General features: G+C 34.8%; 11 protein-coding genes across 21 annotated transcripts in view; 4 read left to right on the top strand and 7 right to left on the bottom strand.

Annotated features, from left to right (window-relative positions):
• The first annotated feature begins 1,324 nt into the window (after window positions 1-1,324).
• On the top strand, window positions 1,325-12,566 carry LOC126809872 (ankyrin-3). 3 transcript variants are annotated; one of them, XM_056098658.1, is made up of 11 exons: window positions 1,325-1,368; window positions 2,532-2,647; window positions 2,877-3,149; window positions 3,674-3,820; window positions 5,133-5,246; window positions 5,912-6,049; window positions 6,699-6,824; window positions 6,987-7,063; window positions 7,480-7,606; window positions 8,595-8,812; window positions 9,751-12,566. In XM_056098658.1, exons 3-11 carry the CDS (start codon window positions 2,978-2,980, stop codon window positions 10,288-10,290), a joined length of 1,659 nt encoding a protein of 552 aa, XP_055954633.1. In that variant the 5' UTR covers window positions 1,325-1,368; window positions 2,532-2,647; window positions 2,877-2,977; the 3' UTR covers window positions 10,291-12,566. The 3 variants fall into 3 exon arrangements, with proteins under 3 accessions (XP_055954633.1, XP_050390669.2, XP_050390670.2); XM_050534713.2 differs by lacking the exon at window positions 1,325-1,368 and adding an exon at window positions 1,386-1,539; XM_050534712.2 differs by having other exon boundaries at window positions 2,532-3,149.
• Window positions 12,546-22,987, bottom strand: LOC126809874 (methionine aminopeptidase 1). The gene is made up of 13 exons (XM_050534714.2): window positions 22,850-22,987; window positions 21,473-21,524; window positions 21,057-21,142; window positions 20,422-20,482; window positions 20,127-20,218; window positions 18,709-18,792; window positions 17,353-17,420; window positions 16,886-16,956; window positions 16,145-16,276; window positions 15,484-15,589; window positions 15,077-15,114; window positions 14,557-14,622; window positions 12,546-13,901 (listed from the first exon to the last, which is right to left on the bottom strand). The coding sequence occupies exons 1-13, from the start codon at window positions 22,964-22,966 to the stop codon at window positions 13,735-13,737; spliced, it is 1,140 nt and encodes a 379-aa protein (XP_050390671.1). The 5' UTR covers window positions 22,967-22,987; the 3' UTR covers window positions 12,546-13,734.
• Window positions 22,988-28,606: 5,619 nt separating this feature from the next.
• On the bottom strand, window positions 28,607-41,635 carry LOC126810365 (FAD-dependent oxidoreductase domain-containing protein 2). Of its 2 annotated transcripts, none has more exons than XM_050535384.2 (10): window positions 41,518-41,635; window positions 35,605-35,836; window positions 34,936-35,266; window positions 34,222-34,352; window positions 33,437-33,557; window positions 32,470-32,709; window positions 31,960-32,129; window positions 31,543-31,708; window positions 30,841-31,079; window positions 28,607-30,637 (listed from the first exon to the last, which is right to left on the bottom strand). In XM_050535384.2, the coding sequence occupies exons 2-10, from the start codon at window positions 35,801-35,803 to the stop codon at window positions 30,336-30,338; spliced, it is 1,899 nt and encodes a 632-aa protein (XP_050391341.2). In that variant the 5' UTR covers window positions 35,804-35,836; window positions 41,518-41,635; the 3' UTR covers window positions 28,607-30,335. The 2 variants fall into 2 exon arrangements, with proteins under 2 accessions (XP_050391341.2, XP_050391340.2); XM_050535383.2 differs by lacking the exon at window positions 41,518-41,635 and adding an exon at window positions 37,311-37,482.
• Window positions 41,636-43,620: 1,985 nt separating this feature from the next.
• LOC126810398 (solute carrier family 25 member 16) lies at window positions 43,621-54,050 on the bottom strand. Of its 3 annotated transcripts, none has more exons than XM_050535431.2 (9): window positions 53,978-54,050; window positions 52,891-53,127; window positions 52,082-52,174; window positions 51,409-51,542; window positions 50,404-50,467; window positions 50,010-50,198; window positions 49,026-49,188; window positions 48,551-48,622; window positions 43,621-48,316 (listed from the first exon to the last, which is right to left on the bottom strand). In XM_050535431.2, the coding sequence occupies exons 2-9, from the start codon at window positions 53,024-53,026 to the stop codon at window positions 48,145-48,147; spliced, it is 1,023 nt and encodes a 340-aa protein (XP_050391388.1). In that variant the 5' UTR covers window positions 53,027-53,127; window positions 53,978-54,050; the 3' UTR covers window positions 43,621-48,144. The 3 variants fall into 3 exon arrangements, with proteins under 3 accessions (XP_050391388.1, XP_050391385.1, XP_050391386.1); XM_050535428.2 differs by having other exon boundaries at window positions 53,928-54,036; XM_050535429.2 differs by having other exon boundaries at window positions 53,991-54,029.
• Window positions 54,051-54,374: 324 nt separating this feature from the next.
• On the top strand, window positions 54,375-59,741 carry LOC126809546 (uncharacterized). The gene is made up of 4 exons (XM_050534175.2): window positions 54,375-54,497; window positions 57,244-57,653; window positions 57,872-57,937; window positions 59,029-59,741. The coding sequence occupies exons 1-4, from the start codon at window positions 54,410-54,412 to the stop codon at window positions 59,212-59,214; spliced, it is 750 nt and encodes a 249-aa protein (XP_050390132.2). The 5' UTR covers window positions 54,375-54,409; the 3' UTR covers window positions 59,215-59,741.
• A 212-nt stretch (window positions 59,742-59,953) lies between these two features.
• LOC126809544 (carboxypeptidase E) lies at window positions 59,954-70,917 on the bottom strand. The gene is made up of 9 exons (XM_050534172.2): window positions 70,518-70,917; window positions 68,257-68,459; window positions 67,681-67,854; window positions 67,147-67,310; window positions 65,805-65,941; window positions 64,855-64,994; window positions 64,229-64,346; window positions 63,671-63,897; window positions 59,954-63,494 (listed from the first exon to the last, which is right to left on the bottom strand). Exons 1-9 carry the CDS (start codon window positions 70,750-70,752, stop codon window positions 63,390-63,392), a joined length of 1,503 nt encoding a protein of 500 aa, XP_050390129.2. The 5' UTR covers window positions 70,753-70,917; the 3' UTR covers window positions 59,954-63,389.
• Window positions 70,918-76,621: 5,704 nt separating this feature from the next.
• On the bottom strand, window positions 76,622-85,893 carry LOC126809545 (outer dense fiber protein 3). 2 transcript variants are annotated; one of them, XR_007674912.2, is made up of 6 exons: window positions 85,755-85,893; window positions 84,593-85,005; window positions 83,337-83,461; window positions 80,711-80,851; window positions 78,137-78,842; window positions 76,622-77,852 (listed from the first exon to the last, which is right to left on the bottom strand). XR_007674912.2 is itself a non-coding variant. In XM_050534173.2 (5 exons), exons 2-5 carry the CDS (start codon window positions 84,996-84,998, stop codon window positions 78,750-78,752), a joined length of 765 nt encoding a protein of 254 aa, XP_050390130.2. In that variant the 5' UTR covers window positions 84,999-85,005; window positions 85,755-85,893; the 3' UTR covers window positions 78,056-78,749. The 2 variants fall into 2 exon arrangements, 1 of the variants encoding a protein (XP_050390130.2); XM_050534173.2 differs by lacking the exon at window positions 76,622-77,852 and having other exon boundaries at window positions 78,056-78,842.
• A 7,560-nt stretch (window positions 85,894-93,453) lies between these two features.
• LOC126809503 (18S rRNA aminocarboxypropyltransferase) lies at window positions 93,454-107,979 on the bottom strand. Of its 4 annotated transcripts, none has more exons than XM_050534124.2 (7): window positions 107,858-107,979; window positions 101,406-101,544; window positions 100,115-100,328; window positions 97,366-97,559; window positions 96,692-96,868; window positions 95,625-95,691; window positions 93,454-94,858 (listed from the first exon to the last, which is right to left on the bottom strand). In XM_050534124.2, exons 2-7 carry the CDS (start codon window positions 101,536-101,538, stop codon window positions 94,492-94,494), a joined length of 1,152 nt encoding a protein of 383 aa, XP_050390081.1. In that variant the 5' UTR covers window positions 101,539-101,544; window positions 107,858-107,979; the 3' UTR covers window positions 93,454-94,491. The 4 variants fall into 4 exon arrangements, with proteins under 4 accessions (XP_050390081.1, XP_050390080.1, XP_050390082.1 ...); XM_050534123.2 differs by having other exon boundaries at window positions 107,740-107,956; XM_050534125.2 differs by lacking the exon at window positions 107,858-107,979 and adding an exon at window positions 105,372-105,432.
• Window positions 107,979-119,164, top strand: LOC126809502 (leukocyte receptor cluster member 8 homolog). Its single transcript, XM_050534121.2, has 16 exons — window positions 107,979-108,093; window positions 109,496-109,771; window positions 109,961-110,009; window positions 110,848-110,953; window positions 111,498-111,699; window positions 112,042-112,092; window positions 112,555-112,698; window positions 112,888-113,154; window positions 113,366-113,515; window positions 113,883-114,009; window positions 114,228-114,317; window positions 114,499-114,633; window positions 114,856-114,924; window positions 115,094-115,223; window positions 115,421-115,628; window positions 115,887-119,164. The coding sequence occupies exons 1-16, from the start codon at window positions 108,062-108,064 to the stop codon at window positions 116,044-116,046; spliced, it is 2,196 nt and encodes a 731-aa protein (XP_050390078.1). The 5' UTR covers window positions 107,979-108,061; the 3' UTR covers window positions 116,047-119,164.
• Window positions 119,165-126,711: 7,547 nt separating this feature from the next.
• On the bottom strand, window positions 126,712-130,072 carry LOC126810849 (uncharacterized). The gene is made up of 2 exons (XM_050536161.2): window positions 129,311-130,072; window positions 126,712-128,307 (listed from the first exon to the last, which is right to left on the bottom strand). The coding sequence occupies exons 1-2, from the start codon at window positions 129,626-129,628 to the stop codon at window positions 127,846-127,848; spliced, it is 780 nt and encodes a 259-aa protein (XP_050392118.1). The 5' UTR covers window positions 129,629-130,072; the 3' UTR covers window positions 126,712-127,845.
• Window positions 130,073-131,826: 1,754 nt separating this feature from the next.
• Window positions 131,827-133,401, top strand: part of LOC126810843 (probable pyruvate dehydrogenase E1 component subunit alpha, mitochondrial) — a 6,770-nt gene continuing 5,195 nt past the window's right edge. The window contains exons 1-3 of one of the 2 annotated variants that reach the window (XM_050536153.2): window positions 131,827-131,997; window positions 132,920-132,985; window positions 133,288-133,401. The exon at window positions 133,288-133,401 is cut by the window's right edge and continues 60 nt beyond it. In XM_050536153.2, the coding sequence (XP_050392110.1) occupies window positions 131,953-131,997; window positions 132,920-132,985; window positions 133,288-133,401 (225 nt within the window). In that variant the 5' untranslated portion in view covers window positions 131,827-131,952. The remainder of the gene's footprint in view (window positions 131,998-132,919; window positions 132,986-133,287) is intronic. The other variant, XM_056098743.1, reaches the window with a different exon arrangement.

Genomic DNA, 133,401 nt, shown 5'->3' with positions numbered 1-133,401 from the left:
TCAATGGCTACATTTATTTGGAAAATGGTTATCATGTAGCTCTTTCCTATACTTGTTTCATTGATTTTTCAAAGCCAATATGGGTTTCAAAATGTCTAAACCAGATTTTATTTTCATGCCGTTGTAGAAAGATTAATCATGTTGGGTTAGCATAAATTGAAACAGAAGTGCAGTCTCTATGCCAAACCTCATTTGTGTCATCCAGATCTACCTAATAACTAATTAGTGGTAACATGAACAGGGCACTCTACTGGCCTGAACCTCAGACATGTGACTGGGGGAGCACAAACACTTTTTTGATGGTCTTGAAAAATGTGGATTTATTCCTTCAAAATTGATCACTATGTTTTATAAATTGGACAAAATATTTGCTGGATTTAAATTATAATAACTCATTAGACATATTGAGGATCTTACTAATATTATAAACATTAATATTTTGTTTTTTTACCCCATTTTAATGGATGTAAAGAGCATGTGTTTTAAGATCATGGTTTGTCATCGATTCAAGTGACGTGAGTTTGCTGTCCCATATTTGTTTGTGATAAGCAGACTCATAGCCAGCTTGCCAGCTGCGGAGGGGTAGTGATCAGGGTTTAGGGGGTTCCCCCCCCCCCCCCCGGACAAATTTTTTGAAATTTCAACCGCAAATGGTGGTCTGTAGAGTATATCCTGGTGGGTGGGAAGTCATATACTTAGTTCTAAACAGAAAAAAAACTATTACAAAGAGGGGGCCAGTGGGAAGAGGGGCTCCCTGCCATTGGAACAATTGGGTTAATAGAAACATTTCTGATATCAACTTTTTGCTGTCAACCCACCCAACATGGAATCGTTGATATCAATTTTCTTTCTTACCGATGCCCCTTGGCGTCCCCCTACCTAATAATTTCAACACTCATTGATTTTGGGGAAATGGGTCTTCATTATTTTTTTTCTACAAAATATAAAAAAATATTCTTTTTTGTCACCAAATCGCTGGGCCTCCCCCGGGTACGTGGGGGGTGACAAGGAGTAGGATCGCCTAATTAACCTTGTGGGTTTTCTTCAGGGCCTCCGGTTTTCCCCTACTGTTAAACAACTCTATGTGCAGCAAATAATTGGTATGATGTTAATCTTGAAATGACCAAGTTTGTGTTGAGTGGAGATAAACTACATTTCTCTCTTAATGTCTCCACCAAAAGTTATTAAATGAATTTTTACATTTTATGGGAACCAAATAAAATATAAATTGAGCATTTTTAAAATTCATTTCAAATATTGTTAGTCTGTCTTCATATTTTATAACACGGAGAGTTTTGGTATGTGATAAAAAATAAAATGATAGCTCCCTTGCTTGATTCAAGATGTCTGCCTCCAGTGCAAGAAAGGGTAAAATAATGCGTAATAATAGAACATACCTCGTATATTTAGTTATTTTAAGATCGAATCCTCATGTGCTAAAGGAAGAAGGGCAAAATATACCTTTATTTTGATTGATACTGGCTGACCCAGAACTTTATGGGCGCCTCCTGTATAGCTATGGACCCTGATTAGCCCGCGGTAATTCATGATTGAAACAATAACACACACACAACTAAATAGTGACAAAACGTTATATTACTGAAAGTGCAAATGTTCCTTTTAATTTTCTAGGGAGTTATCGTTTGGAAAAAGATATCGCTTTGGCACTGTACCCTGCCCCATTAACAACTCAATTTCCTGAACACCGAACTACCTACGTTATAGCCTAAGCAGTGGCGGATCCAGGTGCTTGGGTCGGTGGCTAGGCCCGGCTAGGGACCCTCTATTCTGTTTCTAATTGAACTTGAAGTTGAAGCATGTAAATTTGTGCTTTTTGGTTATTTAGGGTGAAGTAGCTGATCATGATGAAATTAAATATTAAATTTGGTTTAAGATATATTGACAGCTAAAAAAAAAAATAAAAAAAAAATAACTAAATAAGTCTAAAAAAGTGATTTGAAAAAATGGGCTTATAATTTGTAGGCCATTTTTGGTGTGAGAGAGATTTTTAAAGAAAGATAATTTTCGTTTTGGTACAAGAGAACAACGTTGTTTGAATATTTTTTCAACAGCTTTTTGTATTCATTTTAGATATTTAGATTAACTTTTGGATCTTTGTCAATCGCTTTTTTAATACATGTAGGTTGTTGTCAGGGTAATGGTGCCTGTAATATGGAAAGTCTCTTTCAAAAATAACATTAAACTGAGGCTAAGTATTATTTGTCTGTGTTCGTAACAATATTATCAAATTCAGATTCCATCTAAGAATCATAACCATAAGGCAAGGGACTAACATTTGGACAAAATAGTAAATACTTGGTGGAATGGGGTTTGAAATAATTAAATTGAAGTTTAGAGGGTCAATCTGCTTGAGGCCATGAAGGAACATATCATCCTATAAACTCAAATTTGGTTTCAGTACTTGTTCAATATCAAATATTCCCAAAATTTAGTTGATTTATTAGCAGTAGTGATTCTGTTTGTAAATATTATATTTTTTAGTACTTATAAATATATATATCTCTTCTAAGGGAATGGTAATAATAATAGTGAGAGGAATTTCGAAAAAAGGGAAAAAAGAAGAAGAATACGCAAGCTTCAAGAAGCCATTGATGTAAACAATATCCAACTGGTACAGGAAATACTGGTAGAGAAATTTGATGTTGATTTTCAGTATAGAGCACACACGTCATTACAACTAGCAGTCCGATTAGGATTTTTTGACATCTGTCAGTTGTTAATTAATGCTGGAGCAGACGTGAATGCAGCTGATGTAGAAGCAAATAGTTTGTTGATAATTTCAAGTCAATTAGGTTATGATAACATAGCAACACTTTTGATACAACATAATGCTAATACAAATTTTCAAAATTCAGATGGCGATACTGCACTTAATATTTGTGCATGTGAAGGAAATACAGCCATCACCAGTCTTCTATTGTCAGTTGAATGTGACATAAATATTTGCAACTATAGAATGGAATCTCCTCTATATTCTGCCTGTAGAAATGGTCATATTGATATTGTGAAAGTCCTGGTGGCTGAAACAGAATGTGATATCAACTGGGGTTCAAACAGTCATTACACACCTTTAATGATCTCCTGTGAACTCTGTTGTCTAGAAGCTGTTAAAGTTCTTCTAAGTTCAAGTAAGTTATCGTAATTGCTGGTAGTAATTTGGATTTGGGTAAAAGATCAAATTATCAGTTTCATTGAACTGATGATTTGTTTTGTGAAGTGGGTATCTGTCTACGGGGATCACGGTGGCTAAGTGGGTAAGATGCTGACTCGCTAGCCTGGAGGTCGGGTGTTCGATCCCTGCATTGGCCGAAAAATTTCATCCAGATTTTCCGACGTGGTTCCCCCTTGTCAGTGATGCAGGATGGATGAAAACATAAAAGATCCCGTGAGAGTGGGAATTCGATATAAGAGTAGGCCATAGTGCCACTGTCTGGGCAAACTTTCCCTCATAGCACACTGTATGGTGTAAGCCCGTCTTCATTAGCCCAGTTCTGAGCACAATAGTAGGACGTTAAACCCCATTTCATTTCATTTCATTTTAAACCCCATTTCATTTCATATCATTGCTTCATCACTAATCAATATTACCCCCAAGATCAACCCAATCAAACATTTTTTTTTATACCTCAATTTTTATACCTTTTTTTTTCAGATTGTTTGATAAATAAGCAGGATCGTTCAGGGCAAACAGCATTATATATAGCATCAGTTAATGGTTATATAGATATTATTAAAGAACTGATCAAAGCTAAAGCAGATACAAATATATCAACAGTAAAAGGCAATACTCCATTATTAGGTATGATGTAACATTCACGTTCTAATGGCTTGGATTAAAAGCAGCAATTTAAACATATTAATTGTACTTTCAACACAAGATAAATCCATTTTCATCTGATCTAAAAGGGGCACATAATTATCCTGATTTTTAGTTTATTTCAGTAAAATCAAATTACGTTCTATTTGTAATGAATTTTAAATTTTGTTTGAGTTAAATCAGTTCCGTAATTACCAAGAAAAATGTTGTTTTATACACTGGTCCCTCACTGTTTTTGTGGATATATGAAACTGTGACATATTTGACCTAAAACAACATCTAGGGTAATCTATGAAGTTCTCTATAAATTAATAAAAAAGTGACCTTTGGGCGAACCTATGGACAGAGTTGGTGTAGGTGTTTATTAGGTGAATGCCTTGATGGAGTTTGAAGATCAGCATACTCTGCTTAGGCTAAGCGAAAAACAATTGGATTGGTCGATGTTTTGGAACACAAAAACTTCGAATCTAATTAATTGAAATGGATAAAACTTTGGGTATAGTTTCATTAGATCAATATGTAGCCTAAGTTTGATATTTGGCATTTTCTGCTCAGTGTAAGCAGAGCAATAAGCAATTTGATGGGGCATGGAAGCTCGATAACTTTGATTCTATTTGAGAGAGAGTGGTAAAACTTGGAGTATGTTTCCATCACACCAATACCTTCAATAGAACATTTTCTACTTAGACTAATAGAGACTTCTATCTGATTGGTCGAGACTTGGTGTATGTGTTTATTAGGTTAATGCCTTGACAGAGTTCAATGATGAGCATTTTCCACTATGGTTAAGCAGAGATAAGCAATTTGATTGCTTGCTACTTTGGAGCAAGAAAACTTTGATTCTAATTGGGTGAGAGCAATGAAACTCAGAGTATAGTTTCATCACATCAGTACATGGACTTTGGAACACAACAATTCTGCTTTTATTTGAGACTTGAGATAGAATGTTTTAACTTGGTGTAAATGTTCATTAGCTGAATGTCTTGACTGAATTCAATGATTTCACATTTTCCGCTAAGACTAAACAGAGCTAAGCAATGTCGTTGATCGATACTTTGGGACACGATAACTTTGATTCTAATTGAGAGAGAGTGATGAAACTTGACTGAATTTGATCATAAATATTTTCTGCTTTTACAAGTAAAGATAAGCAGTTTGATTGCTTGATGCTTTATAAAAAGGCAAATGTTCAATTAATTAATATGTGTCTTCTATTTATTTTAGGATTTCATAAGGGGACATTAACCTCATTGTTGGCTTGTTATGATTTAATTGTGTAATTAATCTATTTTAGGTGCAATTCGTAATAATCATGTTGAAGTAGTAAAATTACTGATAGAGGCAGGATGTGATATAGATAAAGCTGATCGTTTAAAACAGACTCCATTACATGCTGCATTAAAACAAGGTATTTCTCTATACAATACTCTGCAGTTCTTATACTTAAATCATAAAGTTAATGCTTAACAAGTACACAGTTTGGATGGAAAAGGTAGCCAAACATGTTAAAAACTGGATACAAAGATTTCCATACAAATGTCACAATTGTTTGATTTTTAGAAGACTACAGTTAATACTAAAATGTCATTAACAAGCCAAATAAAGGAGACACATGTGGCAGTTCTTTCTTTAGGCCTAAAATGTTTTCTAAATTATAAATAAAATTAAACATTAATTAACATATCCAGGCCATAATCAACTATCGATGGCATCAGATTTCTCTGATATTAAACAGATTAGAATGGTTCAGCCATATTTTGATTTAAGCTAAAAATGGAGGATCGAGACTTCGCTCCGAACAACCAGTACGGTGGTTGAAATTATTGAACACCTTGTCAAACCTTCAAAGGCTAATATCTTCGCTTTTAATAGAGTAATTTTAATGAAATTTTCAAATTATTCATTTTACCTTTTATTATACTAACTATTATTTGTTCGTGAAAATGATAAGAGACTACTTGTCGAAATGTAGTGCTATATGTGTATAAAACAGTGATATTTTACCATGTAATTTGTGTTGTGTTTTTTTCTTTTGAGACCTACTCATATTGTACCCACTTTATTTTGTTGTAGTATCACAGTATTTTGATGCCAAGGAAAGTAAACCTGTTGAACTCGTCAACTTGTTGGTTCAAGCTAATGTCAAATTAGATGTATTTGACAACCAGGGCTGGTCACCTCTGTATCAGGCTGGTTTTAGTGGAGAAAAAGGTATTTATATCATAAGAGTATGTATTCGGTTGGAATTAGATGATTGTCAAACTTAAAATTGTGGAGAAATCTTTCTCAGAACTGCAAAGCAATCAGATAGTCCTAACAGTTTAGATATTTTGGTTAATAATGCCTTGATCATACTATAAGAATTCGAGTAGTGACCCTAATGAAACTAAGTGCACAAAGGCCAGAGTTTTTCCATTAATTTTGCTCAAGCTTTTATTAGAATTTGATTACTTGTGAAAGTTGCTCACAAAGCTCCTGATGGTTATATTGTAAGTTGCCTGTTTTATGATTCTAGGGGGTTGGGTGGCCGAATGGTTAGCGCGTGCGCACTGTCATTGAGTCAACTGCTATGGTTTCGATTCCCCAGTTGTACGTGGCAAGGAGTAGGGTCGTCTGTCCAACCTTGTGGGTTTTCTCCCGGTCCTCCGGTTTCATCTCACTACTACAGACCCTTATGCGCATAAAATTGAACCATATGTTAGTCCCGAAATGACCTGGTATGTATCCAGTGGATGTTAAACTCTCTCTCTCTCTCTCTCTCTCTGATTCTAAAACATTGAAAATTGGAAATACTAATTGTGTTACTGTTTTAGTAGACCAGAACCATTGATTTCTATTTTGTAATTGATATCTACTTCAGAATTATGCCGTCTGCTATATGAAAAACAGGCACCAATAGATGGCGTTACATTAAAAGGAGAGACACTATTACATGGTGCTGTGTTTGGTAATAATGAAGAAATTGTTCAAATGTTTGTTGAGGCAGGTATGTATTATGTTTGAAAGTTCGTAAATTGTTTTCATATTCACATATAGACACATCAATCATATCCATGTACATGTATCAACTTTACTTTCACTTCACCAAGCTTTGTGATTTTTTGTAAAATTGTTACAGATTTTGTAATTTAGATTTCTAATTAATCAGGTTGTCCAGTTGATGTTGTTAATAAAGATGGTCAACACCCACTCCATACAGCTATTTCAACCAGGAGTAAATATGAGGTAATTAATTATATTTGTTAGGTGTCCTTGGAATTCAAGGAAGAGTAGTTGGATTCTCCCTATGCCAATGTGAAACGGATGTCATGTATTAACTTATCTTTATACACACACCATCTATCTATAAGCCACGCTTAGAATATCTTAAGATCTAACATAATTTATCCATTATGATTGGTGGGTGTATTTCAATGGTGCATTCTTTACATTAGCTCACCACAATAGAGATTTTATGCTGTTACTAGTGTTAGCAGAAGCAGTAAAGTATTGTATTACAAGGTAGTCTAATAATGGTGATTCTCCCAATAGAATTGAAATAACTGCAGTAATATGTTAAACCCAAGTCCTTTCTTTTTCTTTCCGACACAAAATGTTTACACATATTATAATTACATGTATATATATTGTAATGTTTGTAGATTATAAAGGCATTAATAGAGGCAGGATCTAATCTTAATTTACCAGAACCTACTCAGAAACAGACACCATTACATGAAGCTATTTGTCAGCATTATACAGAAGCTGCTATTTTACTTATTGATTCAGGTATATATATAAATACAAGAAAATTTAATGGTGATGAGGACTTGTATATGTATTAAAGACTATACACTTGGCGTTTTTGTGAGTCGATTAGATTAGGTTTTGATTTGCTAGTACGATTTGGTATGATTTCGATTTGATTAGCTATGGTCCACAAATGTGAAATTTGATAATTACGATTTGGTAAGATGGCTGCCATCACGGACACCGATCAGAAAAAAAAATTGTCTCTGCTAATTATTGATGACTTGTTAAAGACAAATGAAGGTTATCTACGCAAAAAAGGAAAATGGTTGCCGTTATAAGAAACAATCTCCTATGTCCAACAAGTTCAAGTATTTTTTTGAAAACTGAAGTGACAAAACATGTAAAAAGTGTCCTGAGAAAACCTAGGATCGAGGAATATATTGAAAAAACTGTAGATGAATAAAATTGCTTAGAGGTGATCTAACATTCTTGTGGACTATAAAGTTAACATTAAACACGTCAAATGCGTTTTAAAAAAACATTTTTTATGAAGAAAAACAACAATAAGCATTAAAAATTACTTACGACATCGAACATTCCGCCATTTTGAAAAAGTCAAATCTAATCGCCTAAACACCTCCTGGGACGATTAGGTCGATTTGCCTAATCAGTTGAGTTAAATCGTCTCACAAATGTAACGATTAGCATAATCAACTTGGTTCACAAATGCGTATAATAGCTAATCGGTCTAATCTAATCGGTTCACAAAAACGCCTACTGAGACTTGCATTGCTAATGTTGGGATCCACTGACCAACCATTAGTGGTCTCTATGATAAAGAAGTAGCTAATTTCTGTATATATTACATGTAGTTTTACAATACTGATACATGAACAGCAGGATTTTAATCATCATCCCAGACCAAACTACTTTATTAGCAGTGATTCTCTACCATTGTCATAAATACTACAAATCTGACTGTAGATTTAAATTATTGACTGCATCATTATATCATTTATATTAGGTTGTGATTTGAATGTGGAGAATGATAAAAGACAGACACCATTGTTTAAAGCCTGCGAGAAGGGTAGTAATAAAGTCGTACAGCATATATTAAAACAACCAGCATTAAATAAAAAACCAGCTAATGCTACCCTAGTTTCACCATTACATATAGCCTGTAAACAAGGTTTTATACATATTGTAGAGATGTTAGTTGAAGCTGGTTATGATATCGATATGGTAAGCTATATTTTTATACGTCCATGTATATTGTCGTCGCCCCGTCTGTCCACCCGCAATATGTTTGTGGACACTCTACAGGTCACAATTCTTATCCGATTTTGACGAAACTTGAAATATAGGTTTATCGCAAAAAAGATCTCGGTTCCTTTTGATATTTAGCTTGTGGAGAGTCTAGAGGTCACGATTTTTATCCGATTTAGATGAAACTTCAAATGTACGTTTATAACCTAAAGATATCGGTTCCATTCGATATACACGAATATTGGACCGAAACTTCCTGGATTATGGCCCCTATATATTAAAACAAGACATTGTCGTGGTACGACCACACTTCGAAGTATGTGTGCCTTTTTATTAGCTTCAATATATATATTACACAGAAGAGTCGACAGGGGCAGATAACTCCCGTCTCGCGTGACTTATATTACAATAATGATCATCCAGTAAAGGATCAATACGACACTATAGTCCAAACTTGGTCAATTCAGAATAAAAATTTAAACAAAAATTACCTACATTACATGTATATCACTGACTAATTACAGGTTAACAATGAAGATTGATTTCAAACAACCCTTTCATACCCGTACATTGTAATGATTGAAAGGGAAAGGGTATTCCTTAACCTTAATGTGGACAGCACAAAACCACACATTTTTAATGGCAGCTTTTAATTTACAAGCAGTACTGATTATTTAGTGGTTTTAATTTACCCTATGCTCGTGAAAAATACCTTACTCTTAGTGGGTCACTTATAATTAGTGGAGTCTAAGGTTATTTTAAATATTATATTATTGTTCAAAATTACTTAGTGGGTCACTTATAATTAGTGGAGTTTAAGGTTATTTTAAATATTATATTATTGTTCAAAATTACTTCAATTTTATTTTCTAAAATTAGGTACATGTAATTTTATTAATTAATTTTTGTTTCAGCTTAATTTTGAAGGATTATCACCATTTCAAACTGCTCTTCAAGAAGATAAGCCAGCTATATGTAAAATTTTGCTCAATTTTGGTTGTGATATTGATGCTCATAATACTAAAATGAAACACTTGATGAAATGTTGTCTAGTTTATGATGACCCACATCCACACTTTTGTCTTGAGCCATTTTTCTTAGCCATGACACACAAAAATATTGAAATGATAAAAATCATGATTCAAAGCTATGAACATTTGCCACATAAAGTTCTTAAACTTTTAGACACAATTCTGAAGACAACATCAGAAATCAATGTACACTATAGTGCTAGCATGAGGCAAGAGTTAGGCAGATTATTTCAAAATGCAATGAAAATGCCTAGATCTCTGTTAACTATTTGTCGTAATAAGATCAGAAGTCATCTTGGGGCGCCATTAAAGGATAAAGTTAGCAAGCTACAAGTTGCTAATAAGGTGAAGGATTATCTATTAATGTCAAGTTTGTTAGATAAAGCACCTGTTGAAGAGTTGTTATCTGATGGGTGGTCTTAATATTTGTGTTATTTCTGATATAATAATATGTTTTCATGTTTATTTATATATTTGCATTGGGTGAGGTTATGTTTCTCATCACTTTGTTATGTTTGGGTTGAATAAAGTTCAGTTAGTGACAGGTAACTGCTGAATGATTCAACCTATAAATGCTGTATATTTACAAACAGATCTTCTAACACTTCTAAAATTGTGTTTCTCAGCATTTGACATTTTGCATTCACTCATGTACAAACACACAGAACTAGGAATCCCTGGGGATTAGTGTGACTGTCATTATTCACTATTAATTAAAAGAAGGATTAGCTTCAACAAAAACATAAGATTGAGTTTCAATAATGTGGCAACAGTCACACATTAGTTTTATATCAACATCAACTCGAAACCGACTCAAACTCGACTACATTTAGATGAAATCAACTCTCTACTGGAGATAAGTGTGTTGGGATTGGGAACACCAACGTAACACCTGCATTACTTAACACTATCACCAGAACTTGACATTATTGGGATATATACAGTAATAAAATCAACTAGCAAATACACTTGTCAACAACATCAAAAGATTCAGTATTTGTGTTTGACTTTGAGCATGAAACTGGACCTCACCCATTGAATTGCATGAACAAATTATATGTGTAATATATTGGTATCTATAGAGTATAAAGGAAAGGTACAGTTGATGACATCTCAAATTTGATACATTATTGATCGCATGAAATCCAGGTGCAGATTTTGGTGTGTATTATAACCATGAAATTCAGGTTTGAATTTTGGTTTGCATAATATTGCATGAAATCCAAGTGCAGATTTTTGTGTGTATTATAACTATTAAATCTAGGTGCGGATTTTGGTGTGTATTATATCGCATGAAACTTGGTGTGTGGATTTCGGTGTGTATATTATCACATAAAAATTGAGGTGCAGATTTTGGTGTATATTATAATCATAAAATCCAGGTGCGGATTTTGATGTGTATTACAACCACGAAATCCAGGTGCAGACTTTGATGTGTATTATATTGCATGAAAATGGAGGTGCGGATTTCGGTGTGTGTATTATATATCCCATAAAAATTGAGGTGCAGATTTTGGTGTATATTATAACCATGAAATTCAGGTGTGAATTTTGGAGTGCATGAAATCCAGCTGCAGATTTTGGTGTGTATTATAACCATAAATCCAGGTGCAGATTTTGATGTGTATTATATGGCATGAAAATTGAGATTGAGGATTTTGGTGTGTACTGTAACACTGTTATAGTAGTGATAACAGAGATCAGTTTCGTACCTATAGGGTTTATTTACATCGGGAACAGAATATAAAACAGCTACATAAATAAAACAGGAACTAAATTACACCAGGAATATAAACAATAACATTAACACAGTACATTAATAGTTTAAGATAACCATTCTGCGGCTGAACTTGGGCGAGTCCATACACCCGTCTCAGCTCCTCTCTTCCTCCTGTCTCTCTCTTCATCTTCTCTCCTAACAACAGAAAGCACAGGGTCTTATATACCCTCGTATAGCTGACTGTGAAAATTCTATTTAATCAAGAGCATTGTCACTACATGTGGAAATGTAGTGGACAGTATATGTTATATCATAGGTCAATAACATGTGGGGTTCAAATTGGTTCTATGCATTAAATAAATACTTTACATATAATATAATCTTAATATGATACAATTTATGGAGCACTTTGTCACAGTATTATATTGCATGAAAATTGAGGTGCGAATTTGAGAGGAGCTCCCACATTAGCTTGCATATAAAGGTTATAAGTGTATCAACAATACTGTTTTTCTCTAGTCAGTGAATATCAATAGAATATCCTAGTCTTATATTTATTATGAAATAATTATACCTGTCGGGATGTCATTATCTACACAATTGTCAAAAGTATCACAACATAATCTAATTTGCAATAGAACTGTTTATCTAAATCATATTAATGCTTGTGCATTTAAGTATCACTAATATCAAGGGTATTTTTACTTGAATTGCTTTAAAATTTTAGACAAACTGATATAGCAGTGTACACTGTAGAGTGAGCATGTGGTAACACTTTTGTGATTGACATTTGTGAAAATACCATGTTATATTTGAGAGGAATAACAGATATACCATATTCAGAATTGATTGTTTTCAAAGTGCAATAAGTTTTGAGTTAGTATATTTTGTAACTTAAATATAAACAGTCTTCCGTCCATATGAAATTATTTATTTGAGTTTTGTATCTTATTGTTTGAATAAAAATAATACAAAAGATTTGAATATTTTTTTTGTATTTTAGAGTTGTGATTGTGAACTATGTAAACCAAGACATTTTTTCTCGGTGGCTGGATTTAAAACTAAACGACTATTAACGACAGTACACTTGTGTTCTGGAATGATCAGAAGGAAGGTTGTCAAACTTATTAAAAATGTTTGCATTACTGGTACAACATAAACTTAAGCTTAGTAACATGTACCAAGTGAAAAAATTCACAACCGTCACCAAAATCATCTGATGATGTTTCACACTTCATGGCTACCTGGGAAGTCTGAATTGTTGTAATGACACAATTCCTCCCAATCACCATCAACTACATAAACCCAGAATAATTTTATTACAATACATTTCATACAATGTACAATAATTATGAAATTAACAAAAAACATCATTTCCATAAAATCTGATATTGGAGAAGTTATAATGTAAATATTATGAAATAAGGTTTTATTTTTATATTGGGCTGATCTGGTATGAGATGAGAGTTACATAATAATATGCTTTATATTTTATCTCTAGAATATTTAAGCTTAACAAAACAATCAACCAAATTAATATAGAAATAGCTTACACTGTTAATGGCATATTCAGACAGCCATAAAAAAAAAAAATAGCATCAGATTTAGTCTTCGTCTATGGGAAAATGATTTAATAATGGAACAGTTCTGCATCCTGTAGTGTTATTGTGAACCCACAAAGTTATTCATAAAAATGTAATTTCTTTTATAAGATATAATTTACATCATATTCATTCATCATGATATAAACAAGTGTAGCTAAACTACAAACTCAGAATCTCACTACAGAAACATTTGCTCTTCTCCACATCCACATAAGTATCAGAAACGATCTCATTTTATTTCAAAATATTAGCTATCAAAAACTACTTTATCCTTAAAACCATTCCAAAACACATATTACAGCTCCTGTAGAGCCATATAATGTTCACTGCCTTCCAAATAATTTAAGCTTACCTTTTTTTACAGAAAATACAAGCTTTTTTATTACTGATATTGGCTGTCAAGTTTTACCATTTCAGGTAATTCTACAGATTTGGAATTATAATTCACATATTTCAACATATCACTGATCAGTAAGTTGGAAGGGCAGGGTTAAATTGTTCAAAAGTCAATAATATCCCAACTAAAACCATTCTGATTTTTTTTTATTTTGCATCCATAAAATGTGGTTGTCCATCCTTTTCCAATCTTTTGGTTATAATATCACAGCCTTCTTCTGTTACTAATAATGTATGTTCAAACTGGGCTGATCGTTTTCCATCTTGAGTTACAGCAGTCCAATTATCTGGCCAAATCTCATCTCTAAATGTACCTGTTTAATTAGAACATTGTTTAAATATTTCATGACACTGGACTGTGAGGAGACGAGAGGATCTATGCAAACACTTGTTAGATGATTAAAAACTCTAAAATCTTTTCATGAAAGAGAGAGAGAGAAATGGTACACAAACTGGGTCATTTCGGGACTAACACACGGTTCAATTTTATTTCAATAGTTCGCTTGCGCGTAGGGGTCTTTAGTAGTGGGAGGAAACCATTTCGGGACTAACACACGGTTCAATTTTATTTCAATAGTTCGCTTGCGCGTAGGGGTCTTTAGTAGTGGGAGGAAACCGGAGGACCCAGAGAAAACCCACAAGGTTGGACAGACGACCCTTCTCCTTGTCATGTACAACCAGGGAATCGAAACCCCACCAGTTGACTCAATGACAGACCGTATGATACAGCGCACATGTACTAACCATTCGGCCATCCAATCCCCCTTCTTTTCATGAACTTTGATGAAAGTCGGCATAGTTACCAATGTGTCCTTTCTGTTTTGACACTGAACTTAATTGTACTGCAATTTATGCACTAGATTAGATTATAAACTCGGCTATTCATAGACAGAAACTTTTACTGTGATCTAAACAAATGTATTAATGGAAACAAAATTTAATTCACACATATAAAATACTACAGGTTACCTTGTGATATCATAGGTTCTATCGTAAATGTATGACCTGGTTTTATAATACCAATAGCCTTGTTTTCTACAAAAAAATAATAATTAATATTAAATATTATAAATCTCTAACATCTTTTAAAGTTTTGATAATCTGGATAGAAGAATATTAGTTTATTAGTTATAAATCATATCGCTATATTGAAATTTGCTTGCACACAGGGGTCTTTAGAAGTAGGGTTTAACATCCACTCGACACAAACTAGGTCATATTGGGATTGACATATGGTTCAATTTTATTTCGATAATTCGCGTAGGGTTCTTTAACAGTGGGAGGAAACCAGAGGACCCGGAGAAAACCCACGAGGTTGTATAGGCAACCCTACCCCTTGTCACGTACAACCTGGGGATCGATACCACGCCAGCTGACTCAATGACAGACTTTATGATACCGCGCGCACGCGCTAACCATTCGGCCATCAAATACCAAGATTCAGATCATTTCATAATAGTAACAATAAACACCAAGATAGAAAACTTACTTGCGTAATGTGGAATACTTGGCGCAGTATGAAAAAGTCTGAAAAACAAAAGAATGAGTGTTAAATTTGGCTGATCTGATCTGTTATTTCAATTAGTAATGACACAAGTCACATACCATTAAACTGACATTTCAAATGAAAGTGAGTTTTTCATGACAGTGTAGAGTACAGGCTCCGGTATAACAAAGCATTCTCAGACTTAAGTTAAGAATTTACTCAAAATTGTTCACCTTATTTTAACTAAAATATAGCCCTTTATAAAACTTTTGTTGTTTTAATGTATCAAATACATCGATAAGAAACAATGTGCAAAGTTTGGTGTTTCTAGATCAAAGATATTTCTCATAAACAGTGTTTGAAAGTTGAGTAATGCTTTGTGAACTCGAGGCCTGATTTATAATACTTACGAGTTAATACCATGACCACAGTAACTTCTAACAACAGAAAAACCATTAGCATGGGCATGTTTCTGAATAACATTTCCTATTTCTCTATATCTTACACCAGGTTTCACTGTTAAAAATAAACACATATCTTAACCAAAATCAGTCTTTAACCATATATTTATCAATCAGGAATTGTTTTGAGTTTTTCTGGTATAGGTAGGTTGATAAACACTAATATCAATAACTCAAGTATTCGAACAATTCCGTTCTAATATCCAGAATTACTATCTGTAAACTAAATTAGTCTACACTATTTAAACATAATTACTCAAGTCTCTTCTTTAGGTACAATGCATTTTAATTTTTAAAATAAGTTTTACCTAACGAAAGAAATTTTCCTACACATTTGTGAACTTTCTATTAAAGTGAAAAACGTGTTCATGATTTGTAGATTATATACACACATGTAGGCTACTAGTGGAAGTAAAATGTGTGTGAAATAAATAAAATGGAGCTTCACGTCCTATTGTTCTGCTCGGACTGTGCTAATGAAGATGGGCATACGCTATACACAGTGTGCTATGAGGGAAATTTTGCCCGGGCAGCGGCACTATGGGTGTATGAATGGCTTTATTTAACAATGAAATCCACAATTAATTTAATTATATAAACCAGAACTCACCTTCATTAATAGCTAACATTAAACATTCATAAGTTGTTTGAACTAATTTCTTTGATTCTTCATCAACATTACCAACAAAAAATGTTTCATTTAAATCACCATGGAAACCTTTATGATATACAGATATATCAACTGTAAAAAAAAAAACCATTGTTTATTAAATACATTGTATATAAAAGACAGCAAATTGGCCACAAAAAAAAATCAAGATTCTGATAATGCCAGAATTTATGTATAAATCTATATATAAAACCTTGCATGAATTATATTATGCATTGTACACTGTCATTTAATAATGTTCTTAATATCCTACACAAAGATGTCAACTCTGATTTATTATATATATTTTCTGGCCAAGGGTTTTGTGTAGCAAGACAATTCTATTGAATAGGGTAGTCAATAAATATTTAATGTGCTGGTGTTATTTATTATACTACTACCAGGATACCCGGCTTCGCTCGGGGTCGTAACCCCGAAACCGGAAGTGGTAGACTAACGCCACCTGGCCTATTTTACTCCCCTGTCCGAGCTACCCCTTTACCCCAAATTTCAGACTCGGGGTAGACCTAGTGTAGCCGCCAACCCCGAACAGACAGACAAAACAGACAGACAAACGACAGTCACAAATATTAGTATAGATTGTCTAATTAATGCATTTACAAAACCAATGAAACTCAGACACAATGTATTTGTGTAAGATGATGGGTTTTTGAGAATGATATAAAAAACATACTAACATACCATTTACAATATCTCCATCTACTAAAGGACGTTTATCTGGTATACCATGACATATAACTTCATTCACAGACCTAAACACACAAAATGTTAAACAATAAAGCTTTGTGCTATTAATTTTGTCATACTGATGACTTTATTTATACCCCATATCTTTATACATTATCCTTAATTTATTTATATCATGTTGACACCAGTTGAAGACATTTTGCTGGGACTATACTTGTGGTTTGATGTTAGTTTTATTCCTTTCGGATTGTATTTATATTTTTATCTATTTATATCATGTTGACACCAGTTGAAGACATTTTGCTGTGACTGAACTTGTGGTTTGATATAAGGTTTATTCCTTTTGGATTGTATTTATATTTTAAGATATGAAATCATCAATATTATCGGTCAATGGACAATACTCAATATATAAAGTGTTTTTGTTATAAATACATGTAAGGAAAATATGGATAACTTACGTGCAGCAAGATTTTGGAAACTGGTAGTAATTAAGAGGAGAAGGATAACAGTCTCTATCTACACAGGCCTTAAATATATAAACAAAAAATGAAATATTATCCAAAATGTACACACACAAACAAAAGAGTACAGTATGTCTAACAGAACAACATTATCCCCAGCTAAACACAAAACTCCACAAAATTATTGAAATCTTCAAAAAAAGACAGAGAAATGAGGTTTCAGGTCCACTTGACATATTGACACTAACAAGTTAATTTCGCGGCCGAAAGATTGCATAAATTCATTTCAACCATTACCTTATCCGTATGGGACAGGGTCTCTAGAAGTGGGCAGGAAAGTGGAGTACAAGGAGTAATACCATGAGCTTAGACAGGTGACCTTAATGCACGCATTAGAGAGAGAGAGAGAGAGACATGGGGTTTAACGTCTACTGACACAAACTAGGTCATTTCGGGACTAACATATGGTTTAATTATTTTTATTTCAATAATTCGCTTGCGCTTAGGGATCTTTAGCAGTGGGAGGAAACCGGAGGACACAGAGAAAACCCATGAGGTTGGAACATGCATTAGAACACTTGCTGAAATGTTCAAAAATTGGTGTATACAGTGCATAATATACTCTTCAAAAAAAGTAGGGAATATTCAGAAACAATACAAAACTGTGGAAATGCACTATTGTTTTTATTAGAGGTCACCAGTGTATGTTAATAACAGGCCAATTGCCTACACATGAATGCAAAGAGATACACTGTCAAAAGTGAAAATGGACGTTTTTGATTTTTGTCTTAATAATGAGTAATTGCTCCAACAATCCTCAGACATTCAGCAATTCGTTGTTGCATGCTCCTAATCAACCGTCCAATCACAATTTGGGGCAATCTGACCCACTCCTCTTGCAGTGCCACGGCTAATTCTTGCAGTGTTGTTGGTTGATGTTGAAGTCAACGAACACATCTCCTGATCAAATTAAACGTAACACACTAAAGCAAAGATACGCTAAACAGTAAATCTTATGTAAGAACCGATAGGAAAGCAAACATGGATAGATTAACCAGCACGCATCAGTTTTCATCAACCCTTCCTTGAAGTGTCAAATTTGACAATGAACCCCTCCCATGTGCATGGCGCTATTGCGTGTCGCATGTGCAGCTCAGTGGTTCTGTTGGGGCGATAAGTTCTTCATCTGTGAACATACTCTCAAAGCATGTCAAGTGTAAATGACTATTTATCATATCACAACCTGCATAGGTATTTGCATTTCAATATCCCCTACTTTTTTGAAGAGTATATATTCCTTTTTTATTATGATCATTCATGGATTTTAACTTGCAACATTAACTGTGATCTTACTTCATGAACTTGTCTGTCTATTTCTTCTGTAGTAACACCAATACCAATAGCTCTAGCTGCTACATCTAATACTTCTCTACCCAACTATAAATATACATATAACCACAATATTAAGGTGGAGTACAAATAGAGGGGTAAGAAATAGGTGGTCAGTTTCCCAGTCCAAATTCAGATATTTACTGAATAGAAATACTGTTTAGAACCAGCGGCTGCCAGGCAGGATACGCCCACATTTTCGAGAGATGGATAGAGAACAAGCTAACAAGAAAGTGATTTTTCCTACAATCAAGGGCCATAATTCAGGAAATTACAATTCGATGTGCGCATATATCGAAAGGAACTGAGATCTTTGTGTAAAAAACTTACATTTCAAGTTTCAACAAAATTGGATAAAAATTGTGACCTCTACCATATTTTTACGCTATTTGAGAACGAACGGCGGCCATTTTGTCTGTCAATTTTGGGGCGATTTTCACAAAATTCAAACTCAACTGTCCTTAGGGTGGAACGGTAATATAATAATACGTTTTTTTAAATCGGATAAAAATTGTGACCTCTATAGGGTCCACAAGCTAAAAACGTGATTTTTCGTACAAACAGGGGCCATAATCCATGAAGTTTCGATCCGATACATGCCAATATTGAAAGCAGCCGAGATCTTTTGGGGATAAACCTATATTTCAAGTTTCGTCGAAATCAGATAAGAATTGTGACCTGTAGAGAGTCCACAAACAATTGTGGACGGACGTCCGGACGGACAGGGGCGACGGCATAATACGTCCACATGAAATTGTGGGCGTATAAAAACAAAACAAAAAATGTCAAACAAAGATGATCAACATATTTCATTGACCATCACTAATACTATAGAATAGAATTCCTTTCGTGAATCCTGACCCAAATGATTCACGCAAAATTTAAGATAAAACTATGGCATTCAGAAGAATTTTGGCAAAGAGGGGTAATTCCATCATAATACAAAGATAGAGAGAGAGAGAAATGGGGTTTAACGTCCACTCGACACAAACTAGGTCATTTCTGGACTATTCACTAACATATCGTTTAATTTTATTTCAATAATTCGCTTGCGCATAGGGGTCTTTAGCAGTGGGAGGAAACCGGAGGACCCAGTGAAAACCCACGAGGTTGGACAGGCGACCCTAATCACATACAACCGGGGATTCGAAACCACATTATAACACAAGGTTATCATGTTAGGAAACATCACAAATTGCTTTCTCTGCTTAACCTCAACAGTGAACAAATATGACGTGTAAGTTAAATATCAATTAAATAGAAACTTGAAATTTGTGAAATCAGACAAATCTAATAGGCTAACAATACTAAAACAGAACACAGTTAAACACATACATATATAAAATCTTTCTAAAATAAAATCTAAATAAAACAAGATATACCCTGCAAGCTATTCTCATGCCTTCAATTTCTTCATCATTAAGAACTTTGATTGATGTTGTTCCCCTCATCTGTCGTTCAGATATAGGAACACCTATAAAATAACATATAACTATTTATCTTGATAGGTTCATTTAAAACAGTAATGTATTATTTCATTCGTTGTATTTGACCCCAGTGTTGTAAGTCAAATTCAAATTCATACTATATAGATGGAATTTAATCAATTTTCACCTTACTTTAATGTAACTGTAGTAATTAATGAACAGAATATTTTAAATTCATTAAGATGCAAACCTTCAGGATGGTCAGCATGATCAGGTCTAAGAATAGTATCTGGTAATCTTCTTTTTGGTGTCTAAAAACAATCAAAATAAAAGACAGCCCATTCATAACATGTATACAAATAAACTGGTTTTCAAATTCATACTGTGTGTTAACTGGGTTGATATGATATTTCTCTAGATAAGCAACCTATCATTTGACATTTAATTTGTATTGCACTGGAACTGATATGTAATCATTTTAGAAATATCATTGTTCAGTTTAAACATTCACAGTTCTGCTTGTTTTGCCTGGTAAATATTTTGTAATCACACTTTTTCCTGCTCTAGTAAAATCACCATTATGTTTGTCCTAAAATGACCTAATTTGTGCAAACCCCATTTCTCTCTCCCTCTATCTTAGTGAGTGTCAATTGATACTAAAATTGCTATTTGTTTTGTTGTGCCAATATTTAGATACTATGCTATATATTATGACTTGTATAAAATTATCCTGAAACTATTCTCCAAGCTGTTCTAACTGAATAACAAAAGAACAAAGTTATTATCATTATTCACAGAAATAAGTTCAACTTTTATTTGAGGTCATATCTAACCCTTGGGTCTCCCTACTCATAAACCTTTAAATAATCTCTTATCAATTTTTACCACTGGATATGGTCTCAGTTTCCCAGTAAAACGAAATCCTGGCCATGGATTGTAGTTTTGAGTTAACCCATTAACCTCTGAAGAGTCTGAAAATGAAAAAGAAATTATATGTTAGGGTGTCCATGTTAAAATTGAAAACTGATTTAGGCAACATAATGTAGTAATAATTCTAAAATAGTTAATCAACCATACCTCTAGATACAAATCTATGTTTAATTACATATTACACGCCAATCAATGACGAGAGATATGACCATTTATAATTTCTCAAATATTAGCTGAAAATTCTGAACATTCGAGACTAAACTATACGCTTCGTCAATCATTCTACTCTTACTATGTAACTGAAAAATTATACAAAACATGTGTCTTGTCACCAATTACTAAAATGCCAAATGAACAACAATTATACTTACTTGCTTTTTTATGCACTTTTTTATGTTCTCCCCAGATTCCTTTAAAGCACTCCTGAAATTATAATCATAAATTTAAGAGACTTGCGGTAATGCATATTTATACCCATAGTCATCGATATAGTATAAAGCAGGAATGTGACACAATGATGAGCCATCCCCCAGTAGAATCTCCTGTCAACGTTTGAAAGGAGGTGAGCCTAGTTACTTTAATTAACAGAATCTTATCAGACTCTGCAATATCTGACACAAATTTATAATAATCCAACACTGTTTTCATGTAAAATTTAGCTATTCAAAAAAATTTGTTTGAACTGATCCGCCATTATGAAATTCATTCCTTCCTGCGCAGACCGGAGGTCACAAGTTCATAGCTGCGCTCAACCAATATTCTAAATCTAGGAATGGCGAATATTACTCTAAACGAAAAATTCTCACTGTACTTCAAGTAATAGACAAAACTGTCAATATTGATACCACTAAAGTTTATGTATTCAACATAAATAAACAATTATGAAGGACAGCAAGAATTTTCATTCTGATAACATTCCATCTCTTAATTTCGAATATTGGCAGAGCTTCATAAAGCCAGATCATTTCAAACGAATTTTATTTGTGTTTCTGGATCGCTAAATTCTACATGAAAATAGTGTTGAATTATTATAAATTTGAGTCGGAGAGAGAGAGAGAGAAATGGGGTTTAACGTCCACTCGACACAAACTATATATAGGTCATTTCGGGACTAACATATGGTTTCGGGACTAACATATTATTTCAATAGGGGTCTTTAGCAGTGGGAGGAAACCGGAGGACCCGGAGAAAACCCACGAGGTTGCACAGGCGACCCTACTCCTTGTCACGTACAACTGGGGATTCGAAACCATGCCAGTCGACTCAATGACAGCCTTTTTGGTACAGCGCGCGCACGCTAACCATTCAGCCATCCAACCCCCCTAATATGAGTTGGATGTGGCAACAAATGATTCCTTTTGGTAAACAAAGAATCACGGTGAAAAATAAACGGTAAGGATTCCAAAAGACTTATAACCGAGATGGGGGAAGAGCCTTATAATCATATCATATGATGAGGAGTCTTTAGCATCAGCAAGTAACCGATAGCAGACTCTGTCCATAAGAATCTGTTAATAAAGTCTAAAGTAGCTATATATAATTAAGGTGTGTCTAGAAATTTAAGATTTCAACAGTTGATTCTAGTAGATGCCATAACGGTTCAATTAAAAGTTTTGGATATTCCAATTATGGCACCGACATCAGACGAAGTTTTGACAAAATAAATGGGAGTGGAAGTAAAATCGGGTATAATTAAGTCTTCAGATTGAAGGCATGTACGAATTATTTGTGATGAAGGGATGGTTAACCTGTGAACAAAAGTAAGAACCAGTTATTCCCAGTTTTATACAGGTAGGACATTGCAGTTTAGCTTTTCCGTCACAACCCGGAGTTTCACATGTTCGAAGTTCCACAGAAGCAGCCATGTTGTTATGTAGTCTACACCATCAGGTCATATCCGGATTTTTGAATCTTGATAATCTAGGCTACTTAAATTCTGCATTCGGAACACACTTTGTTTGTTTTATTAAAAATTCAGATGCCTCTTTCAATGACAAAGATTTGTTTTATCTCCTTCTAGTCCGGTGGCTGAAGGGGGGGGGGGGATCGCCTCCCGAGCTGAGAATTTATGAGACCAAGTGTTTCTAGACCATTTTTTTGCGTAGATTCCGAATCTGGGTGGGGATCAGGCGTTTGAGGGGGCGTTTTCGAGATATAGGGGGTCCAATGTCTACAATTTAATTGGGGGAAAATGTGATTATGTTCACATAAATGATGGTCATGTTATATATTAATAAAACATACATTACTAGGACTGTCCATCTCTAACTAAGTATTTATGATGCTCCTGTTCAACTGTTTTGATTTGTGGCGAGGCGGGGTAGGTGGTTGCAGGTGTGCGTGTGTGTAGAGGGGGGGGGGGGGATAAAATTGGTGGGAAATGAGTTCACGTCGAGTTAAATGATGATTTTCTTAGAGCTTGATAAAATCATTACTTTTTTAAATTCAGCTGCACATCTCTAAGTATGAGTATAAATTCCTATTTAATGGGGGTGGGGGGGGGCAAAAGTGATCAGGCGTTTGAGGGGGGCGTTTTCGAGATAAGGGGGTCCAATGTCTACAATTGAGGGGAAATGTCATTATGTTGACATAAATGATGATCATGTTATATATTAATAATACATAAATTTCTAGGACTGTCCACCTCTAAATAAGTGTATATGATGCCCCTGGACAACTGTTTTGATTTGTGGGTTTGGGGGTTGCCGGTGTTCGTGTGTGGAAGGGTGGGGGATAAAATTGGCGGGAAATGAGTTCACGTTGATTTAAATGATGATTTTCTTAGAGCTTGATTAAAACATTACTTTTTAATTTCATTGCACATCTCTAAATATATGTATCAGAGTCCCATTGTATGGGGGGTGGGGGGTAAAATGTATTTTTGGGGACAGAAACCACTTGGTTCAAAATTAACCTGAAAAGTGTCTTTTCGTTAGCTTTTTTTTCGTTCAGTACCAATTTCGTCATTCAAAATATTATATATTGCAATCTGATTAAAACACAGATCCTATATATTTTGTTCCGTTTTTTATAGTTCAAAATTTCGTCTTCATAACTACTAGGATCTGGAAGAGTTGTTATATAAGCCGCGTTCTGGTTAATGTGAGGGATTAGCCAATGAAACGGTCTATTATGGCGAGTTCTTATCAACGCTGGTTGATTAATCAATGTCTGACGTCATAGGGTCAAAAACCGATCGTATGATCTTCATGTAATGTATGCCATCTACTAGGCGTAGAACTCGATGACAGTTAGGGGGGCAGAACCCGAAATGCCCGAAAAAATTTCGGGTTTACAGACAGCAGCGACCTTGTATACCCCCCCCCCCAAGACAATTTTGGAATATTTGACGGCTGCAAACACGTTTTCCTGCTATTGCAGCCGTTGAACAAAGCAACTTCAAAGTGGTCTAATATAGCCTAATTAAGGTGGCTGACTCGGAATTCCAATCAATCGTTTACAGTCCTCGAAGACGGGACCGTTAGGAGTAAATTTTGAAAATTTAACTGCCGCAAACGCGTTTTCCCGATATTTCAGCCAGTGAACAAAGCAACTTCAAGCGGTCTAATATAGCCTAATTAAGGTGGCTGACTCGAATTCCAATCAATCGTTTACAGTCCTCGAAGACGGGACCGTTAGGAGAAAATTTTGAAAATTTAACTGTCGCAAACGCGTTTTCCTGCTATTTCAGCCGGTGAATAAAGCAACTTCAAAGTGGACGAATATATATTATAGCCTTATTAAGGTGGCTGACTCGAATTCCAATCAATCGTTTACAGACAACGAAGACGGGACCGTTGGGAGAAAATTTTGAAAATGTAACTGCCGCAAACGCGTTTTCCTGTTATTCAAGTCTGTGAATACAGCAACTTCAATTTGGTCCAATATATAGCCTACCTGGCTGACCCGAATTCCAAACAACCAATAAATCGTCGCGCGGTATATGGAGGCCTCACCCTCCCGGAGAAAAATTTGAAAATTTAATCACCGTAAATGCGTTTTCTGCTATTCTAGCCCGTGTAAGCAACTCCAAAAGTATCCAATGGTTTTGTAACTGAAATCCCACTCTGAATTCTAACCATCCAATCAGACTGTTGCATCTGCATTCACAAATAATAATCGATGCCTGAAAAATGTCGCACAAAGTAGAGTGGCTCCAGACAAAATGTTTTAATCCATAGTCAACTCAGTACAAATTCGTGATATTCAATTACAAGAAAAGTAAAATTAGTGTTTTATTAGGGCTCGATGACAGTTAGGGAAGCAAAACTAGAAATGCCCGAAAAATTTCGGATTTATATAGACATAGCGGCGCCGGTTTTCTTTAAGAGGCGAATGACCCGCCAAGAAAATTTTGGAATATTTGACGGTCGCAAACGCGTTTTACTGCTAGTTTCCTCTGCCGCTTTCCGGCCCGATGCCCGTTTTTCGGGCAATACCTATTTTCGGGCAATACCGTTTTTTCGGGCATACCTATCATAAGAGAGCTTCGGGCATATTTTCGGGCATATGCAGTGGACAAGAAAAAGACGAGAAAATACTTTTCGGGCAGTGTGGATCTCATAGAAATAAGTTAGTTATATTTTTTCTCTAAACGTTAATAGAAAAAAAAAAGGTCGTCGAATTTTTCATTGCCCGAAAATAAATTTTTTGGGGGGCATCGAAAGTATAAAAAAACGAAACGAAATAAAGATCTGTATTTTAATCAGATTGATTATAACAGTACTTTTCAAGAGATCTGGGACCCCCCCCCCCCCCCAGTAAACAAGAGACATGTTTAGATGTTAGTTTATTCTTATATTCTTCATCCGAGGATTCAAAATCAAAGTTCATAATGTGAGCGGGATAAATATCTTCTTTATGTGTGATCAACAGCTCGCATATATCCTGTGGATATGCTTCAGATACCCATTCGCATAGCAAATCTTCATTCCAGCTTTGTATTGTATCGCAAGGTGATCTTGTTCGATCATTTAATGTGCAGCAAAAGACTACCCAGGCAAGATGGTAATAAAAGAAACCATTAAAATTCCTCAAGAAAAACTTTCTTCTAATGTCATCTACTGATGTAAGTCGCCTTTCGCCGTACATGGCACAAACAATTATTTCTATTCCAGTAATTAAGACATCAGAAACACCATTTGCCTGTCACAGCTCTTTAAAAATTGTTAGAAAGTTGGAATTATCTTGTAAAAGAAAAACAGATAGTCAATACCACTGAATTATCTTGTAAAAGAAAAACAAATAGTCATTACCACTGAAAGCATGCAGGCCTAGCAAGGCCTAAAATAAGGTTAAATTCTTGTAGCACGGATTCTGTGTCCGGTGGATTAAGCTCCGGTTTCCCATCCTTATTTTAATACTTAAGATCACAGATAATACCGAAAATTAGTGAAAATTATGTCAAAAATAAAGTGAAAGTGAAATGACGGTCAAAGACGCAGCGGATCAGATACCAAACCTACTGAACACCTGACTAAAGGCGGATGCGGCTGGCGCTTACTCGACTCATCCGATCTGACCTTCGCAACTGACCACCACAAGAGGAAACACTCAGTAGGAGTCAGGAGGCATTGCTACCTTACACTTTTTCAGAGCCTTACGCCATTTCTTTCAGAGCACGGTTTTCTTATTTTCGAAGCACAGATTTTTCATTTCGAAGCACGTTCGTGCTCCAAGGCACGTTATTTTAGGCCCTGAGGCCTAGATATTCTTAGACACTTAATTATATCAAGATTAGTATTGAAAGTGTCGAGAATATCCTAGAACTGACAACAAACCACGAGGACACCAAACTAACTCACGTACTCCTCTTCGCATTGAAAATTAATGGAGGCGCTGAAACAAATTGTATTTTGTGTTCTTACTCGGGCGAAATAGACATCCCAATCGTTCTCCTCGCAAACGATTTTCCCAAAATACACATTTTGGTCGATAATGAGACGGGCAAAGGTAGAACATATCGCGGAAGGCGACTTACATCAGTAGATGACGCTAGAAGAAAGATTTTCTGGGTGAAAAAGTAACATGGCTGGAATGAAGATTTACAATGTGAACTGGTATCTGAAGCATATCCAAAGGACATATGCGAGCTTTTGGTAAGCAACCAAGAAGATATTTATCTCGCTCATATTATGAACTTTTGATTTTGAATCTTCTGATGAAGACTAAGAATAAACTAATATCTAAACATGTCTCTGATTTACAGTGTTTTTGATTTACATTTCCAGATATCTTGAAAAGTACCATCATAATTTAATATTTTGAATGACCAAATATAGGTACTGAACGAAAAGCTAACGAAAAACCACTGTTAAGATTAATATTGAACCAAATGATTTCTGTCCACAAAGATACATGTTGCCCCCCCCCCCCCATGAGCACCCATCCCGACCCCCCCCCCCCCACACACACACATTGGGAATCTTATATACATATTTGTAGAGATGTTTCAGAATGTTCTAAGAAAATCATCATTTAAATCAACGTGAATTCATTTCCCGCCAATTTACCCAGCCCCACTTCCACACAAGCACACCTGCAACCACCCACGCCACCTCGCCACAAATCAAAACAGTTGTCCAAGGGCATCGATACACTTATTTAGAGATGGACAGTCCTAGAAATCTATGTTTTATTTATATATAACATCATCACCATTTATGTCAACATAATCACATTTTCCCCCAATCGTAGACATTGGAACCCCCCCCCCACCATATCTCGAAAACGCCCCCTCAAACGCCTGATCACCACCCAGATTCGGAATCTACGCAAAAAACTGGTCTAGGAAAACTTGGTCTCATAAATTCACAGATTGGCTCCCTATGCCTATGTTGTCAAGGACAGTGCATGCAGTTAGATTATTCACAGTAGAAACCGAGACAATTGTTGTTATCAAAATTAAAGTAACCAAAAACAGTATTCTACTCAAAATTAAGATTAAATTCTAAATTGTATTGAAATCGAACTGACCACAGCGGCTACTATCTGCTAACGATGTCTAAATAGAGAGGGAGAGAGAGATGGGGTTTAACGTTCACTCACACAAACTAAGTCATATGGTTCAATTTTATTTCAATAATTTGCTTGCACGTTATAGGGGTCTATAGTAGTGGGCACAGTTGATTTAAAGTAGGGATGTGTGGGTGGGTGTGTGTGTGTGAACAGAACATATATAGAACTGCAGTCCATGCAAATAAAATTTCCCTCTTAACACAATGCATGACCTATGCCTATCTTCATTATCCAGGATATTTGAATTAATGTTATTGAATAATTCACATAGGAACTTTTCTATTTTAAAATATTCTTTATTTTTGCACAGGCTACCATTTCAATTTTTGTGTGTACTGTGTGTCCTAAATATTATTATTAACCTATTTCTTGCCACCACATATAGACCCTAGAAGTAATTCTTATCAAGAGCTAGTAATATGAGTCACTTTATTCAATCATCTCAGACTATCTATGTTATAATATATATGACTATACAAACAAGAAACTTTGATAGATTTATTGCTTTAATCTTTTAAAGCTTTTATTTCAACATAAATGATAATGTACATTTCATGGGCTTACATAAGTTTATATAATAATTAATAAAATCTCTAGTCCCATCCCGAATATACTATATTACATCATATATATCAGGGGTGTATCCCCATGGAGTTCATTGGTTGATGTGATCCTTTTTACACCCTCTTGGACAAAAGTACCATTAACTTCACACACATTTAATGCCTTGAAACCTGTCAAGTCAGAGCTAGATTGCAGGAAAGGAAGGAAAATTCTCCAAGTAAAATTGTTACTTAATGTGAACCTCCCCTTATAAATCCATATATCTGTCCCAGTATATATAAACATTTAGCTATAATATTCCACTTGGTTTTTTAATTTATTGAACACATTGGAAGATAACAATTAATGATAAATTCAAGCCCTTGCGAGCATGTGATTTCAGTAACAAACAAACAATAATATAATATAATATAAAAACAAACTAAAGATGCTATTCTTTATAAAGAAATACATATTTGTACAATAAAGTTTACACAAACAAAACACTGCCACAGCCTTTTAAACAATCTTCAAACCTATGCAGGCCTATACATCTTATCCTAAACAATAAAGCTATAGCCTACTAAGGACAACTTGCACATCCCCTCTCCCCACCCACAAACACACTTATAGTGTTATTGTATTATGAACGTGACAAAAATCAATACTTTTAGCTTCAGACCATAAGTTCTACAGCAGATTGTAATGAAATAGTTGGCCCCACGTTTATTCTGGACCACCTTGATAGTCCAATAAAATAACAATAATGATAGCAGTTCAAGAATCATTTGTGGTGAACTGGGGTAAGAATGAACAATAATCTTAAACTAGAGCTATGTTGTTTTGGGGTTTGCTATTTTTTTAAATAAAAGAGCCATTGTTAGTAATATATTTTGTGATTAGTTTTTTTTTTTTCATTTGTTTGCCCTTTGTACATTATGACTTTTGTCATCCGACAGACTCGTCCCTGATTTAAAATCATATATTTATCACAGCACCTTTTTGTTATAATATGGGGAGTTATATGAGCTATATATCTATAACAGTTTCTTTTAACTATCTCTGACCCTCTAACCAAAATATAAATTATAATAACTAAAGAAAGGATTACTAATTAACATCGTTAAAGCTAAAGTCATCTAAAAGTAAACAAATAAAAAAATAACACATTATAAATTAAATTTTGATATACTAAAATACATATATTACTGAGAAATGAATGGATAAAAATTAAAATAGTATAACTCTTGAAGACACAATAACCTACATATAACTGGTCAATAAATTTGAAGTTATGAAAATATGTTGTAAAAAGTCTTTATAAAAGATAAATGTCTTCCAAGTAAATCCAATAGTACTGATTTTTAAACATACCATCTGACCATGATTTCCAAGAAGTTGCCTGATCCTCGAGATTACAAAAATATGGGTGTTTATTATTAATGATATTATTATTTAAATATATAACTAATGAAAGATAAGCTTTTGATTTAAACTTAAAGCATACAACAGCTGTTACAATTTTGCAAAGATTATGCAATACTGGTACTTTAAAAACAGAAACTAAAACAATATCTGATTGAGCCTTTAAAAATGTTGTGGAATATTACTCAATAGAATTAAATATAATCACATGATAAAACACAAAAGGTTTAATATAATTTAATCAGAATTTCACATTAATAACCCCTGTTTTAAGGCCGATTCAATCAAAAGTCCTGTTCCACTTAAACCCTGTCCATTAAGATATGGCTGACAACCACTTGGTACTGTAGAATGTAACAAAGACAGACGGAAACAATCTTCCATATAATAATGTCTGATATCAAGTTGTAACACATCCTCTATAAATCGTCTTAACGGTAGAACATGGCTGATTGGTGCGTCCCACATAGTAAGGAAATCTTCAACAATATGATGCATCAGATGTGGTCGAGGCAATATTTCAGATCGTTTTTTAGTCTTCATCTGTTTTGCTGAAAATATACATTATGAGGTTTATGTTTAAAAGTTTCTGAAATCCGCCTCCTGAAACATTATGCATTAATTTGAATTCAGTTTAGTTTGTCATTTGGGTAGATTTTTGATATTTAAACATTGCAGAAATTTTTTTTTAGATTTAAAAAAGGAAAATGTTTTTTAGCCTCCTAACACAATACTGCTTTGAAAAGATACCTACCTGTTGGAATGTCTTTATAATAATATAATACTGGGTGAAGAAAGTTGGATTTATGAGCCTCCGATGGTTCACCAGTGGCTCGGTCAGTTCGGAAAATATCATTTCCAGGACCAGAGAAGTTGGCACCATATTGTAAAACCACTGCTATTAACTCTCCTGCTTCTGCTCCTGTTATATTGGTAAACTCGTGTAGGAGATTTATTGGGAATTCCTCATAATATTCAAAACTTTCTCGGTTACTAAAATCAAAACAAATGTTTATTGATAAAATGTAATTAAAACATAAATCTAAATATTGCCATATAGATAACTAATTGTTTAAGCCAGTCAGACGGACAGAAGAGAGATATGATAGGCTGAACTAAAAAACCACGAAACAGCATTTGCAGAACATGGGTACACCTAATATTGGATCGAGATGCACCTCACCCCCTAAAATATTCACTTATTATTCTGTTTCTATGAGGGGTTATGTTGGTTGTGGCGATGTGGATAATGAAACTGAATGTTATATTTGGGTCTAGATATGTACCACCCGAATTTTTCAAAATATATTAAGAGGACCATCGGGGTCATCCAATACTAAATTTTCTGCGTCTGCCAGTGGGTACACTACCAGTTTTAGCCATAGTGAACTTATAGAACCGAAAATTTAAAATGAACATGTCTGATCATAAACTCTGATATAAATGTAACACTTACTCTCTAAAGACAACAACATCACCAAGTACACTGAACATCTGATATGTTCCAGAAGCTTCATTCATTCTCTTCAATAAAACATTTACTAACTCAGAAGATTTGTATGTTTTATGGGGCCATATTACACCTTCATAACGACTCTCTAAAATATGGTGCAATGCTCGGGCTGTAAATATAATTTGAAAATTAAAATTTCTATAACAAACAGTTCGGAGAAAAAGAAATTAGGTTCTCAACAATTTTTTTAATTTTTCTATTTTAATTAAAATTATTTCAAGCTACTAAAACTAAATTTTGTTAATGTGGTCTGCATCCGATTCACTAGACATATCTCTAAGTATGCTGAAAAATATGCATTAAACCATAGATAATATCTATGATTAAACTGAGAAAAGTAATGGAGGGTAATATTCCTACCTGTGTATCTAAAACCATGAATAAAGCCACCAGCAGATTTTCTGTGATCTAAGGAATGACTAGCTGTACCAGCCACAAACATGCCTTTAGTAGTTGTTGATTCATAGTTGTGCATTATAGATGGGAATTTACTAATTCTCAAACCTGAAGCTTTTTTTATCACATCAGTGCTAAATGCAAGAAATACAGAAGTATTAGTAAAGCAAAACAAGGGGTCCAATCAAAAATCGAAAAATACATAAAAACTTTAGTCATATAAACAGTAAAATTACTGGCATAATTGACAGTTCCAATTTGAACATGAAATTATGCAAAATGAGACTTGAACATGTTTGTCGATTTGTTCTCTCAGTGAAATCAAAAGTGAATAGTTTTGACTGGATAGCAAATGAAAAGTGTGTGATCGATAATGGCAAGTCAAGAATTTGTCTTGCTAGCTCTGGAAATGCTGGCCCCACCTGACTAAGGACCTGTAATAATTATTTTAATACACACAGTATCGATACTTACTCATTTCTAAATATCGACATGTCAAACTTAAATCCCAGACATCGTATAATTCTATCATATGGTTCTCTCATGGCAAAATTATCTAGATATACTAGCGATTCTTCCTCTTCATCTTCTGTGTTTAAATCTAGAAACAGTTTACCATTACGTTTAACTATCTTGACTTCATTAATAGCAGCTTCTAATACACCATCTAATGATTTTAGTTGATAAGTATCTAACAATCCATTGTTGATAGCTCTAAAATAATACATATAAAATATTTAACACTATGTCAATTTCTTGATCATTTCTTTGTGTAACATGTAAATTCATATACAGGTGCACAAACTTATTTGGTTGTAAAAAAATAACGAAATATTTAAAATACATATTTTAATTCAGGAGTCCTTATATTAATGACAAGGGGGTGAATATGCTAGCAATTAGAGTGTGTCATCAAGAAACCAGGGGCAACATGTGCCCATGCTGGTTGTTGACGCTCTCTGTAATTATTAACTTATTCAATATATTGTAGGTATACTAGACTCTTTGCTTTAATTCTATATTTCCTGTTCTGGTTATTAGAAATAACTTATTTTATTTGTCTTGCCTAAAACAAATTCTAAATAGAACCTAAAATTAAAATAAACTATTCCGTAGTTAATTGTTTTATTTAATTAGGGGATTAAGAGACCAGTCAGGCATTAATGTGTACACATCCCGGTGTGTATACGTAATTAAGGAATAAACATTTGTAATATGCATTCAGTCACTGTTGACGTCACTGGCGTCTCAGGGGATTAAGAGTGTTTTCAATAATTGGCAAAGTAGTTTTGTGACTTTAAGTGAAGATGGCACAATTAATTTTAATAAGATTGGTGTGAACTTGCTGTAAAGTGTAACTGGTATATAGTAACCACTGGCTATAAGTACATAAAATTTTGTTTAGTCATTTATAAGTGTTGTAATAATTATTATTAATTACCGTAAATCTCCGACATAGTGAGTAGCCCATGATAACCTTACTCTAGATCTGGCAACCATGTGTATTAAATTAGTTGAACCCATAATATGATCAGCAGTTTCAAAAGCTGCATTACCTCGCCCTGAAAAATTATTGTAAAGATGAAGTCAAAAATCTTCATTTTCAGCAACATTTGAAATTGAATTATTTAAGATTTATCAATCATATTCTGATGACTTTTAATCGTGGCAGTTTTTTTATAACTGTTTATACATACAATTTAATATATTAGTGTTATCAACATCTAATTAAACGTTAACTAAAATATGGCGGTGTTGTTTTTCAATACAGCAATTTGGTAAAGAAGGTGTGCTCATAGTAGAAGAAAGGGATGGACAATAAACTGGGTGTGGCTTATAGCAAATACACAGCATTTCACCTCCCCCACCACTATCTCTGTATCACCCCATCTAGCGAGAGAGAGAGAGAAATGGGGTTTAACATCCACTCAACACAAACTAGGTCATTTTGGAACTAACACATGGTTTAATTTTATTTCAATCATTCGCTTGCAAGTAGAGGTCTTTAGCAGTGGAAGGAAACCGGAGGACCTGGAGAAAACTCACGAGGTTGGACAGGCTACCCTACCCCTTGTCATGTACAACCGGGGAAACGAAACCACACACCAGTTGATTCAACGACATACCTTATGATACAGTGCGCACATGCTAACCATTTGGCCATACCACCCCCCACCCCCCATCCTACGACCAGGATGAGAGTTTAATTCTGTACTGGACACATACCTAATACTAAAACTGTTTGTCCTTCAAATTCCTCTGGATTCAAGGATACATCTTCATAACCTTCAGTATATTCTATACCTGGTACTTCAGGTATATTAGGTTTCCACATACCTGTAGCAGCTATTAAAGTTCTGAAATTTAAATAACATATACAACTTTGTTAATCTGATAAAATGCAATAACAAAACATTTTTCACATAGATATATTTAGATATGACAACAAAGAAGTTACTAAAAGAAAATCAGACTCATAATTATGGATCAGACTCAAAATATGGATTTTTGCTGTAATTTTCTTTTTCAGGGCAACTAATGTTTTAAAATATATCCTTTGTGTTCCCTACTCATCTAAAAAAAAAAGCACACTATATTTTTTACATCACTATTAAATGAGAGAGAGGTAGAAATGGGTTTTAACGGTCACTCAACATAAACTAGGTCATTTTGGGGCTAACACATGGTTCAATTTTTTATTTCCAATAATTCGCTTGCACGTAGGGGTCTTTAGCAGTGGGAGAAAACCAGAGGACCAGGAGAAAATCCACAAGGTTGGACAGGCGACCGCATGCAACCGGGGAATAGAAACCATGCCAGTTGACTCAATGACAGACCTTACGATACAGCGTGCACATGCTAACCATTTGGCCATCCACCCCCCACCCCCCTCTGTTAAATGGATGTTCTATCTGATTTCATATACTTATAACTACATACCTGCAAATGTATTGCTTTCCAGTTTGATCATTCATATAGAAGAGGTGACCATCCGGTGCTGATTCATTCTTAACTGTATGTATATTACTGATTTCTGTATTAAACTGAACTTGTATTCCTAATTTCTCTTTATAATCTTTCAAATATTTTAACAGAACATCAGCATGAGGAAACATTTCTTTGGAATAATGCCTTAATAGAAGAGAATCATCATGACTGAGTAATGAGTTCCAATCATGACGCATATTAAATTCTTTATTTGTTTGGCCAGTATGTCTCTTGTTAATGCTGATAAGTTTTCGGTGCCGTGGATACTTTACATAAAAGTTTCCTAAAAAATAAAATATAAAATTTTGCATGAATTTACTATTCCAAATCACAATCAACTTGCAAACACAATATCATATTCTGAACAGAAAACTATGTTCAAAATAGCAGAAATTTCAGGGTTTTCTTTTGACCCGATGAGGACATGGGGGGGGGGGGGATTCAGATCCCCCGCTAGCTGGATTACTCAAGAGCTATAGTCACTTGCTCGAAAAACAACTGTTGTTGCAGCCACCATCCAACCACGCCACTGAATTTATGCCATTGCTATTTCAATTTTCAGTATGAATGTTGATTATTTCTTGGTCACTAGTTAAACTCAATAATTATAGGAATACTTACCTGAAGTATTAGATCTTTCAAATATGATATAATCCCTTTTGGCTTTTTCCATGTAGTATCCTAACTGTAGACCTGAGGGCCCTGCCCCGATAATACAATAATCATGACTTCCAATAGTAGCAGAGTCAATCGTCAAAACAAAGAGCAGCAGTACTTGGAAGACAAGCAGTAGTCTGGCACTTCTGGTAGTAAGAATCATCTTTCTGATGCTTGATTTTCACCACAGAAAATGCTATAAAAGTAAAAAGTTACTATACAGTACAGTATTAGATTTGATTAGGATGACTGGTTAATCTCTCACATTAACCAGAACACTGGTTATATAACAACTCTTCTAGATCCTAGTGTAGTAAAGACCAGTAAAACAAAATTTTGAACTATAAAAAACGAAACAAAAAAGGACTACGTCAACATAGTTAAAGAGTTGGTTAATTCTGACTGATTTGTTACGCTGTAATTGTTTGGTTGTTAATTCGATTGTTAATCAGTAATAATTTGTAACAGAAATCATCACGTAGTCCAGCAGTGTTCGAGTAGGATTAGGCCTAATCAAACGAAACACTGGCTGACGAAATTATACTTTCAGTCATGTGAGCTTTTAAAAATGTCAATTCTCATTTTAGCTGACTTTCGTCTTATTTCAAAAACAGCCTTTAACATTTACTGGTACAACATTCCAAATGTCAGTAATATAAATATTAAAGTAAATTGGTTAATGGCATAAAATGCATTAAATGAATATAAATGTATGGGCGTCATCACACAATAAATCTCTGAAATTATATTGATCACAACAACATGAAAATAGTCATCTAAACAAGGATGTTTTCCTATATTTGTAAGGTTTCATTATTAGACAATATAGACAGTGACATTTAACATCAAAGTGTACATTAATTAAACTACATGTAATAGAAGTAAACAAGTATTGATTTCATCATTTACTTTGATATTTAATTCATTTTCACAATAAACAAACAACTATGGTTATTAAAGATTCGAAGGCAGGGTCATCATACCTAATGAATCAAAAATGACATTCAAGAAAGTGACATGATAAAATGAGAGTTAATGATTTACCTTTCAAAAATATTTTATTAACTTCATTCGACAAATGAAAAGATATCTATCTATCTATCTATCTATCCACATGTCTACACACACAGGATCATCATAAAATAGTCTATTTCATACAGATCACCTTTTAAGATTTTCACAAATTTTTATGAATTTATCAATGGTTATTTGCTGACTTTTTAAAGACTTGGACAAATCTTGCATTGATATCTGTTAATTTTGTCAGCAATTCACACAGCTGCTAAATTTCCATATGGTCTTAGTTTTAGACAATCCTAGTTGGACATGTGTTGACAGTGCCAAATATCCTGATGACCATGTTGAACAAGTACAACATGTCTAAATTGCCCCTTTAATGTACACATACCATTACCCCATAATATATTTATGGTAAATAAACAGCACTCAAGCAACAACATGCCTACTGAATTTGGTTGAAAAACATCAAATGATTTGAAAGAATCTAAAAATATAAAAAGCTAACAAATGGACGACAGATGACTGAGGGTACAAGATAAGCCTGATGGGCTAAATATAGTGACAACAATATGATCATATTTACCAGATACTCATATACAGATAAATATAAAACCAACAAATAATTAAATCCAAATCATATTAATCCCAACCTTATGCTCTAAAATCCTCCAATATTCTGTGTTCTACAACAAAAGTCAGTATAACTGACTAAATACAGCCTGTTCACCACATTTAAGCACCCACTATTTCCAGTTATACAACGGCCATGTTATTGATTTTAATGCCTGTAATTGGCAGTTCATATTTCATGGGATTAATCACAAAAATTCACGCACACTGCCATCAGCACAAAATGGAAAATGTCACCATACAAAGATGGCTATCTGTTTTTAATCAAATTTCACACCATTAGGTATTTTAAACTATAAATCCAAATTGAAATATATTAATAATTTTATAAGTAACATATGACAGTCATAAAATCCAAATTTTGTTATAAAATCAGTTATATATGTCTAATTATTTAATGAAGCGATAAAGTTAATTCTTCACGAATCTGATATTTTTTCATATGGTTGGATTCAATTTTTTTTCAAATTCGAACGTTATTTGTCAGGTCATGTCTAAACTCCATTGCAATAAATCTCTCAAAACATATTTTAAACTGTTAATAATACAACACAACATGTAATATTTTGTGCCTTTCTTGTAAACAAGTCTAGTAGTAAATGTCACAATCTGATTAAAATACTGAAGATCTGACCAGTTGTAGTGTGAGGTTGTTTCAGGGGTCATAGGAGCGGCTTTTGACCATATGACTTCAGACATTTGATAAACCTATCAGTGTTAATGTTTCTAGTGGGATATATACCCACAGTTCCGTGCATAGCACCGCAATAACTGACTGCAACAGACCGTTTCATTGGCTAATCCCTCACATCAACTAGAACGGAGGTAATATATCAACTCTTCCAGATCCTAGTGTAGCAAAAGACAAGTAAAACAAAATTTTGAACTATAAAAAACAAAATATATATATAGGATGTGTGTTTTAACCAGATTGTAAATAGCATGGCAGTCACAGCTGACTTAGTTTACTTTATCAATCCTAGCTGCCTGAGGTCAACAATTTAACAGTTCACATATTTCACCAGAAAAAATATTAAGGATGTCAATGTTAAGTACTTTTTTTTCTAAAAATGACATTTTATATTACAGACCCTCTAAAGTTAAGAATATAAATGTTATAATATATTGTATTCAAACATGAATATTTAATGGCAACAAAAGCACATCAAATACTGCTTTTAGTAAATTCAGAGTAAACATTTCAATCATCCTTAAAGTATATCCTGTTCTGGTTTTATATTTGTTTGACATTGGACAACAAAAACTGAACCAGGATGTTGCCCTACAATACGGTAAATAAATCACAACTTTTTTTTTACAAGTTTCATAAATAACAACATCTGCCACACACACCAATATCTGTGAAAGCAATTTATGGAATAAACAATTAAATATAGGAAAAAGTCCATGCTCTTTTTTGTTAGCTTTTTCATGCCTGATTTACATTTTAAAAAAAACAATTTTAGTCTATTTATATTCTTCTAATACCCACAAACATTTCTGTGCCAATTTTTTCAACATGGACAGTGAGTAATCATGCTACGCACATATCTATAGTGTTGGTTTATGTCTCATAAAACACAACATTTAAAAAGATATAACATTTCTCTCCTAGCATGAAGATCTACATAATAAAAAAAAATAGATTATTACATGTAGGCCTACATAGCTAATTGCCAGACAAGATAACAAATACCCCAAAACATTTTTGTTGCTTAGATCAAGGTGTGAACAACTAATTTATTAGCAATATAAACTTAAAAAAAAAAAAAAAATGAATGATACTCTTTTGTCCAAAAGATTGTAGTTGAATTGAAAGTGGAAAAGTAAAATCTGTCATATTTCTTTCTTTGTGAACACCCAATGCAATAAACAAACCAAACAACACAGCAATTATCCCTCAGTGCAAAAACTATTTACCCAAAAGCACAAATGTATTGCCTATAAATAATTTGCTGACTCGATCCTCTTTTTAAGATGATTTTAAATGATTGTCTCTGTTTTGATCTACGGGTACCTGTTCTTTTTAATAGCTGTGAATCCCATCAAGCCTGGAATTCAAATACATGTACTGAACTGTTTAACTGAACAAAACTTTTGCAAAAGACAGTAGAGAAAAAAAAAATCATTTGATTATCCAAATAAAAATTTTACATACCATGATACACCAGTAGCTAATTATACAGATATTTCTTATCATATCTTTATTCTGAATATTCAATTGCCAAATAAATCCGCTTGTAAATATTGATAATGGTAATTCTATACAATAATCTAATATATACTATTCAAAAAAAGTAGGGGATATTTGATTTTGGGGGCATAATACTAAAATATGCAAATGACTACGAAAAAAGTCACTATAGAACCTAACAGAAGAAACATTTCCAGTTACATGTGACGCCCAAACGCACCAATAGCTACCGCATGGAATGCAGGTGATGCTTGGGATCATCATGGGGGTCCAACCCAAGATTTGCACGACTCTGACTTTGAATGTTACAGTCATTGTGGCATTGAATTCCAGGGTGGAAACATCAGTTTAATTGTTTTAGTGACCAGAAAACAAATTTTGATATGCGTCGGCTTACCCAAAATGAAAGGTTACGTGCCCTTGGCATGCTACAGATCGGCACAACACAGGCGGTTGTGGCGCGGACGATGAATGTTTCTCAGTCTGTCATAAGCAGGCTATGGTCCAGATACCGTGATACACAATCTGTACAGGACAGACCACGCTCAGGTCGACCAAGGGCGACAACTCAAGCCCAGGATCGATTTATCCGTACCTTGGCCTTGAGAAATCGTGTCATCACAGCAAATCAGATCAGCGCTCGTCTTCAAACAGACACTAGTGTGAGAGTGAGTGGCCAGACGATTCGGAATCGACTGCATAGGGGTCACCTTCGCGCCCGACGTCCTCGCGTGATCCCTTGTTTGAGATATCATCACATTCAGGCAAGACGTCGTTGGTGTAGGGATCGTCAACACTGGGATAATCGACGCTGGAGCAATGTGATGTTTTCAGATGAGTCAAGGTTCACTGTTGATTTTTTGGACAGACGTAGGAGGGTGTGGCGTCGTCGAAACGAGCGCTTCCAAGACGTTAACGTCATCAGACATGATCGATTTGGGGGTGGTTCTGTTATGGTGTGGGGAGGCATCACTGTTGCTGGAAGAACGGCTTTACATGTTGTTGCAGGGCGTGTTACAGGCCAGTACTACCGGGACAACATCTTGACAGTCCATGTTGTGCCGTTCGCACGACGTCATGGCCGCCGTTTCATCTTCCAGGATGACAACGCAAGATGTCACAGGGCCAGGATCGTTACAGGTTACCTCCAACAACAGAACATCACCACATTACCTTGGCCAGCACTGAGTCCCGACCTCTCCCCCATCGAGCATGTCTGGGACATGCTTGGACAGAGGTTACGTCAACGTCAACAACGTCCTGCCAATGTCCAAGAACTTGCTGCTGCGTTGCAACAGGAATGGGACAATCTGGACCAAAATGACCTTAGACGTCTCATTAGGAGTATGCCACGTCGGATCAATGCTTGTTTGGCAAACAGAGGAGGATTTACCCGTTACTGACTTGGTTGTGATGCTGTGGTAACTTTGCTGTTTGACCCCGGGTATCATTTTACCCTTATAATGGTCATTCTGTGCCTTACTTAGTCTAACGATCATTTGGAATAAATCGATGAATGTGAACTTCATTTCATTTTGTCATTTGTTTCTTCGTCAGTTTCATTAGGTGACTTTAATAACACTTAAAAATCAAATATCCCCTACTTTTTTTGAATAGTATATATGTTAAATACAACCAGCCTGTATTTTAAGAAATACAATAAACATTGATTTTTAGGACAAAATTAATATATTCATATATACAACTATAGATCGACCACCACAGCAAAATAGGATATCACTTCAAATTTTGATCATTATAGTTTCATAAAATGTTTTTCACAAGAAAAATTTTTTCAGGAGTTATACCCGAGTTTACACAAACTTGGATGATACACACTGTTAAATATTGTACTATAAAATACATGTATTAGTTATAATATACCCGTCATAGGTTTTATTTTACGGGGAGTTACGGTGAAATGTAATACTATTAATGTGGTTTAATTACATGTTTCTGTGCGCTTATCACACAGTTTTGTTTTTATAACACATTGATAATACTATGTTTATTCAATATCGAATTTGACTAACCTGGGATTAATAATAACAATGATGAATATGACAAACGGTACTTCGTTTCTCGTGCATCTCGATAAACAGGAAGTAAAGTAACGGTAAAATCCATAGTCTTGGCCAACCAGTATTTTAAATTATGCGACTGCGTATTTGTATGTAACTACCTGAATAAATTAGAAGCAGACTAAACTCAATGTTTAGCAGAGACCGAGAAAGAAATAATAGGTGGTAAGAGGACTACTTGTGTTATGGGTTTCACACATTGCACAAAATATAAGTTACAACTGAATGGAAAATTAAACTATAAACAAAACATAATCCTGAAAATTACCATAAATTTTGATGGTCAAAGTCTCAATTAATTATAAACACGCAATCAGGCCCGTCGTATATATCCAGCTTGCTATAGCTTCGGAGGGGCAGTGAAGTTTTTACAGTAGGTATTTTACAGCTATGGTCGGCAAATTTTTTCGGTGGGGGTGGGGCCAAAATATTTTTTCGGGGAGCATATCAGAGCGGATCTAGGAATTTTGAAAAGGGAGGGCGCTGCAAAATGAAAGCATTGACCGCGGAGAGAGGGGGTACGCCGCTGAGGGGGGGGGGGCCCAAGAAAATTATCCGTCATTTCCTTGCATCTGTAGCCATATTCCCAGACTGGTTTGAGTCATTTGGGATCCCTACAACGGGTTGGGAACGGACATATTTGAGACTGAGAAAAGGCACTTTTAGCAGTAAAAAAGGGCACTGTCGAAAATTAGGGGGGGCGCGCCCCCATTGAATCCGCCTCTGCATATTGCCCCCCCCCCCTTGCCCCCTCTGGCAATACTACACAATTAGTACCACCAAATGTATAACTAAACTGTTCTTGCACCCAAATGTACATGGCATTAGGTATTTGCACACCACGAATAGCACGATTTACCCATATCCACCCAAATCCACCGTTTCAACTCATATGACAAAAATTTATATCGATATTTGATGATTATATATACCGTATCTAAAATCATAAGATTTATGTGCCAAAATGCACCTCAATATACCATTCTTTATGTCAAATTGTCATTATTAAATGAAAATCGAAGCATTTTTGTTTCAAAATTGCGGGACTTGTGAAATGTTTACATGTTCCTAAGTATCTGATGATGCACAATGCGCTGAAATATATCGTTACTTCTGATGAATGGTCTCCCAACAATTTTCATGTATGAGTTTGTGGGGTGGATGGTCGAATGGTTAGCGTGTGCGCGTTTTATCATAAGGTCCGTCATTGAGTCAAGTGACGTGGTTTCGATTCCTCGGTTGTAGGCCTACGTGACAAGGAGTAGGGTCGTCTGTCCAACCTCGTGGGTTTTCTCTGCGTCTTCCAGTTTCCCAACAGCTAGAGACTCCTACGCGCATATGATTTATTGAAATAAAATTGAACCATATGTTAGTCCCCAAATGACCTTCTTTTTGTCCACATCCATATTAAACCTGACCATTTCTCTCTCTCTCTCTGTATGAAATTTGTTTATAAACTATAAAGTCTCTGTCACGGGATAACAAGCAAGCTGGCCTGGGTACCGCAACCTATAAATTACCTCCGAGGTTCCTCCTTAGAAATAATCCAATCAAAAAGAACCCCTGACCTGTAGGATATTAACATTTTGGTGATTTGTGACACCAAATAACGAGAAGATTATTCGCAAACATAAATTGTGTATGACAAATGGACATATGGATGGGGAGATACAGTGGCTCCATGAATACGGTGCTGACCCAGGAAGTTTCAGTTTCAGCCTTGAGAGTTGCTCTGTATTTTTCAGTGTGCTTTTCCCATGTCAATATTGCAGGAGGGAGAACGTGGCAAAGAACAGCTTCAAATAGGACAAAGACTGAGGACCTGTGTACACATTGGCATGCACATAGAAGAATCCTTGGCAGTTGGAATTAAAATTGGAGTAGGTGTTAACATATCGGTCTGGGCAAAATTACGCTCATAGTACATGTACACAGTATGATGCATGTCCATCTTCATTAACGTGGTTGACGCAGAAATTTATATGATGTTAAATCCCATTCCATTTCATTTATAAGTGACACAATAAGCAGAATGATTTCTAAGGAAACAAAACATAATCAAACAACATTTTTTAATGTCAACACCTTAAAATATGTACATTTCTATAATGTGGTCTGTTCATTTATAACATTATATTATCCGTAACTCATAATTAAAAATAATTAAAATCTGATTGACATCCAGTTCTTCCTATTATACAAAACATGTAGGGTAGTCAGACTGTAAATTTATGTTTGAGTTATCAGAAATAGTAAAGACAGGCTGCCAGGCAATGAAACATATGCCCACAGCAGCTAAATCGTCCGGGCTGTCAACAAGAGTTGTCGCATATTTTTTCTTTTGTTAGTAATGAAACATTTATAATACACTCTTTAAGTAATTATCAGAATATCATTAGAATTTGTTTGGCTTCCAGTTCTGCCCTGTGTTAACATTTAGTATACAAAACATTTAATATCATGGATTTAGCTGTTCAAGTTACGGTATCAGCCTCTAATGATTTAAGCGGTATCAAATGGACAATAACAGTCCTCTAAATTCTAAACAGTCGGTGTTTATCTCCTAATTGAAAATCAATATATTTGTTCATCTCAAGACCTCAAACTCTGTGTATCAATCTCAGGTCAATCGAATGATCACTTTGGCCTATAGAGCATCTTTGAAGTAATCAAGGCCCATAATATATAGGTGTTTTCATATCATGACTGTAAACATTGTGTATAAATTTAAAATCAATTGGATATTAACTTTGGTCTCTAGAGCATCCACAAGATTTTCAAAGTGATCAAGAGCCATAACTCTGGCAGTAATTATCGGATATCGTTGAAAATCAATAGGAATCTTCGTCTCATGAACTTAAACACTGTAGAACTTTAAAGTCAATTGGATCAAGGGCCATAACTCTGGCAGTAATTATCGAAAATCGTTATAAATCAATAGGCTTGTTCGTCTCATGACCTTAAAAACTGTGTATAAATTTAAAATCAATCGGATATTCATTTCAAGAATTTTAGACTGCCGGAAGGGGCGACAACAACATACAACCATATTTCAATGTGGGCATATAAAAATCAATTGGATTTTTCACATAAACACTGTGTACCAATTTCAAATCAAGCAGAAAATAACATTAGCCACTAGAGTGACCAAAAGATATTTCAAAGTGTTCACGGGTTATAACTCATTGATCTCCCAAAGCAAAAATTTAGACCACTAATACTAACAATTGCCACTGGCACATATTTTGACACCTCTGCCTTTAAAACCTGCATCCCCCACTGAATACACACAAGGGAGATTAGTATACTTTTAAAATTCTACATCAATGAACGAGTCAAGGGAGAAACATGTTGATTGGGGTTTATTATTACAGGGTTTACATATTCTATTCTGTAACACATCATAATGGTGAACTTTAAAATATGGACTAAAAACACAAATGGAAATTACATCTGATTTTAATCAGAATGATAATGCTGAAAGAATAACTTACAAAGTTTCTATTTCATACAAAATAAAAAAAGATAAGGTTGCCAGGCAACATATGCACACATCAGTTAAATCATGTGAACAGTCAACAAAGGCTGTCGCAAATGTATTCTGGGAGCACTTTCAAGACTCTAAAGATAGGTTGCCAGGTAACAAACCATATGCCCACAGCAGCTAAGTCGTCTGGGCAGTCAACCAGGTTTTTTGCATATTTGTTTTTGTCAGTAATGAACACATTTACAAACACTAAAATCTTATAACGAGTAACAACCCATTAAGTAATTATCAGAAATCATTAGAATTTGTTTCGATTGTTTGTCTCATGAGCTTAAAGATACATTGTCCCAAAAGTACTTATCGAGTGGTTAATTCCAATAAAAGTATGGCAAATTTGGTATATATGGAAAGACACCCAATACTGGATCACCCCAAAAACACATATGGGGCAATCACTGGACAAAAATGTCAGGGTATCACTAACTGGCAACCCAACTGTTGTCTGCCAGCTTATTGTGTGCTAGCTTGACTGAGGGAGCGGTTGTTATTGCTTGATTTGGGAACATTGAGGGGTGTCAATGTACAAAAGACTCTGCAAGTTGAAAGTGAGGAGACAGTAATGGCTTCTAACAACAGTTTATTTATAGCTTGAGGTATCTCACCGCGAGTACAAAGATTTGAGAGGGATTTGAAGCAAATTTTAGACAAATTAATTTGCTTGAATATGTTTTTAGTCCAAATATACTATTCAAAAAAAGTAGGGGATATTTGATTTTGGGGGCATAATACTAAAATATGCAAATGACTACGAAAAAAGTCACTATAGAACCTAACAGAAGAAACATTTCCAGTTACATGTGACGCCCAAACGCACCAATAGCTACCGCATGGAATGCAGGTGATGCTTGGGATCATCATGGGGGTCCAACCCAAGATTTGCACGACTCTGACTTTGAATGTTACAGTCACTGTGGCATTGAATTCCAGGGTGGAAACATCAGTTTAATTGTTTTAGTGACCAGAAAACAAATTTTGATATGCGTCGGCTTACCCAAAATGAAAGGTTACGTGCCCTTGGCATGCTACAGATCGGCACAACACAGGCGGTTGTGGCGCGGACGATGAATGTTTCTCAGTTTGTCATAAGCAGGCTATGGTCCACATACCGTGATACACAATCTGTACAGGACAGACCACGCTCAGGTCGACCAAGGGCGACAACTCAAGCCCAGGATCGATTTATCCGTACCTTGGCCTTGAGAAATCGTGTCATCACAGCAAATCAGATCAGCGCGTGATCCCTTGTTTGAGAGATCATCACATTCAGGCAAGACGTCGTTGGTGTTGGGATCGTCAACACTGGGATAATCGACGCTGGAGCAACGTGATGTTTTCAGATGAGTCAAGGTTCACTGTTGATTTTTTGGACAGACGTAGGAGGGTGTGGCGTCGTCGAAACGAGCGCTTCCAAGACGTTAACGTCATCAGACATGATCGATTTGGGGGTGGTTCTGTTATGGTGTGGGGAGGCATCACTGTTGCTGGAAGAACGGCTTTACATGTTGTTGCAGGGCGTGTTCCAGGCCAGTACTACCGGGACAACATCTTGGCAGTCCATGTTGTGCCGTTCGCACGACGTCATGGCCGCCGTTTCATCTTCCAGGATGACAACGCAAGATGTCACAGGGCCAGGATCGTTACAGGTTACCTCCAACAACAGAACATCACCACATTACCTTGGCCAGCACTGAGTCCCGACCTCTCCCCCATCGAGCATGTCTGGGACATGCTTGGACAGAGGTTACGTCAACGTCAACAACGTCCTGCCAATGTCCAAGAACTTGCTGCTGCGTTGCAACAGGAATGGGACAATCTGGACCAAAATGACCTTAGACGTCTCATTAGGAGTATGCCACGTCGGATCAATGCTTGTTTGGCAAACAGAGGAGGATTTACCCGTTACTGACTTGGTTGTGATGCTGTGGTAACTTTGCTGTTTGACCCCGGGTATCATTTTACCCTTATACTGGTCAGTCTGTGCCTTACTTAGTCTAACGATCATTTGGAATAAATCGATGAATGTAAACTTCATTTCATTTTGTCATTTGTTTCTTCGTCGGTTTCATTAGGTGACTTTAATAACACTTAAAAATCAAATATCCCCTACTTTTTTTGAATAGTATATATCATCAAATCACACAGTTTGTACACCGGAAAGTATCTTTAAACACTGGGTATAAATTTGTATAAACTTTAGCCTCTAGCACGACCACAAGATTTCTCAAGTGATCAAGGGCCACTAGAGTGATGAAAAGATATTTCAAAGTGTTCACAGGTCATAACACATTGATCTCCCAAAGCAACAATTTAGACCACCAATACTAACCCTTGCAATTGGCACAAATTTGCTTGTGGACACCAGACTGACGGACGGACAGGGGCGACTGCAATAAATAAAATTTGATGGGCTTCTAGTTCTTATTGTATGACAGTAAATATCTGAAATGAAGAGGCTTGTTGGTCTTATCAACTTATTAAACACTGTGTATAAATTCATAGTCAATTGAATAATTATATTATCTCTAGAGCATCCACAAGTTTTTTCAAATTGATCAAGAGCCATAACTCCAATGTAAACACTATATGGATTTCAAGTCAATCGGATAATAAATTTTAGCCAATCGAGCATCCACAAGCAACTGTGATAGACTAAAGGACGGACGAACAAGGGTGAAGACAATATATGACCACATTTAAATCTGGCTGTGTAAATATGTATTCATTTTATTCAAATTAACTATAAAGTTAAATACTGGTCTAAAAGATTATGATATATGTATCTACTTAACAAGTATCCTTTGTTCTTTTAACGACAAGATGGATTCTGCGATTAGTCCAACACCAAAATTATTTGATATATGTTAGTTCAAATAACTAAAAAAAGAATACATCTGGTTTGAAAGACTATGTTATCACATTCGAAACATTCCCTGCAAGTCTTGTGCTGTTATTTCATGGAGCTCCGGGAATGAATGGATATATACTGGTATATATTTTTTATACATTCACTATAGTTCCATATGCAAATATCATCACCTATCCACTCCTGTATCAAGACCAAACAATTGCTTTGTGACTTCATAAGTTGAGAAAGATACAGCTACCATTGGCATAACCCGTATATAATTTACACTAAGTCCACGATAGAGTCCATGCACAATACCATCTTCTTTATAGATCAAGATCAATGTATTGAACCATCCCCTACAATTTAAACCTTACTATTACTATATCAATATTTAACATGATCATACAGATAAATGCCCCCAAAAATGTATCTTTTAAAAATGAAAATAAAAATTTGCTAGATGTAAATGTTAATGTAGAATTTCTGTTGCTCACCAACACTAATATACAGCCAAAAAGTGACACTATTCAATTTCATTTTAAAAAATTGCTGAACGGGTAAATTAGACAAATTTTAGTATAAACAAATACCTATCATATTTGTGTGAATCTGGTAACATAATGGAGAGCTGTAGTCTTCGTCTTACTACATCTAGTGGATACCTGGTATAAAAAGGGTATTTATATTATAAAACTGGTTAAATACCAATATGGCATGATGAATACAGTACACTACAATACAATACAATAGAACAGAACAGTACAGTATAGTAAGTACAGTAGAGAAGTACAGTACATTTACATGGTACCATCATACCTCCATGCCCCATAATCTGCGCATGATTTGTCAATAAAGCCTGTGAATATATCAGCTTACTTATTAGTAAACAATTAAAGGCACATTTTTCTGCAGTTTGCTGTTTTTGGATCCATCAGAACTATTTAGGTCCAATTTCCAAATTCTTTGTGATTTTGTTTTCACATACCAAAACCTAAGCTTATTTGTGCCAGAATTTGAATATTCAACACTCTAATTAAACAAATTGATATGTTTCACTTAACTTACGCAAATGATTGTGCTGCAGCCCCTGCTAACCCACCACAAATTAATTTAGCTGGTAAAATAAGAACTAAACCACCTGTATTCTGGGGACAAGGTTTGCCACACAATTCTGGAAAGTTATCTAAACACATCTTCTTCAAAGTTTCAAAACTATAAAATGAAAGCCCTTTAAAAGAGAAAATATCAAAAAATATTAATAAAAGATGTTGTACAATTATGTTCGTTCAACTACTGAAAGATATACATTTTCATAAATAAATCAATCATTAATTTGCTCTTGATGATGCAAGTAAATCATACCAAAATCTTGAAAAGATCATGTCTTACAAAATTTTTATACATCAATATATATTATAGAGAGAGGAAAAAATAAGGTTAAACATCCAATTGACACAAACTAGATCATTATGGGATTAACATATGTTTCAATTTTATTTCAATAATTTGCTTGCACTTTGGGGTCTTTAGCAGTGGGAGGAAACCGGAGGACCCGAAGAAAACCATGAGGTTGGAAAGGCAACCCTACTCCTTGTCACGTACAACTGGGGAATCTAAACCCCATAAGTTGACTCAATGACAGACCTTATGATACAACGCGCCAATGCTAACGATTTGGCCATCCACCACACCATATATTACATACGGATACCAACACATTGAGTTTCATAAAGGTTAAATATTAACTAAACTGGAAGCCAATACATGACAAAAATCACAAGTTTATCATACAGACCATTGTACAATCAACCCATAATTGTTGTCCATAAAATCATTCTAGTTTGTTATGTACCTTAGTCCTATCACTAAATATTAACCAGGTAATCTTAAGTAACACATACAACCGTGTAAAAAAACTATGTACCTGCATATGATGCCATTCCTAATAATTGTTGTCCATATAATCATTCTAGTTTGTTATGTACCTATCACTAAATATTAACTAGGTAATCTTAAGTAACACATACAACTGTTCAAAGAATTATGTACCTGCATATGGGGCCATTCCTAAAACAGACGGCACAATTCCTCTATATAAAGCTTTATGGCCACCTTCAACATATATCATAGATTTAAAAACATCCACAAATCCTAAATAAACGTGTTCTCCCTTAACTTGGAATGCTAATCTAGCTCGAGCCACATCTAAAGGATATGTAAATAAAACCGCTGTTAATCCTGCAAAGGAAAAAAAAGTCACATATTAAAATGGTCAAATTGTAGATTGTTTAATTTGGGTACCAATATACTGTAATTTCTTGTTTTATTTAAATTCAATCATCTTAAACATTTGATAAAATTAATGATTATGTTATAATCCAGTTTTAATAAAATCATTTTACACATTTTACACTTGCCATTGTATTATTAATATAGCCTGTACCTGCCATGGAACCTGCTAATAACTTAATCAGATGTGGATGATTCCCAATCAACTTCCTTGTCACCTTAAAGAAAAAAAGGTGAATTTTAGCAAATGTTTAAAAAAATGATTAAACTATATACAAAGACAAACTCTTCGAAGTTAACAAGGGCAATCAATAATTTTAGAAGTAATTAAAGGCAACTGTTACTGCGCATAAACAGTTGGAATTCAACATGGTTCTTAATCTAAATGCATATAAATATCAAGATAAGTGTTAAAATAATTTCAATTTATTAATCTGAACAATATAGAAAAATTTCAAATGATAAATTTTGTTGCTAGAAAGTTCAAAAGATTCATAACTCTAGAATTAATAAACTGAAACTCTTTTTGTTCTACAAAGTGATCAAGAGTAATAACTCTGGAAATTCAACAGCTTTCTTTGTCTTGCTAATGGAAACAGCATCTACTGAGACACAATGAAAACTCAATTGACTGGAAATGCTGGCGAGATATAATGTTGTGGAAATGTGATTTACACTGTCACAAGAAATCAACAAGACACAACATCCAATATTGTCAAAACAGATGCTCAATTGGTGAGAGGTAGGAGAAGGATCTGACATATTAAGCACTTCCATGTTGTTTTGCTTCAAGAAGTCCATGGAGATATGTGCTGTGTGTCATATTATGCTATAAACATTTTAGTAACTTCTCTGTTTCTGATGAACTATCTACATTTACCTGTTCTTGGTTGAATACTATCAGGTGGTTCAGGAGAAATCAAAAATGTTGTTTTAACATGTCTAAATCTGCCACTGTGAGGTGTGGCATCCCACCCTTATGATGGGGACCCAAAAAACGTCATTTCAACAAATCTGAATAACCACCACTCAAGCAACGTATACCAACCAAATTTATTTGAAAACTATTAAGTGGTTTAGGAGAAGAAGTTGAAAATGTAAAAAGTTATTGGTCAGGGAGCACATAGAACTAATGGGTTAAAAAGTGACATTAAATTACATTTTTATACTGTTCATATGTCATAAATTGTATGGAGGCATAAGGAAATATCCTTAACATCTGAACACCATTTCCTTTATATAAACCAAGTACACCTTCTTTTTTAACAACTTGACTGATTGTCGAAAAAACTCCTGAAAAAAAAAAATATAAACTGAGTCAAACCTGTAGGCATAATGTAAAAGTATGTTATCGGATCGATAATTTTGAGAAAAATTCTAAATAAAGTTATTCTTATGATGTTTTATTTTTACATCAGTAATAATCAATATTGTTAACCAAGAGTTATCCACAATCAAGATCACGATTCTGGTGCAGCAAAGGTATCATATTTTTGGGACCAGGACAAGACCACTTAGTCCAAAGGCATTTCAAAACATGCTCTCATAAAAATGTTTCCTCTTATGTTCTTGCCTTTTTTAAAAATTCAATGTCAAGATCAAGAGATTGGGAATCAGTGAGTCTGCTGAATAAAAACAAATGTCGTCCAATGTAAACTATATATCCTACACAATACACATTGACAGTTGAAGATCCTTGCTACCACTCCGTGCAATATAGCAAACACATAACATAAAATTCCTAGTTATACATGTATGTAACAAATGACCCAATATTTTCTTGTTTTATAGTACATCATAGTATTATTATTTCAATACTTGACCATACATACCTAGATTTTTGTAATGTTGATTATGAGCTTGAAGTAATATCTTAACACGATCTAAAGGTGCAACTGTTGTTTTTGCCACACATCCTGCTATTCCTAGAAAAGTGAAATTAAAACTATTTAATTAATTATACATTAATGAATAATATTATTTCTATACCTGAAATAAAAGATCTGGGATATAAATATCCTGATGGTGACCAAAATTAAAACTGGGATATTAAAGATACAAAATCCTAATTATACTTGCACATCATGGTTTGCTTTAATATTGAGATGAACTCAAAATTTGGAAACTTGATTCATGAAAGATATTTCCTCCTTTGCTTATATGTTATGTCATGAAATGAAAGTAAGATGCCATTTTTTACAGGAAGACTCATTTGTCACAATGGCCTTACTATTATAACTAAGTGTGAAATCAAACGAAATGAAATGGGGTTTAACATCCTACGGTTCTGCTCCGACTAGGCTAATGAAGACGGGCATATGCAATACAGTGTGCTATGAGGGGAATTTTGACCAGACAGCAGCACTACGGCTTACACTTATATAAAATTCCAACTGCCCAGGGATCTTTTATGTGCATGCCAATGTGTAAACAGGACCTCAGTTTTTCAGCCCATCCCTATGACTTTTCATTGTCCCTTGTCAGGCTCTCTGTCCTGCCCCACGGACAAGGGAGAACCACGTCGGAAAATCCTGATGAACTTTCTCGGTCAATGCAGGTATCGAACGCAGGACCTCCAAGTTAACGAGCCAACGTCTTACTCACTGAGCTACCATGGCTCCCATAACTAAGTGTACTGTACCTCCTGCAATAAATGTTTTGAACAGAACTTGTCTTCTACTAAAATCGTGTGTCTTTCTTTTTTCTTCTGGATGTGGTGCAGAGCTTGGCACGGACATGCTCGGATTAAGGCTCTTATCATCAGCCTTTTTTAACATCTTGTTTTGGTAAACGAAGAAATCGCATCTTAACCTTCTTAGGCATACAGATCCATAGAAATATTATCCATTGGCATTAACTACATTTTTCACATCTCCATCTACAATCATGTCATTGGAATTAATGTTCAGTATTATAATTACAGGACTTCAATTAGGAGGGGAGTGATTGGCCGCATCCACACAAAACCCAAGTAGATCCAGTTGAAGGTGAACTTTCAAATGCTTGCCTCATACAAAAAAGCTCTTGCAAATCCCAAATTACAATCCAAGGGATATATTTCAGTAATTTTTACCAGATTATTAGCAGCAAAATATCTAAACAAAAAGCCTTTAATACGGTAATACGGTGAGCTTAGGAAAGCTATTTTGATTCCGGTTTAGATTCCGATGAGATTTCTTAATGCAACCGTTGAATTTGCCAACTTGGAGGTTGATTACAATTAGCCTACATGTAGGTGTCATTACGGTATTCTGGTACGCTCTGCCAAAATCTAAAGTTGAACCTCATCATTTTTTTATTTATTGTTCAGTACCTTTCAAAATATTAGAAGGATATTGTACAATAAAAGAGGTAGATTTTGGTAGTTTTTGTAGGCCTATTTAAGAAGAGGGTGATCTGAGTGCATAGCAGGGTAATAATTCACAGACATATTAGTGCATGACAATATTTAATGTTATACTGAATGAATATACAGAATTTAAAGTTTACAGATTAGGGCAACTTCGGTCAAGATATAGGCCTAGATTAGTAGATAGGAATAGGAGACATAGGTCATAGTTCAGGTAGTTGGCATAATTGGACACTGATCAATGACTACGACATGACAAGTCTCCAGTGTTTTAAATAATCATTGTCATTGATATGAATAAAAACCATAAGCTTCACACAAATCACAACCTGGGCCTACTTGGGTGTCGATTTTGTTTTTATAGCATTTTGATTTTTACAGAAAATGTATACATAAACATTCCAGTTCAGGACCCAGTGATAACGTCTACTTCCTGTTGTGCTAAAAATAGGCATTTCAACACTCGGCAAACCTCGGTTTATTCTGTTACTCTAGATTAGATGCGTAGAATCTGTCGAGGTTTGCCGAATGAGATTAAGAGTGACGAAATTGGCCGAGGTTTGCCGAGTGCTCTTGCGCAACGCAAATTAAAATTATGAATTATATAGAATTAATAAAACACAGTTGCGTAAATAATAAATCTCTAATATCGTGATTTATATCTGTATCTTCAATTTCGAGAATGACGGCTTTTCTATTCTTGATTTGATATTTGATTTAAAATGAAAACATTAAAGCAGAAACTTAAGAAGCTACGATTTCGACAAATTCGAAACCATGTCTACACTAGATTATCATCATTTTTGAGAAAATGGCGTCGGCTGAAACGAAAAGAGAGGAGAGGCGGCGTAAAATCCTTCAAAATTCAGAAGATCGAATGCGAAAACTTTTGGGCCAAAGTAAATAGTAATAAATGCATCTTGCCGTGACCATAAAATGTTTCCCCAAGACTGTCACAGCTGTCAATTGCACATTGCCCACACACAAGGGTGCATTATATTCATTAGCATTAGTTATTTTAGTAACATAAATTGTATCGGCTCTGCTCTCTACTACGTCAGCTCCTAATGACAACTAATATGAAAATAAGGCTTTCCCCATCTCGGTTCTAAGGCTATTTTGGAACCCTTACCGTCTATTTTTCACCGTGATTCTTCTTTGGTCGCCAAAAGGAATCATTTCTTGCCACATCCAACACCAATTTATAAAAATCCAACCCTATTTTCATGTAGTATGTAGAATTGTGCGATACAAAAACATAAACAACTTTCATTTGAATTGGGCCGCCATGTTCAAACTAACGCTCAGCTAATATTCCAAATTTAGGAATGGAATTTTACCGTAAATGAAAATTCTCGCTGTACATGAGAATAACATAGAATATTTAAAATATTTTATAAAGGTCAATATTTAAGTAATAATTATTCATGTATGTTGAATAAAAAAAACTTTAGTTACCATGTACAGCACGAATGTTCGTTTACGGTAAAATTCCAATTCAAATGAAAGTTGTTTATGGTTTTGTATCGCACAATTCTACATGAAAATAGAGTTGGATTTTTATAAATTTGTGTTGGATGTGGCAAGAAATGGTTCCCTTTAGCGACCAAAGAAGAATCACGGTGAAAAATAGATGGTAAGGATTCCAAAATTGCCTTAGAACCGAGATAGGGGAAAAGCCTTATTTTCATATTAGTTGTCATTAGGAGCTGATAGTAACGTAATAGAGAGCAGAGCCGATACAATTTACGATACTAAAGTAACTATATATTCATTATATTGCCGTCGGACTCGCACTGAAAACTAGATCTTTGTACGATCTGAGAAATATCTTTCGTTAGGGTTAGGGTTCGGGTTAGGTTTATAAAAAAACATTTCGAACGTACAAATTGAAGCTGTAACAACGGTGGATTGTGGCTAAAACTATTCTGAAGGGTTAGGGTTACAGTTAGATACTCACTCAGTCACTGACTCAAGTGCAATTACCGAAGAATATATCTCGAGCTCGTTATATTCTTTAGTGTCGAGCATTAATTCAATCCCATTAAATGTGATTTCATACATAGCCTGAGTCTATGTGATATTACCATATATTGTCGTCATCCCTGTAGTTTTCAAATGAACAAACAAAATTTGTTATATTTTTGCTATATAAGGCCACCTAAAAAAAATAATTGGTGATAGTCCTTTTTTTTCAAAAAATAGGGGGGGGGGGGGAGGGAGGTTTTTATTTTTATTTTTTTTTTTCAATGAATATACAGAATAAGCAATATACTTCAGGAATATTAACCTTTTATTTCATGTCAACACACGACTCGTCTGCATATAAAGCCGCTGATTGTCATTTGAATTGTTCAGATTAATTATTTAAACTTTAGATATTCCGGCTTGGATTTAATATCAGACAATATAAAGAGATTTATAACTGAACACTTAGACCTATAGGTGGTGCTGACTGGTTTAATGTTGCAGGATATCAAATGTTGCAAAATTTTCAATTCGTATCATATCTTTGGACTGATATTCTTTGTAGACATTCAACTTTCATAATATTGTATTTTGCGAAAAGTAAGACCAGAAGAACCCGTACAGTGTGTGAAAAAAAAAAACGAAAAAAAAAAACATTTTGCATAATGACTTACGATCACTAGATCTAATAATCAGTCGATTTAGTCATTCATACCACCAATGGCCATTCCGAAAAATCTGTTGTTACTAGCGCTTTTGCAAGTTACGTGACTAGTTACCTGATAGACAAAGACTACAAATTGTGTTATGAAGAAATGTCATGGTGCCGTATCAGCTTATTTTGGCTACAGCATTTTCTGATACTGGCAATAGTTGAAAAATACTAATATTTTAGATCATCGACTTATAAAACGCGAACGTTTAATCAAATAAACGAAGACAGTAATTAATTTATTCTGGATTATTACGGACGTGAACTTCAAGATGGTACGTGAATTAATTATGGAGAATTTTCAAAAGGTGTACCTGTCGTTATTTTTGTGGTAATCACATACATTAAAATACGACATTCTCCATAACAAATTACCAAGAATTATTTTTGTTGAAGTCTAGTTATATTAAAGGGAATGAAGCTTATAATTAACCCATATCCTACGGGACTTCAATTGACCCAATTCTGGCCGGTTCATTTCAAAATGGATTAAGAACCCTGATGCTTACCCATCTCAAACATCTTGAAACAGAATGTAGTTTGAGATTATTTTGGGCATAATTCGTGATGTCATCATATCGCGATACATATCGCGTATCAGTTTGCTGTATCGTCAATACGTATCGTATTGAAAATGAACTTTATCGACACAGCCCTATCATCTATTAAGGAGAGGGACATGTCAGCCCTACTGTTCACTTTGCTTTGTTACTCTAGTCGTCATATCTATGAAGTTACGGCTAAAAGTCAGATCAAGTGGTATTTCCATTGCATATATTATGATATACATTTACTCGCAAGTTCTTTTCTACGGCAGCGCTGGTGTATCATATCAGTTAATGTATGAACTAGTTTCATTAATGCATTGTCAATTTATTTCTTTGTAACTGATTGAACCTTTAAAGCTAATTGCACAGTCCAGGTTTATTTATATTATTACTTTAATGAATTATTTCTTTTTTCAGCAGGTAAAGACATTGAGAAAGATAACATACCACCCAATTCAGAATTTTCATTGAATAAGAGTAAGACAACTATAAAATCTGAACAGAATAATATAGATCAAGCTTTAAAATCATCGATTAATAACACCACAGCTGATGTTCTGTCAGAATCGAAGAAAGAGTCTACTATATTTAATAGTCTGAGTTTGTCACGTGAGCCAATTCACAAAGATAAAATTGATAAACCTGTAGTCAAAGACAAAAAGACATTAGGTACTGGTATTGAGCATCCAGTCAATCAGAAAACAGATCAATTAAATAAAGATGACATACAGAGAATGCTAGATGTGATGAGATTGGGTCTTGTTGTGTTATTGGCTGTAGTTGTAAGATGGATTTTGTCCTTTGGATTTGGGATTATCTTTTTACAGGTATGTACATAAAACCAGATCAAGAGCATAAAATTCTTTTAAATATAGATTAGTCATCTAATTGCTACCTCTCTCTTGTTAAAATGGGAATTGAAACATTGGACCATACATGTATCCTTTGTTTTATGTCTTTTCTTGTGTTTGAAATTCATATTCATTATGTTAATTGATAGAAAGTTACTTTATGTTATTTCTATTTTCTTTTCAATTCATTTCAGTCCATGTTTGTTCCATTCATAATTACTGAAATAGCTTTCTATGCCTTCCATCATATGAACAATCAGGTATGTAAATTCCTATATACAGAGGTTTATATTACATCAGTTTCAAGTTGGTCCAAAATACAAGCCAAATCTACCCCATATTACAACGAAATTAGGGAAATATAGTCACCTGTAAATTATTCTAAAACACATTAAATTGAAATAGTCTAAGTTAAAACCCTGATACAATTGAATCATCTATATACAAAAATCTGAAACCACTTAGTAAATGTTTAACTTTTCTTGTCATCGCAAATTCTAGTGGTATAATTATCAATATATTTGGTGATTCATTTTAGCAAAGGGTACTCTGCCTATGTCTATAAGTAATAATAATTAATTGAATATAGATATGTTAATTTGCTATTTCATGGGGGTGGTGTGGGGTGGTTGCATCATGAGGGCTGTCGTTTAGTCAAGTGGCGTGGTTTCGAATCCTCACTTGTACGTAACAAGAAGTGCGGTAGCTTTTCCAAACTCATACAATTTCTACGAGTCTTCTGGTTTCCTCCAACTGCTAAGAAGTCAAAAGACCCCTATTCGCATATGAATTATTGAAATAAGAATTGAACCAAATGTTAGTCCCAAAATGACCTAGTTTGTGTTGAGTGGACATTAAACACATTTCTCTGTCTCTCTTTTGGTGTTTCATAGTCAAGATCCACATTCCAAAACAAACAGTAATGCACAAAGTGGTGGCAAGTATGACTGTGCCCTTTGTAGTTTAATGATTTGTATAGTTTGCAATCTTTATACTATGCAGGAGCCGCTGTGGCTCAGTGAGAAAGATGCTGGCTCGCTGGCCGAGGAAATTCCTCGGTATATCCCTACCTGGTTTCCCATTGTCAGTGGTGCAAGACGAAGAGCCTGACATGAACAGCTGTCTAGTTTTTTGGATGGGACAAAAACTCAAGGTCCTGTGTACACATATATGTAGGTGTGCAAGTATAAGAACCCTTGACAATTGGAATTCGAAATAAGAGTTGTCCGTAGCACCACTGTCCGGGCATAATTTCCCTCATAGCACACTGTATGTCGTATTCTATTATCATATATAACAATGAAATTAAGTATAAGTAATAATTAAGATATTTGTATTTGCTCTATTTCAGGAAATTATATTACGAGCTAAAGGATCTCTTTTGTCTAGTGCCTTGGTATTATGTGGAATAAAACCAGAGCTAATAGCTACATACAATCAAATAATGGGTTATGTGAATGCTATTGTGGAAGACTTTGCTACATATTTGTTTGCATTTCTTATATGTAATATATTCATGGGAAGGGAAGTGAAGTGAACATTGAAAAGATAACTGTTTTTAGACATCGAAAAAGAATATAGTGAAAGCTAGGCTTTTAAGATATATTTATTAACTTTTTTTTGTGGAAATATTTGTATGTTATTGGTGCTGTGTTTTTGGGACAGGAACTAGGCCCCTAGCTCAACTCATCTTCTTGTTCTTCTTTGAAAAAAGGTGGGAGCCACGGTGGCTAAGTGGGTAGGACGCTGGCTCGCTAGCCTGGTAGTAGCGTGTTCAATCCCTGCATTGGCATAGAAAGTTCATCAGGATTTTCCGACATGGTTTCACCTTGTCAGTGGTGCAGGACGGAGGGCCTGACAAGGACAGCTGTCTAGTCGTTCGGATGGGATGAAAAACAGGTCCCGTGTACACATAAAATATCCCTTGACAGTTTGAATTAGATAAAAGAGTAGGCTGTAGTGCCGCTGTCTGTGCAAAATTTCCCTCATAGCACACTGTATGGCATATGCCCGTCTTCATTAGCCCGGTTCGGAGAAGGACGTTAAACCCATTTCATTTCATTTCATTTATAAAAAAATCTTTCCCAAGGTATTTGTTAGTGTCTTGTAAATGCTCCCATTACCAACAAAAGCATAAAATGTGAAAACCTTTATGGCCTGCTTGAACGACTTACCTGCTGTCGGCGTATGTTTTGTTGCCTGGCAACCTATCTTTATGTTTTTTAAATGTTGACTCCAGAACTCTTCCATTACTGTGACATAAATAGAAAAATAAAGCAGTTTTATCAACATGATCAACATGTGACTTTTTATTGACAAAACAAAACATCTAAAAGATTTATTCTATATGAATGTTGTGGTCTGCAAGAGATTGTAACTCAATTTGTATAGTTTGACTAGCTATGGGTTCATAGCACCAAGGTACCTATAAAAGACCCAAATTAAAGAAGAGAGTTGACAAAAAGGTTATGCTCTATCTCGGACAATATTTGAGATACATGTACAGCAATTTACAAAGTCTGTTAACAAATGTTTATGTGCAGAGTATTTTGATGGGATTTTCCCCAATTAACCAATGAAATGTATCCACAATTTTGAAAAACATCTATCAAGCACACTAGGCCATATATGAAACACAGATGCTGCAGCTAGGCATATAAGTAAGTGTATTCAGGCAAATCTAGAGTTACAACCACTTGCACTACTCCACATACATGTATTAACCACATCAATTTTAGAGTTATGAATGAATAAAACTGTACTGTAGGCCTGTGGTTGCGAACATTTACTTATTTTGTAAAATGGTGGTACATGTATATATGCCAAATAGAGGATTTGTAGTACCAAATTATTGATGTGATTTTAAGTCTAGATTCCATGTTTCAAAGATGATAAAATTCTAGATACGGTACTGTTCTGAGTTCATCTTAGATACTAGTAATGCTTTCAAAAAGTTTAGATGCAAAAATACATGGAACCATTATAGCCTATATAAGGAGGTTAAATAGGTGCAAAAATACAAGGAACCATATGACACTAAGATAACAAACTATAATTGTTACAATTTTATTTTAAGATATTAATTTGAATACAACAAACATACTTATTTACTATGGAGGAATTTTACAGTGAGTTGTATGCTACTGCATGGGAGAAGTGTCATTTTTGAATAGGGATTTCATGGAAGAGCACAAAATTCCAAGTTTTATCACAAACAAAGCAATAGTTATTGGTTGTATACAAATGTATCACGGGCTGCATGTCATTTTGGAATATGGATTTCATGGAAGAACACATAGTTTTATCACTAACCACAACTTCATGATCCTTGAGCAAATAAATGAATAAAAGTGAAGTAAGATAAATTTTGAGACTAGAAGTTCTAGAAGCTTAGTTTCATGTGTGTGAGACTTATGAATATAAAATGGCTAATAATATAATCAAGAGAATTTATATCTACTTTCACACAATTATACAGCAGACAAAACCAGTTAATGCCTGAAGGGTCATTCCATGTCAAGTGGACCAAATTCTCCGAAAATTATTAAAATAATACAGGTTATAGTACATAGACTTATGCAAAACTCTACAGTTATATGACTCTAGCATTAATATTGACTAAGATAAGATCTTTTGAATTGGGGTACCCTTTCACAAGCTTTTAAACTACTATTCTATGACTTGATTTTGGTGTTCTTATTTCATTCCTTTTAGTCAGTCTATATTCTTGGAATTTTGGGGTTTGTAGAGAATGTTATATAGATTAAAAATTCACCATATCTTTGTCAATAATTATTAATACTAGAGTCAAATAACTTTGCAGTTTTACAGAAGTTTGTATGTACTATAAAATATATTTTTTTCATAATATTCTGAGGGGGTCTCCCGACAAGCACTGCCCACTTAACATGGAATGACCGTGAAAAAAACATTATCTTAGACTTTATCTACCAGATTATATGCTTGACCAAGGGAGGTAAAAAGAAGGGAGTAAAAGCTCCTTTATAATCTTTTCAATTATCTCTTTTAATCTCTTTTTTGATATCTCCAAATGGTATATCATTGTCACATTAACAAAAAAATTTATCATCACAAAATGGGATTTTTTGTTACTTTTGTTGATAACAAATAAATCATTTTCAACTTTAACACCTAACATAATAAACATTAATATGCATTTGAGGGATGAATGAGATTCTAATTCTAATCAGAGCTTATATCTACTCCCTTCGTTTGTACTCCCAGGATTTGCCTAGGTATGCCAAATACATTTATTACAGAGGGTTATTATATCATCAAAAAAAAACAACAATACTAAAATTAATGTTCAAAAAGTAATGATTTGTTTGTTGACATGACTAGAATTATAAGATTTTTGGGGTTTTTTTTTTAACATGACTAGAATTACACTGAATTATTTCTGAATTTGTTCAAAAAATACAACTTCTAAATAAAATTTACTTTATAAACACTATTACCACCGGTAATTAATTTTAAATACAGAACAATATATGAGTTAATTATTTGCAATTATTATCTACAATTATTTTCATTTTAAGATCATGTGAACAACATAAATTTTTAAAAATATTTCAGGATACATTCAATACATAATACAATATTCACATAAAAGGTCAAGTACAATATATAATTTTATTTTTGATGCCATATATTTATAATTATCACATTTTGATATCCCATTGTATTTTGATTTGTAAATGCACAGTATTATACATGAGACGGGGTAACTTAAAGTTTAAGTACATTATAAATTTATATCTATTTTATGGTACAAATATTAAACCAATTTAATCTTTACTTTGACCTAAAATGGTGAGGTTTCGCCACTTTCATGTTTAATATTTCTAATTATAAAAATTAATTGCACTGTCCCTTATTAACAACATGTTTATTTTTATAATTCATTATTTCTTAATACTGACTATGGGGGGGAAAGACGAAAGTGTATAACAAACAAAGGGGGAGTGAAGGTCAAGAGAATATTAATAATAAACAACATCCAGCACAAAGTATGATAGGATAAATAATAACAACAATAATAATCTTTATGTTAAGCAACAAGTGTATGTATTGTGAGCAATGTTTGATTTTAGAATAGATATACTTAAAACAGGAATGTTTTGAATGAGTGAGCCTATCAAATAAATTGGTCTTTTGTAATATTTTGGAAATAGGAAGTAATGAAACAAAAAATGACCATATACAATAAAATCATAACAAATCTAATCATTTTGTAAATTACCAATTGATAACAATTATTTTATGTGATGTCATTCACATATATTTGCATTTTCTTATTACTCAAGACGTGCTATAGTTGTAATTAAGTACAGTTTGCAAAATAAAATTTTATCAACTAATTATAATGATAGATTATCAAAAATATTACATATACTACTGAATAAATGTCTGATTTTATTTCTACTGAGGTGAAGATATGAGAAATTGAATGATTGAAAACAATATATGCTTGTAATTGAATCAAAATAACTATGACAGTGGCAGATGTAGGGCATAGATAGATACCAAACACAGCAAATCTGTGGTGAGACAATCCTTTCTGGACTTCAAGAGTTTTAGATTCCCTATAAGTAACTGTTTAAACCATGCATCTGTCACTGAACAATATCAATTGGCTGAGGAAAAACAGGTCTATTAAGTAGTCATAATGTAAATGTTGTTAATTGAGATTTATTTTTGCTGGTAGTCATAGAGATACTGCATGAAACTACGCCAGTCTTTAGTTTTAAGCTGCTCCTTTAATTCGGCCATCATCTCTTCATCAGTCTCATCTCCCTGTAAAAAGAATTAATGTTCAGAATACAATACTATATATACACCTACTAGTTACATTAATGATTTATATTATGGCATCAAAGAATATATAGAATTAATGCAGATCATCTTGCCTCTTTCATATAAGTTGAAAATCAGAATCGTATATCTTGAAATTGAATACTATAATTTCTTACATTTATTGCCTGTTCAGCTCTACTCTTGATCTCTTCACAGTTTGTTTCATCTGCTGATCTATCAACTTTCTTGTGAGATGGAATGAGAGTGAAGTCAAGTCTTTGAGCACCTTGGAAAGGATTATTGCTGACAACAACACACTTGGTAACTGGGTGGTAACCAGTTTTGTTTGTGGTAACCTGGTAATAACCATCAGTAAGTAGACGGTAGTAATCTCCATCATCATCTACAATTAAAAGATAATGGTAATATACAATTACATTAAGAAAGAGGTATTATAACTTTCAACAAGAAAATAAATGTAATCAGTTTTGTATAATTTGGATATAAAAATCTATCTCGGATGAATTTATTGACTGATTTGTCGCAGATTTTGTATGCAATTCAATTAAATTTAACTGCATAGTGAAATTATGTCAAATTGAAAATTAATTTTTACCAGCCAAAGTACTAAGGATATCATACAAGTATGATTGAAAAGAAAAACATCTACTCAAAATCTTTGGATAACATATCAATACCAGACACTTAAAGACAGGAAAAACAAAATTATTTACCACTTAGAACATCATGCTCAATGTATTCTCCACTTGTCAGATTAGTCACCTTGATTTCAACTTCTTTGATACTTTTACCAGATGTGCTCTTTGTAAAACCCTTGATACCAGTATGTACCTTAAATATTTACAATAAAAATATTATCTTTATCTATCATAATTTATATCTTTTATGTAATAATAAGTTTTGTATTCTGTTTACCATGTCCATTTGCTTTTATGTTTTACAATAACAATTGATGCTTGCAACATAAACATTCTAAATTGATAGGAAAAATATATACTTTGTTCAATTTCCAAATAACACCTGGAGGTACGGTGATAACAGTGGCCCGTCTGTAGTCCGACATAAAACATACTTCCAGTGAACAAATCGGTAGTTAACGTTACCGATCCCTTGCCAGTCAGAATTCGAAGAAGAGTGGGTGTAATTACTACCAAAATTCTCACCCTCACATTTCACAAAAATTACCATATTATGTTAGTCTTATAGGCTCAAAATGTTGTGTTAACGAAACCTTAAACACTTGTTCAAATTTAAACTTCAGTAATTATCAATTACTGCATAATTCCATAAATGAGTTAACAATCTGAATAGTAGTATATTAATTGATGCCATTCCTTACTTGAAGTAAGAAGTTGAGGAGAGCTTGTTTATTCTGGTTCCAGAAATCAGGTAGTTTGGATGCAGGTGGGAATTTGTCACACCCAAGCTCCAGTGTAATCTCAAAACAGTTACTCTCTAAATAGTTATAGTCCTGCATACCTGATAATTTTTAAAAAATATATAATAAATTACATGTACATGACAAAATAAAAAACCTGCACTTTATCAATACTGACATGTTTACAAATGATACAGACATTGCGTTAATAATATCAAGCAGAAAAACCTAATGAATGCCTGCACCAAGTTTGAACGTTGTACCTCAATTAGAAGAAGAGTTATTATGTTCCAAAGTCTAGACCAATCAAATTGCTTATCGCTCTGCTTACCCTGAGCAGAAATGCTCATTATTGCACTTAATCAAGGTATTGATGTAATGAAACTGTACACCAAGTTTCATCACTCTCGCTTATAATCATCATGCTTAACCAGTGTCAAACATATACGTGGGTCAGATATGCTACAAATCGACTCTAGCATACCCACACAGCCCAATATTACCCGGCGGCACTGGTTGAGACCCACCCTTTCCCTCCACCTCCCCTGCACACACATATAAATATTGCTTTTTGGGGGACCGGACTGGATCTTGTACCTCATGCAAAATCATGAGTCACCACGCCCCTGACATAACGTATACCTTCGAAGAAGTGAAACCAGGACTATATTACCCCGCGGCACTGGGAGGGAACCCCCATCTCTCTCCCCCACACACACATATACATATTGCTTTTTTGGGGGCCCAGACGGGATCTTGTTCATCATGCAAAATCATGGGACATCACGCCGCTGACATAACGTATACCTTCGAAGACGTGTAACTAGGACTATTCAATACTATACATGTATTTATAGTCCTGGTATAATTTATTGATTTCTGTTGAACAATCAAACTGTTTCAAATTTTACCTCCAGGTACAGAATACCAGGCTCCACCATTTGTAATACCACCTTGTTTACCAAAATTATCATCTCCAGACATATCACATGGTTTATGATCTGTTGCCATGACAGTATGAGCATCTGCATAGGATGCAGCCAATGATCTACATAAATATAAATATAACTGTCAGACCTGTTTGTAAATATTAACATTCTATAATTTTAGAATATTAATTAGAACACACACAGAAGTTCATTTATTCTAGAATAGAATTGAAGAGCCCTGGGGAAGAACGATGTAAGTGATTTGTTCAACAAACCCCAGTTAATGGCGCCGCCATCTGGTAGCAAATTGTATAAGCTTTCTGTGGAACAATCAATTTCAGGTAAAAACTATCGGAGTCACATCGAACCAAGGCCCTTCTGAAATGGCCTTCCGGACAAAAACAAGTCCATCGGACCCTATATTTGACCTTAATTTGTCTGAAAAGTGGAAGTCAGTTGTGGACACCCTACAGGTCTTAATTTTTATCTGATTTTGCCAAAACTTGAAATATAGGTTTATCTCTCAAAGATCTCAGTTCCTGTGGATATTTGCACATATCGGACCATAACTTCATGGATTATGGCCCCTGACTGTACAAAATATCACATTTTTAGCTCATGGTTTCTTTAGAGGACCCAATTTTTATCAGATTTTAAAAAACGTTTCTTCAATATATCACCACTTTACCATAAGGAAGGTTGAGTTCAGATTTCGGGAAAATCAAAACGAAACTGCACGACAAAATATCCGTTCCTTGTACGCAAATTGTGTACAAGTATAATACGAAGGTTGTGGACCCTCTGGAGGTTACAATTTTTGTCCCATTTTGATGAAATTTAAAATAGATCTTTATATCCCAAAGATTACAGTCCCTTTTGATATTTGGGCATTTCAGACCATAACTTCTTGTATTACGGCCCCCGATTGTACGAAAAATCAGGTTTTTTTTTTTTTAGATGGGTCTCTATCCATCTTTTGCAAAATGCGGGCGTATTTTGCCTGGCAACTGCTGGTTAAAAGTAGAAAATGAAATTTGAATAATGTGTTACAAGCATAGAAGAGAAGTGTTAAATGAATGGGAAATGTCAATGTTATTCCCAACAGTGCAATAATAAGAATTGAAAAAATAATTTGTCCTTCAGTTGACATTTGGATTTGTAGAACAATTTGTCAATTTCCCAAAAACAAAGTAGTTTTGCTTGATCATTAAGATCTATGATTTATTTCTGTGTGGTTTCAAGAAAAACATTGATACAAATTTGTGATACTCCTTTTTAACACTACTTTTATGTGCCAATTAATCTTAATTTATGTAACATTTACTTGAAAGTAGCATCATCAGGTGAAGCTGTATATTCCTGAGGTTTGCCGCTGCGAGTAGCATCATAGGGATAATTAGCTACAAGATCTCCACCATGTAGATTAGCTGATAGAACAAAGGGATTTTGAATAATCCAGTGAATCACAGCAATTGTTTCAGGTTGTAACTGTAAAATACAAACTTTAGTCTTAGTTATTGTAACATATGAATTTAACATGCAGTATTGAACAACAGGTGCTCTCTTACGGGTGTTTAATTTCTCCAAATTGTAGAGCATGAAAAATACTATGATTTTTTTTTCTTAAATCCCATATTAAATAAAGGTCTATTATAATTGACAGGTTGATTTTTTTTTCTCCAAAAACATTAAAATTTAATTTGTGTGGGTACTGAAATTTGAAATTTCCATATAAAAGCCCTTATTTCTCCAAAAAACAAATGGATCGTTTTATACTGAAATGATTATAGCAAAAAGAATCTGATAAAAATCTGATTGTGTAAACTCCTCATTTAGAACCATAAATTAAGATGCTTACATTAAAGTTGGGATCTTTCATGGCTAGATTAACCTTCTGCAAGTGATTGTTTTTGCCTTTTCCTTTAGCTTCATGATCATACATGATCTTGTTGAGGTTTGGGAAGTTACGATTCAAATCAATGTTATTTGCATTTGATCTACCAGATAACCAATCAGACACACCTCCATTTGACTAAAACAAAAAAGCCCATAAAATATAGTGAATTTGTGACATCTGCAAAGTCAGTTAATTTGATTCAGTTAATTCTATATCAATGTCAAAGCTGATACCAGTATTAATACATACATCAAAATAGAAAGTACAAAAACTTTGGTTCATTAAGACACAGTGTGTTTTACCATATTGAACATACAGTATTAGCTTAATTAGATGGTAAAAACGATGGTATTGTTCATATACCTATGAGTGTTATAAACTGCCTTGTTAAGCTGAAATAAAGCAAGTTATCTTCATGTATATGTATAACAGCTGCCTATATTTGAGGTTTAAGATTGCAGAGTGACACCATAACAAAATCCCTGTAGGGAGATATACTCCCAGATAAACATCACGAAAATAATTAATCTAGCCTACCTGCATTTTGTTGTTAGCCATTTCCCAACCATCTGGATTCATGGATGGTAGAATATGGATTCTAGTGTTATCGATCAGATATCGAATTTTATCATCTTCTTCTTTATATCTTCGACATAATTCTTCCATGAAAGCAAGTAGTATCTCTCTACCCACAACCTCATTTCCATGCATATTACCCACATATTTGAATTCTGGCTGCCCTGTAATATAAAATTAGTAAAATATAATTTTTGTTTGATGCGGTTTGACTGACTATACAGCTGCCATAAAATAAGTTTTTACACACATTGTTTAGTGGTTTTCAAAGAGATTTTTAAATGAACACACTTTCAAAATACCTTTACAGTACTTAAATTTTTGATTACGTAAGTCTGTGTTTTTAAACAGTGGAAATACAATCCAAAATTCAAAACACAAATGTAGTCTCAATCATTTGTCACAAAAACTGTATGGTTGGTGCTTAATTTTTTTAATTCTTTTTAGGTATTTGCAAGGATTTTTAATCGGAATGAAGGGCAATTTTGTGAAACGGAAAATCATTTTTACAATTAGTTGCCCGGATTACCATATGAAATTTCTTCATTATTCCTGAATTCTAATACAAGTCAACCACAATGTCAGAAACAATGTCTTATATACGTAATACTACATAAGTTAATGAAGCAACAGAAGAAGCGGTTGGCTACAAAATGAAATGAAATGGGGTTTAACGTCCTACTGTTCTGCACCAACTGGGCTAATGAAGACGGTCATATGCCATATAGTGTGCTATGAGGGAAATTTTGCCCGGGCAGCAGCACTATCGCCTACTCTTACATCAAATTCCAACTGCTAAGGGATCTTTTGTGTGCACGCCAATGTAAACATGGGACCTTTTTTTTTTATCCCATCCAAACGACCAGACAGCTGTCCTTGTCAGGCCCTCCATCCTGCGCCACTGACAAGGGGAAACCATGTCTAAAAATCTGGAAGAACTTTCTTGGCCAATGCAGGGATCGAACACACGACCTCCAGACTAGCGAGCCTGCATCTTACCCACTTATCCACCGTGGCTTCCCAGGTACAAAAGTTTACAGAAGATTCATTTACAAGAATGAATACATCAAGATCAAGTATTAGCTGTTACAATATTTGATATTTTGTTTTGTTTCAACAAACCAGCAAATACCAAATATTCTTCAAACTGATGACCACACCAGTGACCATGTTTGAGACAAAATAATCAAGATGAATTTGGATTTACAATTACACACACCAGGTTTACAAGTTGTTCAAAATTAATAAATAACATTTATTTTCTTAGTGAAATAAGTGATAATCTGGTGTCTCTTTTATTCTTGCTGGATATAATTCAACCGTAGAAGATATATTTCCATGAAAGAATTTTTTCGGGTAGTTATTTCCAATTAAAGTACGGCAATTTGAATTTTGGTACAGTATATGTATATGGAAAGTAGAGATACCATATCTTACTAGAAAAAATACTGGATACCCTGAAAAACACACGAGATACGCACAATACAAAAATGTGACGGCAGCCCTTTATATAGAATCCTCGCATGACATAAGGAGATCTAACTCTGTGATCAAACAGTGAAAAAAAGAAGCTGGCAGAGCATAATGCAGGAATTTACTTCTAGGGCTTGGATGTTTATGGTAAAGGGTCAGTGACTAACCACAAATATAAGCTGTTTCTCCCTCAATAAAGTCACACGATAAATACAGCTGATTCGCCCAGCATGGGTTAATTTTCTCTCGATTAAAATGTTTTGAGAGGGATTTTATTAAGCAAACTTTTGGTAGATAATTAGTTTGTATTATTATGTTTTTAGTCCAAATCAAATCGCATGGTTTGTACGTGAGGAGGCATCTTTTAAACACAGCTTCAATTATACGATACCTTTTTCAACCAGACATCTGGTACATGTATTTAAATCTTCGAAAACATGGGGGGAAAGTATTCAATTACCACATTTTTCATTTAAATATTAATTCCATTATCAAATTTTTCTTACATAAATTTTTTTTTATTTTTATTTTTCTAATATTAAAGAAAGAATTAATAAAAATTCCCATCAGGGCACAAAATACTGTCGTAAGCGTACATAGACGTACGACGCATTATTCGTATGTTTTTATTGTTATTAATTAAATTAGCACTGCCACGCATACTTACCCCTATGGCTATTGCCACTTATATTGGCCCTAAAAAGAAAATGATCAAAAAAAAAAAAAAAAAATAATGCCTTAAAAATTACCTGGTTCGTGTATCCCTGGATTATCAGTTATTTCTAAAACGGTTAAATTTCGGCCCTGGACTGATTGGTGATCTAGGTTGTATATTCGAGTGATTTCTGGACATTTTTTATGTACATCGTTGATGACGGCCTGCATCTCTCCATAATTGTGGTGTTTCAACTCAAAACCATAACAAATTAATGGCAATATCAACAGTATTGGTTTGACAACCAACACTCTTGAATAAACAAACATCACAAAGCAATTAAACAACGTATTGTCTATCTACAAATCTGAACAAAATTACAACAGCTGCGTCGGTGCTTTTCTAGTTCCTGATGTTCCACACACTTTGGCACCGATCTTCCAAGGCGATAATTTATCCAGTCAATGTATGAGATTATTTACCAAAGCTTGACGTCAAACAGGGAGAAATCATTGTGACCGAAACTGCTGTAAGGATTATAACCGGCAAATACGGATAAAAACAATATTGTCTCTATCAGCCTAAAATAATCAATATACTACGGTAATAGATGGTAATAGTTTTTTATAAATATATTTATTTTATACACTACTTGTTATTAAAATGTGCTATGAAAATAACAGCTCGTCGTGTCGATACCCGTTTTTCGATAATAATATCTAAATATAGCACTTTAACTACCGTTAGAAATCACGAAATGCTGATAGTCTCTGTAAAAGCGACCAAGCACGTACCCCAGCTGTTAAACCGTAAATGAATACGATAATGCCTGTTTTAACATAGATAAAACAAAAACACATGTATTAAAAAAAAAAAAAAAAAAAAATTAAAATAACAAATAACCCCTTATAAATTGGTCATTCAATCAATGCCAAATCGGATTATAATAATGGGGTATGTAATAATGTATGTTGTTTTTCCCAACTTATATAATTAATATCTAAGGAGGCTTAACCCACGCGAACCCAATACCATCTTAGAAATTGCCAACACCACTTAATGGACAATTTGATCAACATTGATGTTATTATCTTACCGTGAAAAGGTGGGCTTCTGATATCCAATATTTAAATAAAATTTTAAAATCGGCTCACGAATCGTGTGCCAGAATGCTATCGAGCGCCATTTGTAATGAAGTGACTCGATGAACGAGGCTAGATATGCCCCACAGGAGAATACTATAGTGGCTGGAATAACCAGAAGCCATAGACTGTCACCGAACAAAATACGTAAGGACAGCTGTCTAGACATTCGGATGAGACGAAAAACCGAGGTCCCGTGTACACATTGGCGTGCACGTAAAAGATCCCTTGGCAGTTGGAATTCGATAAAAGAGTAGGCCGTAGCGCCGCTGACCGGGCAAAATTTCCCTCATATCACACTGTATATCGCGTATGCCAGTCTTCATTAGCGCAGTTTAGGAGCAGAACAGTGTCCCATTTCATTTCATTTCATTTCACCGAACATAACTGATACTTAGAGATACAGTAAAACTAACGATTGCATGTTAATCAGTTTAAATGCATTACATTATTATGTGCGTTGCGACCCATCATTTGTATTTATTTCTAGGTGCCAAAAAACAGAGATTTAGCTCATTTAAGATATAATCTTGTTCGCCCGTTGCCGGTTTAAACCAATATATTAGACGCTTACACTTAAACAGAGTATGACAATGTAATGGTATTATGCATATCGTGCCATATTACTTTTACAAAAGCAGTAGGTTCGTTTCGCCCACGTAACTTTATCTGTGCATCAAATTTTTGTTCGACATTTTCTCTACATAATTTGCACAAGCAGGTTTTCAATAACTAGTATTTACTGATAGTTTAAAATAGATTTAAAATTTGTAAGTCGTAATTTGAGATATTTCCCTTTTGCTGGAAAAAACTTGGAAAGTAAAAAGCTTAGGAAATTGAATCGAATACAAAATCCGCCTGACAGTTCATGTCAGTGTTTTTGTGAATCGTGATATATGTTTTTATGTTCTTGTTTTAAAGCAGATGTTACCCTTATTTTCTATTTTTATAGGACTGATTTAATTCATTTAATTCATTGTTATGTCAATTAGCCACATGCAGTATCTTATATACTCCTCAAAAAAGTAGGGGATATTCTGATTTCAGATGCAGATACCTATGCAGGTTGTGATATGATAAATAGTCATGGACACTTGACATGCTTTGAGAGTATGTTCACAGATGAAGAACTTATCGCCCCAACAGAACCACTGAGCTGCACGTCACGCCACACGCAATAGCGCCATACATGTGGGAGGGGTTCATTGTCAAATTTGACACTTCAAGGAAGGGTTGATGAAAACTGCCGCGTGCTGGTTTATCCTATCCATGTTTGATTTCCTATCGGTTCTTGCATAAGATTTACTGTTTAGCGTATCTTTGCTTTAGTGTGTTACGTTTAATTTGCAATGAGTCGTCTTCGACATGATGAACGTCTACGTGCTATTGACATGCTTCAAATGGGTTCTACACAGCGAGCAGTAGCCAACATGCTTAATGTGTCACTTTCCCATTTTGTCTAATTCTTCTTTTTTTGAGAGAGAGGGAGAGCTTTGATATGTGGTGCGTTCAATATATTCATTTTGCATTATCTATTTTCGAACTATATATTATAGCAAGAACGACCTGTCCTTTATCTAAATCCTACATAATGTTTCTTTATTTCTAATTTCCAAGAAAAGACGTAAATATATAGTGTTTTAATAGATCACAGATATATATTCCTAGTTTTAAGTCAAATCTTACCAATTTTTTTTAAAAGCCATCTATTCAGCCCAATTTCCGTATACTCCTCGCAGTATATAAACCTTTTGTATATTATATTCATCATCATTTGTCTGATAACGTTAAGACAACCCTCAACGAAACGTGGCTTTTATTAAAATAGTAATTGTGTTCCATATTATGTTTTTTTGTGTTTATTGCGTTTGTCAATTGCTAAAATGACACTCGGAGAAGACTGCTCGCAGTGTTTCGTTTGATTAGACCTACTATTCCCACCCATGCAACTTATTAGATCTGATTAGAGTGCTAATTTGCCAGAATTATTGATCTGAATCACCGAGAGGAAGCGACGATTTTTAAATTGGGGTAGGTATATAGCGCGGGGAAGGGGGCTATGGGGCATGGTGAGAAATGTATCAGTGTTGTATAGGCTATTCAGGATTTAAAAAAGGGAAGAGGTGTAATACTATGGTCCTTGCGACCTTATCGTTTCTCTTACTAATTATTTGGTTCACATTTTCTATAGAGTCAAATAACACGTACATGCATAGGCGTACGGCTCGATGACAGTTAGGGGGGCAGGACCCGAAATGCCCGAAAAAAATTCGGGTTTAATGACACCGGCGCAGGTCTTCCTCGAGAGACGAAGAAGCAGAGCTTACCTTGTATCCCCCCCCCCCACCCCCAAAGAAAATTTTGGAATATTTGACGGCTGCAAACACGTTTTCCAGCTATTTCAGCCCGTGAACGAAGCAACTTCAAAGTGGTCTAATATAGCCTAATTAAGTTGGCTGACTCGAGACGGGACTGTTGGGAGAAAATTTAACTGCCGCAAACGCGTTTTCCTGCTATTCCAGCCTGTGAATACATCAACTTCAATTTGGTCCAATATAACCTACCATGCTGACCCGAATTCCAAACACCAATCAATCGTCGCGGGGTATGGGGGCCTCACTTTCCCGGAGAAAATTTTAGAAATTTAACCACCGCAAATTATGCGTTTTCTGCTATTCTAGCGCGTGTAACCAACTCCAAAAGTATCCAATGGTTTTGTAACCGAAATCCCATTCTGAATTCCAACCATCCAATCACACTGTTGCAGCTGCATTCACAAATAATAATCGATGCCCGAAAAATGTCGCACAAAGTAGAGTGGCCCCAGACAAAATGTTTTAATCCATTAGTCAACTCAGTACAAATTCGTCATATTCAATTAAAAGAAAAGTAAAATTAGTGTTTTATTAGGGCTCGCCCGATAATATTTCAGGTTTACAGACAGTGGCGCCGGTTTTCATCGAGAGGCGAAGAAGAGGAGCTGACCTTGTATGGACCCCCAAAGAAAATTTTGGAATATTTGACGGCCGCAAACGCGTTTTACTGCTATTCCAGCCCGTAAAATTACTGTTTTATTAGATTTCGGGCACTTTATTCTGCCAAGTAAATGAAATAAATTTTTTTTTCACTTTACACGTCTGCCCGAAAAGTCAGCTTGCCCGAAAGTTAGGAGGGCAGTTGCCCCCCCCCCCCGCCCCCTGTCTCGTACGCCTATGCACACGCACTTAATGATATTGCAATATATTACTTAATGTCTCGCACTCCAGCATTAAACTAAAATCCTTAATTGTCAAAATATCCACGTTTGTTTGGTAGACCAAATAAGGTAATGTTCTCTTCCTGGTCTTTGCATGGAGAATGGGGATGTTTATTCCTTATTTTGGAAGGAAATTAACGCCATGGTCAGTCTATGACGTACAGAAATTAGGGGGTTATAATACCCCAGGAACCCGAGCAGTGGCGGCGCCAGGGGCGGGGGGGGGGGGAGGGGGTGGCAAGGGGGGGCGTTTGCCCCCCCACCCCCATTAATCTGGTCTGCCCTCTGTTTGCCCCCCCCCCCAATAATTTTAGAAAATAAAAAAAAGTATTTGTGATACGTTTCGGTAATCAATACCTTCTACGGTGAATAAACCCCACATCCCCACTCAGTCATAAACTTGCATGTTGTAGAGCATTTCCGACAGTCTATTTTTCAAAATTTTCTTGGCGAGGTCCCCAATGGACTCGCTACTTTGGCGCTCACATAAGGGGAATTCGTTGAGGTTCGCAAGTCCGTTCGTTTGACATTTATTGTTCTCTAGTTGGATAAACTATAGTGATCAGGCGACGAACGGTATCTGGGCAGATCTATTTATCTCAACGATTGGTGCCTGATAGAATACTATAAGAAATCATTTCCGGCAGTCTATTTTTCAAAATTTTCTAGGGGAGGACTCCCTGCTTTGACGCTCGTGAATGGGCTTCGTCGTGATTCGCAAGTCCGTTCGTTTGACACTTTACCTCATCGATCAGTGCCTGAAATACTGCCAGGCCGCATTTCCGGCAACCTGTTTTTTCAAAATTTTCTGGCGTCTGTAGCCTACATGGCGTGGCACCTGGAACCACAATCTCAGAAAAGCCTGGCGCAATCCATCGGCTGTGTTTGGTCTCGGTACAACGTTATTAAGTCTCCTCTGAATTTCATCCCAAAGTTGTTCAATCGGGTTTAAGTCCGGACTAAGGGCTGGTCAGTTCATAATGTTGACACCGTTCTGCTGTAGAAAGTCCCGAGTATCTCTGGCGGTGTGGGCACGGGCGATGTGTGTCTGACGTGCTGTCTCAGATGCCTGTGTGAAAGGATTCCGCACGTGCTGTCGCACAACATGGCTGACATATCGCCTTGTGGTAACCCTTGGTCTACCAGTTCGGGGGCGATCATCCGTGGTGTTGGTGGCCCGAAGCGTTGGTGAAGCCTGTAGATGGTCCGAACATTGTCCTGGAAGTGATGGGCAACGGTTTGGACAGTGTGGCCAGCGTCGAGTCTTACAAGCGCCTGGTTCCTCTGAGCTGTCGTGAGTCGTTCCATACTGCTGATGTTGTATAGTGTGAATGGAATGATTCAACCAGGTATGGGGGTGCATTTTATAGGGCTGGTCCCGGTAAACAGCGTGTGCATCTCAGAAGTCATGTTGTGTTTTTGAGAACATTTTCTGGGTTCAATTCTGTGTTTGGGAGATGTGGTCACAAATATACAATAAAAACATTTGGCAAGTTTTATGCAATGCGTCTATTCAGAGTAACATACTAACCTGACGTTTCTTTTGCTGTTTAGTAGATATAGGAAGTGAAGGGAGTGAAGTCCATACTTATTATTTATTTTAATAAATATTAAAATATGTAAAAGTTTTATGGTAAAATCTCATTCAGCTTTGCATATTTGTTTTTAACTCACCTTCTTACACCAATGATTTTAGACTAATTATTTTTTTAAATGATTTAATACTGTTGACACACCAGGATAATATCACCTTTTTTTGGTTGAGCAAATATGTATAAAATAATATGATAGCAATAAAAGTATTATTTTGTATAGTTTTATCAAAGATTAATTCACACACATATAACTATATATTCTAGCAAATTGTATATTTATATATCTACAAGTTGGCTAAAGATATTATATAAAATATAGGATTACTGAACAATATATATATATATTATAAGCCTTCCAAATATTACAATATATGTATATAAAATTATAATTATTTTGGGGCTAGAACATGTACAATAATACTGATTGAAGAATCTTTTAGCTTAAAAACATTTAGCAATGTTATAGAAATGAAGCTCTGCATCTTAAAATGAATCAAGTATTAGCTGTAACTGATACCACTTATTCAATACATGTACATAAATAGCGTCTATAGTACTATAAATGATACTCTTTGGCTTAAATAGATGTAAATGTGGTGAGTATTGATCTATAACCCGCTTCATATCAAAATTTGAGACAGCTATTTATCCTGTGATTTATATTTAGCTAGAAAAAAGAAGACACTTAATGTTTCCAAATAGAGATATTTTGGCATGCTCTTCCATCCCCATCTAATACCTAAGGCCACACAAAATTAATTTTGTGTATTCAGGAGTGACAATCAAAATTATTTCAAATATGCAGTATAGGTCTTAAAGGATAAGTGAACAAAATACTGTGATGTTTTAGTTCTTTGATTTTCGTTTTCTCATTTTTTTTTATATTATTGGTAGCAAAAATAACAATTTAAACTATTATTTCAATCATTAAAAACTTGTATTCCACAGATTTCGCACTGTAGTACTATTTCTACTTATTCTGGATGAAATACAACTGCCAGAATATTCCAATTGTGAAAATTTCAGTTTTATTTTTGTTTTAATTCTGTGAATATTAACAATAGCAGGCCTGTGAAACAAAAAACAAAATTGGTGTGTCCTAAAAGCTGAACCTATTCAGAAAAAGTTATTAGCACTAATTGTCATCATATTCTAAAGGATTAATATTACAGTTATAGTATTGTGCTTGCATATAGTATAAATACTTCTAACAAATGCCAACATAATTTTGCTAAATTCACAAAATATTAAAGCTATATGTACATATACTTTAGTTATGTTTTAGTTTTACTTAGATCTATTTGAAATTAACCGCACAACTCTTTACTTAATATCTAAATAAAAAAAATTATGCTTTATAATTAAATATACCCTGCACCCATGCATTTTCAATATTAGTGTGTTAATTGTTAATTAAAACATAGTGATATATTTGCCTATTCCCCATTAATATTCTCAGTGTGTAATAGATATGGAAGAATTTTAACAGAAGATAAAATAATTCAGGTAGCAAGCAATTCCAATCTTATTAAAATTATATTACAATTTCATTTCATTTATTGTTTTGTTACACAACATTGAAATTTAACATACTTTTAATTAGATTGGAATTGCTTGCTACCTGAATTATTTTATCTTCTGTTAAAATTCTTCCATATCTATTACACACTGGGAATATCTATGGGGAATAGGCAAATATATCACAGCCATTTCTATTTACAACAAGCCAATCATACTTTAACCTTAAAGTCATGCTCATATCTTTGAATGTTGAAATTCCCAGAATTAACTTCAAGTTGCAGACCTGCATACCAATACAGACAATGAGTGTATGTGGTCTGGACAATGGCTTCAAAGAATATATGTCAAATGGCAATATAGTAGACACCCCCACCCCCACGAATCCTACAAAACCCTAAACATCGGCTTTAATCAGATTGATAATAATTAATGAACTATCACATTCAATTTAACAAAAACAACCATCAATGATATAACTTATATATATTAGTATTTTCAGGTATCAGAAAGGTTCATGTTAAAATAATGCTGTTATGGTATAGCTCGATAAGACACAATCATTAAAAAAATTTATATAAAAAATTAACACTTCTATACATTTCAACAAGATTTAAAGATTAAAATACATATCTGCAAATCAATAAAGAAAATAACAAGAAATTAAAGAAAATTGTAAAAAAACAAATTATCATTTAATATTGAGTAGTTAAGGAGAAGGAAACACTGAAGGACACAAATGCGTAGGAATCAAGGTAAGATGATGGACTATTGGTTTAGTAATACATTAATAGTTTTATCAAGGGTTATCCTCATTAATCCTGTACATCTACAATGAGTGGTGCTGTATACGGGCTGTGACGAATACCAAACGAAAATCTGGGTTGTTGTTTCCTGTGGACCCATATCTGTCAAAATAGAGAAATAGTTTATTATTTCTTCAATGATTATTGAATGTTTTTCAAAAACATTGATGCCCTCTACAAATCTTTTACCTAGCATGTCGGCAACATTTATCGGTAGTTTTACTAAAAATAGTTCATGATTACAAAGAACTAGTTTTTTTTATTGATAATCCAATACATTCCAAATCTCAAATTAACAAAATCTAAAGCTCAACCTGAAATTTAAGATGGTTTTAAAAATACATATTACTACCTGCTAAAAAAATCTGTAAAACACCACCCAAATAGGGTATCCATTCAAATTTGAATGTAAATTGCATCACTATTTGAATTAAAAAACATTGTGGCTATAATATAGCTAACCCTATTTTACCACTGGAAAATCTGAATAGCTAACCATTTATTAAAAAAACCCAACAAAGCCCTCAAGACTGAAATCTATATTGTCATAGCTACCACATATTATCAATAATTAGCTATAACTTGACCTATTGCTACAAAAAGTGATTAATCAGGATTATAACCAAAAATCTTCTCAGTTAATATCTTCTTATTCACACATCATCAATATGACATGACCTATAGCTACTGTGTAACATGTTTTTCTTGTATACAGACGTTTGAAACTAACAGAATCAATTTTTGATGACCAATAAAATGCCCGGTTCACCACAGTAGCAGATTGTTGATAAATGAATTCTAATAAAAAGTAGGAATAGGTCAAGATATAATCAAGATAATGAGATGATTATAATGAGGGATTAGGGAATCTGACTAGCATTTTAATTAATTTTACTGTTACCAAACAGTAATATATATACCAATAGTAGATAGTGCCAACATGTAGGCTATCATAAGATATTACCTACATAATAATTCTTTTTTTTAAGAATTGTTAGCTGAAATACATGGTTTAAAGAGGGTTTTACTAGCACTACTCTTTATTATAAGCAAAATAAAATAAGAAAAAAAAAAGTTCTAAATTAAATGTTAGATTTTATTAACAGTCACTAGTTCACTATTTAATTTGAACTAGCTGCTGTTACTATGAACTTGATTGGTTCTATATTTTAACCATTCAATTGATTTATTAAAATTGTAAAAAAATATATAGGCCTACTACATGGTTAATGTGGCAACCATTTTTATTAATATTTAATGCTGAATTAGGTCTCTGCTTATGTAGTCAAATTTATAAAGCACTATCTAAATAGAATTTAATTGTCGGTTTGGCTAATAATCCCTTTAACTAAATATTGGTTGGTACTTGGATATCAGTTTCTAATATGTCTGATAATTTAGGAATAGAGTTGAAATGATTATTGCTATTGTATTAAAGGAATAAATACTAACAGTATTCCTTTATGCTATTATTGTATTATTAAAGCATAACTGGTCTGCATCCTATTGAATTACTAAAGAATCTAAATATAACTTTTTAAAAAATCATCATACTGATTTGATTTAATAATTAATATCTGTCTCAATCTTCTGATCTATCAAAAAAAGTGCCTGCATATTGGGAATGACGTATTCCAAATGATGTTCCTCTACTTCCGCAACAAAGTCTTACCTATAAATAAATATTATTGAAACAAAGCAAAACAATAAACATGGATCAAATGAATTTTCTCCAAAATAACTGCTAAGCATTTCTGGTAACTGGCATTTGGCATTTTAGTTTTATTTAATTTTATCATAGTATATGATATTTTGGGCACTTTCTTTGATTTGTAAGCAAACACAACATCCCAGGAATTGTGATGGGATAAATTATTTCTGACTTTATTTATATTTTCAGGAATTTGACACTGGGAAAACACCACACCAAACTGATGGAGAAAGGTACAATGAGATGGTGTGAAACTTACATTTTCTGGACTGTAAACTCCTGGTCCTGGTTTAGTTGTTGAATCACCTGGCATTGCATTTCTACTCGTCATGCTATAACCTGGTGGTTTATTTTTATAAACACCTGTATTTACCACTGGATAATGACTGGGACCTGGTGTCTATAAAGAACAAATTTACCATGAAAAAAAGTATGAAAATCAAAATTAATTGTTGTTCCAACATGATGAGGTTTGATCAAAATGTATTTAATAGTTGCCATGGGGGTGGGTGGTGCTATAAGTTGTAGACAAATCAGAATAAACATAACAAAAGGTCAAATCTTAGTGTTAAAGAAAAACTAGGTAAACCATTACAAATAATAAAATTATGGAAATGGGTGACCTGATTAGAAAAGATAAGATTTTATTGTATCTCAAATCCATTTCAGGCCGCAATCCGCATACAATTCATTTACATAACATGTTATAGTACATAAAAAAAATGGTAATATGTAGATATATTCAGATTATTAAAAATAATATACAAATTTCAAGTTTAAATATATCAGAAACATTTTAAAAAAATATATTTATGTTTAGAAATGATAAGAAAATGGAAATTTTGCATTGCAATACTTTGTTAGCATGGTTATGCTAGACTTGGTGTCTCAGTTGAATTGCTTTATATACATAATGGTACACATTCATAATGGTTTGTGGGCTAACACATAGATTTTAGCTCTCAAACAAACACAGCAATAAGTTGACTTTGTAAATATTTGCATGGGACTTTTCTAGAATAGACCCTTTTACATTTAAAACAACCCTAAGAACAGCTACCATTAATCTCTATACGTAAATAGCTGTACAATTAAACTGCTATCAAAACTTTGGACATAACAATTTTATAGGGCTTTTGGGACTTATACAGGATTACAAGATCTTTGCACCAGAAAGCTGTAACTCAGACTTTTTTTTTCTCATTTAATGAATGAGACAGAAAGTTGTTGTTACCACTTACCAACAAATTAGATTTTTTTTCTGTTATATAATGTAGTAGGAGGTTCAAGTGCAAGTCCAATGTTAGGGGGGCAGACCTGGGTGAGAGAGAAATGGGGTTTAGCATCCACTCGACACAAATGGGGAATCGAAACCATGCCAGTTGACTCAATGACAGACCTTATGATACAGCGCGGTGTGCTAACCATTCGGCCATTCCCCCTCACCCTCACCCCTCCGGGGGGCAGACCTATAGAGCCTGAAAAAATTCCCATTTACAGAAGGCGTAGATTAATCTGATTAAAATACAGATCTATATTTCGTTTTTTTTATACTTTCGATTGCCTCTACTACATGAAGCTCTGCCGGTTGTAGCGGAAGTTTGCGTCGGGGGCCATACGAGTGGCTTTTGATCCTATGCCGTCATACATTTGATTATCCAATCAGTGTTGATGTTTCTAGTGGGTTACCCACAGTTCTGTGCGCCTCACGCCAAAAATTCGCATTTTATTGGCTAATCCCTCACATCATCCAGAACGTGGTTTATTTTACAACTCTTCCAGATCCTAGTGTAGTAAAGAAGTAAAGACAAGTGAAACGAAATTTTGAACTATAAAAAACGAAACGAAATTGGATCTGTGTTTGAATCAGATTGTGCAGGCCTCCCCTAGAAAATTTGGAAAATTTAATTTGACGGCTGCATAAACGAGTGTTCTAGCCTGTGAATACCGCAACTTCAAAGTGGTCTTATATAGCCTATAAATTCTGTAGCTGACCTGAATTCCAATCAACCGTTTACAATCCACGGAGATGCAACTGTTGGGAGAAAATTTTGAAAATTTAACAGCCGCAAACATGTTTTCCTGCTATTCCAGTCCGTATATACAGCAACTTCAATGTGGTTCAATATAACCTAACTTACCCAGGTGACTGACCTGAATTCCAAACAGGGGGTCACAGTGGCTAAGTTAGTAAGACGCTGGTTCGCTAGCCTGGAGGTCTGGTGTTCAATCCCTGCATTGGCCGAGAAAGTTCATCCAGATTTTCCAGTGTGGTTCCCCCCTTGTCAGTGATGCAGGACAGAGGGCCTGACAAGGACAGTTGTCTAGTCATTTAGATAGGACGAAAAACCGATTCAAGATTTCTTGACAGTTGGAATTTGATATAAGAGTAGGCTGTAGTGCTGCTGTCCTGGCAAAATTTCCCTCATAGCACACTGTATGGTGTATGCCCGTCTTCATTAGCCCAGTTCGGAGCAGAACAGTAGGATGTTAAACCCCATTTCATTTTATTTCATTTCTTTTGAATTCCAAACAAACAATCAGTCATTTAGTCCACGGAGCTGTGGTATCGCCCTACTCGAAAAAATTTACCAATTTAACTGTTGTCCATTGGTATTGTTACCGAAATCCCGTTTGATCATCCAATCTGCATTCACAAATAATAGCGATGCCCGAAAAATGTTGCACAAAGCAGAGTGGCTCCAGACAAAATGTTTTAATCTATAGTCAATTCAGTACAAATTTGCGGTATTCAATAAAAAGAAAAGTAAAATTAGAGTTTTATTAGATTTGGCCAACCAGATGGTATATTAATTTTTTTTTCACTTTACCCATCTGCCCGAAAAGTCGGGTTGCCCGACATTTGGGGGGAGGGGTGTAATTACCTTTTGTAGATCTTCATGAAAACTGCCTATTTTACTACGCCCTGTTAATGAATACATTGGTGCCTCAGATTTTCCACCCTGTTTGCAAGGTCCTATCATTGTTGGAAGATTATATGCATTTGGTCCTAGTAAAAAAAAAAAATAGCGATAAAATAATTAAAAATATTATTGTACTCTTATCAAATATCAGTCACATTAAATGCTGACTTGGCTTTAATTCAATTGATTAAATTTGTTTTGTCTGATATCTGGAAATGGTGAACCTTTTAAATTATTATTTTTGAATATTAATTTGATTTCATAGAATTAATATCATTAATTTCCATAAGACAAAAATCTGACAAAAATAACAAATACAAAAAACTCTATTCGAATAACCTTGAAAACTGTTCAGATATTTGTGTGGGTACTAAAATAAAATTTAAACGAAATAGAGAACATGTTTATCATTTTAGGTTAGAGTGAATTTCTTCGCTTAATTTGTACCCATGGCCAGTTTTTTTTTATGGCTAAACATTTTAGCTTTAATATTAGCCATGTATGCATCTGAATTTAGGTATAAAATCTAGCATGATACAAACCCTGTAATATATACTTTAATGAATGATCTTATTATCTTGATGGTGTTCAATTAATCATCAATAATGAAAGACTGTAATAGGTGTGAGGAAGTTATTCCCTTGTATTAGCCAATTTGATTAGGTTATCACCCCATGTAATGAAAGGATGTCTACACAGATATATCTCTGACTCAGAAGTTAATAACAAGATTAGCTATAAATCTATCAAACTAAGATGGTCAGCAAGTAAACAGCCCACACTATCAAGTACTGGACTTAAAAAATCGTAACATTTGAGAATCTATGCCAATTCTTGGGGAAATTGACTGGTGAACAAATTTTACCTGTTAGTCAACTGATATTCCAACTGATATTTTACCTGTTAGTCAACTGATATTCCATCTTGATGTATTTTAAAGCATTCACAAACAATACAGTTAAATTTCTGAGATTTTAGATAAAAACAATTATATACTGTTTTTTAAAATCAAGAAAATACGAAAAAATTGTCATATTTCCTGAAAAATTATGTCTATACTTGGGTACACTGGGTGGCCAAATTTTTGAAGAGAGAACCCTGCTTATTAGCTCAATGTATCTAATTGTGCTGCCTACACTGTATTTTTTGTTAATACTATGTTTTGCTGTACATTTCTCCTTTGATGTCTATTATTATTATAGGATGAGGGTATTTACCTGGGCAATTATCTGTTTGGCGGTTTCTGTGTCTTGAACCGAAAGAATAACTAGGAGGAGCGGGTTTGGAACCGTCAGCTAAACTACTTGGTTTATAAGTTCCTGGTCCGGGGGTTTTATACGATGACTGGTCTCTATGTCTACCATATAAGGAATAAGAAGGAGTTCCAACCAGACCATCTCTGAATACTCTGTTACTTAGTAAATATGAAGGTCCAGGTCCACAGTCATCCCTGTATTTTCCATGCTTTAAACCAAAGGAATAAGCTGGTTTCTTAGTGTGCACACTACGGGGGTCATGGTTTATTTCACCAACAAGGCCTGGTAAACCATATTGTGGCCCAGGACTGTTGTACATGGCAGCTATGGGGCCCCTTGGTATTGTCCGTGCTGGTATATCAGTCATCTTGAAACTAAAAGTAAACCAAAATCAATTTTGAATCAAAGAAATGTGGGGAAAAAAAACGTTTAGTGTACGCAACATGCCAATACATGTTGGACTATATTGATTTACTTGGGATTATCTTACTGTTCAGCAGGTAACATGTTAGGTATGATAATCTGTATATGATTACAACTGGATAGATTATCCTAATCTATCAAGCCTAATTAGTATAAGAATAACTATCTGAGTCTTGATCATAAGTTATATAATCATTTGATTGAGGTACATTTTTTTTTATTGAACTACTTAAAATTGTTCAATTTTACATGCATGAGAAAAGTCATTTCATATTATAACCATTTTAAAAAAACAGTTAAGATTCCAAGTAGCCTACAACTTGCATGTGCCATGTTTAGGCCATTGACTAATGGTTTTGCACTAAAGTACCTGCAACTACTTGTGAAGAGAACCATATTTGATTAAAAAAATAAACCAATATACAAAATTATGGCTTATAAATTAAAATTACATGATTTTCTATTTTCCAATAACATTCTTCGTGATTAAATGAAATATACACATGATAAAAAAAAATAAATAAAATATGACCAAGATGTCAAATCTATCAGAAAAGATCTTATATTTTTTTTCGTACAACTACTTGATTTAAATAAGTCAAAATTGATTTTTAATCAAATGCGTCAGATACAAATATTCCAAAATGAATTAATAAAATTATGACATTAATTATGCACAGGTCATAAAATCCATACATACGGTTTTTTTTGGCGTGTTAATTAAACACCGTGCTGTTGCAAACAGACTTTCTTCGACAGTTGTTGGTGTGACAATATGTTGTTATCAAGCTATTATAACTCGTTGGATACCTCGATAAACATAACGACCATTACATCTATCATGTGACAGTGTCTATTTATTACAATTGGATTATAACGGTACTTCCATAGTTACAGGGGAGATAATAACTTTAAACAGGTGCTCAAAGTTGCGCGGTATGGTCCAAGTTCAAGGGGCACCTGTACTTTAGAATACAAATATCGTTTTAGATTGTGTGACAATCTACTGTCGTGACGTGACTTGACCGCTTTACACAAAAAGTTGTGTACATGTAAATGTTGCCTTCATGCAATCGCGGAGCCTTATATTTTCTATAGTATTAGTTGATATTAGGCTATTTCCCGAAACAAAGGTGATTGAAACGTTGATCCTTTTGAATTATAATTTACATAATGATTTTACAAAACTCCGAGGAAGGGTCGTAACGCCGTAATTATGGAAATAGTATAAAATGTAATCGGCACCTGCTTAAAATTATGGTATTTATAGTAGACTCTTTCTTCGGATTAGGAATAGGGCATAAAATATACATAAATAGGAATTAGTAACTCCTAATTATAATAAGTAAGCCTATTAGGCTATCAAGGACCTATACGCAATTATAAAATCTACGATCACTTCATATTATTTCTGAAATATTTCGATAAAATTATGAACCGGGAATATACGGCCAAAAACCCTCTACCATTTACTGACTTGTAGTTTTCTTAGACCAGAATACGATGAAAGATGATATCCATGTCGATTAATTATTCAGTCATTTTTTGAAGTATTTAATTCCTTTATATTTTACATCCTCAATGATGATTAATGATGATTTTCGTAAAATATTTCGTATAATTTCCAGAACCAATGATTTTGACAGTACTGTTATTACTATAAGATTACAGCATCTATAGATTACAACTTTTTTTTTTTACTTTATTTATTTATGGCCTGGATTTTGGCTGGCGCTTAGGCACGTTCCTTCAAGGCACGTTCCTTATTTAACAGATGGGAGATCACGTGGCTAAGTGGGTAAATCGCTGGCTCGCTAGCCTGGAGGTCGAGTGTTCGATCATTGCATTGGCCGAGAAAGTTCATCCAGATTTTCCGGCGTGGTTCCCCCTTGTCAGTGATACAGGACAGAGGGCCTGACAAGGACAGCTGTCTAGTCCTTCGGATGATACAAAAAAACGAGGTCCCGTGTATACATTACGTAAAAGATCCTTAGGCAGTTGGAATTCGATATAACAGTAGGCGATAGTGCCGCTGCCCGGGCAAAATTTCCCTCATAGATAGCACACTGTATGGCGTATGCCCGTCTTCATTAGCCCAGCATAGGAGCAGAACAGTAGGACGTTAAACTCCATTTCATTTCATTTCATTTTTATTTGCCAAATGGTAAATCCGGCATTGCATGCAGGCTACTTAATAAAAACACGCGTCACCGATCAATAATCTTTTTCCAGTTTAAAAATGTCAGAAGTTGAAGATCTACTATAATTATTGTGTGTTTAAGAAAGGTTATAAATAAGCACTGGTTGTAACACATTTTTAATCGGATCTACACAATTATATAAGCCTTTTACATTTACATCGTGATTTAAACACAAGGTTATAAAAGTGAAATGAAATAAAAATGGGGTTTAACGTCCTACCACAAGGTTATAACACGAATGAGACACCCAGGGGCCACTTGTTCAAAGCTCCGTTAACATTTAACGACCCGTTGACATGGAGTTGATAAATCGTTACCTTTAACGGAAAGTCGGTTTGGGGCCCTGTAGCAAATAATGGCCCCAAATATTCTACAGTTCTGTAGTGCAAATCCCATGATTTTTCCAACAAATTTATGCTAAAATTTCTAAAGGATTAAATAAAGTATTCTATAGGGTTTTTTTAATAGTGTTTTCTGTAGTAAATTCTACAGTTATATTTTTGTCTTTAATCAAGTTTTGTAAGAGACTGCACAGTGTTCCACTGTCTTCAGTGTCTTGTTAATACTAATTTCCTGTTTGGGTTTATACTTAATATAACGATTTATTTTATGATCAGTAGTGGAATACCGCGTTTTATCAGTGAAATAAAAGTGTTATTCCACTGGCTAGCAGTAGTCCATGTTGTTTTTACCTAAAATGATTGTAAAATCATAAAATAAATAGAACATTTGTCGTTTTGTCGTGAATAACATATTTTATTTCATCTCTAAGCACGAAAACGTTTATATTTTCACTCATGCTACGCATTCGTGAAAATATAAGTTTTCTTGCTTCTCGATGAAATAAAATATGTTATTCACTCTAAAACGACAAATATCCTCTATATATATTACGTAATTATAGTTAACATGCGTTCTTGGTATGTGGGGGGGTCTTCCCATATCGCCGACCCCCCGAGTTTTGGAAAGTCGACCGCGGCACCCTTTGATGGGATTAAAACGGATTAAAAGCGTTAATGAGGCAGGGACGCAGTCATTATTAATATAGTTCACTGAAATTGATTTTTATCAGAAGTCGACTTACTCACATTAATAAAATGAATATAGTTCACTTAAATTACATGAACTTGGATTTTGTCAATTCAACTCACTCATTAATTAATAAAATAATAGGCTGCAGTTCAACATGAAGCTGACAGGTGATCGAAATTCAGTTCATTGTGATTATTTCTCAATAAGTGTAAATACGTAAATCATTCCAAGGCATTTCATATTCATTTCTTTACGATGGCTAATGCACAGTCACAATCTAAGTATATTCCTACAGCAAAACGTGGCAGGTACCTTTGTGTTGGCGGTTTTAAGTATAGAGTGAATAAGAGAAAGAATCACGACTATCAACACCGATATCAACAGGAAGATTGAAGATTGCAAGCATAGATATGAACAAGGAAGACTGAATCTATTATGTGTTATGTTATGTGTTAAAGATTGTTGTAAATTAAAAAAAAAATAGAAAATAGATGCTCCCAAAATTATCTGCTTAATGAGGTTTATCCTTCAGCTTGGGTCTATTGTTTTGGCCACTCATTCCCATAACGTCGACCAAAATTTTCCCCCTAAAACTCGGTGGGTCGGCGATATGGGAATGAACCATATGTGGATATCTTCGTCTGTATTTAAACATCTGTTTCCTATGTACAATTTAACATCTCTGATCAAATATTATTATATAATTATTTTAATCCTAAGCTTGTATATATATGTTCTATACAGGGCCTATTTTAAGGTTTTATTGACGAAGCACGGTTTCCGGAGATGGAAGTTTTTTGACTGGGTTTCCCCCCTTTGGTTTCCGACAAAATTTCCAAAATGTGACTCACGATTTTCCACACAGAACTGGGTAGCTCAATTTAGCTTCTTCCATCACCGTTATTAGCTCTTATGTGTTGGAATAAACCTTCTGAAATCGTGACCAAATTAGTTGTGACCAAAAGGCTCACCAGAAGTGAAATAAAAACTTCCTGAATTATCACCACGCTTACACTTTTAAAACAAAACAAGCAGTTGGCATACACGATACGCCGAGATTCTGTAAGATATGGATAGGGAACAGGGAAAATCGATAGGGCTCAACCTATTGTCCCAATACTACACATCGAATATATCGCGTTCACAAGGTTTTTGGCAAAGTTTGGTAACTTGATGGGGTTTGTCGTCTCATGACCCCAATGCTTCACATTAAATGTGAAAAAATAAAATACGGTTAAAACGCAAGTCCCTGTCGTTTCCACAAGGTTTTCCAGGGGGCTTAACTTCGGAACAGAAGGTCGCGGAATGCTGATTATCGGCATGATTCTTGCTCCCGTGTTCTCAATTCGTCACAATATAAAGCTCACAAACTTTGTTACGCTCTGTGTATGTAAGGCCATGATAATCCAAGCAGGTGCACCAAAATCGTATTCAACCAAGATCTTTTGATCCTCAGCATCTAAAGCGGTCAAAAATTGAGGCCTAAATCAAAATTTGCATACTATTGACATTTGTATTTATAGCTGCGTATCAGTATCATTGGCAGTCCAGAGAAACGCCCAAAAGCAGACGAACCTTTACTGTAACATGCAGCTGACTACTTGCGTCAACAACTGCTTTATTTTTCGACATGTACATACAATCCACGAAATTGAATCGAAACCAAACGCATTGATTGATGATCACAATGATTGTTAATGACACACTTGCTAAATTTCTTCATGCGATCTTTTCAGATTCACAAGGATACATAACATACCATTATACCATCTTTTCAAAGCATGAATTTTAGATTCTCCAAGCACGGATTTTTCATTTCGAGGCACGTTAAAATAGGCCCTGGTTCTATATTCTACCGTAACTTTAGTCTGGTGACCGGCTCGCCCTAGCGATACCTATCTCGTTATTGTGACCGTTAGCCAGTTTTGTACATCGTTTATTAAAATTACAATTTTAACTATTTATCTGAGTTTTCGTCGTTAGTGTTGGAATAATTATACAACCCCTAGAAACATCACTTCGGCACGTACATTAAATTTAAAATTATTTTAAAATTCAGCCAATGAACAAACAGTCTTCTCTTGGATTAACTTAAACCAGCCCATAAATTAACGGATAATGAAATTGACTTCCCAGGAACACAAATTTAACGGACCGTTAACAAACGACACTTTGCAAGATAACGATCCGTTAAAGTTTAACCAATCATTAAAATAACTTAGTTTTAAGCAACCGGTCCCAGGTGACCAATACATTTTTTAACAAAAAGAACTAAAGGGAATTTAAATTTCCAGAAAAGTGTGCATTTTACCAGTACATGGGCCAGCCCGGGACCGATGACATCGGTTCACGATTTTTGTTGTCAAGCGAGTTGGTTGAATGAGAAACGGGGCCCGACGTAAATATTGGACAATTAACAAGACCGCTCGCTACCTGTCAACTAGATATAATATTTCGGGTTACGGAATATTTCAGTTCTGGTATCAACTTCGCGCTGCCAACCCACCCATCATGGAATATTTGATATCAATTTACTGACAGACACCCCTTGGAGTCCCCCTACCTAATAATTTCAAAACTCACCGAAAAAGACAACTATGTTTCACAATTTTGGGGAAATAGGTCTTCATTAATTTTTTCTACGAAATATAAAAAATTTGTTTTTTTGTCACGAAATTGCCGGACCCCTTTACCTCTGTTGTCCTTACCGTGATCCGTCACTGGTTCTCGTTTCTCCCCCGGAAAATTGGAGGGCCGCGAACACGTTTTCCATCCTAGAAAATCGTTCTCAAGCGAACTCTGAACAATGAATTACATACACAGTGACAAGAGAGGGGCCCCACGACAAGTCAGTACAAGATATATGGCAGATAGATGTCAGAACATGTGATGATCCCTGACTGCTGTCTATTACAAACAGTAGGTATTTTAGAACTATGGCCGGCAATTTTTTTTCGGGTGGGAGGCACTGCCCCCGCTTGGCTTCGGGGGGTTCAGAATAATTATTCTACAGTTATTATCTATACAGTTTTGGGGGAAACGTAAATGTTTCAATCGCGTTTTACAGTTACACAATAGTACTTCCCTTCAATATTCAGTTACTTTCTTCCTAGCAAATAACTGTGAATTTGATATGTAATCTGTCGCGGACGAGTCACCACACAAAATATTTCCTGTTCTCTTATTATTACTTTTCCTAAACTAATCAAAGTCAACAATAATGAATATTTAATATACATCCAACTTTCTTTCTCTGTCAATTGCCATTTACTATCCCAAAAATATTAAAATGTCGATAAAATGGGCAAATGACTCAGCCCGGCCAAGACCTCCCAAAAAACAACTGATTTTTCATACATTCAGGAGCCGTAATCCAGGAAGATACGAACCGATAAGCGCGAACATCGCAAGGAATCGAGATCTTTGGAATATAAACATACATTTTAAGTTTCATCAATATCGGATAAAAATTATGACCTCTAGGAGACTAGACAGAGGGTCCACAAGCATTTCATACTTTCACATAATTTGTGTGTGTGTGTGAGTGTGTGAGAGAGAGAGAAATGGGACCTCCCGAAATGACCTAGTTTGTGTCAAGTGGAGAGAGAGAGAGAGAGAGAGAGATAAATGGGGTTTAACCTCCACTCGACACAAACTAGGTCATTTCGGGACTAACATAATATGGTGCAATTTTATTTCAATAATTCGCTTGCGTGTAGGAGTCTTTAGCTGTGGGAGCAAATTGGAGGTCCTGGAGAAAACTCACAAGATTGGACAGACGACCCGAAACTACACCAGTTGACTCAATTACTTTATGATACAACGTGTACGCGCTAACCATTCGGCCTCCCTAGAAACTTTCATAGTAAGGAAGATTAATTAGGCCTATACATTGCTGAGTTTCTTTTATTAAGTAGAATTCTGTGGCACCATGCATGAACCGGATAACCCACATTTTTTACAAAAATTGAGATAAGGGTGCTATTCAAGGTAGATGGGTAGTATCCATCTTGACTGTAATCATGAAGACACTGTGAATATAGTGAGAGTTTTCACCATAATAGTTAAAAAATAGATAATGGAAACAGAATATGCTGAAAATTTCTGTCAAATTGCTTCACTCTGAACCGAGATATTAGCGATTCAATTTTTGGCTAGCCTTGAACGTCATTACTAACTTTGGTGTGATAATAAACAAAGTCTCGATTATCCACTTTTATGTTAAATTATCCATCACAAAATGTATTCAAATCCAGTAAATATTGCAGGCTAATAATGGCATCGAGAGTTGATTATGGTCTGGATAAGTTAATTATGTCTAATCAATAATTTAGATAACATTTCAGGCTTAAAGAAAGATTTGCAATAGACAGATTTAGCTCTTGCATAATTTATGTTTGAAGATGCATTATGTAAGAGCTAAATTCTCTAGTCCTGAGGTGTCAAACTCATTTCGATTCAGGGGCAACATGAACTAAAATTTTCATCAAGTGTGCCAGGGATATACAAAAATTCTAAAAACAAAGCCAAACGTCCTTCAACTTTACTTAGTTCTGAAAACAAAGCCAAACGTCCCTGACACAGGTAATTTTTAAGACTGATTTCCAAATTGCCAACGAAGTAATATTGATAACAAGTTCTCTTGTATTACATACAACTTAGATATCTGTGACATACAGTACAGAAGTCAAGAGTTTGACTGAAACTGGAAAACAGTAATAAAAGATTTCCACCACTAGATTCTAAGAATTATCAACACGTCCGTTTGTTGAAATTTGTTCGACGGGCCACATTTAAACCCTTTGTGGGCTGATAAGGTCGCATGTTTCACACCCCTGCTCTAGACCATCCAATGGCCGAGATTTAAATGGATTGAAACACTATCGCCATAATTTAATTTAACAAGCAGTTGCCATACAAGATACGCCCACATTTTGCAAGGGATGGGCAGATAACATTGCTAAAAATAAAAGCGATTTTTCGCAAAATCGGGGGACATAATTCATGAAGCACATTGTGGATGGAAAGACGTCCAAATGGATAGGGGCGACGGATATATCCATCCACATGAAAATGTGGGCATATAAAAATGGTGAAAAGAGGCAGAGTCTCGATTAACAAGTATTGTTACTACAATAATAACCAATCCATACAGTAATTTCAATGGAATTTTCAATATATTTATTTTGAATTATCTATTTTTAAACTGTTAGAGCAAGAACGGCCAGCTTGATCTAAATCTTACATAATGCATTTTTAAAGTGTAAAGTATTATGTCCCCACTAGCCCTAAACACGCTTTCAGAAATATGCCATCAGATGATCGCGGGGTGACTATCCTATTAAACAGAACAAAACAACACGATAGATTGAAAATTCTTCAGCAACCCCCCCACCCGAGGTAGATCTATTAAAGGGATGCAACTCCAAAAATTGATATATTGCATTTGGTTAAAATGTAAGGTGCTCCACACAGCCAAAGTTTGGCTCTAATAAAAGTTAACTTATTAATGGAGATGTGTTTTCAAGTGATTACACGTCAGTGATGCAGCACATGCATTATCATCACTAGCTGTGTATAGATGCACTATCTTCGGCTTGGCATGAACAGGATCAATATCATAACTACACATGGCCCCCAAACAATAAAATAACTGTATTAACACACATACCAATCACGTGTGGAGTACGGTAAGAGAGAAATGGGGTTTAATGTCCACTTGACACAAACTAGTTCATTTTGGAACTAATAAATGGTTCAATTTTTTTTTTCAATAATTTGCTTGCGCGTAGTGGTCTTTAGCAGTGGGAGGAAACAGATGAAAACCCAAAGAGAAACAGCTCCAAATGCTATTTAGCCATTGGGTAAGATAGAAAATGACAGGATACAGAGTCTGTATTACAGACTATGCATATGCCACGATGATCCAGGCTTACTAGTAAACCTTTGAAAGTCAATCATGTATATCTAATAAACCAATTTCGTTTGATATTATAATTCAATAGTGTGATCTGAATTTCTTGTGCCTTCCAGATGAGCAATGATAGAATAAGAAATATCCTTGACACAAGAAATATCAATGACACACTCTTGATAATAGAGACTAATTGGTTTACGATTATACATCATTTCTGTATGGCACTGAATAATCTTCTATCATTTGAAATCCAAACAGAGTTAAATAAAAGCACACAAATATTTTTCTCAGCTTGTATCTTTAATACAACTAGATAAATCTGTTTTTAACTGTAATTGTTCTGAAAGTTTATCACTACTGTCTTTAGTTTGTTTTAATAAATTATTAACATCTAGATCTAATATATTTTCATCGTCATCTTCCTCATCATCTGTTTTTAACTGTTCTGAAAGTTTATCTCTATTGTCTATAGTTTGTTTTAATAAATTATTCACATCTAGATCTAATAGATTTTCATCCGCATCTTCCTCATCATCTGTTTCCTCATCATCAGTATCATCTTTACAGATATCACGCTTTTTATTTTTGTCACTAATGTGTAAGTCCTCCTCTTCACTATCATCACTATCTTCATCTGAACTTGAATCTGAAGAACTGAAATCAGATGATAAAAAGATAGAAATAGGTTTAACCATGCATTGAACTTGGAATATCATATGGTATAAGTGAGAGAGAAATGGGGTTTAACATCCACCTGACACAGGGTTCAATTTTATTTCAATAATTCACATGTGCATAGGGGTCTTTAGCAGTGGGAGGAAACTGGAGGACCGGGGAATCGAAACCACGCCAGTTGACTCAATGACAGTCCTTGTGATGCACTGCTAACCATTCGGCCATTCATCCCCCACCCCACCCCCCATAAGGTATGTCTTATCTTTCACACAAGGCACTTGAACTTGGAGAAAATAAGAGAATCTTAAGAGTTCCCAGTCCTTGTCATGTGTAACTGTGGTATCGAAGTTGCATAAGTGGCAGACATATGAGTCACTTTAAGCTACATGTACCCGAATCAGGGCATAGAACTCATGGCCTGTATTGATAACAGATCTATGATAACAATTCACTTTAAAAGATATCACCTTCTTTTCTTTGAAAGCTATTAGTATTTGTGAGATTAGTATTTGAGACTATATATGCAGCTTATAGATAATAAATTCAAATGTCTAGTCCAGTTGATAATAAGACTATTTGTTAGTTGATAATTTGATTAAAGGTAACAGAAAAGTTAGATACTATATTCAACTGTAAACATATAAATATCTCTTGGCTATGGACTATTATCTATAAAATTATGTCATCTCTAGAGCATAGATGTTGTAAGTTATGCTGTAACTAACTATATGCTATACAAACCTACCTAGATATAGGAAAATCCCTTCTGTTGGGGTTATAATGTTCTAATCCAAGATCTGAAGACATCATAGCTGTAAATTTAATTTTAGTTTAACATTAATTCCGTTAGGTTTATTCATTGTAAGTATAGCAAATAAATAATAACATTGAAAGTTAAACCCTCTACTACTGGCAACATTGGCAACAATTAACTTGGACAATCAGGATCATATAAACATAAACAGATTCAACAGTATTGTAAAGAAATTTAATGCGTGGAAAAAAATCACTTGTGTCAGTTATGGGCTATTGCTAGTCTCATATTTCCTTTATTATACATTCACTACACTCCAATAAACCTGTCACCTAGAGAATCTATAAACTGATAGTTTTTCTTTCAGTAGCTAAACAATCTATACAGATTTAAAAAGAGATCTTCTGTGTCTTCATACAATTGTGGCTTCAAGAGAAATGAAATGACATGGGGTTTAACGTCCTACTGTTCTGCTCCTAAACTGGGCAAATGAAGACAGGCATACGCCATACAGTGTGCTATGAGGGAAATTTTGCCCAGGAAGCGGCGCTACGGCCTACTCTTATATCGAATTCCAACTGCCAAGGGATCTTTTACATGCACGCCAATGTGTACATGGGACCTCGGTTTTCCGTACCATCCGAACGACTAGACAGCTGTCCTTGTCAGGCCCTACCTCCGTTCTGCATCACTGACAAGGGGAAACCACGCTGGAAAATCAGGATGAACTTTCTCGGCCAATGCAGGGATCGAACACCCAACCTCCAGGCTAGCGAGCCAGCGTCTTACCCACTTAGCCACCGTGATCACCTGCCTTCAAGAGTGCTCAAAACTCAACATACTGGATATTAATTGTGGCTCTAGCAGAAGATCTATTGTTGTTTCAGCAGATTTCTGGTGGGAAAGATAATAATTGTGCCTCTAGTTGAAGTTTTCAACAACTGTGGTTTCAGTAGAAGCTCTCCCCGGTAAGATAATAATATCCAGTAGAAATTTGTGAGGGAAAGCTGTTCCTACAGATAACATTAAAATATGAATGTATAAAAACACAAACTTACAACTGTCTTCTTCCTTTTGTTCACTTGTTAACTTATTCAGATAAATTTGTTGAGCTGCCACAACTTCTTGACCACTACTACAACTAGCATAAATATCTAACAATTCTCGATTTAACTTATAAAATTCTCCACCCCACTTAAACTTCTTCAGCAAAATTTTACCTAACTCTTTAAACCCTAAAATCAATAAAAGTTATTGAGTTGTTATAATTCTAATACAATGAAATGAAATTTGATCGTTTGTCTGTTATCGCTCGTTACTTGAGTCAGTTGTATAGAAGGATAACTCGTGTTTGTCATGTTTGGCGTCACTTCCCGTTTCTTCAAGTGCTTGTTACACATCTCCCGTAGCAATAATCTTTGTGTTAAAATTATATTTGGAATGTATTTAACCAGTTCTATCACATATGTAATAATGACTGACAACAATATCGTCCTTTAAGTTTGACATCTTTGAACAACAAAAACTTCTGTTAGGCTAATTAAAAACAAATTGGCAGACAGCATTAACCCATGCTGGATGATATCTGTCATTGCTTAAAAGCTAAAGTCTATAGTCTATGAACATCAAACAAGTATTAGCAGTGATAAAAAGTCCAGGCTCTAGCCAGTCAACTAATCTTTTCAGTCCTTGACACCTTTAGTAGACAGAGATTCTTTTTGAAGAAACATACCAGTAATATAAAATGCAGCAGCATATGCCTCTACACATGACAATTTACATGGTCTACCATAATTAACTGGATTTGTTGCAACTAGATATGGCAACAAGCGGGCATTGGATCCTTTCATTTTTGCTAATGGTGTTTCTTGCAATTTAGCCCAGGAACAGTCAATGACAGCCACACCCCTGTCAGCAATGATTTCTCTGAAGATATAGTTTACATTAATACAAATTAAACTAAACAAGCCAACAGTGAGGCTGATGTCCCCCGCCGAAATAGGAAAATAATTAGAGGACACATATAAATTTATCACAAATTATCTTTTACAAAGTATGGAACAATCAAACAGTATATCTTTACTTATAGTCTAAGCATACAATGTTTTTGATGGAATAATTATAGCATATTAAGGGGAAAACATGCTCTATGCCTACAGATCTAGAGTTTGGTTGTATCAACGGGTCTATTTTCCATCTTGCTGCAAGTTGTGCAAAGTTCACTGTTTTCTTTCTGTCATTAAATGTCAATTCATTATTGCATACTACATATTTAATTAATTTATAATAGTTTCTTTTTCAATTTGTTTTTTCCATTTATTTGTTTATTTACCTTGCCTATATTCATTGTATTGGATTGTATTGGAATTGCTCAATTGATGCTTTTATCAATACCTGGTTATAATATTATGACATGTAATGTGGCAAGTTGAGTCGGGACATGTAGGCTATAATGTAACCTAAATGTATACATAAGTGGATTTCGTTTCATTTTTTTCGAAAATATTGTACAGATAAAAGAGGAGGAATTACAGGGGTAATACATTGGAAAGCTTCTTCAAGAACTAAAGCATAAACTATATAAACGAGCTTATAAAAAGGAAAAGTTTGTATAAAGACGTTTCGTTTGCACAACTGGGTGATGATAAATCACGTTTTGTCTTTCTAGCAGACGACACCGTTTTACGGCTCTGCTTACCCTAAGCGGAAAATGCTCATCTTCGAACTCCATCAAGGCATTGACCTAATCAACACATACACCAAGTTTGAACATTCTAGCTCAATTAGGAAGAGAGTTATCGTGCCCCAAAGTATCAACCAATCAAATTGCTTATCTCTGCTTACCCTAAGCGGAAAATGCTCATCTTCGAACTAGGCGGGGGACAATCAAAGTAGGAGAGTTATTGTTTTCCAAAGTCTCGACCAATCAAATTGCGTATCGCTCTGCTTACCCTGAGCAGAAAATGCTCATTATCAAACTTAGTCAAGGTATTACTGTAATGAAACTATACACCAAGTTTCATCAATCTCACTTAATTAGAACTAAAGTTATCGTGTCCCAAAGCATCAACCAATCAAATTGCTTATCTCTGCTTACCCTAAGCGGAAAATGCTCATCTTCGAACTCCATCAAGGCATTGACCTAATCAACACATACACTAAGTTTGAACATTCTATCTCAATTAGGAAGAGAGTTATCGTGCCCCAAAGTATCAACCAATCAAATTGCTTATCTCTGCTTACCCTAAGCGGAAAATGCTCATCTTCGAACTCCATCAAGGCATTGACCTAATAAACACATACACCAAGTTTGAACATTCTAGCTCAATTAGGAAGAGAGTTATCGTGTCCCAAAGCATCAACCAATCAAATTGCTTATCTCTGCTTACCCTAAGCGGAAAATGCTCATCTTCGAACTCCATCAAGGCATTGACCTAATCAACACATACACCAAGTTTGAACATTCTAGCCCAATTAGGAAGAGAGTTATTGTGTCCCAAAAAGTGTGACGGACAGACAGACGGACAGACAGACGGACGAACCCATTTTAATAGTCCCCTGCTTTCTTCGAAAGGCGGGGGACAAATAATGCAAATAGTCCTACTAAAAAATTTCTAACCACGATTTTAGTGAATGGTTATTTAATGTTGTATTCAACATTTCATAAATTTAGCAGCTGTCAAGAATGCAATTTGTGTGGTGTTTACCACCACCTTTCAAATCGTATCAATTTACATCATACAAGCTAAACAAAACAAAATATTGTGATTCAATTTTTTTTTAATTCAATGAGCAGCCATTAAAGATGGGTTCCCGCGTACAACCTGGGTGATTTAATGGTATATATGGACTAAAAACATATTCAAACTAATTAATTTGTAATAACTTTGCTTCAAATCCTTCTCAAAAATTGTAATTGCGAAGGAATGTCCTGCTATAAAAATTCGATCAAACCAGGTCATGTTTACGTCACGTGACTTACCTCTCTTGGAAGTCAGAGGAGAATTCATTGCATACATAAGACGATGTTGTCTTTAATCGCTTACTATTTATTACAAATATCGAATCCTAATTAAATTCTCGGATTATCCACTACCCACGTCTTTTTCCGTGATTTTTATCTCAGGAAGTGTTGTACGTAAAACTCTTCATAAAGTTTATCAACTTGTACATCAAGCGCTCAATGATCGCGTGTGACCTTTGACATCACACGTGCAGAAATTCCTAATCGTTAGGCTGTTGATTAGGGGAACCCTTACATTTTTGTCCTGTATACGCTCCATGAGTGTTTTTTGGGGAATCCAGTATTTTTCTAGTAAGATAGGATATCTCTACTTTCCATACATACCAAAATTACCATACTTTTATTGGAAATAACCACCCGATAAATACTTTTCTGGGAACCCATCTTTAAGTTACAGCCATAAATACTGAATTTTAAATCATGCCTGGTAAAGAAGATTTTTAATTTATAATTTTACCTATCTTCAGGTGATAAACATTTTGTGCCAACAGGTGTTAAAATTAAACCATTAAACCGTTTGTTGGTTTTTAAGTTGCGAACATAACCCAATCGGATCAGCTTTCTTCCTGTACATTTTTTGGGATCACAATGTTCAAAATCCCACATAGCAAGAGGACATGGAAACTTTTCTGGGGACCAAAATGCTGCTCCACTTTCGCCATTTTCTTCATCTGAAATGTTAAACACACATTATGCAAGAGCTAAATCTGTCTATAGCAGGTCATTCTTGAGGCCTGAAATATTATCTAAAATATTAATCAGACATTAATTAACTTATCCAGACCATAATCAACTCTTGATGTCATAGCTTGCCTGCGATGTTTATTGGATTAGGTTCTAATTTGCTGTTCGACTTCCATTCATAATTTAATCATGAAATGGATAATCAAGAATATGTTTTTCATCGTACCGATGATGATCGAGGCTAGGCCGAAAATTCAATCGCTAAAATCTTGGTTCAGGGTGGATCAATTTGACTGAAATTTTCAGCAAATTCCTTTTTGTTATCTAGTTTTTAACTATTATAGTGAGAACTGCCAGCTCTTTATCTAATCTCCCATAATGTATCTTTAATATATTGAAATATAAGAGAAACTTTGATGAGAGTACTGCTGTGTTGTCTGAGCTTCAGCTGATTCTACAAGGTTAAAGATCCATTATGTAAGATTTAGATAAAGAGCTGACCATTTTTGTCATAATTGTTTAAAAATAGACAAAGAAAAATGAATATACATGTATTGAAAATTTCAGTTTAATTACCTTATTCTGAGCAAGGTTAATCAGTTTTTATTGTTTTCACAATATATTTTTGTGAAGTACCATTGTTACGGTAATAACAAAAGTCATGATATCCATTTTCAAATTAAATTATTCAATGGCTATCGTATTTCAACTGGAAGTTGATTATGGGCTTATGTGAATAAATGTCTAATTAATAATTTATATGACATTTGAGGCCAAACGAAAGACCTGCAATATGCAGATTTAACTCTTACATAAAGCATCTTCAAATTAGATTAACACACAAAGTTTTCTTGTGTATATTTGTAAAACATCCTTAAGCAATTAGCTCATCCCCTCCTGTTTTTGACTGGCTTTTATTTTAGGGAGTTCCTGAACTAATATGCTTAAAGAGAATAATCAGATCCAGTATTACAGTCATTTTGATGGCATTTAATCTTAAATCTATTGCTTTCTTTACCATTGCCATTATTGTTGCTGATATGACAATATGTTTCATGTTTTACTTGTTAATACTGTTGAAATGTCTTCATTAAATTTTTCTTCATCAAATTTATTCTCTCTAGCTTGATGTCTGTCTCTTTTAGTTGTCTTCTTTGGTCCATTATTATGATGTCCATATGTTTTGTGTCTTCCCATTATAAACTGCAATTGAAACAGTAACTGATTTTGGATGAGGAACAAGTTCTAGAGGGGGCACAAAAAGCAAATATCCCAGCTACATGGTCTAGTAATCACACACAATAGGCCTTATTGCTAATAATGGTCACCCTTCCCACCTCATCTGGTCTTTATCTAGGTACAATCTACATCTATATAATTTAGTGTACACTCAAACAATTTTAAATACCCCCATATATACACACACACACTAATTATTGGAGGCTCCAGGCTTCCGCTCAGTCTGCTACTCACTTAATCCACTATGTGTGCCTCAGTAGCTACGAGATGTGTTTGTTTTTAGCTATGAATGATTGAAGCCCTTTGATTTCACCATACAAACTCACTTTAATTATCAACGTGTGTAAGTCTAAGTGTAATGTCTCAAAAATAACATAATTTTATTCCAGTAATAGTATGGCTATTAATGTAGTTACAAAACGCTGTGAGCATTATTGTTTAGTAGGCAAACTAGTTGGTGACATGTTTCACTTTTGTGTGAGACAGTCTGTCTAAATTGCATACTTTTGAGTTTTCGACTCAATAAAAATTAATATCAAATCATATGCCAAGTCAGGTAATTATAACTATAGGTAGCCTATCTTATGTTAGTTAGGGGCAGGGGCTAAATACCACGCTGCAAAATACCACGCTCGCCTTACTGCTTCTATAGAAATGAAACGTGGTACGCTGTTTCTGTACCACTTACTATTTAATTATAGGGATTTTACATTATATAACGCTAATTTTGCAAATTATGTTGATCATTTAATCAATCTTGGTGTTTTTATAGGCCATATTTATACTTTATCTTTAAATAAATTATAATATAGATAGCCGATCGGTCGGTTGATGCATACGGTTAATAATACAGTGTAACCGTTATTATACCGAATTTAAAAAGACCATACGTTGCACATTGGAATATTAGATAGGCGTAGATATGAAACAAAACGTGGCAGGTAAAAATTAACGTGATATAATAAAGAAAGAACCATAAATTGCTATTTAAAAAAAAAATGATGTAATAGAATCCGGGCTGCGATAGCCGTACCACGCTTACTTGTGCTATATACAAACGGAAAATGGTACGTGACTTCGGTACCACGTCTTTTTTATTTATACTATAGGCACTTTACATTATTTGTAGCAAAATTTGCAAATTGTGTTGATTATTTATCCCATTTTGATGTTTTTATATGCCATATTTACACTTTATGTTAAAATTAATTATAATACAGATAACCAATCGGTCGATTAATGATCATACGGTTAATAATACTGTGTAAAAGTTATTATACTATACCCTTACGTGGTATATTGGAAATGAAATGAAATTGGGTTTAGTTTAACGTCCTACTGTTCTGCTACGACGACTTGGCTAATGAAGACTGGCATACGTCATGTAGTGTTCTGTGAGGGAAATGTTACCCGGGCAGCGGCACTATGGCCTACTCTTATATCGAATTCCAACTGCCAAGGGATCTTTTACGTGCACGCCAATGTATACACGGGACCTCGGTTTTTAGTCCCACCCGAACGACTAGACAGCTGTCCTTATCAGGTCCTCCGTTCTACACCGCTGACTAGGGGAAACCATGTCGGAAAATCCCGATGAACTTTCTCGGTCAATGCAGGAATCGAACTAGCTACGAGAACGTAGCTAAAAACGTTGAGATATGCTGATGTGCTTGTTTTTTTTGAAACACGGAGGGTTGAGAGATGAGGTTTGTTATCTAGGATTGAACAAGCGACCTCCAAGCTAGCGAGCGAGCGTCTCAACCACTTAGATATGAAACAAAACGTGGTATATAAAAAATTGCGAGGATGATACGAAATTGTAATGAGTTGATAAGTAAATAAAACGTGGTATAATTAAATCCGAGGCTGAGATAACCGTACCACGCTCGCGTTATTGCTTCTATAAAAACGAAACGTGGTACGCGACTTTGGCTCATTTTGCAAATTATGTTGATTATTTAATCCATTTTGAAGTTTTTATAGGCCATATTTACACTTTATGTTAAAATAAATTACATGACAGATAGTCGATTGTTCAGTTAATAATCATATGGTTAATAATACTTGTACTGTGTAAAAGTTATTTTACTATACCCTACTTAAACAGACCCTAAGTGGTATATTGGGCTATTGGCTAGATATGAAACAAAACGTGGCAGGTAAAAACTTGGTATCGAATTCTATATATTATGGTTTTTTGTACCGATGTCGCGTACCACGTTCTGTTTATATAGAACCAGTAAGGCGAGCGTGGTACGATTATCTCATCCCCGGATTCTATTGTACCACCTTTTTTCAACTATTAACTCATGGTACTCTCGTATTATCCACATATTTTATCATACCCCCTTTTCACCTGCCACGTTTTGTTTCATATCTACCGAATATACCACGTAGGACCTTTTAAAATGTGGTACAGTGTGTGGCCTGTAAAGACTAAAAGACATCAAAATGGATTAAATAATCAATATAATTTGCAAAATAAGCCAAAGTCGCATACAACGTTTCGTTTGCATAGAAGTAGTAAGGCAGCGTGGTACTATTATCGGTACTGTTATCTCAGCCTCGGATACTATTGTAGTCTATCACGTTAATATATAGACTTCGATAATGATCGAGATAACCGTACCACGTCTGACTTACTGCTTCAATACAACTGAAACGTGGTATACTCGCAGTTATCTCTTATACCACGATTTTTGTACCGAAGTCGCGTACCACGTTGTACTTTCGCATCATCCTCATATTTTATTATACATGTACCATGTTTTTACCTGTTACGTTACCAAAGCCGCGTACCACGTTTCCGTTGTATACAAGCAGTAAGGTGAGCGTGGTACGGTTATCTCAGCCCCGGATTGTATTATACCACTTTTTTTAAACCATCAACTCATGGTACTTTATAGGGCATATACTGTACCCATTTTAAAAGGTCCTACGTGGTATATTGGGTAGATATGAAACAAAACGTGGCAGGTGAAAAGGAGGTATGATAAAATATGTGGATAATACGAGAGTACCATGAGTTAATAGTTGAAAAAAGGTAGTACAATAGAATCCGGGGGTGAGATAATCGTACCACGCTCGCCTTACTGGTTCTATATAAACGGTACGTGGTACGCGGCATTGGTACAAAAACCATAATAATATAGAATTCGATACTGATCGAGATAACCGTACCACACCGCCTTACTGCTTCTATACAACTGAAACGTGGTATTATTGATTAAATAATAAACATAATTTGCTAAAGTCGCGTACCACGTTTCGTTTGTATAGAAGCAGTAAGCGAACGTGGTACTGTTATCTCAGCCTTGGATTCTACTGTACAACGTTTTTTTTTACTTATCAACTCATTGCACTTTCGTATCATCCTATTTTATTGTACCACGTTTTTATCTGCTACGGTTTATTGTTTCATATCTACCCAATAGTGCAATATACCACGTAGGGCCTTTTTAAATGGGTTACAATAAATTTTACACCGTACCTAAATAGCGATTATTTTAACCGACCGATCGACGGTCTGAATTAGATTATATTAAACATTAAGTGTAAATATCATCTATAAATAGAATAAAACATCGAAATTCATTAAATAATTAATGTAATTTGCAAAATTAGCTTTTAATCATGTAAAATCACAAAAAATTATAAAGTACGTGGTACCAAAAACTCGTACCACGTTACATTGTATAGGGACGAGCGTCGTATTTAGCCACTGCCTTAGTTAGGTGTTGAGGAAACTGAATAAATGACTTGACAGTTTTAGCTCAGTTAATAAAAGGTACATGGTATCATAATGTGATGAATCCCGACAAGCTGAAGAAGAATCTTTACTCAAGTCTCTGAGCTTTCAGTGCTTAACTGGACCCGCTGTTGTGTGAAGTTGTTTAGTAAAGCCAGGTCTATGATTACTACTAATTTAATTACTACTGTCTGATTCATCGTAAATTTTAAACGGATTTCTTCGATTATGAACAAACTACTTTACGTTGGTTATTATAAACTTACCTGTGTGTTTGTAATGAACTCCCGTTCGATAAAATCCATTGCACAACTAATTATCACAACGATGAAAACAAGTTCTCTCTTGAAAAATTGAAATATCACAAACTTTTCCCAGAGAAAAATACCAATATGGAAGATGGTTACGTCACTCTGCGGAAGATATCATTTCGTATTAGGGGTGACAGCATAGGAAATTCAAGTACAATTACGACAAGAATCCATGACCACTCGGACCAAAGACCACTCGGTTCAAGACCAGTCGGACCAACTGATAGACCACTCAGCCCAAACAAATAGACTACTCGGACCATACAAAAAGACTATTCGGACCCAACAGAAAGACCACTCGGACCAATAATAAAATGTTGTTTTAATAAATTGATAATTGCGTTTGTTTTAATATAATTACTCGAACCAATAATAAAGTGTTATTTTAATAAATTGATAATTGTGTTTATTTTAATATGACTACTCGAACCAATAATAAAGTGTTATTTGAATAAATTGATAATTGTGTGTGTTTTAATATGACTACTCGAACTAATAATAACGTGTTGTTTGAATAAATTGATAATTGTATTCCAAATCGCAAAATATCGAGAACCACACTTGTAGTCACGTTTAAAAAGGGGCATATAAACGTCCGGTCTTCGTATTATTATGTGCTGTTTATATTAACGCATCAAGGATCAAGGGCGGATAACTTGAAAACGTGTCTCCACCCACCCCACCCCCATATATAGTAACCCAGGGGTTAGTGGGGTAGAACGGAATGAAACCACTGGGGATACCGCGAATGTGGAAAAAGTAAAATTAGGCTATCAGACAAGAACAGTATACCCGTATATGTAGAAACTGTCAAAAGTCTGGACATGAGTCTCATTGCAAGAGTAAAGAAAAATTAGATTGATATTTTTTTTGGCACCATTATTAATTAATTTTAAAACTAATCGTTGATTTATTTTCTGTACACAAAATTGAACCAAACAACTCTAAATATAAGAATTCCGTATAAGAATTATTTGCTTCTTTGGATTGTGATTTAATAATAAATAAATAGCATATTGTCTAGCCTTATAATATAATTTAATTGGTCCGACTGGTCTTGTTTTGGTCCGACTGGTCTTAGTCCGAGTAGTCTTTGGTCCGAGTGGTCTGAATACCTACGACAATTGGCATTGAGTTTGAGCGTTCGCACACATAATTACCCGCATTCCTGTATTTAGTTACCGTCTTTTACATTCTAGTAAAATCTCTGCAAATTTTATAGCTTTACTTTTTGAAATATTTTGTTCTAATTATTTGATTAGCGACTCAGATGGGATTATTTACTTTTGAACACACATGCCGCACAAACACAACTATACATTCGTTTTACGGGCTTTATCACACTTCGGTCAAAACTGTCGAATCGAGAATTAATGTTCCGCTTCTTACGGGGTCATACGGGCTTAGTAGCATTATATACCCACCCGGGCACCCAATACGGCAATAGACACGCTGAGGGCTGCCGCAACACGCTTAAAGATGTTACTGAAGCGGTTATTATTCTATCGAAAGAATGCGTATAAAATTAAAAATACACTCAGAGAATTCGGAGGTAAGCTTCATGATCCTTGTTAAATTATTTATAACATAAAGAAGATAGGATATTTATAGTTTATTCATGACTTTATTTTTACGAGTATCCGTGCAATCAGTGATATTTTAATTGTGAAGAAAATTTGATAGACTGGCGATCAATGGTTTCCATATAAATCTCCTATGTAATTGCCTTCAATTGATATTTTTCGTCGCCCAAACCCATATACGATCAAAATAATCGCGCTGTCAAACTATCTTTCAATGTTAACCAACCCCCGCAACAGGTATATTGGATTCGACCATTACGTCACGAAGACATTGTTGACATCGACTCGGTCGAAATTACAAGTAAATTTTCAAATTTTTCAAGAGAGAAATTGTTCTCATCGTTGTGATAATTAGTTGTGCAATGGATTTTATCGAACGGGAGTTCATTACAAACACACAGGTACGTTTATAATAACCAAAGTTAAGTAGTTTGTTCATAATCGAAGAAATCCGTTTAAAATTTACGATGAATCAGACAGTAGTATGAATTGAATGATTATGAAAATATTTTCTCACCCATCAGTATCACAGTGACAGCCGACAGTTCAAAAATTGAAAAGTTTTTAGATTCACACCTCTGATCTTATATTGTGTGTTACGTCATAAACTTAATTAGATCTGTAATATAACTCACATTGGATTGTTACGGCTCACGTGTGAGTTTAAATAGCCTTATTATTATAACATTAGCTTCCATGTACCAACTTGCTTTCAATACGCAAGCTCAGTTACTTATCGCATTGAACTATGGGAGAGTAAATTCAGGGATTTCTGGGTAATCATCATAGCCAAAGAAATTGTAGGCGAAAAGAAATTGAAGCGCAGTAAAAGTCGAGAAATGGCTTCCTTTGCTTACGAAGCAGCCACATGGTAAGAATATTTCTACATGGTTACATAATGCTTAGATCCAAGAAACCTTTTTTACTGTAGTTATTTTCATTGTCTCTACAGCCAACCTGAAAGAAGTGGTAGCAATTGCCATGAAACAAAATTAAAGAAAAATGCAAATGGCCGCCAAAACAAAAGGATTGCGTGCCGTTAGTAATGACAGATTTGTCCATAGAGACAAATAATTTATGTAGGATGAGATTACTGTTAAACCAATGTTTTCCGTGAAAGTAGAGAGGTCTTGAGATTATTATTGAGTAGTTTTTGAAAGGGAAGGTTAGGTTTCAACGTGTGTGATTATTGATTTTCAATTGATTTGGTGAGTTGGTCTAGCTTAGCTTAGTTAGTAGCTAGGAAAAAAATGCTGATTGGATGAAAAACGTTGTTTAGCAAAACCTATTTATGCAGCTATTTTTAGAGTTAAATTAAAGATGTATCGCAGTCTACTTTCTAGTATTAATCCTACTTAATTAATATCAGATCTTTGCCCCCAGACTACTACTAGTTAAAGGTTAAAGTAGCTAATTCAATATCATCCAAAATCTTCAACAGTAAAAACACAAATTATTTGTCAATTTAAACCAACATTGATGTTGTGATCTTACAGGGAAAAGATGGACTTCTGATATCCAATATTTAAGACAAAATATACATTTTACCATTGGTGCACGAATCATGTACAAAAATGTGTTTCGGCGCCATTTCATTTAGAACAAGGGACTCAAAGAACGAGGCTAGACATATTCCACAAGTCATGTCAAATGGTGACGTCATATACTTATCTGGAGAGCACACACAATAAATACTATCGGTGTAGACTGGAATAACCAGATGCTAGAGATGGGCAATCAATTGAATCCTTGTTGAAAATAAAATCGGCCCAGTCATTTTTACTGGGCAACTTTTTACTGGGCAACTTTTTACTGCTAAATGGTTGTGTGTTAGTCTCTGAACCCCTGAATGATGTAAAGGAACATTTTAGTGGGAAAATAAGACCTTGCTTACCTCGCTAGCTTCAGTATGTGCAACACAACTCTAGAGGCTAAAATTAATATCTGATTGACTTTAAATTTATACACAGTGTTTAAGGTCATGAGATAGAGAAATTACTGCCAGAGTTATGACCTTTGATCACTTTGTAAAATCTTGTGGATGCTCTAGGGGCTCAAGTTAATATCTGATTTATACACAGTGTTGAAGGTTGTGACAAAAGAGAAAATATGCGACCCTGGTTGACTGTCCGAACAACTTAGGTGCTATGGGTGTATGTTTCGTTGCCTGGCAACCTATCTTTTATTACAATTTTTGGCCTATATTTACAATTACAACTTATTTCATGATAGTGATATATCAGTAATCCAATTTTTGTGTTCTGTTTTTATAGGGCACAACAATTTAACCGTACCAGTGATTCAGAAAATAAAAGACCTGAATGGGAACATGCAAGGAAAGCCTTAGAGGCAATGGGAGCCTCAAATACTAGTCCACTTAAAAGTAATAAAAGCCGACCTGATGATCCAATCAAAGCATCCATAAATAACATTGCTCAACCACCACCTCCTCCACCCCCTCCTCAAGAAATGGACAATCGAACACCAAATTTTTTCAACAATCAACCCTTTCCAAGAATGTTCCCACCACGTCAGCAATACCCTTATCCGTAAGTACAGGTATCTTATAAAACAGATTTTGTGAAATTGATGAGCAGAACGCATCAGTCCCTTTCGGCATGGCTTAACTGATTTTGATAAGAATTGCAACAGAGTAGATTTTGGAAGTTATTTTTTCTATTTTTGCAAGGTTGGTTGAAATATATATATATGTAAATATAGACTATTATTTTTTCAAGATATGGAAATGGTTTTAGAAATGGACCATATGGACAGAACAATCAAGAGGTAACTAAGTAATATTTTATCTTATGGATCCATTGCAATTTCGAGTGTCTAGAGGTTTCATTTACACTTAACCTCTAGATTCTTCTAAGTGGCTTTACTTCAAGTGGGTTCCTCCTGAATCTTTGGCAGATCAAATACCCACAAGCTGAAAGGCGCCTGTCGGTAAATTCCAAACACACTGACAAGCAATGACTTTCCAGTAAAACATGTTTATCCAAAGTCACATCCACCAAAACCTAACACCATGTTGAGATAAGTTGACCAAAATATATAGTCTTAAAATTTTTAGTTGAAACAATCTATAATTTTATATAAATGTTTTTGGACAATGTCAATAATTACAATAACAAAGTCCGTGATTGAAAATAAATGAAAAGTAGATAAATTTTGATCGTATGGAATCCTGTGTTCCAACTTTGAAATTTGCCAGAGTTCAACAAGGTCATTTCCTGTTTAATGCTTTGCAGTGGATTGTCAGTGTTGAAATTTTGGAATCTCATTAAATCAACAGTAAAAAAAAGATTTTGTGTGAACTTAATGGACTGGATATATAAGTTTAATGTGTTAGCAATGCAGATAACTGAAATTTGTGAATTTTGCTGTCAGCTGAAAGAAGTAAACCAGTTATCAACTTTTGCACAGAGCTTTTGACTGTTCAGATATTAGATGTTACGTCGTCAGAATACCAAAGAGTAACATCTAACTATTCTAACTTGATTAGTTTTTCATATAACAACTTCTTGTGTTTGAGTTCTACTTTACATGTAAGTTAAAACTATCTGGAACAAAGTATTATTGATTTTACTATTGACACAACATTATTCCTGTCACTTTTCAGAATAATTTCAATAATGACTTTCAAGTTCAGCAGTGTCCTCCAGTGATGCAGAGGTATCCTAACCAAGGAAATAATATGCAGTTCAATAACAATCAACAGAGAAAACGTAAGATAATCTTTGTAGATTTTAGAAAATGTTTTTTTTAAAGAACTTGTTTGACTTAGTCTGTTGATTTTTAACATGACATGCTTTGCAAATATATCCGTTATTGTCCCCCACCATTTGTAGAAAGCAGGTAACTGAGAATGGATTTGTGTTGTCGCACTTTTTAAACACAATAACTCAGAGGTAGAATGTTAAAACTTAGTATAAGTGTTTATTAGGTGAATACAATGATGAGTAGAAATAGGCAATTTGAAGATTTTGATTGAACAAGACTTTGGAACACGATAACTCTGTAATTGTGGTATAATGTTTAAACTTGGTGTAGCTGTTCATTGATTGAGACTTTGGACCACAATAGAGTGAAGAAACCTGGCATATATTTTCATTATACTTTACAAAAAAAAAGAGCAAGGAATTAATAAAGGTCATCTATTTGTTTTGGGATTGAAGGGGGGGGGGGGGCATCAACCTGATTGTTGGTTTGTTTTAATACAGTTTTGAAGTATGATTAAGAATAATTAAACTAAATTTGTTTGATTTATAGAAGCCCCAGGTACAGGTGGTATCAGATTTCAAATACCTAAAAAGAACCAAGTTGCTCCAGTAAATACGATAGCACAGGCACCAATTGGACGACAACAGAAGCATTTTACAGCCCCTAATTATCAAAGTAGACCCCAACCTTTCAAACCAAATTCAACAGATACTGTACAAGCTGCAGCAAACTCAAATGAAACAAAATCTAGGTAAGTATCCAAATAAAAAATAGTACTACAAATTGGATATAGCATGATTTAGATTAGTTAGTTTATGACCACCAGAAATTCCTTGTTGTAGAGATTGCGTGAAACGACAATTTGGCAATTTATCAAATTCAAGACTGGGAAGAAATTCATTTTATAGCATGGTTAAGCTTATCTAATGTAAAGTCATTATTAAGTGTCATAGTGGAGATAACAAGGTGTCCTTGGATTACCATACAATAATGCTAAAGACCCTGCTCAAGAAAATGTAACATGTTAGTCCCATAACAACCGGGTTTGTGTTGCATGGATGGTAAATCTTAATCTTTCTCTCACTGTTTTCAGTGATGGTGGTATGTTTGGCTGTGCTGCAGGAGAATGGCCCCCAGCATTAAAGTATGTTAAATTTTTTTTTCAATTAAAGCTTCTGATCGTCTTTTGCAGTTTTCGGGCAATATTGACTTTTTCAATACTACTACAACACCGATGGTGTTCTCAAATTATTATTTACGATTTGATTAAGAGAAAACTGAACGGAATTAAAACATTTTTGGAGTGATATTCCGATTAGAGATCAAATTTCTACAATATTGTATAGTGTAAGGAATTCCAAAGGACTTTATAAGATCAAAAAGCTAGTTTATTGATACCCCATTATGAACATTTTTTAGGGATTTTTTTTTTATGAATGGGGGGTCTTTTTTATAATGAATCAAGGTTATTGGAACAACTTAAATATGCATAGACCTAGCATAGTTTTTCTAATGACCCCTTGCTTGTATGACTTAGAATTTGATATATGTAATCTAATATAGTAATAATTTGATAATGTACATGTATTTTAAAAATCATTTGCAGGCTTTATGTTCAAAAAGCATTCGCCACTTTCTCTCATGAAAGTCAGAAAGATCAGATAGAATCAATCTTAAAGGACAGGTTGACTCAAGCATTCAATTCTGGTGATGTATGGAAAATAGATTGGGCCAATGAGCCAATGCCAAGGTTTGTTGATGTTTCGTATTCTTTTAACATAAATCTTACAACTATAACTGTGGATAGAATTGGATCTTATACAGAATTTATGCTTTTAAAAGAAAATGTAACTGTTATTGTTTAACTACCATCTGTTCTGCTTAAAATGTACAATCTGAAAAGAAATATTATTAAAGCTATACTTATTTCATTATGTAGTATTGGTAATAACAAAGTTATGCGAAAGAGTAGATGGGGTGAAGGAGCAGCTGTTAACAAACCAATGAGAGGTCATGGAAGGGGTAACAATAGAGGAATGAATAAAAGTATATACAGTGGTGATCGTGTTCCAACATATAGACATTCCCGTTCTAGATCCTTCAGTTCTTCTAGCAGATCAAGATCACGTTCTTCATCACGCTCCAGATCTAGATCAAGATCACCATACAGGAGGAGATCACCAAGGAAATTAAATAAACGCAGAAGGTATTAAAAAAACCCATTACATTTAGATTTTAGACACTCGAAATACATTTGATAAAAGATTAACCATGGCATATATCTAAAAATGATCCATGCAAACTTGGTTTGATGAGTGTTTGAATACTATCATAAACAATATTGAATCTTAACATTGTTCATGATTTTAAATTGCCAATTTATGCCCTTGATAAAATGAGTTACTTTTGTTATCCAGTCCTAGTATAGATGGTGATAAGGATGTCCAGTCGTCAAAGAAACAGAGATTTATGAAACAGACAGGAGGGAAAGGAGCCAGAGGTCGAGGGGCTGGTCCTCAAGATAGAAATGTAAAAAAGAATATGCATGTAAAAAGTGGTTTAAAAGGGTAAGCTATTGCTTTTATACATGTATGGTTGGTTATTGGTGGTCTAATACCATCTTTCATTGATTTAAGTGTTGTGGGTTGATCCCATGCTTGTTACTGACTGGCGAGTAGAGTTGTCTGCCTAACCTTTCTACTAAAGACCCTTGTATTTAGAAGGATTATTTAAGCAAAAATGCTTTCACTGGACATTAAATCCCATTTCCTGCTCTATATTGTAACCCTGTGAGTGAGATATTGATTTAACAGGAGGATAATATAGTTAATTATAAAATGAGTAGTATTGTTCAAAAAGGATTTCCATTGATCAAGTACACATATCATTCTTTCAATTAATCTTTTATGTTTTCTTTTCTCCTTTTTTTTCCAGAATGAATTTCCATGATCCAGAGAAAGCTTTTAGGATGCAAAAACGGGCTGCACGATTTGGAAATCAATTAGAAAATGGCAGTAAAAAGCCTAAGCAAAGAATAACTATGGGTTTAAATACTTTTATTGTAAGTGTACACCTGTAAAATTAAATACAATAAATATGACTAGAGGTATTTGAATAATCTGAAAATTTTTAACATAAATTTAACATAATTTAACACTGTATAGATAAACATAAAATTTTCTCCAATCAAAACTTTTTTCTTCCGCATTATTCAAAGGGAAACTGTTATTTAACGCTTATTTTATTTTTGTAATTTATTAGTTTTTTTTTTAATTACAGAATTCGGATAGTAATGATGCTGATTTGTGTAGTTTTGATGTTGTTGGAACATGTCAAGACCTTGAAAAACAATATTTACGATTAACGAGTGTAAGTTTTTGAAGGATTCCCCACATTTAGAATGCAAACTACTGTGTAACTGTAACAAATATATAGCCTATCAGAATATTTAATTTTATCAACAAATGTGATCATTGTTAACTGAACGAAATATTGTAATGATTGCTGTAATTTGGAATGTATATAATAATCTAAGCTTTAATGTCTATAGGCACCTGATTCTAAAACCATCCGCCCAGTAGAAATATTAAGAAAATCCCTAATAATGGTTCAAAATAGATGGAAGGAAACTCACAATTACCATTTTGCCTGTGAACAACTTAAATCAATTAGACAAGATTTAACAGTAAGTAGAAAGTGGTAGTAAAGACATCTTTCATGCACTTAAATTGTCTATTGCTTGGATGAATACTTATGTAACATCAAAAAAAATTGGCTATATTCTCTACTTTTGTAATCTTTTTTGTCTTAAGGTGTATTAATAGAAATATGTGGCAATAAATTGACTGTTATTCAACATTATTAAAGTTGAAAATTTCTGTAATTGGTTTTTATTTTCATTTAAAAGGTCCAAGGTGTAAGAGATGCATTTACAGTAAAAGTATATGAAACACATGCTAGAATTGCTATGGAAAAGGTGAGTATCTAATTTTGTGCATTTTTAAATAGGACAAAGTACTATCAAATTGCTCAGAGCTTCTGGACATTTATTGTAGTTTGTGGTGTAACTGATTTAGATTATCTATTTTGATGCAGGTAATAAGAAATGCAACTTAATTTATTTGAATCACCACTCTTCTTTTTAGGCTGATCATGAGGAATTTAACCAATGTCAGACACAGCTCAAATTATTATATCAAGAAGGAATAGAGGGCAATAAAGTAGAATTTACAGCATATAGAATATTATATTATATATTTACATCTAATTCTTTAGGTAAGTTTGTTATAGGTAATGTTATTTTTGATTCACTTAACAATTAAACACCATTTTCAGTACATATGTATTTATAACTCCCGTTGAAAGAAACAGTTTTTCTGGTATTTTATGTTGAGTAATTACACATGGTAATGTATTTATTAAATTAAGTTGCAAGCAGTGTAATATATATAATTAATTGCTTTTTATTTCAGATATGACAACAGCATTATCGTTGTTGTCAGCCTCAGATCATGAAGATGAGTGTATCAAGCATGCTTTGAAAGTCAGATCTTCCTGGGCGTGTAACAATTATCACAATTTCTTTAAACTCTATCTCAGTGCACCTAAGATGTCAGCATATTTAATGGATTGGTTTGTAGAACGGGTGCGAAAAACAGCAATTAAGGCAATAGTAAAATCGTACGTATACAGGGTTATAATTATTTACACTCTTTTCATAAGTTAAGAAAATAATATACTTAACTTTTTTTTTCATTTTCACTCACTGTTATTGGTAAGTATTTGAAGATGATGAATTTATTGTTGTCATATCAACATAAAAATTGTTTGATTTCTTACAAAAATATTTGTGATATTCTATAATATACATGTTTAATGTTTTTCATTTTCTTTTTCATTTATTCCACTTGTGCTGGCTGCATTGTTTGTGTTGTGTAGGTATCGACCACTAATATCATTAGATTTTGTCAAGAGGGAGTTAGGATTCTCGGATATGGACCAATGTATTGAGTTTCTGCAAGAGAAAGGTGCCACTTTCAATGCTGATAAATCTAAATTAGACTGTAAATCATGCAATGCTGCTATTCAAGCGCTGTGATGTAGCAGTTAATTTGATCGTCGTAGAATGCAAGCATTTGTGTATTAAAGCGTGATAAGTTTTTAGGAAGGTCATTATAATGTCTGGTTCAGAGGTTGTCAGATTGCGTGTTTGTTTCTACAAAGCGTATGAGTTCAGTAATTGTTGACAAAGATGACAGATGAAGAAGACAGGTTATCTCGAAGCGTATATTTGATCCTCATTTTGCGCATTATTAAACGTAAGTGTTCCAGTACCATCAAGTCTGAGGAGTGATGAAATAAGGGAGAAGATGGAAGAATAGATAGGGTAATAGATGTTGACCATACTGCGCATTATTAAACGTAAGTGTTCCAGTACCAGTAAGTCTGAGGAGTGATGAAATAAAGAGAGAAGATGGAAGAATACATAGGGTCATTAGGGTAATAGATGTTGAGCATACTGTCATCAGTCCACGCTGTTATGAAGTACCACCAGGTTTGCCATTATAAATCACGATGTTAATATGTAAGTTAGTATTCTCAAATAGGTGAGGCAAGAATATCAACATCATGAGATATAAGATTAAGCAGATGAAAAAATGACAAATGAGCAAGTTATCCCGTGATCAATTTTAGTACCAAACCAGTCTCTATTCCCATCATTACAGAGCGAGTGAGATGTAATTATTGAAGGTTTCCAGTTTGCTTTTCATTTGTCTTTTTCATTGTATGTTCCTATCCAATTTTGACGACGAGGGGAATCCTATCTACAATTTTCTGCTTCTATTATAGTCTTTTGTCTGGGATGCTGATGATGTAATCATTGCCGATTAAAATTTTGATTCTAGTCATTCTTTTGGATCATGACGACCAATGATTTTGTCTTCAACCCTAGATTTAAAAGTAAGCCTAAGATTTAAGCTGCTATTCTTATACCAGATCATAGAGTATTTTGGTCATCTTTCTTCATGATGTCTAGATGAATTCCTAAGAGTAAGAATTAGTCCAGTAATACCCTGATGCCATGAGCCTTTAAATACAATGCAAATTTGAAGTCGAATTTCCTTATTTACTCGAGATATAATTATTCATTCATATTGTAAGCCCAGATGTTAATGCCAGGTGTCCAAGTTTAAGCTTTCCAAGTTCCAGTATTAACATATTTGCAAGCTGTAGATAATCCATTGGTCTACATACAGTAGCAAGCTCCAATTCAAGTTGGCTTCTGTCAATTTTCTGACTGGGGTCAAAATAATTTATCAGAAGAAACCACCTTATTGAGGTCCAAATTCTCACCCATTTCAATAGATGTGAAGATACCACCTTTTCTGTCCCAACCTTTCACGATTGATCCAGATTCTTATCCGAAATCATATTCCAGAAGAAAGAAGTCACTGTGTTAATGAACTTTTTTTCAATCATAGAGAAGTAAATTTTACGTTGCAGATAAGAACTGAATTTAAAATAATATCGCAGGAATAAACTGTTATTGTGTAATGGTGTGTGTTGTAAAGAATTTAGACTGAACTTGTTCTACTTCTGTAGTTGTCTGTGTGGAGTGTTTGTTGACTCATCAAAACTTGTTATAAAGTGCTGTGATGAATACCATAAAGACTTGTGCATATAGATGTGTATATAGTGATGATCCTGTGCTGTTTTCACATATCAGACACTCCTAATCTTTTCTTTTTCAGGTCCACTAATAGAATTTATTTTTCAGAGAATGGTTAAAGAGAGATGTTATGAGATGGTATTTAAATTACATTGACTACAGCAAGCTGATATTTTTTAAAAAATTGTATCTCTCTTAAAAGTTTCTATACAATATTCTCTGAAAAATTTAGAATATGAAATTAATTAAATTTAACTAAAATTTTAGCAAATATTTCTGAAAGTATGTACATTACAATTAGCTTAAAAATTAATTTTCTTTTTGGAGATGCTTGATTGATTAATTTCCCAAAATCTGACGATATAAAATACCCATGACCCCTTTATGTAATAACATGTACCATTTTTCTTTACTTTTTTTTTTTTTAACTACAAAATGGGAATAATTATACAAAAATCAAACAGACATCCCCTCAAAGAAATTGTTAGAAATGATTTGCTCAGTTTGGACCATAATTCTAATTGATACATACAGTAAATTTTCTTTTAGTACATTGTACTATTTTGTACTTTCATGTCTATAAATTACATATTTTAAAGCTTCTCTAATAAATATACATTTCCTGCCCCTTAAAATTTCCATAAATATGAGGATATAAAATACCCATGACCCCTTTATGTAATAACATGTACCATTTTTCTTTTTTTTTTTTTTTTTTACTAATTGCAAAAGGGGAATAATTATAGAAAATCAAACAGACATCCCCTCAAAGAAATTGTTAGAAATGATTTGCTCAGTTTGAAACATAATTCTACTTAATACATACAGTTAATTTTCTTTTAGTACATTGTACTATTTTGTACTTTCATGTCAATAAATTAAATGGTTTAAAGCTTCCCTACGAAATTTAGATTTCCTGCCCCTTAAAATACATAAAATAAGTTATAGGTACATATTCTTCATTAATAAGAGTTGGTATGTCTTAATAGTTTTTTTTTAAAGATTAATCACTAATGTTTAACCATTCATTCATTTCCATTTTCCAAAATTCTATCTTGAACTTGAAATTTCACAAATTGCAAGGTTATGCAACGTTTACCTGTAGGTATATGATTTTACTAATATGATCTATTAGTAATTTTATATATTTATCTGTATACATGTTTTAGGGGTTGCATAATTAATTGCACTGATAAACTGGGTGGTGGTATATGGTTCTTTTCAGTCGAATAGGGTAAGGTTTATTGAATAGAGCTATTTCCGTAATGGGTTAGTAATACGGTATTCATGCCTAGTGGTTGATAACTATTTTGAACATTTGGAGAGATTACAATGCAGTCATTGTAATTAAAACAAAAAAACAAAAAACAAAAAACCTCCACAAACCCATCCGTTTTTCAAACTAAATTATATATATTATGCTTTATACATAACTCTATACATACATCATGTTTCTTAAACGTTTAATATAGAATGTATAAATAGATTTATAGAAGAAAGGTAAAAAAAAAAAAAAAAAGTAATCTATTAATAAAAATTAAAAAGATATTGTTTTTATGTTTTTTCTTCCCATTTGGAAAAATGTATGGACGGTGGGAAGGCCAATATTGGTGAATGAACAACGTAGTTTTACTAACAATGGAAAAAGCAAGTGAGGACAGCCATAATAATAACTTTTCTCAATAATTATAGTAATAATTTTTGGGGGTAGGCAATGAGGAATCCGGTGTGACAGTTTGAATTGTTTCCCGGTGTGTGTTTGCCCCTGGGCACTTGCGCATGTCCGAAACTGTTGTTAGCGTGAACAACGAAACTATATGTTGTGAGATGGTTCCTGATCACTGATCATTTCAGGAAAAAGTATTACGTATTTGGTTATCGTGATTAGCTATTGTTTTCGTAATAGTTACACGATCAACGGATTTAAGTTGATTGGCTTGAAACTAACACTTCTGTCGTTCGTGATTTGTTGCCGTTGTGTTTTTCTTTAGTGATTACGTTACACTTTTTGAGGGTTAACTATGTTTTAATAATTAAAAATCTTACAGATTAAATATTGGGATTTCTCTGTATCATTGTTATTTTAATTTTGTACTTCTTATTAAAAATTTGTACAACTTTACTCATATTAGGGGTTTCGGGTCACGTGACTTTAGCGAGAAATCTAACGGTCAGCGGCTGAAATACATTCCACTTCAAAATAAGATTCTGAATTACTATTTTATTTAAATGCATTACTAGCAAATGTATTGTAATAGTTTAATATCAATCTTAATGTCTGGAAAGATTTGGGCTAAAAAGACATCGAAATGTAAGCGAAAATATCGTTTTTTTTTACGGGAGACGCTTTAGAATATAAATTCTAAATTTGCATTAAAATATAGTAGTTACCAAAGTCAATTTGTATTTCTACTTTTTATCGAAATAAACAAACAATAGAAACTCACACCCTCTCCTATAGTAATTCTGTAAATATTGGTATATAATAGTGTAGAAACCGATTTGAGCGTAAGAAAATCTTAGGGAAATCCTATAACGGGGAGTCGATGCACACCGTGTCCATACTCCTACAACTGCTCATGCGCTAAACGGTAATCACACACCAGAAACCAACTCACTGTCACACCGGTTATATTTTTGATTTAACCATATTATAGAGCAGGGGGTTAACCTAGCTGAAAAGTGTACCAATTTTCTCCTATATGGTATCAATGTATGTATATCTGGTATCATCAGAATGTAAGTCTGTCGGGTTACTGGTGGTGGGTGTGGTATTCCACGCCCAAACTGCCATGATCCCCAACTAGGCTAGATTAGCTCAAAAGTGTACCACATGAAAATCGCACAGCAATGTACCGTACATTTTCAGGTATTACAAAAACACTCTGACAGACATTTCTAGTGGTGGTGTACCCCTGAAAGAGCTATGTAATTGCCAGACATTTGTAGTGGAGTATCCCTGACAAGAGTTATCTAATTTCCAGACCAAAGCTAGACTAGATTAGCTCAAATCTGTACCACCTAAAACAGCTTTGGAGTTGTTCAGTACCACCACAGGAATCATGAATGACCACTGGCAGACAGTTTGTGCGGTGGGTTGCCCCTAACAGACACGCCCAAAATAACACGACCCCCAACTAGGATAGATTAGTCGGCACTGTTCCTGTGGTCCAAAAAATTAAAAATTGTGACAGGATGCGTAGAATACTAATACCTAGCACATATGCGATAAACTGCGGTTGTAGGAACAATTTTATTTTTCAAAAACGCATTTTTAGCCCAAAAATCAATTTCTTGCAATCGCAGTTTATCGCCTCTTCCATACGTGCTAGGTATTTGTATCCTACGCATTCTGGCTAAAAATCTATTTTTTTAGAACGTGGGAACAGTGCCTGCGAAGCTAGCCTAGTTGGGGGCGTGGCATTTTGGGGCGTGTCTGTTAGGGGTAACCCACCGCACAAACTGTCTGGCAGTGGTCATTTATGACTCCTGTGGTGGTACTGAACAACTCCAAAGCTGTTTTAGGTGGTACAGATTTCAGCTAATCTAGCCTAGCTTTGGTCTATATATAAGATAACTCTTGTCAGGGATACTCCACTACTACAAATGTCTGGCAATTACATAGCTCTGTCAGGGGGTACCCCACCACTAGAAATGTCTGTCAGAGTGTTTTTGTAATACCTGAAGATGTACGGTACACTGCAGTAAGATTTTCGTGTGGTACACTTTTGAGCTAATCTAGCCTAGTTGGGCATCATGGCATTTAGGGCGTGGAATACCACACCCACCACCAGAAACCCGGCAGACTTACATTCTGATGATACCAGATATACATACATTGATTCCATATAGGAGAAAATTGGTACACTTTTCAGCTAGGTTGACCCCCTGGGCTCCCGGTCTATTAGTATAGGCCCTAGAGCAATATCTTTATAAAATTATTGAGCACACTAATGTAATTTTCAAAGGGAACACACATGCCAGCTAATTTTTATACGCCCACCGTGTCGTCGGTCCGGTGTCCAAAAATGAAATGAAATGAAATGGGGTTTAACGTCCTACTGTTCTGCTCCTAACCTGGGCTAATGAAGACGGGCATACGCCATACAGTGTGCTATGAGGGAAATTTTGCCCGGGCAGCGGCACTATAACGGCCTACTCTTATATCGAATTCCAACTGCCAAGGGATCTTTTACGTGCACGCCAATGTGTACACGGGACCTCGGTTTTTCGTCCCATCCGAACGACTAGACAGCTTTCCTTGTCAGCCCCTCCATCCTGCATCACTGACAAGGGAGAACCACGCCGGAAAATCTGGATGAACTTTCTCGGCCAATGCAGGGATCGAACACCCGACCTCCCCGGTGTCCAAAGTTGTTTGTGGACGCTCTAGAGGCTGAAGTTAATATCCTATTGATTTTCAACGATCTCCGATACGGACGCTCTAGTTGATACCCGATTGACTCTATATTTATACACAGTGTGTAAGGTCATGAGGCGAAGAGGACTATCGAATCTTGTGTACTAAGTCTTAGTACAGGGCAGAACTGGAAGTCAAACAAATTCTAATGATTGGCTTATGGCAAAATGTATTACGAAGTTTGTAGGTGTGTCAGATGGTTTGGTTACGGACGGACCCTGTCGATGATCCGTATTCCGCGACCTCTCCTTCCGGAGATGCATCCCACCTACCCATTTGTCGAGAGTCTAGTTTCAATACGCCCCGTTTTCATGTGAACGTATTATTTGGTAACGCCTGTCCGTGTTTCCATTAAAATTTGTAAGACCCTCTACAGGTCAAAATTTTCATGCTATTTGGACAAGGCTTAAATATATGTTTATATCCCAAAGATCTTTGTTCCTTTCGATATTGGTGCGTATTATAGCCTGTATATGGAAAATTGCGTTTTGCTCATGGGTCCTCTAGTGGTCACTTTTATGTTAAGAACCGTTCCAATATATCGCCGTTACTCCATAATCATAATTTAGTTCGAATATCTTGAAAATCAGACCAAAACTTCCCGTCAAAATGGCCGTTCCACTTCACGCAAATACTGTAAAAGCATGTGATATGTATACCAAGGCTGTGGGCATGCAAGAGACGGCAAGTCTTGTAGACGAAACCATGGGCGTCACACTTTGTTTTTCGGGGGGGGGGGGGATATACTTGGACCCCCTAAAAATTTACAAAGTAGGCCCTAACTCCTTTTTATTTACAACAATTATTATTATTATTAGTTAAGTTTTTATCGTATAGAACCTGTACATATCTCAATATGTTGGTGTGATGTTATAGTTTAACCCCGTAAAATATGCCAAAACAGTGTTTACAGAAGACTGAAACTTCGTTCCAGATGCACCCTTAGTCGAAAAGCTTGTGAACGCGACAGAAGCATTGGGTTCTTGAGAAGACGAACGCTATCGATATTCAGCATTCCGTAACGTTCCCTTTCTGTCGAGTGGGCGTTAAACCACATTTCTCTCTGTCTTTCTCTTGTATATAGGGGCGGATTGGGGCCGGCAACCGGCCCGGGCTCCCGTGTCGGAGTGGCCCTTTTTACTGACCGCGGAAATTTTGTAAAATGAACCCCATATATGCGATTTGGTGGCATATCTGATTATAATCTCTGTCAAATAATATATCTCATAAATCGTTTAATTTAGGCCAAAACCCCGACCTGCAAGTAATTTACAACCATCAACCTGTGAAATTATCATATCGCCATATTATTAATTAACGTATTATCATTGTATCGTCAAGAGTCAAGAGAATTTAACTCGTTCAAAATGGGACCATTTGATTAACCAGTTACTATGAATCCGATGAAATTTTCGGTTGAAATTCGGAATCCCCATTGCAGGATTCCGAATTCCGGCCCACACCCAGTACACCCGGTCCAGAAAGTCTATTATACCAGCCCATTCCAGACTCCAGTGATGGCGTGGCGGCCCGTTAAAGGCACCGGCCACATACAACATGATCATCATCGCTCCATGGCCGGTCCAATTCCCCCCCCCCCCCCCCATATAATGTTGAGCAGAAAAGAGGTTTTTTAGACGAATTGGACAAAATTATTTTCATTTTTTATCCGACCGGCCCCTGCGTGTATATGCTTTTCATGAAAACATGGCATTTTTTCAAAGGTTTCAGAGTAGTCCGCCGCGACCCTGCGAAAAGTTGGGATCCCAGGCTCGAGAGGTCACAATTTTTATATGATTTTAAAAACCGTGCATATGTATTTCTGTTACACCATTATATCTGACTCTCATTGTTGGGTAGCCGATTTACATTCGGCTTGTCATTAAGTAAAGTGGCGTTGTTTCGATTCCAAGTATGTACGTGAAAAGAGATGGGGTCGCCGGTTCAACTTTCTGCCCCCCCCCCACCGCTAAAGACCCCTACAGACCACGTCTCTCCCCCCCTCCCCCCCTCTCTCACCCTCTTTCTTGTAGATATCAACCATTATCGTGGACCACAAGACAACCCAGTCTGGTTATTATTGCCTGGTTTGTGTTTTGAGATTTTTAGAATATAAATATTTTTATCAGATATCACGGTCAGCTTAACAGAGACAAAATTATGACACCACGGAGCACCAAATAAACATAACTGTGACACTATCCTGGACAGATTTGACACTTTCTAGGCCTTTCTTCGACTTCACGTTGTGGGATCAATTATTTCAATCATCATTTAACTGACTCTGGAACACCGTTTATGTTGTTACTAAGTTTATATAATTAAACAAATACAGCAAACTACAAAGTTATAATAGCACTTTTTGAGTTATTAAAATATCCACGGTCAGAGTTTAACATCCTTTCTAACTCAGCCCAGAACGGCTTAAACGTGGCAAGAGCCACATACTTCTTGATAGTTCTACATAAGGTTCGCGCTAGGATGATGTGCCCACCCCATACTGCACGCAGAGATTGATCCACATCATACTTCGAGAAATAGATCAGGCGGGGCTAGCTGTAAACAGGCAGCCTAGGTTTGGGATGGTGTTCACACTAGCCTCTAAGCCGAGGAGGCTATGGATATGTTCCCCTTGAGCTCCGAATATGTCTTCCTTACGGTCTCATCATGATATCTGAGGGTAAATCAAACAAGCTCTCTCCTATAGAGGAAGTATAATGCGTCATCTATTAGGGTGGGACAATTACCATTTGTGGGTAAGTGTTTCGTATAGGCACCGTTTTACGCTAACACTATTCTAGTTAATTGTACTAATCCGTGCACGAGATGACTGGACTATGGTACCCTACTTCCAGCAATGGATACTGACATAACTGTCGGTGAGTGAGTCTAAGATAGTAGTAGAATAATGCAAGTTACTTCGTTACCCTAGTTTTCGTCACACATCATGTAGTTCAAGAATTTCTATATTAAACAGAACACCTTTCTTATAACTAAAATAAACCCTATAATATTACAAAATGATCAGATTGAGTTTGACAGTTTGGCCATGCGGGGTAAAACAATCGCGTCAGGTCGAAAATAATAATAATAATAAAAAATAATGGACAAATTTTAACATTGGGGTATGATGTAAGCCTAGCGAGCTAAATAAGAAACTGGGATTCGTTTGTCTGATTGCTGATAGAATTTTAACACACTGATCAGTCCAACAAAAGATTTAAGATCTGGCATGCACAGTAAGTCCAAATGTTACCGGAAAGATAACTCTGGAAAGTGCGTTCGAAGTGTACAATTGACTAGGGTTCTTTCTCATGCATGAATAATTGATTATGATGCAAATGAACAATAATTCCCGTTCTGTATAAGACCGCCGGTGCCTTCAATAATTGTTTTTAACTATAAGAATTTGTGGAACGGGGGGATACGAGATGACCATAATATATAATACGCCCATTTAAATGTGGGCTATAAAAATGAGTCACAGAGGGTGTACAAAGGGGAGTTGGGGTGGTCTAGAGTGCCGCGCTTCCACCTCTAGCTGGCCGGTCACCTCTGGCTTGCGGCTGTGGTTTCGATCCCTGGTGTGAGCGTAGATGTGCCTTCTCAACCTCGTGGGTTTACTCCTGGTACTCCGGTTTCCTCCCACAGGAAAGACCCCTGCGCGTGCGCTAAGATAATAAAAATGAAAAATAAGACTTATCTGCGATATCACCTTCAGTGGAAGCGAACCTTAAACACTAAGAACAACAAGGTGTACAAATTGCTTTTTATTATTAAATAAAAACAGTCAGTTGTGTTAGATTCGATTACATATCATTGTTCATCAACTATATATGAAATTGTGCCTGCTTGCAAACGTCCTAAGCAGTATAAAGCACGGAAAGCTTCATATTCCTGAAATAGACCTACTGGCTTGGTTGCAATGGTACCCGCCTCAAACTAGACTGAAGTCAAAAGAAAGTATACACTGTTCATTTCGTCCTGTTTCAAACAAAGTCGTTTTTCCATTGTATGCAGTATTTGGGTACAAATGTTGATTTGTTTTGCCTTTTATTTGCTTAGAAATATTGAGTTTGGACGCAAGAGACGTGTTCAGTGTAGTTTTATCACATTTTTTTGATTTAAACAAAACTTAGTCATATTTTTAGTGTGTATACTTTCTTTTGGACTTCAGTATATATTATATAGTGAAAGCTAGTACAAAAGTTAATATTTGAACGCGAAAATGCATGCCTTCCATATAAATATAGTTCAATACGACGCAGACAATTCATGACCTGGGTTGTTTTCTGTTTATCTTTTTTTTTCATTTCCGTGAAGGAAATAAAATGAAATGGGGTTTAACGTCCTACTGCTCTGCTCCAACTGGGCTAATAAGACGAGCCATTATCTTGTAAGCTTCTTAATTGAAAGAACACGGGGCCTGTTACTCTCCTTTTCTGTGATGGTTGTCCATAAAACAGTTGCTCCTAACTGGAAGTCAAAAATACAATTCTGTAGATGACAGTGGAAAACAAATCTCATGTAGGCCTAAACTGGGTTACGGGGTATTTCTAAAAAGTAGCCTAATTCTGCACACAGAGAAATATAAAGACACCTTTGTAAGGAAAAGCTGGCATTGTGTAAGATTTAGATACCCCCGCCCCCCTCCACCCCCCCCCCCCAAAACAAAATGGTCGTCCTCGCTATAATATTTCAAAAATAGATAATTCAAAATGAATGTATTGAAAATTTCATTGAAATTCCTGTACTTTGAGTGACGTTATCAATGATTGTAGTTCTAACAATAAATGGGCGCATTGATCGTAACCACCGTACTGGTCATTCAAGTCTTAGCCTCGCTTCTCCATTTTTAATTTAAATTATTAAATGATTGAACCGTTCTAATATACTTAAAATCGGAACTGTCCGACGGAATGGAGAGTTGATTATGGTCTTGTCAAGTTAATGTCTAATTAATAATTTATATAACATTTAAGGCCCAAAGAAAGTCCTGCAATAGGCATATTAGCTCTTTCATAATGCCTGTTTAAAAATGAGTGTATTATTTTATAAGTTTTACCCCTTTCTTACACACAAAGATTAAATACACATTTGCATATTCGTCAATTATGAAAACGGAAGTGGAATAAATTCTGGAAGTATACTTAGTGTTTCCGACTAAAATAGTCCATGTAGGAATTAAAATGTAGGTCAACCATCTTCGTGTCTGTTCTCAAGCAGAGATGGTTGTAGAAAAGACAGGGTAATTTTTGTATGAAAAGGGGTAAGCTACTGCTAGCGCTTATGAGTCGCTAATATTTTCACAGACGTAAAATTATTCTTTTCTTAATTTCATTTGTAAACATGGGACACACCCTCGATTGACATGAGTCTTAAGTCAAACATGGGGGTTGGATGGCCGAATGGTTAGCACGTTCGCGCTGTATCATAACGTCTGTCATTCAGTCAACTGGCGTGGTTTCGATTCCCCCGTTGTACGTGACAAGGAGTAGGGTCGCCTGTCCAACTTCGTGGGTTTCCTCCCACTGTTAAATAAAAGTGAACTATATGTTTGTGTCTAGTGGACGTTAAACCCCATTTCTCTCTCTCTCTCTCTTAAGTCAAACAAAATTAACACATAGGCAACAATTCAGAAATAATTACTACTTCTGATAAAATATAAATGCTCAAAACCAACCACGATCGCTGATCTAATACCAGCCTCATATGTCTGATCCACAGCTATAAAGCATCACTTGGTGTTTTTGTCTGCAAATATTTTTTTTATAAATTACTATTAGCGAAAGCCGTTATCACTGTATTCACCAACTATCAAACAATGGCCTTGGAGGTTTGCTTGCCATTATTTTTGACACAGCATTCATACCTCTTTTCACTTTGAATCTGTAAACCCAGGGTAATTCTCGACTGGGGAGTATTTGGGGTGGTGCGGTTGGTGGGAAATTGCTTAGATCTTCTTCGAATTCCTCGTTGTTAGATATGAAGTTCGAATAGTCTTTGGAGTCGATGCTATCAAATAGACGGCTTTTTTCTTTTTCATATTGGTTTGATGTGGACATGGAAGTATTTGATTTTATTCTTGTAGAATCGTATTCAGGTGTGTTCAAGGTGGGAAGTGGGTTGTGATTATAAAGAGAGTTTCTCTCTACTTCTGTTTTAATGGAGGAGCCGTTTGAAGCTGATCTGTGTTTATTTCTTCCACCTTTTAACGATTTTTTAGACATCGGTGCCAGTTTAAGTCTTGACAGCTGGATTCCGGGTTCCTTTAACGAGAGGAAAAGGGAAATTGTAAACAATGTATAAACAGAAAAGGAAATTCTAAATGGTTTATAAAAAGAAATTGTAAAATTTAAGAAAAGTGAAAGTATGCACCCACTTCAAATAATTCTTTATAATCTGGTCATAATTGCCTTATGGGTTTATTAATATTACATTCTTATGAATCATTTCTTTTGATATAAAAATTTAAACAGGTTCTTTAATGAATGGAGGCATGTCTTAAAATACCGTTGTCATTTTGTGATGACACGTTGATTAATCGTATTATATATGATACCTGATGTCAATGAAACAAATACAATCATAAGGAGGAATTAATAATAAATTGACGGTAAATTGTGCTGACTGGAGTATCCTGGTGTTTCTACCTTATGCACAAATGTAGCTTAACAATTCATCAAAAACATGTCTTTACTACACTAGGATCTAGTAGAGTTGTTATATTACCGGCGTTTTGGTTGTAGTAAGGAGTAAGCCAATGAAACGGTCTGTTACGGCGACTTCTTGGCGTGCAATGCACGGAACTGTGGGTAAACCACTAGAAACGTCAACGCTGATTGATTAATCAATGTCTGACGTCATAGGGTCAAAAGCCGAGTACAACTTTTTCAGATCTTCATGTAGTGTAGGCCATTGTAAGTATAAAAAACGAAACGAAATATAGATCTGTATTATAATCAGATTGGGTGCTTTCTGGTGTATATCCTGGTGTTTCTACCTTATGCACAAATGTAGCGGCATGTGATAAGCTTACCAATTCATCAAAACATGTAAATTCAAGACTAAAAGGGCCAACAAACAAAATAATAAGGGGCCCCAAACTAAGTAATAACATTAAGTTCTTTAGGTGCCCCTGCGCCTACCATACTCACAGGCTACTGCCTGGTCCTGCTAAATGCCATACGACTCTGCCACTTTAAAATAAAGAAATAAATGGAATGGATGAAATAATAAAAAAACCATGAAGGTATTCTATAATGAGCTTACCTGCGGTTCAATATTTCTGTCGTCGCTCATACGAATCAGTTTTAACTTCACAGGTGGATAAAATCCATTTTTGTTCAAATGCTGAACCTCGGTATTTTTAACGTTACCTCCATCAAAGTCGATTACTTTAGGTCGAGCTGTTTGTCTGGAATTAAATTTCTGAGAATATTCGTCTGAAGGTGTTATTTGCAATGGTGCCGTTTTAGAGCGACTTGATTGAGGGAGGCTATTCAGATCATCAGGGAAAGTATAGCTGTGTGGTCGTGGTGGAACACTCCTGTATAACATTCCTTGTTGTTGATTAACCCGAGTTCCCATTTTCTTGTAAAATAAAAAGCTACATAACGTCTATGTGTCTCCCGTAGTGTTGGTAATATAACTACTGTACCTGGTATGAAAATAAATCCATTGTCCGTTGTTGGGGAATTTTCTGCCAATATAAGGTATTAGGTGTCTGTATTGTCGTTCTGTGTTAAAGCCTATTACACAACCTGCTTGATGAAAGTGATTAATCCGATCAACTCTCCATTGTCTGTTATGTGTTTATGAACTTATATAAACTACAAATCGAATGCTAGATGTAAGAATTCTCGCCGGACAAGGTTTAGGCTTTATACGAAATACATTACAGCTACGCAGTATATAGACCTATTAAGTAATCGAACTCCGTTACTTCATATTGAAATATAGAATGATGAATCCTTTTGACTTAGTGATCAAATGAAACCTTAAGCTTTACAATCGGCAATACGCACCAATGAAATACCATTAATCAGTTCAATCGTCTTTTATTGGTTCAGTGGGTCTAAGTAGGTCTACTGTAAACCTGTATAGTGGCCTATTGACAATGTGTTGTCATATGACTCTGAATTATATATAAGCAATAAGCATGCAATGTTTAAGAATACCGTTGAATACGACAGAGATATAAGACACTATACCTATACATGTCTATACATGTAGAACATATTATATTTACATAATGTTGTCTTCCTTGACTTTAAAGCCCTTTAAATTCCGAAACAACACTAAACGCCATTCCTGGTGATTGTGTGCCGTAGTTCATATTATAATATCATTTATCACCCAATAACACATTCTACAATATCACTTCGGACTTCGGGGCAAAACAGTAGGACGTTAAACCCCATTTCATTTCATTTATATATCACTTGTGTGATAACTTTCATAATCTACTGTGCGATATCTCCAAAAGAGATATCGCTTATGAAATAAAATTTATACTAAAGAATTATATTTATTTATTTGTGCATGTAAGAAAGGGTTGTATGATAAATAAAATCTCCTACTTGTCTTTTTTGATATAAAAAAATACCAACTCTCGTCGATAAAGTAAAAAAACTCAAAGAAACTCGGCACAGCCCCGTTCTTTATTTACATTATCGACTTGTGTTGATTTTTTTTGATATCAAAAAAGACTCGGAGATTCTCTAATTAAGATAACCTCGGCTAGACCGGTAGCTACTTTAAAACACATTTTTAACAAAATATCTTTCTTAACTGCCTAACTACATCAAAATATTGACTAAGTTGTGTGTCTGTGTTATATTTTGTATTTGCATTGATATAAAACCAGGGCCTATACCTCCAGTGGTACTTGAATGACGGTATAAAGTGTTATTTAAGTATAAAATAGTATTTAAAGCGACAGCAGGACAGAAGGTAAAAATTAATATACCCATAGGAATCTAATATATTTCGCATAAAGAGGGTGGCATGATATGAATAGAAATGAATTTAAACTTCAAATGTTCATAGATTTTGAACCAATTTGTTTTATGGTAATCGTACTTATTGCTGTGTCTTGTTTAAATTCTATATAATTTCACCTTTTTGTGGTTGTCACTTTAAATGTTAAAGAATGGACCTACCGGTGGTTTGACCTTTCTAATTACCGGATATTTGGGATACCTTTTATAACGTGTTACAGACCAAAGGGGATACGTGGGGTGACATAGTATACATTTCAAGGCAGTCGTGTAAGATCTATAACAACCAGAGATTGGGACAAGACTTTTCAAAGTGGTCATGGGCATTGATTTAAGAATTGATACAATCTATCGGTAGGCTATACTGAAAGTATAGTCAATAACACTGCAAGTTGTTTTGGGTTTTTTTTTTGGGGGGGTCTGTACTATTCTATTATAGCCCACCAATTATTTAGATATTTTGAAAGGGTGGGAGAGAAGAATTTTTCCAATTGGCCACGGATCAGTTCTGATCTGTGATAGTTTCAGAAGTTATAATTACGACAAAATGGAGAAGTTAGAGAGAACTGTTCCAGCCCAAACCGTCCGTAGTAAAATTACTGTTGTAAATTTTCGCTCAGGCGCTACCATCGGTGATGATAGGGATGAGGCAATTTGTTTCAAAGAGGCGTCAATATTATAAATTCTGAAACTATTTTTGAAAATATTTGAAAAATAAATACGTGAAACATTTTTAAAACGTTATGTCGGACCTCTGCTCTAGTTTGGATTTGTTTCCCTTTACAGTGACACCGTGAGAGTAACCTCCCCTGTCTTGAAGGTCAATTTCGTAGTGGAGTAGTGTAAAATAAAAATTCATGCACAGCCGATTCATCAATAAAGGGTCATTAATATTTTAACAAAGACCTAACGATGCTTTCCGTCTGTGCCAGGAACTTACGGACGTTGGGCCGTAGCGTAAGTGATGTTAATTCATTATAGACTTCACACCATGGATGACAAATCGCCATTTTCATGATTTTGCTCGTTCCACCGTTCACACAAAATGAAAATGTGACATTACTGACAAATGCAACAATAACAATTGAACAAAACATGCATTTTTAATCTGATTGATTTTCATCAATTTCTCTATTTCATCATATTAATATGGTCCCAAATATGTCCTTGTCAACGGACAATGTATAGTCGTTCGGATTATACGAAAAACTGAGGTCCCTTGACTGTAGACATTGGCATGCACGTAAAAAAAAACAACCCTTGGCCTTGAGGATTACAATTTGAAATAAGATATGGCTGTAGTGCCACTGTCTGGGCCAAATTCCCCTCATATGGCATATGCCAGGCTTTATTAGTCTTTGCAGAACAGGACATTAAACCATCATTCATTTCATTTACTGAGACAAGGGTTGACAATATTAAGTTTATATCAAAAGCTTACAGTGGAAAAAAAAGGACATCTTTAGTGGCTATAGGTTATTATTAATGTTAGTGAACTGTTTGTTGATTTGTTCAAGATGTATAGGCTTACTGTATTAATAATATTTTTATGAATCAAAATAAATTGTATTTTGGAGCTTACATTTCTCAGGTTTCTCGCTGACCACTTTTTTATGTAAGTGTTACTATAGATCTATCACATCTACTATTTAGTTTGTTATCTCAGTGGCACAAACTCACCAATCATCTGATCATTTATAGCCATTCAGTGCAGTGGTTTTGTCAGATCAGATTTAAATCATAAATGATTATATAGACCAGATTCACTAGAAAGACATTGAAATTATTAACACATTTATGTATTGTTGTACAGGACATCAGGTTGACTTTGCTTCAGGAAAGAGATTTAAGTGTTTTGTCTTTAATCTCTTTATTTCAGGGGATTTACCAATCCTATCATATTAATAATTATGCAACATCAACAGAAGCCTCTTTTGAAACACAGGTAATCTGTTACCTTTTATTTATTGCTTTTTATCAGGGTAAGCTTAAGCTTATATACATGGAATTAGTTTTAAGTGCACAAATTTGAAAAAGGCACATATACTCTTCGGCCTTCAGGCCATATGCAAAAAAAGCATATTGGTCCCAAAATGATTAAAGCTTAAGATGTTATCTAATTCAGATTTTTTGTTTTAGACATATAAATTATTACCTAATGAACACTTTCAAGAGAATGATTAATTGGCTTTCTTGTGCAAGATGGCTTTCAAGAATAATTGTTTACATCTTGCCTTATTATTTCAGCCCTATAAACTTCACAAATTAGATGAGGGTCCATCTACTAATGTTAATGTTACACGTGATGATGCTCTTACCTACTACCGCCAGATGCAAATGATTCGACGTATGGAGACCGTG

The sequence above is a fragment of the Patella vulgata genome, chromosome 2 (genome assembly GCF_932274485.2).
Source record: "Patella vulgata chromosome 2, xgPatVulg1.2, whole genome shotgun sequence".
In the NCBI taxonomy this organism is placed as follows: domain Eukaryota; kingdom Metazoa; phylum Mollusca; class Gastropoda; family Patellidae; genus Patella; species Patella vulgata.
Note: the sequence above shows the minus strand (reverse complement) of the source record. Positions and strands in the feature narration are given on the sequence as shown.

Coding starts and splice junctions, on each gene's coding strand:
- LOC126809874 (XM_050534714.2), bottom strand. CDS start 22,966: ATGGCTGCTTCTGTGGAACTTCGAACATGTGAAACTCCGGGTTGTGAC. Junction 18,793..20,126: donor GCATGAGAATAGCTTGCAGG/GTATATCTTGTT, acceptor GTATATTTATAG/TTGGGTAGAGAAGTATTAGA. Junction 15,115..15,483: donor TGTGGTCATGGTATTAACTC/GTAAGTATTATA, acceptor TTTGTTTTTCAG/ACTTTTTCATACTGCGCCAA.
- LOC126810849 (XM_050536161.2), bottom strand. CDS start 129,628: ATGGGAACTCGGGTTAATCAACAACAAGGAATGTTATACAGGAGTGTT. Junction 128,308..129,310: donor ACAGAAATATTGAACCGCAG/GTAAGCTCATTA, acceptor CTCTCGTTAAAG/GAACCCGGAATCCAGCTGTC.
- LOC126810365 (XM_050535384.2), bottom strand. CDS start 35,803: ATGATTCTTACTACCAGAAGTGCCAGACTACTGCTTGTCTTCCAAGTA. Junction 33,558..34,221: donor ACAAACAGTTTTAGTATTAG/GTATGTGTCCAG, acceptor ATAATTTTTCAG/GGCGAGGTAATGCAGCTTTT. Junction 32,710..33,436: donor CACTATGTCGGAGATTTACG/GTAATTAATAAT, acceptor GTATTATTTTAG/AGCTATCAACAATGGATTGT.
- LOC126809546 (XM_050534175.2), top strand. CDS start 54,410: ATGGCGTCGGCTGAAACGAAAAGAGAGGAGAGGCGGCGTAAAATCCTT. Junction 57,654..57,871: donor TTGGGATTATCTTTTTACAG/GTATGTACATAA, acceptor AATTCATTTCAG/TCCATGTTTGTTCCATTCAT. Junction 57,938..59,028: donor TCCATCATATGAACAATCAG/GTATGTAAATTC, acceptor GCTCTATTTCAG/GAAATTATATTACGAGCTAA.
- LOC126809545 (XM_050534173.2), bottom strand. CDS start 84,998: ATGACTGATATACCAGCACGGACAATACCAAGGGGCCCCATAGCTGCC. Junction 83,462..84,592: donor CCAAACAGATAATTGCCCAG/GTAAATACCCTC, acceptor TTTTTTTACTAG/GACCAAATGCATATAATCTT. Junction 78,843..80,710: donor GAGTTTACAGTCCAGAAAAT/GTAAGTTTCACA, acceptor CTATTTTGACAG/ATATGGGTCCACAGGAAACA.
- LOC126809503 (XM_050534124.2), bottom strand. CDS start 101,538: ATGGGAAGACACAAAACATATGGACATCATAATAATGGACCAAAGAAG. Junction 97,560..100,114: donor TGTTTATCACCTGAAGATAG/GTAAAATTATAA, acceptor CTATATCTTCAG/AGAAATCATTGCTGACAGGG. Junction 96,869..97,365: donor TGCTGCATTTTATATTACTG/GTATGTTTCTTC, acceptor TATTGATTTTAG/GGTTTAAAGAGTTAGGTAAA.
- LOC126810398 (XM_050535431.2), bottom strand. CDS start 53,026: ATGTTAAAAAAGGCTGATGATAAGAGCCTTAATCCGAGCATGTCCGTG. Junction 49,189..50,009: donor AGGAATGGCCCCATATGCAG/GTACATAATTCT, acceptor TCTCTTTTAAAG/GGCTTTCATTTTATAGTTTT. Junction 48,317..48,550: donor GATTCACACAAATATGATAG/GTATTTGTTTAT, acceptor TTTAAATTGTAG/GGGATGGTTCAATACATTGA.
- LOC126809872 (XM_050534712.2), top strand. CDS start 1,344: ATGTCTGCCTCCAGTGCAAGAAAGG. Junction 6,050..6,698: donor TGGTTTTAGTGGAGAAAAAG/GTATTTATATCA, acceptor TATCTACTTCAG/AATTATGCCGTCTGCTATAT. Junction 6,825..6,986: donor TCAAATGTTTGTTGAGGCAG/GTATGTATTATG, acceptor CTAATTAATCAG/GTTGTCCAGTTGATGTTGTT.
- LOC126809544 (XM_050534172.2), bottom strand. CDS start 70,752: ATGTTTGTTTATTCAAGAGTGTTGGTTGTCAAACCAATACTGTTGATA. Junction 68,460..70,517: donor TCCAGGGATACACGAACCAG/GTAATTTTTAAG, acceptor TTTATATTACAG/GGCAGCCAGAATTCAAATAT. Junction 67,855..68,256: donor TGGCTAACAACAAAATGCAG/GTAGGCTAGATT, acceptor TTTTTGTTTTAG/TCAAATGGAGGTGTGTCTGA.
- LOC126809502 (XM_050534121.2), top strand. CDS start 108,062: ATGGCTTCCTTTGCTTACGAAGCAGCCACATG. Junction 110,010..110,847: donor ATGGACAGAACAATCAAGAG/GTAACTAAGTAA, acceptor GTCACTTTTCAG/AATAATTTCAATAATGACTT. Junction 114,010..114,227: donor TGGGTTTAAATACTTTTATT/GTAAGTGTACAC, acceptor TTTTAATTACAG/AATTCGGATAGTAATGATGC.